The 144,179-nt window shown below is 31.5% G+C and overlaps 12 protein-coding genes and 3 pseudogenes across 25 annotated transcripts; 7 read left to right on the top strand and 8 right to left on the bottom strand.

Moving 5' to 3' along the window:
- The first annotated feature begins 5,409 nt into the window (after window positions 1–5,409).
- Window positions 5,410–5,865, top strand: LOC124829904 (protein NETWORKED 3A-like). The gene is made up of 2 exons (XM_047303494.1): window positions 5,410–5,483; window positions 5,568–5,865. Exons 1-2 carry the CDS (start codon window positions 5,410–5,412, stop codon window positions 5,863–5,865), a joined length of 372 nt encoding a protein of 123 aa, XP_047159450.1.
- A 7,365-nt stretch (window positions 5,866–13,230) lies between these two features.
- Window positions 13,231–14,966, top strand: LOC124829905 (E3 ubiquitin-protein ligase PUB23 pseudogene; annotated as a pseudogene).
- Window positions 14,967–19,867: 4,901 nt separating this feature from the next.
- Window positions 19,868–21,645, bottom strand: LOC124829903 (E3 ubiquitin-protein ligase PUB23 pseudogene; annotated as a pseudogene).
- A 12,851-nt stretch (window positions 21,646–34,496) lies between these two features.
- On the bottom strand, window positions 34,497–38,771 carry MEF20 (mitochondrial editing factor 20). 4 transcript variants are annotated; one of them, XR_015780456.1, is made up of 4 exons: window positions 38,209–38,386; window positions 35,530–37,293; window positions 35,338–35,438; window positions 34,497–35,257 (listed from the first exon to the last, which is right to left on the bottom strand). XR_015780456.1 is itself a non-coding variant. In XM_088093419.1 (4 exons), the coding sequence occupies exons 3-4, from the start codon at window positions 36,939–36,941 to the stop codon at window positions 35,432–35,434; spliced, it is 1,419 nt and encodes a 472-aa protein (XP_087949545.1). In that variant the 5' UTR covers window positions 36,942–37,293; window positions 38,209–38,316; window positions 38,398–38,771; the 3' UTR covers window positions 34,497–35,431. The 4 variants fall into 4 exon arrangements, 3 of the variants coding, with proteins under 3 accessions (XP_087949545.1, XP_087949544.1, XP_047182076.2); XM_088093419.1 differs by adding an exon at window positions 38,398–38,771 and having other exon boundaries at window positions 34,497–35,438; window positions 38,209–38,316; XM_088093418.1 differs by having other exon boundaries at window positions 34,497–35,438; window positions 38,209–38,385.
- Window positions 38,772–54,837: 16,066 nt separating this feature from the next.
- On the top strand, window positions 54,838–56,652 carry LOC124846338 (FAF-like protein (DUF3049)). 2 transcript variants are annotated; one of them, XM_047323579.2, is made up of 2 exons: window positions 54,838–54,920; window positions 55,105–56,652. In XM_047323579.2, exon 2 carries the CDS (start codon window positions 55,137–55,139, stop codon window positions 56,409–56,411), a length of 1,275 nt encoding a protein of 424 aa, XP_047179535.1. In that variant the 5' UTR covers window positions 54,838–54,920; window positions 55,105–55,136; the 3' UTR covers window positions 56,412–56,652. The 2 variants fall into 2 exon arrangements, with proteins under 2 accessions (XP_047179535.1, XP_087948674.1); XM_088092548.1 differs by having other exon boundaries at window positions 54,859–54,920; window positions 55,064–56,652.
- Window positions 56,653–59,878: 3,226 nt separating this feature from the next.
- LOC124846357 (Chaperone DnaJ-domain superfamily protein) lies at window positions 59,879–64,587 on the top strand. The gene is made up of 9 exons (XM_047323600.2): window positions 59,879–60,115; window positions 60,998–61,088; window positions 61,170–61,230; window positions 62,315–62,392; window positions 62,701–62,774; window positions 63,037–63,150; window positions 63,263–63,370; window positions 64,007–64,045; window positions 64,136–64,587. The coding sequence occupies exons 1-9, from the start codon at window positions 60,015–60,017 to the stop codon at window positions 64,220–64,222; spliced, it is 753 nt and encodes a 250-aa protein (XP_047179556.1). The 5' UTR covers window positions 59,879–60,014; the 3' UTR covers window positions 64,223–64,587.
- A 104-nt stretch (window positions 64,588–64,691) lies between these two features.
- On the bottom strand, window positions 64,692–77,387 carry LOC124846347 (serine/threonine-protein phosphatase BSL3). Its single transcript, XM_047323590.2, has 21 exons — window positions 76,473–77,387; window positions 73,144–73,204; window positions 72,959–73,037; window positions 72,785–72,864; window positions 72,603–72,697; window positions 72,405–72,504; window positions 71,586–71,655; window positions 70,821–70,922; window positions 70,655–70,736; window positions 70,302–70,481; window positions 69,055–69,328; window positions 68,735–68,972; window positions 68,467–68,637; window positions 67,940–68,178; window positions 66,706–66,790; window positions 66,522–66,620; window positions 66,249–66,448; window positions 66,096–66,171; window positions 65,674–65,809; window positions 65,451–65,590; window positions 64,692–65,325 (listed from the first exon to the last, which is right to left on the bottom strand). The coding sequence occupies exons 1-21, from the start codon at window positions 76,870–76,872 to the stop codon at window positions 65,242–65,244; spliced, it is 2,991 nt and encodes a 996-aa protein (XP_047179546.2). The 5' UTR covers window positions 76,873–77,387; the 3' UTR covers window positions 64,692–65,241.
- A 7,010-nt stretch (window positions 77,388–84,397) lies between these two features.
- On the bottom strand, window positions 84,398–92,349 carry EMB2820 (Cytidine/deoxycytidylate deaminase family protein). 2 transcript variants are annotated; one of them, XM_047323610.2, is made up of 10 exons: window positions 91,748–92,347; window positions 89,701–89,793; window positions 89,562–89,613; window positions 89,407–89,480; window positions 88,902–89,023; window positions 87,887–87,969; window positions 86,459–86,555; window positions 85,787–86,236; window positions 85,035–85,147; window positions 84,398–84,723 (listed from the first exon to the last, which is right to left on the bottom strand). In XM_047323610.2, exons 1-10 carry the CDS (start codon window positions 92,145–92,147, stop codon window positions 84,558–84,560), a joined length of 1,650 nt encoding a protein of 549 aa, XP_047179566.1. In that variant the 5' UTR covers window positions 92,148–92,347; the 3' UTR covers window positions 84,398–84,557. The 2 variants fall into 2 exon arrangements, with proteins under 2 accessions (XP_047179566.1, XP_087948876.1); XM_088092750.1 differs by lacking the exons at window positions 89,407–89,480; window positions 89,562–89,613; window positions 89,701–89,793 and having other exon boundaries at window positions 91,748–92,349.
- A 4,388-nt stretch (window positions 92,350–96,737) lies between these two features.
- Window positions 96,738–101,031, top strand: LOC124846381 (Outer membrane OMP85 family protein). The gene is made up of 11 exons (XM_088092316.1): window positions 96,738–96,963; window positions 97,082–97,148; window positions 97,254–97,289; window positions 97,452–97,596; window positions 98,007–98,165; window positions 98,300–98,370; window positions 98,449–98,527; window positions 98,666–98,781; window positions 98,959–99,106; window positions 99,801–99,870; window positions 100,530–101,031. Exons 1-11 carry the CDS (start codon window positions 96,930–96,932, stop codon window positions 100,685–100,687), a joined length of 1,083 nt encoding a protein of 360 aa, XP_087948442.1. The 5' UTR covers window positions 96,738–96,929; the 3' UTR covers window positions 100,688–101,031.
- A 4,899-nt stretch (window positions 101,032–105,930) lies between these two features.
- LOC124846308 (uncharacterized) lies at window positions 105,931–108,572 on the bottom strand (annotated as a pseudogene).
- Window positions 108,573–109,742: 1,170 nt separating this feature from the next.
- Window positions 109,743–112,854, bottom strand: LOC124846317 (Core-2/I-branching beta-1,6-N-acetylglucosaminyltransferase family protein). Of its 2 annotated transcripts, none has more exons than XM_088093168.1 (2): window positions 111,172–112,854; window positions 109,743–110,206 (listed from the first exon to the last, which is right to left on the bottom strand). In XM_088093168.1, the coding sequence occupies exon 1, from the start codon at window positions 112,289–112,291 to the stop codon at window positions 111,185–111,187; it is 1,107 nt and encodes a 368-aa protein (XP_087949294.1). In that variant the 5' UTR covers window positions 112,292–112,854; the 3' UTR covers window positions 109,743–110,206; window positions 111,172–111,184. The 2 variants fall into 2 exon arrangements, with proteins under 2 accessions (XP_087949294.1, XP_087949293.1); XM_088093167.1 differs by having other exon boundaries at window positions 109,743–110,203; window positions 111,172–112,845.
- A 4,385-nt stretch (window positions 112,855–117,239) lies between these two features.
- IQD5 (IQ-domain 5) lies at window positions 117,240–123,622 on the bottom strand. 7 transcript variants are annotated; one of them, XM_088093176.1, is made up of 8 exons: window positions 123,333–123,622; window positions 122,706–122,769; window positions 122,080–122,196; window positions 120,996–121,232; window positions 120,346–120,573; window positions 119,519–119,632; window positions 118,459–118,948; window positions 117,240–117,741 (listed from the first exon to the last, which is right to left on the bottom strand). In XM_088093176.1, exons 3-8 carry the CDS (start codon window positions 122,161–122,163, stop codon window positions 117,599–117,601), a joined length of 1,296 nt encoding a protein of 431 aa, XP_087949302.1. In that variant the 5' UTR covers window positions 122,164–122,196; window positions 122,706–122,769; window positions 123,333–123,622; the 3' UTR covers window positions 117,240–117,598. The 7 variants fall into 7 exon arrangements, with proteins under 7 accessions (XP_087949302.1, XP_047179610.1, XP_047179626.1 ...); XM_047323654.2 differs by lacking the exon at window positions 122,706–122,769 and having other exon boundaries at window positions 120,996–121,229; XM_047323670.2 differs by lacking the exon at window positions 122,706–122,769 and having other exon boundaries at window positions 120,996–121,229; window positions 123,376–123,622.
- Window positions 123,623–126,393: 2,771 nt separating this feature from the next.
- On the top strand, window positions 126,394–128,769 carry LOC124846428 (dnaJ protein homolog). Its single transcript, XM_047323690.2, has 6 exons — window positions 126,394–126,733; window positions 127,029–127,197; window positions 127,299–127,437; window positions 127,522–127,798; window positions 127,889–128,087; window positions 128,172–128,769. The coding sequence occupies exons 1-6, from the start codon at window positions 126,584–126,586 to the stop codon at window positions 128,492–128,494; spliced, it is 1,257 nt and encodes a 418-aa protein (XP_047179646.2). The 5' UTR covers window positions 126,394–126,583; the 3' UTR covers window positions 128,495–128,769.
- A 1,054-nt stretch (window positions 128,770–129,823) lies between these two features.
- Window positions 129,824–132,815, bottom strand: LOC124846437 (Protein kinase superfamily protein). Its single transcript, XM_047323699.2, has 7 exons — window positions 132,542–132,815; window positions 132,149–132,413; window positions 131,761–131,813; window positions 131,606–131,673; window positions 130,577–130,666; window positions 130,399–130,459; window positions 129,824–130,294 (listed from the first exon to the last, which is right to left on the bottom strand). The coding sequence occupies exons 1-7, from the start codon at window positions 132,603–132,605 to the stop codon at window positions 129,990–129,992; spliced, it is 906 nt and encodes a 301-aa protein (XP_047179655.1). The 5' UTR covers window positions 132,606–132,815; the 3' UTR covers window positions 129,824–129,989.
- A 3,812-nt stretch (window positions 132,816–136,627) lies between these two features.
- LOC124846447 (uncharacterized) lies at window positions 136,628–139,635 on the top strand. 2 transcript variants are annotated; one of them, XM_088092460.1, is made up of 5 exons: window positions 136,628–136,815; window positions 137,101–137,199; window positions 137,590–137,750; window positions 138,174–138,231; window positions 139,331–139,635. In XM_088092460.1, exons 1-4 carry the CDS (start codon window positions 136,716–136,718, stop codon window positions 138,189–138,191), a joined length of 378 nt encoding a protein of 125 aa, XP_087948586.1. In that variant the 5' UTR covers window positions 136,628–136,715; the 3' UTR covers window positions 138,192–138,231; window positions 139,331–139,635. The 2 variants fall into 2 exon arrangements, with proteins under 2 accessions (XP_087948586.1, XP_047179664.1); XM_047323708.2 differs by lacking the exon at window positions 138,174–138,231 and having other exon boundaries at window positions 136,630–136,815.
- Window positions 139,636–144,179: the final 4,544 nt, after the last annotated feature.

Raw genomic sequence — 144,179 nt, 5'->3', positions numbered from 1 at the left:
TCGGTGCCTTCTTTAATGGGTATTACCCTCCTGACAGGCGGGAGCCCCTGAGGTTCTTGAAACACTCCTACAAAGTCCTTCAAAATTTGTTCCAACCCTGCCTCCTGACTGGGTGTTAACCTCAATTCCTCCGGATCTTCCTCCGTCACCCCTGCTTGGCTTAGACTCTAGACCAACGTCATAGTCTCGATCTTTGTTTGTTTTAGAAGTGCTCCACAGAAACCACCTTACTCGTTAGTGTTGGGTCTCCCTTGATCACTACCTCCTTCTCCTCTTGCCCGAATCTCATAGTAAGTCATGCCACCCCTAAAATATTATCCAACCCTCCTAACTCGAAGAGATAGAATTTCTCGCTTATCTCAGCTCCTTCCAGCTTTAGAGAAAGCCATACAACACTCCTAGGTCACCTTTTTCTGCCTATCCCCTAAGCACACCTTGTAAGGTGGAGTCTCTCTTTCTCCAAACCCAGTTCCTCCACTAACCTTGGCGAGATAAAATTATGGCTCGCCCTACTATCGATCAAGACAAGTATCCTTATGACCTACACCTAGCCTTGCAGCTTCATGGTATTAGACTGAGCCAATCCTCCTGTAGGGAACACAAAAAGATTCATGCACCTCTGTTCCACCTCCTTATTTTCCTCTACCTCCTCCTCTTCATCTCCTTTTGCCATGATCATCACTCTTATACTCCTCTGCACACATGTGCCCAGGACTATAAGGCCCTCCACAATGAAAACAACGTCGTCCCTCCCTCATTTCTATGTATCACCTTGGGACTCATGGTGCTGGAAACTCCTTGCTTCTTTGAGCCATTTCCTCCACTAGTATTTGTTGATCCCTCGTATCTTCCCCACGTTTGTCCCTTACTTGTCGTTCCACCATTCACCGAAAGAATTCCCGCCTGCTCCATATTGCACCCTCTCCATTGTAGTTATCTCGCGGGTCATGAGGCCTAATTAGATTTTGAAGCTCTTCTTGCAATCTAGTGACCCTAAAAGTTTATCCTTCATCACTCACGTCACGTGCGCCACCAATACTTCGAATTCTTGAATGTATTCTTCAACGTTCCCCTTTGTCGCACCGTCACTAGCTTCTCAAATATGGTTTCCGATTCTTACGGCCAATAGCTCGCCCCCTTTCCATGCATATGTAAGCAAACTTCATCTTCTCCTTTTGTGAGATCAAAGAACTTCTCTATCTTTGCAATCCAACCCATGGGTCTGTGCCTTCGAAAGTGAGTAATTCCACACGTTTCATCCAACTTCGCTGAACTTCCCCTCGAACTTCCCCTCGCTCGTCTTCCATTTCGTCTTCCGAACTTTCTTTTCGGCTTTCGTGACCTTCCTTAACGGAGTTGTGGCTACCATCCGAACTTCTCTCCTGATTCCTCGCTCTCCTCCCAAGAACACGCCCAAGTTCTTGAAGTTCTTAGATTATCCCCTCATCTTTGCCTTGAACTTCTCCATCGTTGTTTCTATCGCATCAAATCTTCTCTCTACTCTTTCCTCCCGCGCGTTCAATTTGCTCTCCATCACTCATCTCTCCCTTGGATGATCCGACACGTCGGATGATAGACTTCTTTAATTAAGAAGCCGATCAACCCTCACTTTCTTTCAAGAACACAAAACAAAACTCAATAGTATGTATATTATTGATGTATGAATGAATTCAATGTACAAAGAATCACCCTCTAGGAAGCCTTTCTCCCTCCACTGGAACAAATGTCCAGTCTATACCAAATCTACCAAATGACTAACTAACTTCCTTTACAATATATCTCCTATTTGTTGTATTCCCCTTCACTAACTGACAACAGCCTTTCCCGCTCTCTACTCTCTTTACTCTACATCCATTTCTTCTTCTTTCTCTCATATATCTTTAATACTCTAACCGACTCTCTCAGTTTTGATAGCAATTTGTTAGAAAAGGACGCTAACTTGATGTTTCTGAATAATATCTTTCTGGTGGTTATCACAAGTATGTCAACCAGACACTTACAAATTTATAGACACTTAATTTTATAGACGACATATTGATTTTTCACCTACATAGCCATAATCTACCATTAAGACATCATTTATTCCTTATTATTGTCTAATAACCACTACATTAAACTACTAACTCTTATCCTCTAAAACTTATAAAACTCTTAAACAAATAAACAATTCAATTAAATTTCGTTTTGCTATTCAATATCTGTGTGCCAGGTACCTGGTTTATAACACTATGGAAGACTTGGTTTGAAGCCATCTGTAATGTAGATTAATTATCACAATATAGAAGTGAAGGTTGAGAAATTTGTATTTGAAGGTCATGCATGAGAGTAACGAGCCACTGCAGTTCACATGTAGTTGATGCAAGAATACTTGGAGAGCTCTTAAAAAGTTGCATTTTGGATTTCTATGAAATGGGTGATTGACACAACTACTGGTAACAGAATAACTTGCCCAATTGCTAAAGGCTTTGAATTGAAGTCACTAGTGGCTTGGAGAAAAATGCCTTGAAAATGCCTTGAGCAGAATGAGCATGGTTTGATGGTGCTGAGAAGTAGGGTAGCTGCAAACTGACTACGACAATGTACAACATATGTGTGATATCCAATAAGCCTCTTATAGGGAATAGGATTCCAAAGAATATCGGTGTTTTAACAGGTTTATGATTAGATATGCATGGGACATGAGCAGAATAAAACGTCTGTTTGAGAAGGTCAAGAGGAGAGATGTATGCCCTTAACAGATTTAGCTACCAAAACCATCACCTAAATTTTTTTTTATTTTAAAAGTGTCATGCAGTAAAGAAGTGATACTAGTAATTTCTTCCAAATCATTTTCTGCCAAGACGACATTATCAACATACACAAACAGAACCGTGATTTTGGAATGAGAAAACTTTAAAAACAAAGAGTGGTCAGCGATTTTGGAATATAAAAACAAAGAGTAGTCAGTAGGAACATGAGAAATAAGAAAATATGATAATTTGGCATACCATCGCCTACTAGATTGCTTCAAACCATAAATAGACTTATGAAGATGACAAAGATGGCCCTTTTTATGTTCTAGACAACCTGTATTTCATGCAAATCAGAAAAACATTATTTACATCTAATTTCTTGATGTGTCAAATTATTCATAGCAGTTAAAGAAAGTTTCAAAATAATCCAATCCCTCTAATTGGTGATAGCCCTTAGCCATTATACACATAACCATCATCATTATATTTATTTTGATCATCATTATATTTATTTTGATAAACCCACTTACAACCTCTGGTAGTCTTGTTGGGAGGAAGAGGCATGCTGCTCTTGCATGGCTATCTTCCAATTTACTTGTGCAGTAATATTGTAATTTTTTGGTTATTAGCATAAATAGAAAGAGCTACCTGCCTAAAATGTGGTGAGAGCCAAGCAATATAAACAAAAGAGCTAATTGGATAACTGGTTTGATAATCGTTCAAATAAGTTGATGTTCTAACAGATTTCATTGATAAAATTGTGATCATGAGAATTATCATGGCAGAGACATCATGACTTATAGAGTTTGATCATCACCTGCATCATTTGGTTCAATTATATTTTGAGAAGTGATAAGAATCATTGCTTTCAAGAATTCTCCTACTAGGAAATTGATTTTCATAAAAAAAATAACATTCTGAAAAACACAAATTGTGAGTTTTCAAAGTGGAGACAATGTAGAGCCTTTTCTAAGGCTCATTTTCTTTGATCCATATTTGAGGGACTCTTCTAAAGTCCTTAGCCCAAAACCCCAATGAATGGGATCTGATTGAATTACGACAGGGTTAGCCCCGTAGCTCCACAACATCACCTGAACTATTCTCATCGTCTGAAAGAAACATTTGCTTAAGCGCTGAACAGCCACATAGAGTCGACGGCCGACAACACATAGTTGATGACAGACGGCTGCACAAAGTGGACGACAGCATACAGTGGACGACAGCAGATTCAATGGCTTGACGACAGCGGTACAGGAAGCGAAGAAGAATCGCTTCTTTCAAATATTTTTCGTGTTTTTTCTAAGGATTGTTCTGACTCAGTTTTAAGTTTTCCTATGAAAGAATTGTTGTGCTTGTGTCGTTTATGTACTGTTTGATAATGATAAAAGCTGAAATGTTTGTGAAATGTAAAGATGCTGCTTATTCACTTTAAGATGCTGCGCTGACTCAACTTTGAGTTATAAATGTTATAAATTTCAGGATTGAAGTTGATGTTGATGGATTTGAAGATTAAGTGTTAGAAACTTGAGATGTTATTTGTTTGCTTATTTTTCTCACTCCTATTCATGAAAACAGACCTTTCTCTTCAATTTTCCACTTTGGCCTTCTTCCTCTTAATCTTGAACCCTTTTTAATGCCAACATCAATCTTTCAGCTTATTCTATCTGTTTTCTTTGTATAACATGTTACATTGGAAGAAACCCGACTTTGGAAAGACCTATAGGAGAAATAGGATAGCAGCATATCATACAAAAATTGGCATATTCAAAAATGTTAATTATGTGTTTAGGACTGCTTGTGTGGAATAGTTGTTATTAAATAGAATGATTTTATATACCTATTACTTGTTATATGGTGATGTTTACTTTTTATTTGTTGTTCTTACTATTTTGGTATAGTTTTAAACAATGATTTCAGTGATTAGTCATAAGGCAATACAGTTACTTTTATATAAACCTTATAAGTTTCCATGGGATATGAAACAGTGAAGTTTTCATTTCCTTTGTCTATGCAGAAATTGAATTTCTTTTCTTATTGAATATTAAAAACAAAGAAAAGGTTCTAGAAAAATGCAGCAGATAATTATCAATGCTAATAGTTATGTTAAAAACCAAGTACAAAATCTTTATACATTAAACAAATAATTTCACTCCAATTCTAACCTTTCAAGCTATTAAACTCATTTGGGATTTTATTCTACATGGAAAGTAATTTGACTAGATTTATTCATATAGCATTGTTTCCCTGTTACGAATATAGCATTGAAAGTTGAAAGTCTTGCATATGCAAAAGATTAGTGAAACTCTTTTTTTAGAAATATATTTTGTAATCTACATGCACAAACACATGCATTTAGCAAAGTGATTTATAGAAATATATTTAAAAAGAATTACTTAAAAAAAACATCCCTTTTCAAGTGAGGGGTTTAGAAAAATGAAAAATCTTTGTTTTCTTATATTTCATGAGTTTCACTTTTTAAAACCTTTTTTCTCACTCTTTTTACTTTGTCATTTATTAGCTCTAGTTGGATTATATTTCTTTTTCTGGGAGTGGAAGATTAGTTGGATTATTAGGCCATGCGTATGATGTCCTGGCCTTTTTTTCATATGTAGTTTAATAATGGAACGTGATTTTACCGTTATTTTTTATGGTAGAGCTAAATGAGAAGAAAAAGACAATGTCAAAACTAATCGAAGAAGATGTATATTTCTTTGCCCAACGTGCTCAGATGTATTATAAGAAGAGATCACAGTTTGTGAGCATGATTGAAGACTTTTATAGAACACATTGATCATTACCTAAGCGGTATGATCAAATTGTTGAAGACTTCTATAGAACACAGGAATTCGTCAGTGGAAGATTGGAGGATCCCCTTTCTCCACTCAAGCATCATCCACTAGAGAAGTTGATGAGTTCTGTTAATGACAATTATGATAGTTATTATGAGAGTTGTGATGTGGGGGAGTCTGGGGAATTTGAAATTGATGATCCTGAGCAAAAAGAGGACGAGGGTTCTAAATTTGATAATTGTGTAGAACCGGAGGAAATTCAATTTGTGGTTGCAAACGATGTGATGGAAATTGAGAGACTTGGTGAAGAAAACAAGGATAATAAGGGGTCAGAACAAGCATAAACAAAGTTAACAAAGATGTGGGGTTGAGATTATAAATATTTTATTTCTAGATTTGTGATTTATTATTATAGTTTTCTAATCCTAAAAAGAAAGGTCTATAGTTTGTCTTAGCTCATAGGACTTTGTAGATATTTGGTTCTATGGACTTTTTTAATAAATAATTTTTTTTGATTCTGTGGACTTTTTGGCTCTAGTCCACATATGTTAGGGCAAGACCTATCAAATGAGACTAATTTAACAGCTTCACTTTTAGGAGAATAAAAGCATAGTCAGTCAAAAACTCGAAAAAGGTTTATATCGAACAACTTGTTATATAGTTTTTCATAAAGGAAATATTTTTTAAGAAAAGAGGTTATATAGTTTTTCATAAAGAGAAATACTTTAAATAGGAACACCTCTTCCTATTTAAAGAAACAGCGTGACCCCAACTCGAACATTAAAAAAGTCAAGATAATGTTATTTCTTTTCTCATCCAAATCAATCCTAAGCCCATACAACCCACCCAAACCAAGTCAGTTGTACCATTCTTGTTATCAGATCTTATAATTAGTTGCTTTAAGCCACCAAGAATATTAACAAAAATAGATGAATTTTAGTGTAAGAGACATAATTTGGATGATATGTAATTTGTGGTTCCGAATCTAAAATTCATTTTGAGCATTTATCTTTATTCAAAGAATGTGCATTAAGAACAAGAATACCTGGATCAAAACTGCATAAAGTGATACATCCAACCTGGTTTATGCATGCTGACACCTTATTGTCATAGTTGGGTTGGATTGTTGTAGAAGACCCAGACCATTGTACTTTGACTTGAATCTCCTTTTGGTTGACAGAACCCGTCTTTCTATTATGAAATTTATAATATGGAGGAAACACATGTCTCGTGTACACGGGAAACTCATGTCTCTTGTAACACACGTCAATTGCATGTCCATTTCATAGTCAATTGCATGTTCATTTCATCCACAATGCGTGCAGATTTTTCTTTCGACATTGTTTCTTTCCCTTTATCAATAAGTGCATGGAGTAGTGGCAGCAACATTAATCTTGACTTGAGTGTTGGAAAAGAAAGTGAAATGATGTTCTTGATGTGCAACCTAATGAAAAGGTTTAATAACAAGAGGAATGGGTTCAAGAAAAAACCATGTCACCCTATAGTGATATATTGGTCATTCATGACTAGCAAGAATTGCATGACTTGATGTTAAATGTTCCTCTGTTTAATCACTCACACAAACATTTAACATCACACAAACATCTAATAGTATGTCGTCTAAAATTTTCATCATCCTAAATAGTCCTTAACTTTGTAAAAAACTGTCACACTAAGATCAATTGTTTCAGTAAAGAGATTTCATCTACAATTCAGAAACCCTCAAAAATCTTGATGGCAAATCCTTCTAAATTTCCTCTGCGTTATCCCTACATAGTATATTTATATGAGGGGAAACAGAATGAATATCCAACCCATAATTTGGATTAGTTGCGGCTTAAGAACAGGAGCCACAAGGGAATCGGCTGGATATTTAGATGCAGATATGTTGGTGCAGAGGAAATGTTAAAGATGGTTCATGTCTTCCCATCTCTTAAAAAATTGAACATCTACTCTGTCAACTCCTTGTCTATATAGGCACATATCATGCTCTATACTACATAGGCTCTATACTACATATAGTTTCTTGATGCGTAGTGGTATGTGATTAATTAGCATGATTAGAGCGTGTTAGCGAAGAGAAAAGAAGTGGGAGTGGGAAGGTGATGGATAAATAGATACACTGTTAACACTACTACTATTCCATTTTCCTTGGCAATGGCAGAAATACGGATACGAGGTTTTGATGTATTGGGTTTGCGTCGTGATACTCGTAATAGGAGAAGGCAGATCCGTGGACGAATACTATGTCTTTTGACTATCCAATGACCAAACCCTCACCACTACCACCACACCACACCACACTTTCTATGCTACCCCTCCTATGCTATAAATTAACATCACGAAATTTTTATACACTAGTGCCGCATATAGAAACTCTCAAACTCTTTCTTCCACTCAGTCCCTGACTAGTCTTAGTACCACTCTTCCCCCTTTCTCTTTTTTCTTTCTCTCCCAACACACCCAGTCACTGGGTCCCTCCTTTTGCATGTCTTTATACTTTTCATTCATGCTCCCACTATGTTATATTGCACATATATTATATTCCGTGCACCTGCTGACACGTATTTCCATTTTATTAGCTTATAAAGCTACCTGAAAACCCCCACTCCTCATTTCTCCCATAACATTCTAACTCTTTCTTCCCACTTATTACAGTTCGCATCCATATTATGATGTTAACACTTGTTTCCATTCTAATAATGGCTATATGGGTAGACTTTTTAATGAAAAAAAATAAAGATATAAAAAACAGTAATTTATACATTTGAATGTGACTATATTTCTTTTTTTTTCTTTTTATAATCAGAACAAAATAAAAAATTATACTCTTCTTCTTTTTTGTTGTATAAAAAGTAAGTAGTAGTTTCTCTTAACAAAAATATGGACTTGAGAAGAAAAAATTAAGCTAAAATTTGTATACACATTAGTTTATATGAAAAATAGATTCAAGCGAGACAAATTATAATTAACATAAACCATGGTAAAAAAAATATATTGTTAAATTTTTACATCAAACATAACTTTTAATTTTTCATTAGAAACATCAATAAGTGAATAAAGTAAAGCTAAATTTTATAAACACCAACCATGAGTATTTTTCATCTAAAAATTAACACCAAATTAAAGAATTAATGAACATAATATTGTTTACCATCAACTATTGAGTTCAATATTTTGATATGCACAATCTTTAAACACTCAAGAAAGAATTTTAAAGTATGCCCATAAAAAAGTATTAGAATAATTAATACTTATTATTAAAATAGTTAAAATTATTCATAAATATACTAAATTTTAACTATTAACCTGTTTAAGAAAGACTCATACAGATTCATTATAAGAGATACTCAAAAAGCTTGAAACAAAGAAGAGGATTTATAAATTTATAATGTCGATATATTATTATAGAGTGATTTTGCATGAATTTTAGGACAGGTAAAATCATGAAAAAAAATAGATTCTTAATGAATAATTCATGCGATGATATCTTAAAATTGTTTGATCTTCTAGATTACAATAAGATGAAAATAGTATGTGTTAAAGGACTTAAGAAAACAAAAAGAAAAGAAAAAGCTAAATTAGGACTTGTTTATTTTAATTGTTGTAATTAAAATTTAAATTTGTGAAAGAGTATGTATTTCAAATTGAAGTTGTATTTTTGAAACAAATTACTCTAATTTAAGTTTTTAATAGTTTATTTGATGTATTTTTTTGATCAAATATAAATTTTAATTTTATGTTATATTGAATTACATTTATTTTTATATTAAGTGAATGTTGTAAATTGATATTAATTATTACTTTAAACCAATATGTTACATTTATGATGAATTAAATTAGTATAAGAAAAATAAAACATATACAAGAGAACTAAAATTAACAACCCAAAAAATAATGTTAATCAAATTCTGAATAGATACTCCTATACAAATTATTCTTAAAGGGAGAATAGGTACTCGATTTTATCGTCCACTACTTAATTTGGATTTCATGAACATTCCATTCAAAACCCTCCAATATCTAAACATTTTAAGATGGACCTACATTTTGTTCCTGGCAGAGTTCATCAGAAGCAAACTCAGCTAGTTCACATTCCCTCTTGTTTCCAAATAGCAGACGTTCTCACAAAATCCTTGTCTTCATCATATTTTCATATGGATAGGGATAAACTTATGTGGGGTTTTAGAACCACCGTAAGTTTAAGGTGTGCTTATAAAATCCCAAATGTTTAAGGTGGGATATTAGGTGAGCTTATATATTTATGCATCTAACTATTGGGTCTATTAATGAGGTTCACTATCACAAACACAATGACATATGAGAGTCCAACTAAATAAAGGATTAACACAACTTTTTATCCAAAACTTTAAAGTAATAGATTGATGGGTCTTTCACTTTTATATACTGTTTTACTTTTTTATTTCTATTCAATGTAAGACTTGGACTCACACTTAGATTCACAACACTAACAAATTTATTTGCTTTAAAATTAGAAGAGCCAAGAATTGGAGGGACGAAGTCCCCTCATGATCCTTTAAAGCTTGTCATTGTTTTTAGCCAACTTGTTGACAAAAAATAACTTTCACATACTTCATGGTTATTTTCTGATGTGGACATTCTGCGTTAGATTTTTTGGTAATGAAATGAAAATTTATGATCCATTTCTTTATATTTTTCTTGTTAACATTCAAATTATAACGTACTTCTTGATTCTATTGGACATTAAGTCTAAAAAATGGTAAAAGCAAAACAGGAAAAACAAAGAAAGGACAGACAAATAAAACATTTGAAATATTTTGTTTGCTTGGTTTTAATTAGAATAGTTAAGGAACCATACAAAAGTTTAGGGGTTTGGACCTGAAGTTTGAGCTAACAGTATCAATAGCGAAGGAACGATAAAAAAAGTGAAAAAGAAGAAAAGACAATATTAGACATTTTGGTATAAAATTTCAGTCATTTGCTTCCGGTTTGATTTTTTGTTTTTCGATCAAATTTCCATTACACTCTTTAACGAATGCATTATGCATACAATGAATTCACATGGATGTAGTTAAATAAATTATCATTGTACTGATAATTTAATGGATGACTTTGGTTGCAGAAACGAATATGAACTAGTTAACAAATTCATAGATAAGGCTTTGGGTTTAAAGCTCCTAATTCTTATAGTAGCACCAAAGATATACAGGTAAGACCCTTTCTCAATGGCACCCCTGTTTTCTTAGTATATTATTTAGATTGTACACACAAATAGGTCAGAACGTTCAACGTACCTCGTCACAAACGGGATGACGAACTGGCCTACCGTTTTTTTTATAATCTTTTCATTTTATATTTTTAAATTTTGTTTATATATACTTATAATAAATATTAAAAATATATTTAATTATATAAAAGCTTTCTAAACTTTTAATTCATTAATTAATATTTTTAATTAAATAAATTAAAATAATTATTACATTAGATGTTAAATTACTATATTATAATTAATAATTGAACTTAATTTATAAATGTTAATGGTTTGAATTACAATAGTATTCCATATTTACATCTTTACAAAAGTATAAATATAAAAAATATAATCTTTCAAATTATTTTAATTTTAATTTTTAAGCTAAAAATAAAAATAAAAGGATTAACTATTTTTTAGTCCTAAACTAATAAATAATTTTAGTTTTAGTCTTTTTTTTCAAATTTTGATCTAAATAGATTTTTATTATTTCAAAATTTATGAAATCAGTTTTTAATAATTAACGACAATATATAGTGTTTTCTTTCACATAACAAACAGTTATCAATATCAACATTTTATTTAGAATTGCCCGTAACAAAGTATTTAATTTAAAAGAAAAAAATATTTTTCCACTTCATGTTCATCTTTCTCAAGCTAGAGCTTCCCCCAAAATCTCCACCACCATAAGAGGCTTCTTCTCCCTCTATGAATTCATGATATTTGTCCTCCATTTTTATCAACAACCTTCATCCTCTCCTTGCCTCCATACCCTCCATTTCTCTTCTCAGACTAAATCAGATTTATTTTAACATTTATATTTGTAAATAAAATTTATAATTAATTTATCTTTAAAAAATAATTTATGTTTTTTAATTACATGTATTTCTCTTTAAACTAAAAGAGATCAACGGAAGCAACTCTTTTTTGAATATGTAACATACTTAGATATTCAAATTTGAAAGTACTTAATAAATTAGAATAATCATGTCATTCTTTTATTTGAGACTGCTAAATATATATGAAATTTGATATTTTTTTTTTCTCTTTCTCTCCCTATCCTCATTCTAATTATGAATGAGATAAACTACATTATTTTATGTTAACTTAATGTAAAGTAATAAAAAAAAAAAGTAGATTCATGCACTAACCCCAGCACAAATATCATAATAATAAATAATAATATATAAGATGTTATATTGAATAGTAAATAAATAAAAATTAAGTGATTGAATATTTAAGAAAAATAATCGTACTGATAAATTATAATACAACTTGATATTAAACTTAAATAAAGAAAACATAAATGAATGAATAGTTAAGAAGAACAATCAGCACACTGATAAATTATAGTAAACTTTTATATTAAATAAAAAAACATTGAATCTTTAAGACAAAGAATCGTGCTACCATGAGTTTGAATTCAAACTCAATCTTTCGCATCTTTGAAAGTTCCATGCACTAATTTTAGTTGCAAGCCGGCGTTTTCTAGCTCACTCTGCAAGTTGGGTCCAAAATAAAAATAAATAAATAAATATTATCATTCATGCATATTATTTTATTAAATGCTATTCATTTACGTGGGCAGCACCAACTTTGAAACTTTTTTCTGTAGATCTCTTCCTCCTTTGAAAATACATCACTATCAAAATCAACACATCAAACTGAACCATACAAGCCGCCAACGTTAACAAGTGGCCTCCAACTTCATTCGTAGCACCATTTGACATCACTCGACAAAATATATTAATTGATATTTGTAAATAAAGTAATGATAAGATTATGTACTTTAAATTCTTTCGATATATATAATATAAAAGTAAAATAGTTATAAAAGAGTAAGTTTTATATTTTTTTAAGAATATAAAAAAAATATTAAATAAATATAAAAAAAATTTATGTGTACGAAAGTATATTTTTCTTATAACTAAGTATCTTAAAATGTTCATCCTAAAGAGTAATGTTTAACCAATGGAATAAAAAACTGTAAAACCTAATAATAAATTACACACACAATATATATATATATATATATATATATATATATATATATATATATATATATATATGTGTGTGTGTGTGTGTGTATTTGTCTTTTTATGATTTATTCATATTATTTCAAGAAATCTGTTAAGGAATAATTTTTATTAAACTTTTAAATAGTATTTAGTTTCATTTAATAATGATTTAAAACTATATAAAATATAGTTTCTAGGGAGAAAGGCAAAATGTCCATGCGTCTAAAATTCGACCGTCATAGTGTAGTTTTTCAAACCATTACTGCCAGGTTTGACCACTCAACGCACCATTGAAAATGTTCTGGCATCTAGACTAGTAAAAGCAAGGAAAATTAAACACATACCAACCTATATAAATATATGTATACAACTATATATAGAGAGAGACAGATAGATATACGATATAACATAACACAGTCATCAAGTTTCACCCACACAAAAAGCACAGTCATCAAAAAGTGTCTAATGCTGTGCTGGCCAATACATACCGACAACTAACTAGAGATAATCATTCATTCTGAACTTTATATTCAACAGAGCCGATTTGTCTTACCCAAGAAAACAAACCCTTTTCTTCTTCTACTTCCTTTTATTTCTTCAAGTATCAATATATCAGAGAGAAAGAAACATCACATTTTTTAGGCTGTGTGTCTGATATACCATGACAGAAATTGAAATTCCTCAGTTTTTTGCTTGTCCCATTTCGCTTCAGATCATGAAGGACCCTGTGACAACCGTTACGGGCATAACCTACGACAGAGAAAGCATAGAATACTGGTTGTTGAAAGCCAAAGATTGCACGTGTCCAATCACAAAGCAACCATTGCCGCGAAACGCAGAGTTCTTAACCCCAAACCACACGCTTCGGAGGCTAATCCAAGCATGGTGTTTAGCGAATGAAGCAAACGGTGTTGATCAGATTCCGACACCGAAATCCCCTCCTAGCAATGCCGACGTTGAGAAGCTCGTGAAGGATCTCGAAGTTCCTCCACGCTTTCAAAACGCAATGGAGAAGTTGCATAACCTTGCAGTAGAGAACGAGAGAAACAGGAGGTGTATGGCTTCAGTGGGTGTTGCAGAAGCTATGGTGCACGTGATCACAAAGAGTTTCAAGCAGGGAAAAACGACGTCGTGCGTTGAGGAGGCTCTGAGGATTCTTCGTTTGCTTTGGAGCAGTGCCAATGTGGTGGACAGTAACCACATGAAGCGCTTGGTACGTCATAACTTTGACTTTCTGAACTCCTTGACGTGGGTTTTGCAGCTTCAAACTAAGAACAACATCAAGGTAATGAACGAAGCATTACCTTTATTGAAATTGACAATTGAAGCTAAAGATTCAACCCCTTTAGGGAACTTAGGGCTTGAATTCTTCAGAGTGGTTGTGAATGTGATGAAAAATAGAGAACTCTCTCAGCAAGCTATTAAATCTGCACTGCATGTGCTCATAGAAACCTGTCCTTTGGGGAGAAATAGAACGAAGATAGTTGAAGCAGGTGCGGTGCAGGATCTGGTTGAACTTGCCCTTGAAAAACCAGAAAAGAATCTAACAGAACTGGTATTCATCCTTTTGGCGCATCTGTGTTCTTGTGCTGATGGGAGAGACCAGTTTCTGCAGCATGCTGCAGGCATTGCTGTGGTTTCAAAAAGGATCCTTAGGGTTTCTCCAACCACCGATGATCGAGCTCTTCATATATTTTCCTTGATTTCAAAGTTTTCAGCGTCTAATGAAGTCGTGCAAGAGATGCTGAGGGTTGGTGCTGTGTCAAAGCTTTGCATGGTGCTGCAAGCAGCTTGTGCTTCCCATTTGAAAGAAAAGGCAAGAGGTGTACTTAGGCTACACTCCAAAACATGGAACAATTCTCCCTGTATTCAAGTATATTTGTTAACCAGATTCCAAAGGTGATTGATAATTGAAGCTCCAAATCCTTTTTTGTTCTCAAAAGTATTTCTGGGCTGTTTTCATACCCTTTATTCCGCCCTTATAATCTATATACATAGCTTGTATCAAGTCAATTGTGTATATATTTTGAATGGATCATTTGTGGTAACCCAGTTTAATTGTAGAATGATACATCATTTTTGGAACAAATTTTGAACGGTTATCAAATTCTGGTGACCTTAATGAATGCAACATAAGAATGTTTAACAGTTGTTGGAGATTAGTATGGAAGTGTTGTTATCTGATTAGTATATACTGGGAATCCATGTTATTATTAGAATTGAAACCTCTTTGTGTAATTTCTTTTGGATTGATCTCATACGGAATGTTGTATAAGTAAGTATGGTTTAGTTGGTCCTTTGATGCATGTAAAGTTCAGAGTAAGCTATCTGAATCTGATGTCTTAGGATCCGGGATGCTCTTGTAGCAAACATTAGTTCATTTCTGAACTATAAGATATACTAACAATGATACATGACATAATTTAGTCGGAATCATAATTGTTCGCATATCCAATAATTTATGTTATGTGGTCATAGGTAGTAATTGGATACAGTTGCGGTTCTGACTTTTCTGTTTAAAGGGGACTATTCATTGATTATGTTAAGGGCGGTTTATGGGAAGCCGACAACTATGACAGAAATGGTGGCTAAAGTTAACTTGGTTGGATTGTTTGGAAGATAGAACCAAAATGTCACTCTAATATTCATCAATAATGCGGTGGCATTTTTACATGTGTTTTAATTATTTGATCTCTTATCTTGCAGTGGTTCTGGCGCGTTTCTAATGCAGGGATTCTAATTGTGAATTTAAATTTTACATTAATAAAAATGAAAAAATAAAATATTATATAAGATTGAAGATTTATTAATTTATTGTTTTTAAAATTTTGAATAGAAAATAGTATTAATTTATACCTCTTCCTCAATGTAATATTATATTTATACCTCTTCCTCAATGACCCAACACCTACTCTTGTACTTTCTTAAAATCACAACATAAGGAAAATGGTATGATGCATTTGTAAATTTTCGATTCTAAAAACTAACTTTGATCTTATTTAACCTAATTAACTAACATAAATCAAAAATTGAATTATACTAGATATTTTGGACTCTTTTAAGATTTTTTGTATTCACAACCAATCTAAATATATCCTTGATTGTAATATTGTAATTCATCTAGCATGTGTCATTCATTATACAAATTACATTTACTGATAAAAAAAGTATTCAGATATTCCTTAATTATTATTATTAGAGCATAAATATATTAAGATAAATAAAGAAAAATGTGGTCTACGTTATTAGGCTATTTTTTTATCTAACTATCTAATAATTTAAATAGGCTTATATATGGATGGTTCCATTTTATAAAATGAAAAAATTACATATATTCTCGTAAGTGTAAAAATATTGCATGAAGTTAAAACATATTATACTATGTGTAAATAGATTAATTGTATGAGCAGAATATTTGAAAGAAGATTGAGTAAAACATCAAATAGCTTGAATCAATTTTAATGGCTCTTATTCGATTGCAATTCTGAGGCTGGTGTTTCGTAGACAAACTCAAACGTTTGTTGACTTTATATAGTCTTATCTCTCGTCTATGCTGCATACTTCATCTGCAGGTAGCAGTTGCTTCAAATATTAAGAACCACTATTTAATTTATTAATTAATTATTTATATAACAAATATATATCCATTTTCTATATATAACATAGTTATTTGTGTGTGTGTTCCCTTACCACATATATACATGATCAAGGAAAGGCTGGAAATAAAATTTTAAAAAGGTTCTTCATTTAATTAAATGGGTGTGAGATGATATATATTTTCAGTATGTGCAATAAATTTAGAATAAATGATTTTTTATTTTAAAGGTCTACAAATATTGTTAAATAAAAATTCTAGTTAGCACTTAGTATTTAATTTCCGAATGAAAAAATTTGCCCCATTTAGAAATATACAGCTACGTACGTACTGCCTTGATCTTATAAAGTCCCATTATATTTTTTGCAAGTGTTGTTTTATTCATTATACCTAATGAGAATTAGATTAAAAAACACGTTTATTATTTTCTCAAACGAATCCAACTTTAACTAAGATTACATAATATACAATGCAAAAAGTTTATTTGATATTTTATCTTAAAAAAAATTATTTTATCACATAATTATGTACTGCGTAATATTTCCGTTACTTTCTAATTATTACATCATATTATAAATATTTGTTTTGTGATAAAAAATTTAATAAATCATTTTTTTTAAATTAATCAACCCTTTATATTGAGTTTGATTGCTAAATAAACAAAAATAATAAACTTCATTCAATCCAACTCAATTTATGATATAATTAAGTAATTTTTCAAAAACAACTTCTCAAAGAAAATTTATTATAAAACTAATAAAATTATTTTTTTATATAAGATAAAATTGGTTTATGTACAAATTAAAAGTCAACAAAATTAAAAGTACAAACTAACTAATACATAATTTATCGTAAAGTTATTTTTATTTTTTCTTTTAAAAGCTCCTCTTAGAATAAACTCTAACTTTATTTAAATTAAATCAAAGATTCGATTAGACTAAACCTGAGCCAGATAATTTAAACCTCTAATTTTCACTAGAAATTGTGAGTTATAAAGTCAAATTTGCAATAAATGATGATGTCGCCTCCATACGAGATAAGTTAGGTTTGATCCAAATTTTTTATCTTTAAAAATGAAAAGTTAGATTAAAAAAAGCTTATTTTTTAAAACATTTTCATAAAAAAGTTAAGCATTTTTTATTTCCTCAAATTTGTCAAAATCAACAATAACTATTAACTATGTTATCACATAAATAGCAAATAATTACTTCATTAACTATTGAAATGATCTCGAATCTCAAAATTTCATTAAATGAATGTCTTATTTGGTTTATTTTAAGAATTGTGATTTTTTTCTATACGCGAAATAATTCTATTGATTAAGTTTTTATCATATAAAAATAATTTATATTTTATCAAATAATAAGTATGTATGGTAATACTTTTTGCTTTATAACTATTAAAAAATATTTGTTTAAGGTAGTTTTGTCCAATAAATGAATTTTTTAAATTACTCAACCTTATTTAATTTGATTGTTATTAAAAAATGATAAACTTTCGACTCATAATCAACTCAAGGGAAATATTGTTGGGATAAGAACATAACAAGATTGATTTCTGTATAAGTTAAAATTGTTGACGTATAAATTAGTTATAATTTATAGTTTTATTTTTTCTTTATCTAAATATTATTTTAGAATAAACTCAAAAATTAATTAAATTAAAAATTAGATTAAACTAAACCTAAACAAGATCATTTAGACCTCTAATTTTCTCTGGAAAGTACTACTTAAAGTCAAGTTTGGAATAAATGATTATTTCACTTTTCTTTTCTTTTGTCCCATAATATAAAATGGAAGAAATTCTACCTCTACACTTCTTAGTCAATGTTTGGTTGCACCATTCAAACCATGGACGATATCTTCATCTTATTTTTCTTTAATGAATGGGTGTTCTTACAAAATCATGTTAAGAAATTGTTAAATTCGAGTTTCTTTTTGTTATAGTCATTCATTATATTTTCCCCTTTCTTTTACCACCCTTGAATTTTTCTATAGATATATAATAAGTAGTGTTTGATTCAAATTTTTATCTTTAAAAATGATAAGTTTGATAATAATAAAAAAGTTGTAATTTGGAAAACCCTTTCTAAAAAGGTAAGCATTTTTTCCCCTCAAATTTGTCAAAATAAAAAATAACTACCTACTAGATTATCACATAAATCACAAGTAATTACTTCACTAATTATTAAAGTTATCCCGACTCTTAAAAAATCCATTAAATGAATGTCATATTCGGTTTATTTTAACGTGCTTTTGTTTCTTTTCTTCTTTTTTTTCAACTGCCCGTGTATGCAAACTTGAAATTATCTGCGTAAAGTTGGCCCATTCATCTCACTTTATATTTAATAATAACAAAATTCGTTAATTAATAATATTACAAAAACTTTTAATCAATGTTCATTTAAACTTATATTTTCTATTAATTTTAAAATGAATTTAACTAAATAAATTTTGTTTTTTATTTATTTTAACTATAGAGACAAAAGAATAATATTATATTTTAATCTATTAATTCATTTTTTAATCTATGACATCATCAAATTACTCACAAACATTTATAAACTTTTCTTCAATTTTTTTCATTTTTTCTTAAAACAAATAATTAGAGAACCCTTTCTTCATTTTTACAAATTCATCTTCTCACTTTCTTTCAAATCATCTCTCAATCCAAAATTTTACTTAATATATAACTATTTTTTTTCATAAAAATCCTTTACTATTATTATTTAAATATATCTACACATCAATCCATTAACAACATTAACAACAGCAAAAAAGTTACTTCACATCATGACTTTTTATTTTATTTTAATCTAATCTTAAAGATAAATCACTTGCTATGACTATTAATTTTTAAAAAAATGAAATACAAGAATAAAGTTATTCCAATAAAATTTGAAATAATTATTCTTCATTATGATTATTTTAATCCAAAATTTCCAATAAGTAGAAAAATGATTAATTTGTGATAGCTAGATTAACAAAAAAAAATGAAAATAAAGAGTATTTATATCAGAATTACTTTTAGATCTAACTATTTGAAGATATTTATATTTCCATGATATATTTTTCCTTAATTTAATGATTCTAACGAATAAAATATATCATTCACTGTTAGATCAGAAGAAATAAAGAATGAAAATGAAGAACAAGAATTCGAAAGTCATCCTTGTAATAATTTTATCTAATGGTTCTCTTTTATATCACGGGGCGGCGGTTAGCTTGAATGGGTCAACGTCTGGGCCCAATAATCTATCAATCAAGTTTTGGGCTTTAATAGAATCTTCCTCTGTCCTACATCATGGGCTTTAATAGAATTTTTTATATATTTATTTGATATTATTTTTTATTCTTTTTTTTTAAATACAAAATTGTATTTCTTTATAATTATTTTACTCTTATACTAATAAATGTAAAAATGTGTTACCGTGTTATTATATATTAGATCAAGTCAACTTCTTTCGTGCAAAGGACATTAATCTCTAACTTTCAATCAAGCAATACCCATGTTAAAAGAAAAGTTAAAGTCAACTAATACTTCTGTTTATATCAGTACAATGTTTAACAAAAAATCATCTAAGGATTTTTTTTTCTCCTTCATATAACTAAGTGATTAATTTTATAACTCCAAAACCTCTGGCATCAGACACTTTCATCAGATGCATGTAAAAAAAAATAGAAAGTATGATGAAATTAGATCAAGGAAAAGAAGATAACAAAGGAACAGGAATACATGGAGAATTCTTCCAAACTGAGGAATGCAATCTGAGTATCTCCTTGGCTCTCTCTTTGGTCTTGAAATTGCAATTCACTTGAAGCACCAAACACAACTTTGACACAGCCCCAACCTGCAACATTTCATGGAGCACCCTAGCATTGGCGGAATACCTACAAATGGAGGCCAAAATTCTAACCCCTCTATCGCTTGCCACGAGAGAGACCCTTAGAATTTTCTTGGACACAATGGCCACTCCTGCACCATGGTTCAACAACTCTGCACGCCCTTCTGCACACCCACAAAGTTGATCCAAAGCTATTAAAATCAGTTCACAGGTTCTTCTTTCCGAGGTACAAAGAAGTAGCTCAATCAGGACCGAAACTGCACCACCCTCAACCCCTTTGATCCTGTTTCTGCCCCACGGAAAGAGCTCCACGATCAGCTTCAATGCAGCCTTTGAAGCCTGTTGCGAAATCTGATCACGCAGCACGCGCAAGATTTCCACAAACAGCACTGTTTTGACACTGATCAGTTGGATGGGATCAGCCACCTCCAATGCCGATCTAAGCAGCATGGTTGCATAAGCTCTCGATTGGTAGTTTCCAAGCCTCAACGCGTGGAACAATGATTCAATAAACTGAAACCCCTCGTTATATAAGAGAGCTTTAAGCTGAGCCTCAGAAGGGCTAAGGTGGAATAAGACTTCGATAGCTGCTTCACAGAGAACAGTTGAGTTTTCTTCTGTCTTGTGCTTCATGGTTGAGGCCAAGAATTCAACAACTCCTGCAGACTCTAAACAGGCCTTGTTCCTTTGACCCTCAAAGGCAATGGATCGAAGTCTTGTGAGGCATTTGAGTTGCTTCTCGGGGAACTTCTTTGCTTCTACGAGGAGTTTCACAATCTGAGTTCTGTCGATTGGTGACTTTGGAGTTGGAATGCGTTCAACTCCAAATGAGGCATTGAGGGTGCACCAAGATTGGATCAACCTGCGTAGAGTGTGGTTTGGGGTGAGATCATGATCCAATGGGCACTGCTTGGTAACGGGGCATGTGTTGTTCTTGCATGAAAACAACCACTTCTCTATGTTCTCTCTGTCATAAGTGATTCCTGTGCAAACAGTTACAGGGTCCCTCATGAGTTGGAGGGAAATGGGGCAAAGAAAATGAGCAGGAATTTCAATTTCATCCATGCTAAAAGGATGGAAACGGAATCTGCTAAACTAAGAACAAAAGAAAAGTTGGGTTTTTGATGTTTTGGTTGTCAGAAGAAGGATGAGACAGTATTAGCTAGAAATTTGTGAAATGGTGAGGGATAGATGAATGGGGATAAGAAGTCAAATTTGTGAAATGGTGAGAAGAGTAGTAGCTGCTTCTGGTTGTGGCACATTTAGTTGTGTCATGAAAATTGTGGTAGAGGAAGATGCGAATTTTAATAGATGTTGTTGTAAACGATAAAGTCAACACACGGAAATTGAGAGTGAATTAATAAAGGGTGTTTTCCAATGTTTGGGAAGGAGAAAAGGTGTTATAATATTGGTAGAGACTTCTATTAGCTTCGATATGTGGGTGATATATAAATGATGAATTGTAGTATTGGATAGTAATTGTAAGGTGTTGAGGGAGTTAACGTCGGTGTTGCAAATTGCGATGCTAAGGAAATAAAGCCTGATATGGAGGCTTTTGACTTCCACTTATGCAATAAAATAGCATTATTATTTAGGTAGATTAGTTCACATCTCTGAGGATACCTTAATCTTTGCATGGTTGTTGCCGACAACTTCTGATGAGGCTCATGCATTTTGCCATGATTGGATGCTTTCTCACGCTTTTCTCGGTTCCCTCCATTAATGCTTTTCTTCATTGTTTCCTAATAAACTTGTTGGGAGCTGGGATTCTGGGAATTGCTTTACCTAAGGGCTATTATTGTTTCTTTTCTTACTTCATCCATCCCCTATAAATTTCTTAAATTCATTGTACAATTAGTTTGATGTATAGTAATAAGTGTGAGAATCAAAACAATATTATTAGAAATGTAAAGAGATTGTGGGATATCTTTTTTTTTCATTTTTTTTAACCATTGCCTGAAGCTAAAGGATGTTAGTTATTAGTTCACATCTTGCTTTCAACTATCACTATTTGGAGGATCTTGTAGCTAGAGAAATCCTCATAATTGGGTAAGATATTATAACACTACGGGGTTTAAAATATAATTGATTACAAATTCGCATTATCAAATATGAATATTGTCTAAAAAATTGCTGTTTGCAAATGGCAAGACAGTTATTGTTCATACTCTATTAATTAAGGTAGTATCTGAGAGAGGCTATAGGAATTTGTTCAAACTTATGAGATTGTTTGACTCTGATAGGTTTTTTTGTTTAATTTTTTTTAATAATTTTCTTTGTGCAACATATTAGTTTAAATTATTTTAACTTATTCAATAATTTCTTATTGAGAATATTTACTTGATATATATTTATTTAAATCAATTTTTAGTAAATCTTTCAGTTTTGGAAAATATCTTTTATAGAAAGAAAAAATATATTTAATTATTTTGTTTAAATTTAGAAAATAAAAATTGAGATATATAATAAATATTTGATATTTTGTTTTATTCTACTCTATATACATAAATAACTAAATAAATTCTTCCATACAACGTATATACTTCTCTCTTATATTTCTACAATTCTTAAAAAACATTATTAGTAGTAGGATGTCTTTATGACTGGCTTGTGATAAAAATAACAACACAACAACAATAACAGAAACCGTATAAATAAAGGTTTATATGCTTTCACGAGAGAATATACCAAAGTAATAAACTTACTCTTAAGATGATAGAAATGAGAAATAAAAAAAAATATTAATAAATTCATTATCTTCAGATTATATATATATCTAATTTTTCTCTAAATTTAATATATATATACATTCATCATTTTCGTAAGCAATTTATCAAAATATAAAAATCTTATGTAGTAAAAGTTTATTAAATAATCAGTTAACTGATCTGTTGAATCACACGCATGTATAAAGAAAAATAATATTTTGTTGTACTAGTTTTCAAACATGGTGTTCCTATTGCTATTTGCAGTCCCCAACTGCTGTCATCAGGTCTTATTAAATCGATGGCAATGAATGGCTCAAAATACAGTCAAAGACCAGCATAGAAGACAGAAAATAGTTACACGAAAAATGTGTTTTTTTTTAAGATACAACATGTACAACTAAGATTTGAATTTGGACAATTATTTTCGTAACTCAAGGAGATAACGATAATGCACCGAACATATACACAGACAACGGCTATTTCGGGCAAACATGAATACGTAAACACTGTAATAAAAGCATGAGAAACCACACATTATCATTTTCTAGATACCAAAACTCCTTAATAGGGTTCAACATTTAAAGTTGTTGTTTGCATCGATAGAACTGCATGAACTTTTTCTTACATTAATTTCGACCAGAAAAACTTTTTCCATCATCTTTTCGAAAAAGGTGAGGATTAAAGAAACATAAGCATTGCTCGTTGTTATTTATTTATTTTTCGTAATTATGTTTATGACATTATACAAGTCAAAATTGAAGATCTGATCTAGAAATCCATGTGCTGCTAAATTATGATTATCCTCTTTCACATGGCATTGGAAACTTCGCGCCAGCGTTGAACTAAACCATTTCAAAGATGGTTACCAGTTTCACACAGCTACGAATATACATTTACGATCAAAATAAGAAACAATCAATGAACAAACTGTTAAATATTGTGTTGTCATTTATTTAAACGAACTGAACTATGATAACATTTATCATAATCATTTTAAAGATATAACATAAATGATTCAGCAAATAATAAAAATGAGTTAATGAAATTAATCCGAAATATTAAATGTGTGTAATTGGGTGAAGCAAGGTGAAGACAATGAATAGAGACAGTTTCTTTGTGTTTTATTTGATAGGTACGATGAACTGTGTGGAAATTGAAACAAATTGAAGCAAATTGAAAGAGGGAATGGTCAAAGAGAGCAGCTATTGTAATGCTAAGTGTATGAGGTAACAAGAATTATATATTCCAGTGCTGCTGAATTTGCTGTGAGCTGTGTGCCTCGTGATCGTAATCACCACAATTTCATTCTTTTATTATTTTATTTCAAGCTAATAAATTAATACACGCATTAACACTATCAGAACTCGGAACCTGAACCTGCCTGTAACACCCGTTGAATTTCTTTAATTTTATTACTTTAACTCTAACTAAACTTATAAACAATCATTTTTCTTTAAATAAATTTTGGATGACTTTTGGTATCCTTTCAAAAAAAAATTTAAAACTTAATTCAACGTTTGATTCTAATCAATTTTTATTTTATTTATTTTTGTACCATCGTAAAAGAGACCAACACCTAAAGGGTGGCCAAAATCTCCTTTTTGAAAGTTTTTCAGCTAGTTGAATGCCAATGCAGCCTAAATCTAAAAACGCTATATTTTGTGACAACTTAATTTTTAACAAGTATAATTTCTATTTAATATAATCTCTAAACGATATTTGATTCCTTCATAACCTCTTTATATATATATATATATATATATATATATATATATATATATATATATATATATATATATATATATATAGTTTGCTAACATAAGTAAGCTCGTTTTTAGTTGGCATATTTTAACAAAGTGTACCGAATTTTAGTAGACAAAAATATCCTCATATATTATGGATTATAAGTTTTAAGGTAAAGAGTATTTAAATAATTTTCATTCTTAAAACTAAAAAAAAAAACAAGAAACCTCCAAATATTTGGTCTCGTCTCTCATTCCTCTCAACCTTTTCTCTTTCATCTCTCACTCTAACATTCACTATGTCATCCCTAGAATAGCTCCAACTAGAAAAATAAAAAACACTCACTTAACCTTAATCCACATTCCTCACTTATCCAATTTGTTTACCTCTCATCTCCATCATCTCTCACCCACAGATAGTAACTCGTTTGTTCGTTCATTTGTTTTCCACTTTAATAACAAAATAATTGATGATGTTGATGTTGATTTTTGATTGGAGGGTTGCGTTATATCTTTTTCCTTCTGATTGTTATTAAATTTCGTTTTAAATTTTAGAATTAGTAGTTTATCTCTAGGAAGATTTAATATTTTGACTATTAAGTTGTCTAGAAATATTTTCTAGAAGAGAAAAATCGTCATGTGAAAAGGGGATTCCCAGAAAGAGTAAGTCATTGTCCAAAAAATGGATTTCTGAAGTTAGCTCTTAAAAATAATCCTAAAAACATATTTTCCACTTAAAACAATATTTTGTACTTTTCACCTTCCTACATATAACCAACGCCAAAACACAACAAAAAATGAAGCTCTTGCACATCGTACTAAATGATTTACCAAGAACAAATTATTGAAGAAAGTTATGAACAGAGAAAATTATTGTTGTTGACTTTGTCCCCTTATTCAGAAAAGAGACATTGCTCATATTAATAAGCATATTTTCATTTCATTTTTGTAAAAAGAATAAAAATATTCTAACAAATTACACATCTTCTAATAGATTCGAGCATATTGCAGAATATTGAATAGTTTTCAAGAAGAACTGCATTGATATACCAATTAATTAAAAATCAACCAGAAATTAGTAAACTAATCATAATGAACCTGTTAGCTCTCACATCATGTAAGTTTATTTTAAAAAATTTACATCTCCAACTTGTTTGGTGAATATAAACATGATGTTGTCATTCTGATTTATCATTTACCGCAAAAGTGAAATTAAGAAACAAAAAAATGCACTAAATTTCAATTGGAATTTAAACTTAATAAATTTGTTATCATCACACTCATAGTTTAACTTCTATTCCTTTCATTTCTATGATTATATCAAAATTATAAAAATGATGTTGTCATTCTTATTTATCACTTGCCGTATAAGTAAAATTAAGAAAAACAAAACATATTGAATTTTAAATTTGAATTTAAACTAATAAATTTGTTATCATTATGCTCATAGTTTAACTTCTACTCCTTTCATTTCTATTATTTTATCAAAATTTGTATTAAGAAACTAAATGCTTTGCAACTATTATTAGTTTTGAAATTATTGAAATTATTATAGACTTTACTTTTTTACAAATTTAATAACAATCAGAAGTGAAAAGATATAACACAGCCCTCTAATAAAAAATCAACATCAACATCATCAATTTTTTTGTTATTAAAGTAGAAAACAAATGAACAAACAAAGCAAGAGTAACAAATTGCGGTGTCACAGGTTGTTGTGTGTGGATGTGAAAGAGGATGGAGATGAGAGATAAACAAATTGGATAAATGAGGAATGTGGATTAGAGTTAGGTGAGTGTTTTTGATTTTTTAAATTATAGAGATGATAGAGAGAATGTTGGAGTGAGAGAGATGAAAGAGAAAGGATTGAGAGAGAAATGAGAGATGAGAAAGAGGTGAGTAAAGGTTTTAGGGTTTCTTCATTTTTTTTTAGTTTTGAGAATGAAATTATTCAAATATCTTTGACCTTAGAATCATAATATATCAAAATATTTTTGTTTATTATATATTAACTCTCGTTCCTTTTATTTTTTAATTTGCCCTATACTCTAGTCAACCAACCTAACTTTATTAAATTGTTAAAAGCGGATTATGATGTGAACTTTACTCCCATCTTTTTGGATGGACTTATTATGGTGTTATAATAGAATAAAGAGTGTTGCTCCCTCGACCACCACCAAATGCTCCTTGCACCATCTTATACCTAATTTGTCCTTGCTATAAAATGGATGTCAACATCTGTTTCACCTTCAACGGATGTTAACATCTGTTTACATATTTTATATTATAGTTTATTGTTTTTATTTAAAAAAAAAAGAAAACCTTAACAGATGTGGCACATCTTTTAACGGATGTGGCACATCCGTTTAAGTAATTTTATAAAAAGTATTTAAATAATTTATTAAATAATAATACATAAATTAAATTAATAATTATTATTTTATTAAATAAAATAAAATTAATTTATATATAATTACGCAATAAATTTTAAAAAAATTAAATAATATTTATATATTAATTTAAAATACAATAAATTAATAAACTAAAAACTTAAAACAAAAACCTCAACTGATGTCGCCACATCCCTTTAAGTAGATTTATAAAAAATATTTAAACAATTATTTATATAATAATACATAAACTAAATTAATAATTATTATTTATTAAATAAAATAAAATAAATTAATACATAATTACATAATAAATTTAAAAATAAATAAATAATATTTAAATATTAATTTAAAATACAATAAATTAATAAACTAAAAAAAAAACTCAACGGATGTCGCCACATCCGTTTAAGTAGATTTATAAAAATTATTTAAATAATAATACATAAACTAAATTAATAATAATTATTTTATTAAATAAAATAAAATAAATTAATATATAATTACGTAATAAATATTAAAAAATTAAATAATATTTATATATTAATTTAAAATACAATAAATTAATAAACTAGAAATTAAAAAAAAAAACTCAACGGATGTCGCCACATCTATTAACGGATGTCGCCACATCTGTTAACGGATGTCACTACATCTGTTAACGGATGTGACACATCCGCTTAAGTAAATTTATAAAAAATATGTAAATAATAATACATAAATTAAATTAATAATAATTATTTTATTAAATAAAATTAATTAATATATAATTACGTAATAAATTTGAAAAAATTAAATAATATTTATATATTAATTTAAAATACAATAAATTAATAAATTAAAAACTAAAAAAAAAACTCAACGGATGTCGTCGTATCCGTTAATGGATGTGACACATCCGTTTAAGTAGATTTATAAAAAATATTTAAATAATAATACATAAACTAAATTAATAATAATTATTTTATTAAATATAATAAAATTAATTAATATATAATTACGTAATAAATTTTAAAAATATTAAATAATATTTATATATTAATTTAAAATACAATAAATTAATAAAGTAATAACTAAAGAAAAACCTCAACGGATATGACCACATCTGTTGAAGAATTTTTTTCTTCAACGGATGTTGACATTTGTTGAAGAAAAGAAGTGAGGTGTAGGATATTTTAAAATATAAAAATAGTTTTAAAATTTTAAAAATATAGTGGTGCATAGACCAATGTGGATGGTGTAGGAAGTAATCGGGAATAAAACCCTAAAAAAACATGCATTCAAAATTAATATAATGTTTACAAAATCTTACAAAATCCAACATAAATGTTAAGAATAAAATAAGAGTATGACAAAAAGTCTTTTACGAATGCTGTTTTTTTTTTTCTGTAGATTTAAATGAAAGGCTAAAATTATGATTTGGATACATTAATTGTTTTGGATTTAGACTGTGATGAGGGAAGGGGTAGCATGGTAGAATGTTGCCTCAGTGTGTGTCAGTGAGCTGAAAAACACTTTTACTATACTTTTTAATAATTGGTTTAATAAAGTACGACTAAGAGTTTGATTGCGAAACTTAAAACAGAATTAACACTGAGGTCTTTTATTTAAAATTCAATTTTTGGGTTTTTTTTATGCAATTAATCTAAGCAAAAGTTTCAATTTCTTAAATTTTTGTTAATGTAAATTTTATGTTGATATATAACTAAGACATTAGTATTTTCACATTAATATTTAACAACTTATAAGGCTTGTGAGTTTATGATGTGAACGTTGAGTTATGTTAAAAATATATTATTTAAAGTTTTACATTGAATTTAGTTCATGAAATTTAACTCCATTAAATATTTGTTTGTCATAACCGCTTAATATAACTTTAATTAAATAATTTATACACTTTCAAACCAATTTCATCTTACAAAAATTTGAATAAATTCATATTTGTATTTTATAACCTCCAGAAACAGTAAATATACACAATTAACCAAAAAAAAATCCAAATAAATGCAAATATTTGATAAAGGATACTTCCACCTTCCATTTTATTACTTCTTGACAGCCAAATATATAACATTGATTCTTTCAAATAAATAAAGTTCATGCTTTCTTCAAGGCTGGAGCTTCGTAGACAGATTCATAAAACACTCAAACTTTGTTTTTTTCTTTTTCAACTTTACAAAGTCTTATCTCTCGTCTATGAGGTAGCAGTTGCATCAAATATTACGAACCACTATTTAGTTTATTAATTAATTCCTTATATTCCAAATTTAAATATCCATTTTATATATATATATATATATATATATATATATATATATATATATATATATATATATATATATATATATATATATTCCCTTACCACAAACATTATGGCTGAAAATAAAATTTTAAAAAGGGTCTTCAGTTAATTATTTATTTTTGTCTATATTTTCTTATTCATTTCCTATGTAACTATGGTCATCGATCGGAATTTAAATAGCCAATTCACGCCAAACAATTGTTTTGTTTTATTTAATACCATAGATTGACCTCAAATATGTTCCAAAGAGGATGTGCATGACATAATATATTTCATATATGCAATAAATTTTAGGATAAAAGATTTTTTATTTTAAAAGTCTACAAATATTGTGTAAATAAAATTTCTAATTAGCACTGTACTTTTTTTTTCGGATGAAAAAAGTTGTCTCATTTAGAAATGCAAACAGCTACGTACCGCCTGATTTTAAAGCTCAATCCAACTTTTTTTTTTGTAAGTTTTGCTTTACTCATTATATTAGAATTAGATTAAATAACATGTTCATTGAGTACAATTAATCCAACTTTAACTCAGAATAATATATGAATAATACAAATATTTATTTGATATTTTTTATTTGAAAAACAATTTTATAGCTCACATCATTATGTACTGTGTAATATTTCCCTTACTTTATAATTACTAAAGCATATTATAAATATTTGTTTTCATTTAGTCTTTTTTTTTAAAAAATGATTTTTGTAAACTTAATCAACCCGTTACATATTGTGTTTGATTGCTAAATAAAAAAAATAGTAAACTTGATTAAATCCAAGTTAATTTTGATATCCAACTCAATTATGATATAATTAAGTAATTTTTCAAAAATAAATTCATAGGGAAAATATTAAAAAATAATAAAATTAAATTTCAAAAGATAAAATTGGTTTATGTGCAAATTAAGAGTCAAAAATTAAAAGGATTGTATATACAAACTAACTAATACATAAATTAATTTTAATTTACAGTAAAAATTATTTTTTTTCTTCTAAAAGGTCCTTTTAGAATAAACTCTAAATTTAATTTAATTAAATTAAAGATTCGATTACACTAAACCTGAGCCAGATAATTTAAACCTCTTATTTTGCCTAGAAATATACGAGTTAAGGTCAAGTTTGCAATAAATGAATGACCACGTCCATTTCCTTACCACACTCAAATTTTTTCTATAGATAGATATAAAATAAGTAGTTTGATTCAAATTTTTTATCTTTAAAAATGACAAGTTGACAAAAAATAATTCTACTTTTGAAATAACGAGTGTTTGGTTACATTTAAAGTTTCCTTTTATATATATATATATATATATATATATATATATATATATATATATATATATATATATATATTCAGAAATACAATTAATTAAATATTGTTCATTATATATATTCAGAAGTACAATTAATTAAATATTGTTCATTACTACACTCAACATTAGGGGTGGGCAAATCAAACTAAACTGCACTGCACTACTAAAAACTGTATTGAACTAAAAACTAGTTCAGAAAAACTAAACTGCACTAAAAAATAGTTCAGAAAAACTGAACTGAACTGTTTTTGTTTTATTAAACTGTACTGAACTGAACTATACTTAACTGTACTAAACTACACTATAAACTGAACTGAACTACTAACTATACTAATTTTGAACTGAATACTAATTTTAACCAAGAATTGCACTAACTATACAACACTAATAACTACAGCACTAACTAGTAAATTTGAACCAGAAATATGATTCAGTAAATGTGGTGGCTGTACCCATAATTCAAGTAGAACTTTAACTTATATGGTGAGAACAATAGCAGTAGCTCTCCTAGGCATGGAGCCATAGACACACAGATGACAGTAGCAACTTATCACGATGCAGATATCAGCGGCAATGTAAACAGTGCAGGTTATCAGCAGAAGCGATAGGACAGTAATTATTACCATTAGAAAATGTAGAATCTGAGTCAAAACATGAAATACTGGAATCATCCAAACGACAAAGGGGAAAGCTTACTTCATTTCATGTTTACAAATGTTACCTTTCTCAGGCACACATAGTATAACTTTCCCACACACATCTCTACTGCAATTCCAATATTTATATTAGACTTTTCTCTAGAAAAAAGGTAATCATTGAAGACTTGAAGCAAGCACATAATTTCTTGTTGAATCATCCTGTAGCAAAGCATTGAAAAACAATATTAAGCATTTGTGTCCTGTTTCCAAGACAAAACAACATGAAAAACAAAGCATTAAGATTATAGTCTTACACACATGTACTTTAGATAACTAACAAATTGTGGCAAAACTTCAATCATCCAAATTAATAGCAACACTTGAAGGTCCCACTTCATCTTGAGAGGTTATCTCTACAAAAATAAAATAAAATATTTCATAATTTTTTAACACTTAAAATATAAATTAAAAAGTATATAAATTTGTCATATAATCTCACCTTGCTCAAATTTATCAAGTTCTTTAGGATCCTCATCAAAAAGTATAGAGAAAGGTGTTCCTTTTAACCAATCTTGTGTGCAAACAAGCACTTCCACTATTTTAGGCGTTAGACAACTACGATAAGGACTAACCACTCTTCCTCCTGTACTGAATGCACACTCTGATGCTACGGTAGAGATAGGAATGGCTAACACCTCTCGAGCCATGTTTGCAAGAATAGCATACATAATGCATTCCAAATAAGTGGCAATATAGAAAGCTTACATAGGCAGAGATTCATTATTGAATTCTAGAGATAAAAAGCATAAAGATTAGCATCAGTAACTAACATCTCACCTTGTGCTTTCCTTTGATAGGATCATAAGATTCGATAACACCTTCATAAAACCTGTAGTGAAGAATTAAACAAACTAAAATTACAGAAAAATATAAAGTAAGCAACAACAGCACGCACACATATGCGTGGGTTAAAATCTCAATAAGCTATGGACCTTTGCAACATTTAAAGACAAAAAAATGCAAGAGGACTGACAATTATCTCCTGCTCTCTTATAATCAATAAAAGAAGAGATTTAAATAACTACATTAAAGTTAAAAACTTCAATTTGTGCCAAGAAGACATGAACAAAGCGTGTAGATGACAACCAGAGGAGAAGAAATATTTGTTTAGATACCAAGCAAAACTTACCACTGAAGTTATGACATATAGATTATTAAAAAATTATTTAGATCCTTATTCCAGGGTAAATCAATAAACCTCACTGGCCCACAAATTATTGCTATCAAATTATGAGATAAACACAGAAAAAGAGCACGACTGAAACTATAACACACACAAACCACTTGCTATAGTTAAGGATATTGTTCATGTAAAGGAGAAAGTGAACAAAAATAGAATGCACAAAATATTTTTAGACAAATTTATAGTTGGCTTATAAACGTCAAATATAAATTTTGACAACTTAATTACAAAAGTATTATCACACATTTTTTACATTTGATTTTTATACATTAGACATAAATTCAAGGATGTGATAAATTGTTATACATTAGACATAAATTCAAGGATGTGATAAATTGTTATGCATTAGACATAAATTCAAGGATGTGATAAATTGTTATATATTAGACATAAATTAAAGAATGTGATAAATTGTTCTTATGTTAGTGAATAAAAAACTATATAATAATGAAAAAGAGTTGATTTAAGTGTTATCATCAAAACTTAATAAATCTGTTAGTGTACGAAGTTGTGTATAATTGAAGAATTGGTAATTTTTATCGTAATAATTGTACAAAAAGTAAAAAAAAAATATGAGATTATATTTTTGTATGATTCATAACCTATTGTATATTTCTGACAAAGCTCACAATCATATTCTCCTATTCTGATTAACATTACTCACATCCCAATCTCCATACTTTGATTTGAGGTCTCATTTCCATTTACTCAATAAAGCATTATTAAACAAATGCAATAGCCATCCCATTTCCATTTGCGGATTTTCTCACACTTTTCCCAAGAGAATTTTCTCCTCTTCTGGCAACCTCCTCATCCAAGTCCCTTGCTTTTTCTTCACTTTGTACAATATAGGTTATGTTTATTCTATTTAGTAAAAAAAGAAACATTGAATTTATTATTTTGAACTTTATATCTCACCAGAAAAGAAAAGAAAAACAGCATTTTTTGTCCTTACATTTGATAGGAGAACAAGAGTTGGTCTCGTGACCACATTTCGAAACCACTATAGCAGCCAGGAGCTTCATTTTGCAAAAATATTTCACCAATAAAAAAATATGTAAGAGTTCTTAAAAAACCAAATTGCAGAAGCAATGAACAAGATACTTATAACGACATTTCTAGGCTCAAGTTAATCACATTATTCAACAAAATTATATATATATATATATATATATATATATATATATATATATATATATATATATATATATATATATATATATATATTCATGTACTGTACGATCCTCCGACCGAGCGGTTAACTCAGATCGAACGGTTCTTCCAAGACCGGCTCTCCTTTGGCTGACTCTCCTAAGGTCATCTCCAAGACCGCCCATCTGGGTCAACCACCAGGCCGGCCACCCATACTGACAGGCCGTCCCGGCCGACTAACCACTAGGTCGGCCACTAGGTTAAATTACGAATAGTAATCACTCATTAAGACCCTTAATGGAGATTAAGGTATGATTGAGCCGTCATCAGGCCCACGAAAGGTAAAAGTCCATTACAATCCGTATAAATAAAGGTCTCAGGTATGACTTCAGACCAGATTGCATAATACATGTTATACTTGCTATAATAATCACTCGGTCACTTTACCTGCTCGGTCTTCAACCTAGAGCATGAAGTAGCGTCCGCCCCAAGCCCCGTCCGTCTACCGCGTTCGATCACACCAAACCCGACCGGAACAATTCATTTTTTTTATCTTTGATTGTGGCCTTGGTAGTATATTGACGAAAATATAATGTACTACCCAACCCGGCCTTTACCGAACGAAATATGAAATCTATAATTGACAGCAACTTATGGTTAATTATTATATTATCATCACATTGAGGTAACAAATAATATTTTGTTAAAATTGAAATAAAAATTTCTCTTTGAAGTCTGTTTGCATAAAAAAATAACTACTAGATCAAGTCAATTTCTTTGGTGCAAAAGACATTTATCTCCGAATTTCAATCAAAGAGTAGCCACTTATGGTTAAAAAATACTACTGTTTAGATCAGTACGATGTTCAACAAAAATTTATCCAAGGATTTGTTTCCCCCTCCATAACTACGTGATTCATTTGTATAACCCCAAAACCTCTGGCACCAGACACTTTCATCAGATGCATGCACACAAAAAAAAAATGAAAAGCTTACAAACTATGATCAAATTAGATCTCGGAAAGGAAGATAACAAAGGTACAGAATACATGAAGAATTCTTCCAAACTGAGGAGTGCAATTTGACTAATCTCCTTGGCCCTCTCTTTAGTCTTGAAGCCGCAATTCACTTGAAGCACCAAACAGAACTTGGACACAGCCCCAACCTGTAACATTTCATGGAGCGCTCTAGCATTGGCGGAATACCTACAAATGGAGGCCAAAATTCTAACCCCTCTATCGCTTGCTTGCCACGAGAGAGACCCTTATAATTTTTTTGGACATAATGACCACTCCTACACCATGATTCAACAAGTCTGCACGCCCTTCCGCACACCCACAAAGTTGATCCAAAGCTATTAAAATGAGTTCACAAGTTCTTCTTTCCGAGGCACAAACAAGTAGTTCAATGAGGACCGAAACTGCACCGCCCTCAACCCCTCTGATCCTGTTTCTTCCCCAAGGAAAGAGCTCCACGATCGGCTTCAATGCAGCCTTTGAAGCCTGTTGTGAAATCTGATCACGCAGCACGCTCAAGATTTCACAAACAGCACTGTTTTTGACACTGATTAATCGGACAGGATCAGCCACTTCCATTTTGCAAGGGCATCTTCGAAAATACTTGGACAAAAAGATTAGACTTACGGGAAGGAAATGTACTATTGTCCCGCTCAACAGTTAATCTCTGTTGGTTTACTCAAATGCTCAGCCTCAAAATTCTCTTTCTGTGGTCTTCGTTCTACAGACTGTCATGTGAATTTTGAAGCAAAATCAGTAACTAATAAAGCAATAAAACTGAGAAATAAGTCAATAATCGCACTTATACTAGTATCATACCTGACAATTTGAACAGCGCTACAACCAGCGTTATTCGAGATTCTCTTAGCTCTCATTTGTTTCCTTACAGATTCAACTTCGACCCACCTTTCTGCTAAAGCATAAACATTTGACAGAGATACATAGTCTTCACTCTTTGAAGTCAACTCTGGATGACTACATTCTTCCAACTGGAGGAGAAATTTTCCCACCTTCTCTCCCATCACAACATCTTCATGAATCTTGCATGCACCTAGCAGAGTCCTCCATATTACATCATCAGGATCAATTGGCATCCGCATGATAAATTCATATGCTTCTTTTAACTTTCCAGCACGACCAAGAAGGTCAACAATGCAACCATAATGTTTTATCTGAGGTGTCACATTAAATGTTCTCTTCATTTCATGGAACAATTGAAGGCCTTCTTCGACAAGCCCACCATGACAACAAGCAGATAGAAAGCTAGTAAAAGTTGCTTCATTAGGCTTCACGCCGTAATCCCCCATCTTGTATAAAACCTCCAAGGCTTGTTTTCCTTTCCCATGGATAGCTAGGCCAGTAGTCATTGCCGTCCAAGTCAAGATATTCTTCTGGTTCATGCGCCAGAAGACAGACAAGGCACTATCAAGGCATCCACATTTTGAGTACATATCAACAAGACCAGTCCCAATAAACACATCATCTTCAGTACACAATGTCTTTTCAGCAAATGCATGTACGCAAGCACCAGTTTCCAGCAAACCCATCTGAGAAACTGCTGAAAGGACAGCAACTACAGTTGTATCTGTTGGTTTGATTCCACATACATCAACCAACATGTCCTTAAACAATGACAATGCATTGAAAGCATATTGTCTTTTCCCTTCTTTAAGGGAAGAATAACCTGTTATCATAGCATTCCACGTAATACTGCTTCTCATTGACATTTCATCAAACATTTGTCGGGCTGAGATAATATCTTTGTTGCTAGAATAAAAGTATATTTTCGTAGTCGAAACCAAAATATTTGACCCAACCCCATGTTTTACTATCAGGGAATGTAGTTGTCTACCAACCCACAACGTTGAAGCTGACGGAAAGCGAGCACAGGCTCCAAGAACAAAATTGTAAGTGTAATCATCAAAAAACATGAGTCCCCGAGAAAACTCATATCGGAAAATTATAATAGAATCATTGGGTTTAACACATCTTATCAAAGTGTTAAAGAGAAACAGGTCTGGCTTGTCAAAGTACTGGAACACTAAATGTGCATTATTAGCAATGTGTGAGTCTGGTGAGCCACAATAATGCTCAATTAACTTGGCCAAGACGGCGGGCGATTTCAGGCCATTAGTAATTAACTGGGCATGAATTTGCTTTATATTTTTGGACACTTTGGGAAAAGAATATAAGAAAGAAATACATCTAAGTCTTGGAAGGCAGTTCAGCATGAGGTAAATTATGGCCCATAGAAGAATATTAAAAATCTCAGCTCAAGTGATGAATTTTGATGTCAGAGAGTTCTGCCTTATCATATATCACCTTTCACCTTCATTTGACGCCAAACATTATACTTCAGAAGTTTAATGTGAAATTCACAATAAGGAAGATGATGATGACGATTTAGAACCCTAAAAATCTGCTATGGTAGCACCATCCCCGTACTCAATCACTCTGGCCGTCTATCCAATTCTGTTAAAAAGCTTCTACATGGAAGTCATCCTCATTCGTTCAAGAATATCCTTAACTCAATTTAGTTGAATGCTGAGAGGCTTCTCAGTCATTTCTTCATTTGTAAACAAACTAGTCACAAGTAATAACATAAAAACCCCCAGAATCAGATCATAGTAGTTAGTACCATATAAAACTCAATAAAGCACAAATTGAAATTCCTTTTTACCATTAAGACGAATAAATGTGGAAAATCCCCAACTGTGAAGTTTTTCGAGAGAGGATACTAGGAAGGTTTGACACCAATGGGTCATGAACAAACCCATATAAGAGTTTATTACACCACCTTCAATCCAAACCTTTAGACAATAAGTTTATGATTCTTTCTACTTATATATTGTTAATCTTACTCTCTAATCAACGTAGGACTTCCAATTCTCTTGAATTCCTAACACCAACCCTATACAAGTTAATTATGAATCAAAAGGACAAGCCAGAGTTAAAAAGATATTCCAATAAGCAATTTCCATCACTCAAGCAGTGAACATTGCTCGTGCTTTTTCCCAGTCTTTTTGGGCCTTGCACTTCTGTCCATATACATTAAATTTGTGTATACTCTTGTCTAGGTAATTTTGACTTATTTATGATGCTTTAACACGAACTTTTAACTACCCTCAATAACTCCCTATTCTATTAGTTCTTCCATCCAAGAAACACACGTGGCTAAATACATGATAACTCGTTCCTCACATGAGAACAAATGACAGTATTTAGACATATCTCTACATTCCACCTCACTCAAAATGCTCATTCCGATTTTGCTATGTTATCATCTATGACTCATTACCATCACGGAACTAAAGAAAACCTAAGGAAACCGATGCTTTCAAATCCTAATCGTGACACATCCAATTAAGCATATTAACTAACTATGAAACGCAGACGAATTAAATCAACAGGACCACACATATCAATGAACTATTAATGTAGGCAGTAAATAATAACAGCGGATTGCAAAGAAGCATTAGAGAAAAAGAGAAAAAGCACCTCTGTCAGGTACAAAGTATCCAGTGAGAAATTGCCAGTTGCCGCAAGGAATTGCAATGGATGAAGAAGACGACAGCGGAAGCAATGTTCTCGCAGAGGAACTACAACCTGTTCGAGAATTGAGATGCAGGGGAGGGTCATAACAAGGGTTTTGGGTTGCAGAAATGAGGAGGTAATTGAAGAACCTACTGAACTTTGGAGCTTGATCATTGCGAATACGTTTTTGCTTCCTACACCTCCATAATTGCTAACTGAACCTCGTAACTTCTAAAATGTTCCCGAATGGTCCTTCATAATAATCAATCCGGAAAGTACATTCTAGAACTTAAAAGAAATACGAACTCGCCTGTTTTTGGGCAAGAACAATGCAGGGAAGTGGCGATTCAGTGGTCAGCGGTGGGCGGCGGCAGCGTTTCGCGGTCCAGCGGTGGCAATGCAGTGGCGATTTGCGGTCCAGCGGTGGAGATGCAGCGGCGATTTGCGATCCAACGGCGGCAATGCAGCGGCAGCAGTAGTGGACAGCAGCTCCTTCATGCAAAACCACACGGCAACAAGGAGGAGGTAGAGTAAAATTTGACCTTTTTCGCCTTCACCGTGAGGTGCAGTAGCAATTATGGTGTGCAGGAAGCAAATCACTAGATTGAGGAATAGTCTCATCTATGTGGGTGCCCCATCTATGTGGGTGCCCCATCTATGTAGGTTGTCCTCTAGATTAATTGTTAACTATTATTTTTTTAAAAAGATTATTCTACAAACGCATGAGATTTTTACAAAAATAGAATACATTTATTATATAAATTTAAGTTTATAAATATATAATTAAAATTTAATAGAAGTATTCTATTTTATATAATAGTATAAATAATTAAAATTATTTATTATTATTCGTTTTAATTTAAAATATTTATTTCATATTGATGGTTTTTATTTCTCATTTAATAATTTGTAAATAAATATGAAATTTGACATATTTTTAGGAGAGTCAAAACATTTCTTAATTTCTTTTGTGACGCAATTCAGATAAGATTGCATCATTAAATCTTACACCAAAACAAGTTTAGACTGTTTACTTTTTTGTCAGTAACTAATTAATTTCATTGTTTTGGACAACAATGATTTGTTGTCATTTGTTTTTCTTGTTCTTTCATTGGTTTATAAAGATTCTTCACAGAACCACTTTTAGCAAAAATAAAACTATTTTTTCTATAAATTAAAATTAATTTGTAAAAAAATCTTATAATTTCTTTAGATTTGTATTTTCCTCTTTTGAAAATCTTTATGAAAAAGTATTTTACCACCATAGTAATAAGAAAAATGGTTCTTGAGTGCATGGTCTAGAGGTTTAGCTTTGGCAAAATTCTTGCAACATCCTCATCATGTCTTGGGCTATAACCAAGAAAATGATCTTGTAACAATAAGGTGTGTATCCAACATGCAACAGACATACATTATGAGAGACAGAAACTGCACCAGACAAAGAAAAGTGATGTCTAATCTCAGCAACCCAGTATTATATTGGAAGAGAATACGAATGAATATGAATCCTTTCGTGCTAAATTTTCATATGACAACACGTAAAAGTTATGTTTTTTTTTTATAAATATTATAAAGTTGAACTATATCCAATCTATGAATAGTAAACATATTGAAGTAAAAAAACATAACCACGTTACAAAAAAACTATACCACCAAGAACATGTGTAATTAGTAAATGGACTGAATTACTAATCTTGATTCGTAATGAATATGTAATTATATTGCAGATGATAAAACGATTCGTGTAAAAGATTGCTATGTTTTTCTAAATAATAAAAATTCAAAATTTACAGAAAAAAATTATATTATTAATATTACAGTCTAGAAATGAAAAAGAAATATTGCCACAACTTTCACATGGTGTAATATTAGGAAAAAATGATTATTTATTCCATAACGAATACTTTCATGTATAAACACGCAATGTGGAGTTTAGTTTTGTCATCATGAAATGCGATAATATTTTTGTGACAAGTTTTTTATTAATATCATCTAAAACTTGAACATGTTGTTACGTTTTAATGATAAATAAACTGTTTAATAAATATTATAAAAATATATATTTATTACTCTCATTATTCTCATTTTACCTTAAAAGTTAGTGTGACTTATAATTCTTGCAGGACTCATTTTTAAAGTAATAAGTACACTCCATGAGTATGAATTAAATTTGGAAACAACAACGGATTTTACTGCGACACTAAAAAAAATTGACATTGAAATAACTATATTAAGTCAACCCTAACTAAGAGGACAAGTATCGAAGGAAATCTGCTCACATCCTCATGTTGCTCTTCTCGTACCATACATAACTTTAGCCATTTTCATTTGTCCAATCCATAGTCAGCTACCAAATATATTGTTCCTTGTCAATTGCTCATTTCATGCACATTATTTCTTCGAATAATGTTTTAGAGACACATATAATAGAATCAAGATTTTTGTTAGATTTTGCCGTGGACAATTGGTCATATCCACCACCATCTCAGCGAGTGTAAGAAGGTGAAACCATAGTATATTGGAATATATGGTACGTCTTATAGTTGTTATTCGGTGGAAAACCGACGTTGCATTTATGGATAATACTCTGTTTGAGCCACAAATTTGTTGATTTTTTATTTTTGGTTTTCTTTTTCTCTTTTTTTTTTCAATGTACAAGACAAGGCCATATATTGCATACTGGAACATAGGTTTGGTAGAAGCACTCATTCTTAATGTCGGCCACCATTTCTGAATAAAAACATCTAACAAAATAACCAAACGTGAGTGAACTTAGTGAATCTAGATATCCACAAAGTGGATGCAGACTCACGTAAGAGCGTACACAGAAGTATAGCATCCTTGCATCTCTTCTCTCTCTCTCTCATAATATTTACATACAGTAATCCTTATAACTTTATTTTCAAACAAATTCAAAGAGACCATTTTCTTTTTTGCCAACCAACATTCTTACTAGATCACGCTTACAACACTTTTACATGGTCAATAGCTTAACAACTCATCCAAAAATGATATATATCATCGGTTGTTTATGATATATATTACATCAATTTTAAAATCGATGTAGATCTAGCTTGTCTAATAAATTCAACATATTTTACATCAATTTTAAAATCAATGTAGATCTAGCTTGTGTAATAAATTCAATATATTTTACATCGGTTTAACTAATAACCAATTTAATATTTTAAAAAAAAATTGTTATCGCTAAAATCATTAACACTAATTATAGCATGATACACTTTTACATTTTTTGATAAAGTATAAGAATAAAATAGTTTTAAAAATGTAAAGTTTTGTATTTCTTTTAAAAAAGAATAGAGTAAAAAGTAAATAAGGATATAAAAGATTTAGAATCATTTTCCCATCATTAAAGAAAACGTCGTTTAGTGTCTGAATTCTATTAAATGCTAGTCAAGTGCAATAAAACATCGTAGCTATTGGAGGTACGGAGGTTATAGATGCAAAGTTGTTGGAGATGGAGAGGGCTCACCAAGTGTAGCATGAATGCTAGACACAAGAGGTTGGAGATTAGAGTGGATCTACAACGGTGCACCACTGGATCTGCAACGGACAAAATTAGAGGAAGAGAGGTTCTCCAAACAAAGAATGAGGAGAAAGTTAGAGACCAAAAACCCTAGTTTGAATTAGAAGATATACATGAGTTCCCATTATAACTGATTTAACATCTATATATTTAAAAAAAATAAGCCTAAAAATTATATTACATCGGTTCATCTAACAACTGATGTTATATCTCTTTCAATATTTACAAATATACTATTGCACAAAAAAAATTACATTGTTTTTCCAAGAACCAAATTTATATCCTATTGCATTAGCTAGTTATAAACAAAATTTTCATTTCACACTTACTTATATATATATATATATATATATATATATATATATATATATATTGTGTAAAATTAAATATTTGTAAATAATCCAAATAAGTCACATAATAGATACACAAAAATATTAGAAAAGGAATTTAAGTCAAACTCATCCTTAATAAATAATATAAAAAATATTTACATTTTTATACATTGGTCTTATTTTTAATTTAAGTTACATCTTTAATATGTTAGATTCACTGATAATCCTATAAATTTTATAATATATATATATATATATATATATATATATATATATATATATATATATTTATAAATATTTATATATTTAAGTACGAATTTAAGTCTATATTAAGTAAAGATGAAAAAATTAAGTATTATATAAGGATAAAGACTCAAACTCATTGTTTTAAGATTTGAGTTGGAGATAATATCAACTATTTTTTATGTATACATTGTGTTCATGTGTCATTAGTGCTGTATCTTCTTAATAATATTTTCTTAAAAAATTTATTAGTAAATTTATTAGTAATATCAAAATTAGTAATTAATTTTGATGATTGGTTCAAACAAATTCTTATATATTAAAAATGTTTTCCACGAAAGATAGACAAACGTATTCTATTAAGATAAATAACAAATAAAAATGTGTTTTAATTTTTTTGTCTTAAATTTTTTTATCAGAAATTATGTTAATTCAATGAATTTAATTCATATTTAATTAATATTATGTCTTTCCACTGATCTTTTCTCAAAAAAAAAAACATTGGTCAATATGAAGAGCTACTAAAATGTTGACAAGTGGCCATTGCGTCGAAGCTTTTTCTTGTTATGACCAATCCTATCCATTAGGCTCTGATCCCTTTCACTACCTATTTTAGTGTTTATATGAACAGAAAAGATCATTGTTTTGTGCAAAGGTACTTATCCTACTGTAAAAGTGTGCACATATACATACTAATAATACACAATAAAAATGTCTTATCATGCATCATATTGGGGAATGCAAAAACAGTAATAAAGAGGAAAAGGAAAATTAAGAAAAGAAATTCTAAAGACACCGAAAGTAGGTACTAATGTTACAACAGATGGATTAAATATTGAATACTGTCCACTGTCTGTTTTTGTGTGTGTAGAGTGAGAGCAAGTGGGAATCAGTGACAGAACCCGATGCTCTCCAATTACCAATTTTTCAAAACGATTGGTCTCTCTTTTTATGGCAATTGTTTATTATAAGGTAATGCATGCTCTGTGGCTAAAGTTCTCATGCTCTTATATTATGTGGCTCTTTCTTCTTGGTTCGTTGCCTCAATACTCTTGCAACTCCTGAGTGCATCTTACGCAATACGTCCTAGTATTATAATAAAATACACTAAAGACAATTGCATAAGAAAGGACTTACGCATATTCTTAGTAAAAATGAGAATGAGAATATGGGAGGTTGACTTTTTCATTATGTCTGTAATAATTAATTAATTATTGAAAGTTCTTGATTAAATTATAGTCTGGGAAATTTAATTCTACAAACTTATTTTAGTGAACTCACTAAATTTTAGGTGTATTTTCTCAAGTGTGTTTTTCATGTTAATTTCAATTAAAAATTATATATTTTATTTCAAATATATAATATAAAATCATTTAAAATCACATATTTATTATTATTTTTAATTATTGACTTACGTAAAATATATATAAATTGTTGAATGAAAAAAATATATATTTTAATTAAGGGTTATATAATAATTAGATTTTAAAATAAAAACATTGGGTGTGGAGTCGAGGTCAAGAGATTACTATCGTATAGAGTTGTTAGTGATCCAATTAATTGTCTTCACGTTATCATTTGTACTTGATGTTTGGCGGTTACATGTAGAAAATACTCAAATGTCAAAATAAGTAAAGATTTATCACCATTCCTACATAATATTTGGCTCTTACTTGCTCAATAATACCAAAATAAGTAAAGATTCTTCAATCTGCTTATTAAATGTCATCACTTATCTTTTTACTTCAAATTTATAAACTTTTGAATGAGCTTTGGAGACTTAATTATCACCTAATTGGTAATAATCATATTTATCTTTAATTTATTAGTTATTAGTATTATAATAATCATAGTAAAATGTTACTTTAAACAATTTAAATTTTTTTAAATTTTTTTTATCATAAACAAACATGAATAATCGTTAATATAACTTTTCTATACAACATAGAAAACTACTAAAATTATTTTTTTTCAAAATTAATTGAAACTCGTAATCAATTCTTTAACTTAAAATAAAATACACAAGCATTTACCTAAAAAAAATTAACTAACATTTCTATATAATGTTTAATAATGCAACCGGAAACATATAACTAAAGTTTGTGGCTAAGATCCTTAAGGTATATAAGGTCATTGTTATGGATTCCCAATCACATCCTTAAATATTTAATCAAACAAATACTCTTTAGATAATCTTTCATTGTCTCTATTCCTTTAACTTTTCCTTTCATTTAGGGAAACATCAATTCAATTTTCCTTTAATTATTTTAATTAGTATTTATTATATATATATATATATAATTTTTTTTAGTGTCAAAATATTTTTATAGACAAGCTTTTTTACTTTAATTAGAGACGTCTCCAAATTATCATCCAAAAATAAGTAAAGACTATTAACGGAAGAAAGAAAAACATTACAATCTTGTAAGGACACTTGATTCTTAAAAAAACATTTTTTTATAAATTATAATACGAAAACAACCACAAATTTGCATTGAGTGTTTTATTGACTTCTAGTACAACCAAAAGTATTAAAACAAAAAGAAATCTAAGAAACAAAATACAACAAATCATAAGAGCAAAATGCTACTTTAGCTTTATACTTCCAATAGCCATTTCGAAACAAGTCTAGGTCAAACAATATGCTATTTCCAACTTTTATAGGTTAAAAAATAATTGCTGAAAAATTCCAAGGGTGAACTAAGCTGTATTTCAAGCATAAGTCCACACACAACGATTCATTTTAATCCAATACCTTTGAGGTTTAAGTAAGATAGCACTTTGGTTGACGGAATCGTAATGTAAAATAATCCAAGTATCGCGAATGGTGCTAATTAATTAACTAATTAATTTCCAACCTCTAATTGGTTACTGATTAATTAATCAGGACGTTTGATTAGCGCCACCAGCCTTATAGAGGTAATACATTATGCTTTTTGCAAAAATATGAAAGCTAAGTTGCTAAATAATTGCTATCCGAATCAATCGATCATTTTCATAACTATATACAAGGAATATCTTCAAAACCAAAAATTCGAATTCCCAGAATGTTAAAATGAACAAACTGACAAGTCAGGTCCAAATCCATCCATTTCAAGTTACACGGATAAATGGTTTTCTTTGGTATCGATTTGAAATTATTAGTCCTTATTTAGGTATTGGAAATTAATAATAATATTTTTTAAAATAATTTATTTTCATATTTGAACTATTTATATTTTAGAAAATTCATTTAAGAGTAATTTGGAGATTTTAGAATAATCATAACTTACCAAATTTTGCTAATTTAATCAAATATCACACGTATATAAATAAAATTTTGACTCCAATCTACCTCTCTCCAATAAATCAAACTACTTCATTTTTTATCCACTCTCTTCAAATTAATCCTTCACTTTTCACATTCCTAATCAAACAAAATATATAACTCTATAAATATGGTAGTTTAGAATTTCAATTCACATTTAGTTAAAAAAAATATTATAAATAATATCATATAAAATTATTGATAATTGTACAACTGTTTTTTTTTAATTAAGATAAAATTTACGATGATAGTTTGAATATTTATCTTATACATGAAAATATAGTTGTAAAACAGTGTGTTTTATTTTCTTTTTTTTTCTATATCGATAAGTCAGATCATTATTAATTATTATGGGTTGTCATTGAACTAATGTTGTTGTGCACTTTTATCATGGATTATGTTGTCATCATAGTACTTCCCTTTGATTTATATTATTCCTACTTATGTTATGCTTTGATTTGTGTCGCTACCATCACGTCTTCCTTTGTTTATCTTTGTACAAAGTAAGTTCTCTTGTATTCTCTTTAATTTTTAATTTCATATTTTTGAAACTTTTCGTTTGCGTGTGCCTTAATATTGTTTGTTCTATAGTTTCTAAATATAGATTATATTGATATTTTTTTGTAATGGTTAGTTTCTTCAATATATTGATTTTGAGTTAGAGAAAATCCAAATTGCTAGCAAATTGTATTGTTTTAATTTTGGGAAGTTCGTATGTTAGTGTTATGTCACTCAAATTTCTAAAAAAACTATATAAATTTAAAATTATCAAACTCCAAAATTTATGCTACTCAAAATACTTTTATAAGATCGTAAAATATAAATATTTATTATATGCTAAAAGTAATGCTATTTAAGATAGAGTAGTCCCATTTATTAAATCTCGTATATTTAAAACGTAAAGAATCAATAATTTTTTTATTAAATATTAATTTATTTTTAAAACAAATAATAATTAGTCATATAACTAATTTAAATATCAATTTATAAACTATTAATTATTTTTATCTAAAATCATCTTTATTATAAATAAAAAATTATAATTAATTTATGAATTAGAATCTAAATTGGTTTTTAATATTATTTATCTATATTTTAATTAGCTATAGATAAGTAATGTTATTATTTACACAATACATTTTACCAAAGTGCAGCAACGACATTAAACTCGTAGAAGTAAGTTTTTCATCGATTTCACTTCATCTTGTCATTGTGGTTTATGTTTAGGCTAAAACTTTCATTCTTCCTAATTACATTTTGCATTAAGGTTGGTGTTTTTATTCTCTAATCATTGTTATGTGCTCTAAAGATTGTGTTTTTAGTTTAACCTTTTGAAAATTTCAAATTGTTATAAATTTTGGTACAATCCTCCAATGAAGACGTTCTAAAAATAAAATTGGATAGAAATGAGATGTACTGACCATCATTTAAAGTAGTTTTTTTTTTCTGAAATGTTATGAAATTTTCAAAAATTCTTGAGGTATTTTTTTTATTTTCTTAGTATTTTTCACCTATTTTACTATATTTTACATTTTGATTTAGATAATCATACTACTTCTAAAATCTAAGAAATTTTCTTATTATATTCTTGTAGTGTATATTAATTTTTCATGATTTCTACAAAAATATTAAAAAAAATCCACAATTTGAAGTATGTTGTTTTTGTAACATAAGTTAATTAAAGTATATTATATATGTAACATACGTTAATTAATGTTTCTTAAAAAATAACCAACACCAATTTGACCTACCTGCTATGATATCCAATGTTAAAATTATAAAATAATAGACATTAAAAAGCTTTTTTTTGGGGGGTTAATGTATCATGAGACATGCACGTATCCTAACATGCAATCATAATATATATATATAAAAAAAACTTATTTTTGTGGATGGATTATTTTATCCTCTATAATAATATCCCAAATACATGACAAACTCAAATCTTGAAAATGATGGAAAATCACTCATAAACTTACAAAGAAGACAAATAAAATATATTTTTAAAGATATGGTAATTTTTATGAAACAAAATTTAAATACTTAAGTTTTTCTTATTGTAAGTTATTTTAACTTAACTAATAAAAGAATTAAAATTTATATCATTTAAACAACTTCTACTTTTAGGAAATTTTAACTGGATGTTAGAATTATGTGAGTGCAAAAGAATGAGTCTTTTCTATCTTCCAATATATCATATTTACTGCACAACAACTCATGTGAGACACATTAGTAAAGTTAACAAAGTTTATATATTTTAAATTTTAATTTTAGTAAGTTCAAAATGACGAGTTATTTTTAATGTTAGATTTTTTCATACACATTGAAGTCAAAGTATATCAAAATACCTTTAAACTTTTCCATTATAGTTTTAATCCTGTTTGTATTAGTAGAATCTTTCATGATCACGTAATTTTAATCCATTCTAAATGTAACTGTGTTATATTTGACATCAACAGTTAATATAATGTTTCCATTAAATTCATTCATTGCTAATATTTTCAAGTAAAATGATTGTTTAAAAAAAATGGAAAAAATATTTTAATAAAACTGTAAAAACAAATCAATCTAAACTATAAAAGTTTAATTTGATTTAATTCAAATTACATAATTAATTTCAGCCGAACCAAACAACATTCACATATATTTTTTCTTGCTTTGGGGCAGTTTTTTTTTTTTTCAAAACCCCCCAAACCGGACTAAAAACCGTTAACACGCTAAAATAAATAGTAAATTAAGATCACAATAACATAAACTTAATTATAAAAGTTATAAAAGTTAAAAAATTGAATTCATACAATTAAAAAAAATAAACTAAATTCATATAATAAATACATTTACGATATCAATAATTAGGTGGGTGAGGAAGTGGAATGGTCAAAAAGTCATCATCATCCTACTTTTCGTAATTTATTTACTATATCTATAAAATATAATATGATTTTCCTAGTATTTTAACTCTATTTTTTTATTTAATACTATAATTATAATATTTAATTTTAAAGATAACATTTTATTTTTTTATGATATTTAATATAATTGTATATTTTGTCGTTCTTGAAAAGTCATTATTGTTTTATTAATATCATTGATTTTATTTCAGCCATATTCTTTTAGGCTGGTCCTTAAAAAAAATTCTCTTGCAAATAATAGAAGTAATTCTTCATTTTTCTTACGTTATTTGTGATTTTATAGTGTATTATTTTATTCTCTGGTCTGAAGCCCTGATCAACGTCAGCACTTTTTATGTCTACTATTAATTTGTGGACGTATTGGCATCCATTATCTGAATATTATATCATTAGAAAAAGGAAAATGACTTTTCCACGATCAGGGATTTTAGTGCAAAATAATAAAAGATAGAATTTTTTTTAATATTAATGTATTAACAAAAGCTTTTAATACCTTTTAATATATCAAAATCAGAATATTTAAAAATTAAATAATAAAATATTTAAAATAAAATCGGTACTGAAAAATTAGAAAAAAAAAATCCATGCTCGAAACAGAACGATAGAGAAATGAAGGAAGTATTGTAAGGAAAAGGAGGTGGAAAAAGAAAGACACGACGCTGGTTCATTGGTTTCCACATACATTATTCGTTGTGATTAAAGAATGTGAGTTTAAAATTAATATAGATATAAGTGTGAGATTCTCTATGAGACAGTGGGATTGTGGGTTTCTTGGCACCCAATCACATTGCTCTGTTGCAAAGTTGATTCCTTTGCTTCCTGCTTAAGCCATTTTCACCCAATAAATGTCACTCCCTCTCTTACCTAATTTTCTGTATGAGATGTGGATTTCCTACAGTCACAAAAAAAAGAAGCTAAATAATGAGGAGAAAAAAAGTTTATAATTCTTATGCAGAGTGAACTTACAAGACTAGTTCATCTTCTACACAGAAACCTCAATTCATTTTAATCGTTTTTTTGGGTGTTGCTCCCTCCACCTCCACAGCCTTCTCCCTCTACCTCCCCAATTATCTTTAATTCCAATTATATCCTTAAAGTTAAAATTTTTTATTTTTATTATTTTAATATTTTAATATTTAAATATAAACTAATATAAATATACATTATTAAAATACATTAAAAAGATATTCAAAAATAATAAATCAAAATATTAAAATATCTAATAAAATAATAACAGAACATAAAATTAAAACAAAGCTTAAACGGAGGACATCCTTCAACGGATGTCAACATCCGTTTAAGGCGAAACGGATGTCGACATCCGTTTTGCCTTAAACGGATGTTGACATCCGTTGAAGGATGTCCTCCGTTTAAGCTTTGTTTTAATTTTACGTTTTAGGGTTAAAGGATTATTGAAAGGATTATTGGAAAGATTATTGGAAGGATTATTGGAAGGATTATTGGAAGGGTTTAAGGTTTAGGGTTTAGGATTATTGGAAGGATTATGACTACGTACCTGGAGAGGAACCACGACAAGCACATTACACCACAAACGCATTGCACCACGTAGTGCACCGAAAGCAAGAGGAAGATTGCTTGATAATTCTTTTCACGATCACTGAGCTTTGCAGAAAAATATTTTACTCATACAAGGAACTACGTAGGTTATCAGTGAAATATGTTATAAATGAGTAAAATTAAAAAACAATAATTCTAAAAATAAAATTTTACTGAGGGGCAAAATAGTAAAGAGGAGGTGGAGGGAGAAGGCTGTGGTGGTGGAGGGAGCAACACCCCGTTTTTTTTCTCCTTGTTATGAATTCATGGCCCACTATTCCCGTCAAAAGCCTTAATTCCTTTTTAAGGGAGTTAAGACCAAAGTTAAATGGTTTTCTCTTATTATAAAATTTTAATTAATTTTTTAAATAATATTATTTATGTTTTATTATATTTAAATTAATATTGTTATATATAATACTTATTATTATATTATTAAATAAAATATGGGGTTAAATATGTTTTTAATCTCTAAACTATCAAGAGATTTTGGTTTTCGTCTCTGTTTGAAAGGTTTGTTTATTTTAGTCCTCCTAATTTTGAAACTCTTATGTTTAGTCCTTAAAATTGGACAGTGTTAAATTTTCTTTAATGTGACAAACGACAAGCCCACGTGGGCTGCCAGCTTCCTGTGCACATTGTTTTTCTTTTTCTCTTAAAACTTCTGCCCAACTCTTTCACACTCACCACTGTTCCCTCTCCTAAGTCTCCATTTTCATCCATCTTTTGAGCACAGGCCACCATAATAATCAGAGGTACAAACTGAAATCTCCAGTAAAAGCAACCGTAGGTAAACACAACATTGAAATTGCAAGATTATGATCAAACAAGCTACACACACATAGTCATCCGAAGCACAACATAATTCCATCAAAAAAGTCAATACAACTACCTAATCACTCGATAGGAAGAAATGGAGAATCTCCCAGGAGAGAGGGATTCTCTCACCTTTGGCAGCGCAAATATCGAAATGATCGGGAATTAGAACCGGTCCAGGCGGTGGTGAATTGGCAGAAGTCAAGCTTGAACCAGCGAGCATGTGGGAGATCTGGGAGAAGTAGGAGTGGAGGGCGACGCTAACGATGGCAGGTTGAAGGCTTGTGCGCGGCGGAAAGATGATTGTTGGTGGCGTTAGAGCTCGCGGTGTTGGTAGTGATTTGGGAAGAAGATGATGTTGTTGGATGTTGTTGGTGATTTTCCCCTTTGGTTGTGGAAGGAGGTTGAACGTGACGCGAAGAAGGAGCTCTGGGTGGTCTCTGCGACGACATTGACGGTGAAGGACGATGAAGGATGGCTCGCGCAGGAGGATGCTCGCGCTCTGAACTCGCGACGACTTGGGAGTTGTTTGTGCAATCTGATGATGGAGGGTTGTAGAGGCTCGCGACGGTGGCGAATGGTTGCTCATGGTGGTGATCTGATGTGAGCTTGAAGGATCCGTGGCGTTGATGGCAGCTTTTTGGCAATGACGGTCTTGCGGCGGCGCGACATGGCTGACGGCAGAGGAGGACTAGGGTTTCTGTTTGGAAAAGGTAAGTGTTTCTGGGTTGGTGACATTTAAAAAAAAAAACAACATGGCACACATACAAGGGAAACTGGCAGTCCACGTGGGCTTGTCATTTGTCACATCAAAGAAAACTTAACGCCGTCAAATTTTAAGGACTAAACATGAGAATTTCAAAACTAAGAAGACTAAAATGAACAAACCTTTTGAAGAGGGACGAAAATCAAAATCGTTTGATAATTTAGAAAAAACATATTTAACCCTAAAATATATAATATATAGTTTAATACTATAATCTGTTTATTAATTTTATTAATTCTTTAGAAAATAAAATTCATAGTATTTAATAAAAGAGTATGTAATATATTGTAATAAAATCTTAAATATATTAGAAAAAACAATATAAATTCTAATATATTAAATGTACCAAGTTTAATCAAAATATGAAAATATTATATGAATTCTAATAAATTCACGCAATTTTTTTAATAACTATTAAATATATATTTATTATATATATATGTTATTAAATAAATAAACAGATAATAAATAAATCTATAAACTTATTATTCATAAATTTATATTTTAAATTTTTTAAATTGAGATATTTTAGTTTTGATTTATGTGAATTTTTCATACAACAAAATTAAATATTTTTATTGGATAATTTTCTCATATAAACAAATAATAAAGTTTATTGAAATCTCTTATAAAATTTATATTAATTTGATTAAAATGTTTGTATATAATGTTTTAACAAATTAAAAATACTTAAATTTATGATAAATTAGAAATTAATTGTAGTTTTTTAATATTACCAAAATGATTTTTTTATATAAAAAGAAAAGATTTACATATTTTTGTTTGATATTTTGGTATTGTAAATTTTGGATTTTTTAATCCTACTTTTTTTTTCTGATCTCAGTCAAGATCAAAGAACAGATAATGTAAAGGGGATGTGAAAGTTTAATTATGAATATTTTTTGGTGGGTGCCAATGTAATCGTCATTTTCCAATCATGGAGTGTTCTTGTTTTTGCATGATGGAATAGCTTTTTACCCTCCTAATAAAGTAAGTTTATGATACTAAACCAGTAGGTCACTTTGTTGAATAACATAATAAAAGCGACATTGCATTATACATATAAATATAAATTCATGTAATAGATATTTATTAGACTCCTCTCTCTTTTTTTTCGTTCGATCACATCATACCTCTATAAATGTGTAAGGAAAATATATATTTTTTTTAATGTAGGTGGGTACTTTACTTTTCATGAACTCTTATTTGTTCTTACAATGTGAAAGAATATATCTAAACTTTCGTGATCTTTTCTGATTAATTTTATTGTGTCCGAAGGTTTTCGGTTCACATTGACATATCTTGATTTCATAAGATGGTATGCCTAGATGCTTAATTAGTATTTCAAAATTATAATTCATATAGAAATAAATGAACAACAATATAATATATTGATTTTGAAATTTTAAAATATTAACCTTTTTTAATATATCAAAACAGTGACACCAATAAAAACAACCTATGAAATACTCATATCCATGTGTGGACTCTGACTGATACTGCAGTGAACGGTTAATACACAGTTGTTTTCGTGCTAATACTTTTCACGTCTGACGTCAAGTTGATTAAGCAACTTGCATCTATAGAGGTTATATTCAACTTTTTTAGGTTACACGTTGATAGGATGAAAATTATAAGTTGATTACTATGATTGAATTAAATTTAAAATTTAATTATTAATATAATATTAAAATGATAAGTTTTTATTTATTTTAATAAAAAAATTTATATTAATAAATAATAAGATTAATTTTTAATATAAATAAATGAATAAAAATCTCAATTTACAATTAAAAAGTTAATTTAAATTTAAAATTTATTTTTTAACATAACTAGAGTTTAACACATATGACTTTATTATCTTATTGTAAAATCTGATACAAGTTGTTTACGTGGCCATACACTCCCTTAATTAATATCTATAAACCCAGTTACAGAAGAAGCAAAAAATGCGCTGTTGGCTAAGCAAATTCCATATAATCCAATAGGATTAATGTATTCACTGCTCTACAGGTTTTGTTCAGCTGTACCCCGCTTATATTATTCCCAATGGTTAAAGATTTCACACTGATTAGACTTCGTATGACTAAGTTAATGGTACCACTATATATCCAGTAGTTATTGTCAATTAGCCTTTTTTTTAACTAGTTGTTATTGAACAATTTGTAGAAGTTGAATTCTTGATATGTCCATTTCTTTTATGTGAGAAAGTATGATATAAATCTTATATATTGTGTAGTGATACAAGGTTAGATAATATGTGATGATTGGTTTCAGTTCAGTGGATCACACTTCGTACATGTTATTATAAATAATGTCTTACAAAACTTTTTTTTACTGTTTTCTAACACCAAACTTAAATTATTTATATAAAGTTTGACGACACTTATATCTGTATATACTTCTAAATTAAAATTTGCACTCATTTATTATTATAAATTATTAATGGATGATTTGATAAGAATTTTAAATTTAATTCAACTCTAAAACATTTAATGTTAATGTTTATAAAATAAAGTTTATACTCAATTATATATTATAAATTGATTTTATTTTTAATTGATACGTGACTTTTAACCGTATTTAATGAGAATAAATAATTTATAAGTTGTAATTTAAGTTTGAGTAAGTATTGATATAAATAAGAGATAATATTTTAAGATTTAACGAGACTCACCTCAAAAAAATATTCAAATTTTAATTACGTTTTAAATTAGGAAAATATTTTTTTAACAATTTTTTTATAACAGTATATAAGTAATATGTGATTTGTCCGTTTGAAATCAATAAAATAATAATATATAATATATTGTAAAAAAATTGTTAAAAAAAAGTTAGTATTCTCTAAATTAAGTATTAATACCTTCTCTTTCTAGTTCACGTCTTAGTGGTGTAACAGTCAATACATCTTTAATGGCTAAACAGCAAAATTATGAACTAAGGGGAGTTGGATTGCATGACACCTTTTTTATAAAATGAAAAATAACGAAAATATAGAAAAGAATAAAAAAGGAAAGCAATAAAGGGAACTTTTCACGGTGGCGTAAGGGATACGGTTGAAGAAGTTTTTTGGCAGCCTATAAATACCCCCCATTTCCTCTATTTTCAGTACCATCAACCCCAACCATTCCTCTAACATCATCTCAATCGTCACAACCCTCACCCTTTCTACTCTCTTCGCAACTCACACTCTCAGGTAACTGTTCATCTTATAAAAAATTATTTTTTTAGTTTTTTAAGCTTCCCATTTGATTATTTTTCTTGAAATTCGCATGCATGCACCAAATATGTAACTTCAAATTCTACTGTCATCACTGGTTTAGTTTACCTGATTCTCAGGTTTGGCGATTTCTTATCAGTTTTTCTTGCCTTCCATGCAGATAAGTGCTTCTGCGTGTCTTTTGTGCAAAAGATGTCAACTTGTACGAGCAAGAAAATCCAATTACATAAGTCTCGGAGAATAGACGAAGAGACTCTTCTGGTGCAGAAGCAGGGCATTGTCACCATTTTGGGATCTAACAACGATTCTGTCACTTCTTTTCGACGCACTCTATCCGCAGACATGTCTTCCAAGAAATGGCTTTCTCAAAATGGGTTTTCTCCCATGAAAAAGATCAATTCCGCAGAAGAAATCTCTCGCTCATTCACAGAACCCACTGTTGCTGCTGACTCGTCATCTTCTTCAGAAGATGACAACAGCGAAGAAATGAAACAAAGCCGGTGCCAAATTTGGGAGGCGATTCAAAAGAAGGAGAATGTGGAGAAATCGGGAGAGTTAGACTTATGGAGTTCGATTTTGTCGAAGAAAGCCAACGAAGAAAGCTCCAAATTAACAATCCCTCCTTACGTTCATCCACTTGTGAAAAGGTCAAAGAGCTGTCTGAGTGAAAAGAGTCTCCAGATATGCACGGAGAGTCTGGGATCCGAAACTGGCTCAGATGGGTTTTCTTCTTATTCACCATCTGAGACAGAGGATTCGGAGGAAGAGAAGGAAGAAAAAGGAGAGGAAGAAAAAGAGAAAGTGGAACTTTCACACGGGGAAGAGTTTCACGTGCCAAAACAAAACCATGCTGTGAAAATAACTTCTCGTTCTTTTCCTCCGCCACTCCCTTCACTTCGCATGCGATCCCACCGTGACAACGGAAGGTTGTTCATACAAGCTGTGTCTGTTCCTTCTCAGAACAATTTTTCTGCCGAACGACAAAATGGTCGTCTTGTCCTCACTTTTGCTGAAATGTCTGAAGAAGAAGCAGAAGAAGAGTTTGAGGAAGGTCGTGTGGAGGCAGAGGAGTTTGAGAGTCGTGTGAAGGAGCAAGAAAATGCACCCATGTTGTTGTCTAGTGGGATTGGGTTAGCAGTAATGATGAACAAACCAAGTGGAGTAGATGATTCTTATAGAAGTCCAAAATGGTCGGAGAAGTTCAACGATGTGGTCAATTTTAAGGATGTTGATGTGGCACAACATGGTCCTCTGCCACCAAGGCCAAGGGCTCGGATTGTTCCCTCGTCTTCGGGTGCTTTCAGTGCTTATGAATACTATTGCAAAACCAAGCCCACCCCAAAACCTTCTCCTAAAACATTTACCTTTCACCGCAACAGTTACTCTTCCTTAGAGAACAACTTCAACAGTTGCAAGGATTCTAAGAGGTCTTTTCTCTTCTGGGAACCTTATTGCATTGCTACTTGACCTCAGATCCTGTTTTCGTCTAATTTCTAATTCAAAACTTGTTATTCAACCCAAATACTGTTTGCTGCTGTAGCATTTTCTCTCCACCTAGCTCCACTCGTTGGATGGTGAGAGAGTTTTAATACTTTTGTTTGTAATTGTAAGATCAGAGAAAAAAAAAATTCTTGGGACAGTTTCATGAATTATATTTATGTTGTCTGTGCTATCAAACAATTACGTAATCAAAGTTTTTCTTTGACCATCTCCACTGTCTCGTCTTCTTTAAATTTTTATCATGTTTTTTTTAGTCTCTTTCCTTTTGCAAAATATAGGCCAACGGGATTTCGAAATTGGTCTTATGTTTTGGGAACAACGTGATCTGTCATCTGATATGTTTGCCTCTCCACTCCTGAGGTTAATCAAGATTAAATACATCAAAGATTTGCAAGTGATATTGAACATGATCTAGTTTTTTATATTTAATTTTATTAAAACACATATTCATTTTGAGTTTGATACTATACATGATATTGATGGATGATTTTGTATAAAACTAATAAATAATAATTTTTTTAATAACGAGGGGTGTAATAAATTTAACTAACAATTTTTTCTGTTAACAAAATCAAAATTAGGATTTTAAAATTATATTCACAATTCATTTTTGCAAACTTTTTTACAACGTCACATGTCAACATTTGATTGATTCATTTGAAATAATTTCCTTTTATAAAAAGTTGACATGGAAAAAGATTCAGGGTTCAAATTATATTGATCCAAAAATATTCTTCTTTTCTTTCTATTCTTCATACTTTTTATTTTTTTCGTTCTCTCTCCATTTATCTTGTTCTCCATTCTCTCTCCAACCTTTCTTCTACCTCTTCATTTTCTTGGGTCGAACCAAAATCTATTGTTTGTCTTAAAGTTTTGACCTTTTTGGTTTCATTCCCTTGACGGTATTGTGTAATGTGTGACATTGTTGGTTTGAGCAAGGTATACGGTTATTCCCTTTCATTATATGCGTTTTCGGTTTGCCCTTTCATTTTTGCAGTTGTCGTTTGAGTTTGTGGCTTTTTGTTGTTAAATTTTTTTAGGTATTCTTTTAATAAGGTGAAATATTTGTTTGCTTTGATGCAATTGTGGGGTCGCCATTCTTTCAAAATGGTCCTCTAGTCTCTGATAACCCATCACAAGACCCTGTATACCAGGGCAAAAAATTACCAGCAATACTCATGGACCTCGTCTAACTTACATGAAAGCACCTAAATGACCATTAAACTCACTCACCCATCTAAAATAAGAAAAATGAATCAATAACTTAAAAGTAAACTCATTTAGGAAGCTTAGAAAAACATTGTTTTTATACCCAGTCACTCACTCATCTAAAATAAGAAACATGAAAACTTAGAAAAACATTATTTTTGAGAAATTAACTGCATCTAGTACAGTGGTCTAAAAATTATGAGTTAGTAGTTCTTTGAAAGCTCTTTGAGCCTACATTCCAACAAAACAAGAATCAATTCATTTGGAGTTCGGTGCAGAAAGTTATGAGCAAAACAACCAACAAAGGTCATAGGTGGCAAAAATATATAAAAGGTTAACTTTAAGAATTAATTGCACCTATTTAGATGTCCAAAAATCACAAATTAGTAGTCATTGAAAATATTGGAGTCTATTTTCTAATAAAAAAAATCACATTTGGAGGTATGTGGAAATAGTTATGATTAAAATAATCTGTAAATGTCAAAGTTGACTCATTCAAATTGACTTTGGGGAGTGACGTTCTCATAGCTAAGCACAGTCCCTTGGAATCGATTACAATAGCCGTGTAAAGATTACGCATACAAAAATTTGATTTTGTACAAAAATTTGTACTGTAGTACCCAACTGTGAGAACGTCACTCCCAAAGGCAATTTGAGTACTTTTTTCATATTTCTTTAATGGATGAAACTTTTTTTTAGTGTTTAAGTGTAAGTAAACTTGAAAACTGAGGTTTGGGTAGTAGGAAAGACCCAATGTTGGTGTAATGACCAAGTTAGGTGAAGCCCTCAAACAAGTGTAGGTCACACAGTCCCTTGTAATCGATTACAATGACCCTGTAAACGATTACACGTACAAAAAATTAATTTTGCAGTGAGAATGTCACTCCCAAAGGCAATTTGAGTGAATAAGATGTTGTCAATTTTGACCTTTGTTGACTATTTTAATCATAACTTTTTCCACAGACCTTCAAATGATGTGATTCTTTTTTTATTATAAAATAGACTCAAAACTCTTTCCAATGACTACTAATTTGTGATTTTTGGACATCTTTTAATTCCTTAAAGTTAACTTCCTGCCACCTCTGACCTTTGCTGGTGGTTTTGCTCATAACTTTCTTCACCGAACCCTAAATAAGTTGATTTTTGTTTTGTTGGAATATAGACTCAAATTTTTCAAATGAATATTAACTCATAATTTTTAGACCACATTAGTAGATGCAGTTAATTTCCCATCCTAAATGAGTTTACTTTAAAATTATTGTTTCATGTTTCTTATTTTAGATGAGAAAGTTACAAATTAGTAGTCATTAGAAAGCTTTTTGAGTCTATTTTTTAATAAAAATAAAAAAATCATTTGGAGAAAGGAGACATCTTTCTCATTGATGAAGAACACGAGAGTTAGAGAGGCAAAATGCTACAAGAGCAACGTTAGGAGAGGTCCTAATAGATGAGAAAACAAGAGCAAATTGTGAGAAGGAGACAACGCAAAAATGCGAAAACAAAATGAGATAAGAGAGAGATGAAGAAGACAAACAGAGAAGAGAGATTTCGATGGACGTCACCATGGTTAATGAGAACAACGAACAACTAAGAAACAATGGTGAGAGAGACTTAAGATAGAGAGATTTCAGAACCCACAAAACATCTCTCCATAAGATTTCATTTCTAAAAATATTATTTGGAATCAAATGCCGTCACTTGACATAGTAAAAAAGTTGACAAAAATGAATGGTTAAAACAACATTTTCCTTAATAAACTTAAGAAAGAAAACACTCTTCAAGATAAGAACCACTCATAGCCGAAATTCAATGGGCCTAGATTCCATTCCTTTAGAGCTTTCTTTTTTTACTCTCAGTATAACAAACTACACTTCCATGGTAAATGGGTAATGTTTTGGAGATCAATTATATTCAAAGATATGAATGGGTAATATTGATACAATTACACCAGCCATTAATGTGTTTTCTTTTTCGGAAATAGAATAAAAAAATGACATTTATAAGAAATATTCAAAGTAAGTATTTTTATAGGAGAAAAAAATTTATCACTTTTTTATAATCACTTCATACTAAATTTAACCAGTCCTAAAACGACATCTCGATTTAGTGAGATACGACATAGCAAGCGTAGTTTGATTATTGAAGTAAGATAAGATAATAAAATCTTTTTTTTTCCAGGAATAAAGCGAAATTAAAACCAACACTTACTCTAGAATATTATGTAATGGTAAGCCATACACACGGCGTCAAAAACTGTGGTTCGTGAGTAGAGAGGTTTGAGAGGATTCTGAAAGTTACGATCGGCGAATCTCGTTTTCGAAGCTGAAATTGAATTGAATAGTGAATTTGGCAGAAGCAAAAATGGGAGACATAAACCACGCGGCTACCGTCAACGACGATTTGCTTCTCAAAAACTTCTTCGCCGAAGTTAGCGAAGTTGAGAGGGACAACGAAGTCCTCAGGTACTTATCTCTCTCTTTTGTGAGGATGTTCCGCTGTGTGATTGTATGCTTCTGAATTTAATTTTCTGCAAATGTCTATTTATTTCGTGTAATTTGTTGCATGTATGCGTGTGCTGTTATATGTTTAGGTTAGGTTATGATTAGGGTTTCTGGATAGTGGTTTCTGTTTAATTATTGTATCTGTTGGAGAATTTATGTTGTGGTTTTTGGAGTGGTTTCTTTTCAAATTCTTTTGGTTTGGATCGCCGAAGCTTCTCCAGCTGAGATTTTTGCGTGATCCAAAAACTTTGTCGGTTGGTTTGTTGGAACGTGTGATATGCGTCTTCGTGAGGATGGAGATACGTGATTGACATTTTATTTTGCTTTCATTTTTTAATTTCAGTTTTTCGATGCGATATTGTTGTCATATTTTTCCGTAAAACTGGCGAATTTTAGTATCAGCAGGAACTGAGCAACGTTTGCCTGCAGTAATGTATTTTTGCCGGGAAGAAACAAATTCATTCGCGCGAGTGTATGATTGGCCCTTGATTGCAACTTGAGAGAATTATTTGAAGTGTAATGCTAGCATTCTATGTGTTGTGCTCGTTACTGACTGGAATAAATTGAGTATTATCTTTGAGGGAAGATGTAACATACATGCAGTCAGGCCTTGGGATGGAGCTGAAATCAGTAATTGAAAGTTCATTAATGATGAACAATGGCTGAAAAAGGGGGCAGGCTTGTGTAGTTGTGAATTTTAATCAAAAATATTTTTCAATTTGCAATGTTAAAGATAGTCTTGGTTCTTAATCGTTATTACCACATATTTATGCTGAAAACAAGAAATTTTGTTATTGTTTCAACTTTATAATCAACATTCTCTTGGTTTTATTTTCTACACAGGATTCTCTCTTGTTTTAAGCTGAATCCATTTGAATATCTAAACCTATCATTTGATTCATCAATTGATGAAGTGAAAAAACAGTACCGCAAGGTAATGTCTTCCTCGTACCAAGGACTGTTTCAACCCTTCTGCTGGCTTCTCTCGTAACATACTTTTTCCAATCTTATGTAGTTATCATTGATGGTTCACCCTGACAAATGTAAGCATCCACAAGCAAAGGAAGCTTTTGGAGGTACATGAATACATGCTTTGTGATAGCCTCGGTAGAATTAAATATTTTACTTGTTTATCTTTCTTTGAACGTGCTAATTGTCCCATATTTTCTATGAGCATGACCATCGTAGTCCTTATAAGACAGACTTTCCTCATCCCCGTGACTAGCCTAGTTTATGTCTAGTATGGTAACGGAGCATATCAATCTTGATATTGAGCCACATGTAGATGTCCAGTGGTGTCGGAGTTGTGTTAAGATCTCCCACATAAACTAGGAATATCGAAAAAGTAGCCTTTGCATTAGACCTAAGCATTTTTTCTCTCTTGAACTAGCTTTTGGGGTTGAGTTGTGCCCCATTCATTTCAAATAGAACTATGTTTTGTTACTTATTGTTTAGAACATTTTTTATCTATCCAGAGTTCTGAAAGCTATTGCTGTGATCATACATCATAAATTGGTAAAGCTGTAGGAGAGTTCTACATACCTCTTCAATCAAAGACATAACTTATTTAGGGACAATAGCTTGAGTCCCAACCCAAGACTTGTAATGTTACTTTTTGAATAATTATTGACCAAAAGCTTTGACATATTGGGAGAGGTTACTTCTTTCCTTGGCATATATGTGGATAATAGGCTTCAAAATTTCAAGTAACAGTTTGTGCCGTATGAATGCATCATTTTTCTCAGTTACTTTGGTATAGCTTCAGGGGACATACATACTACTGTGAATTTATAAACAGTTCTTTCAGCATACTCTTGTACTTGAACTTTTTTTCCTAGTAGATACTGTTATTATTTACTTTGAATTATCTTCTGTATCTACTTCAGCTTAACCTACTACCATTGGTATTTTATGTATCATTCAACTGCTATTTGGTTCGATATCTACCGTTTTACTGGTTACAACTACAATATTGGAGAGTTGAAAGCTGGATCCTTTTTGTTAATTCCTTGTCTGATCAAATTGATTCTGTATTTTGTATTTGATTTCAATCGTAATGATCTAAAAGAAGTAGTTTTTCAGCTATAGGGTTCAGAAAAACGGCAGATTGCATTTTTTTTTGTTAAATGTTTGCTGTGGTATTTACTTGAATGAATGCAGCGTTAGCAAAAGCTCAACAGTTATTACTGGATCAAAATGAAAGGGATTACCTTCTTAGCCAAGTTAATTCAGCCAAAGGTTAGTTTTACTTGTCTTTTTGTGATTGGCATCTAGTTCTTAATATGTGTCTCAAAGGTGCTTCTTATTTCCACTCAACTTTGTAGCATGTTCTGAATTATTGTGATATCTGGTGTACTATCTTTACTCTAACAAATAGGGTTTTCCCCTCATTGCAAACCCCAAACTTGTGACTTGGGATTGAGCTTTCTTTTTGTTGTGTTTTCTTTTTATGCGGTCACTCTGTAGAAGAAATGCTTATTCATGGAAAGCTAGTTACATATGAAAGAAAAGAATTATCTTTTTTTTTTCATTTATATGAACTGCAGAAGAACTTAGAGCAAAGAGGAAGAAACAGCTCAAGAAAGATACAGCTTCAAAAATTAAGTCTCTGGTAGAAGAGGTATGTATAATTTTACTAGGGTTCTTTTGCAATTTTAAGATCTTTCACACCAGAGTTTGCAACGTAGAGTTTTAGAATAGTCTCACATTGTGAAAGTGTGTCGCGTATTGGTGGTGTGTGTATGTTTGTGCCTCCCTAGTGATCTGATTACACACTCAATGCTATGATTACCAGACTATGATATTGGAAACTTAGTCTATTACTATTTGTTAAAAGACATTATACCCTTGCTTTTTAAAAAACTCATTTTATTTTTTTGCAGGGAAAATATGATAAACAATATGAACAGTCAGAGGAATTCCAGCAGGAGCTGAAAGTCAAAGTTCGTGAACTATTAACAGAACAAGAATGGAGAAGAAGAAAAATGCAAATGAGGGTATGCTCTAATCATCCCTTTCCAAATTTTCATGTCTTTGAAAATGCAGTAACAAGTCAGCGGATTCAATTGGAGATAATTTATTCCTTTTAAGTTATTTAATGTTATTTAGATATCTGAGGAGGAAGGCAGATTGAAAAAGGATGAAGAGGAACAAAAGGAAATGTGGAAAAGAAAGCGTGAACACGAGGAGGAATGGGAAGGAACACGAGAGAAGAGGGTTAGTTTTCTATGACTTCATCTTTATACTTCATTTTATGCATCAAACCTTTGGCTAAAGCATTTTTCTGATGTGTTCCTTTGAAATCTACACTGAAGCTATAAAGTATTCCAGAATTTGGCAATATTCTGTTCATGTTCTACATATACTTCTGGTTTTCTGTAATTTACTTATCTGTAATGTGCCAGTATGTCAGCATATTAGGAAATGGTAAAGTAATGTGATATTTATGAAGAATTTTTTAACAGAAGAAACACCATCGTTGGGGACACAGTAGAAAATAGTTAAATGACGTAGCAGTGATTACTAGTTTTAGTCACAAGCAGTCTCTCCACCGCTGGGGGAAGTGATGCATAGATACAAGGTTTCCTTTTTTAATTCTTGCATTTTAAGCCTACACCTATCTTTTACTGGCTCTTAAGCTTTGCATAGTCTGTTTAAGAGATAATCTGAATTTTATTCGGATGCCTTGTTTGGATTCTTGCATTTTAAGCCTCGACCTGCCGACTTGCCCGGAAACTGTTTAAATATTATCTTGCTTTTTCGTCATCTGTTTAAAAAATAACCTGAATTTTCTTGGCATGCCGTACTTTTTTTCTTATAAAAAATATATGAATTAATGCAATTCATCATCAGGTATCCAGTTGGAGAGATTTTATGAAGGGTGGAAAGAAGGTGAGATATATCATAACTATTCTGTCTGACATGTACCTTGGAGCTAAGATTAACTACTCTAACTATGTGTACCATTTTGTATGTTTGCAGAATAAGAAAGGGGAAATTCGCCCTCCGAAGCTTAAGACCGAGGACCCCAACAAATCCTACGTTCAAAGGCCTGTAAAAAGAGGTTAGGGTTATGGATTCTTCCATTTGTTAGAAGATGATGACAGCTATCAATTAAACCAAGGAGTTCGAGAGAACTCATTCAAGCAGGGTATCTTATGTATCGGTTTGATTGATACCTGTATAAAGATTTATGTTAAATGGAATGTAGACCTCCAGCGACCTTTTTGGTGGGATGCTAGGTCGTTACTTACCGATACTGACACATAGGAGTTATTAAATTTGAAAAAGAAACTTGTGAGTACTGGTCATCCGCACTGAAGCATTGAAATGTTTATGGAGAATTTGATTTGACAAATCCACGTTGCAGCATGCAGTTTGATGAAAGACTTAAGTGACAATACAATTGTTGAAGATTTTTCTATTTTTCTGTATCATGTCTGGATAACAACTGTCAGTTGTAAGTTGAAAACTCGTTCATTTGGCAACTAGGCGCCGCAATAGTTAAGTATCAAAAGCACAACTGTAAAGAAAGAGGTTAACAGTGCAAAATCTATTATCAAAATTCACATTCTTCGTAGGGCAATATGGTTCCACGCAAAAATTAATCGTACAAAGATGAAAAATACAGAGCAACACCTATGATACATGAACCTCCAAAGAAGATTTCTGATATATATATATATATATTATATATATATCTCACCATCACATTAAAAAAATAAAACCCTCCTGTCCTCTTGATAAACAAAACCTCAACAATAGCCTAAGGGCAGTAAAAAAATATGTAAGAATTGAAGACAAAAATAGCCTCCATGACAGAACCATAAACTTGATCTCGTAACCTATTGCTCAATTTACAAACGGGTGGGGGAACTGAGGATTTCGAACCTTGCATACCGAACGTGTATCTTATCAAGGCCTGCTGACGGAGTAGTGAGAACCAAAACTTCTCTGCGGGGATTAAGTTCACAGGTTCAGAGACTCCCGTAAATGGCATCATGCTATTTACAAAACACTAAAAACAAGGCTGATTCGCACGAGCCAGTAGGGCATGAATATTATGGACATTCTTTACTGATCGATCATTATATCCAAGCCAGCGAACCTCGGTCATTCGTTACTGGGGGGCGGCCTCTAGTTGGTGTTGGTGGCCTATTAGCATTCAACTCCTGTATGCATCAATGAACATGGGTTTATTTTACAATAAAAGCACCAGAATACTGTAAAATCACATCAGCTCAAAATTATTTGCAACACAGCACAACTATTTACTAAGAAACATTTGAGAGAGTACCTGCATCCATGTATCTTCAATGTGACGTTCTGGTGACGTTTCTGGTGAGGAAATTGCAGGTGGCAATGGATGAATCAGTTTAGGAACCACGACAAGGTCTCTACCCAAAACTAATATTGCCCCGGCATTATTTGCGGTACCTTTTGGAGCAAGCAGTGCCAACATTTAGAAGAGAACATGATCGATGGAGTACTAAAGTGTAATACAGAAGTCAGTAACATACCACAATAATTTGTGGCTGAAAAAAGCGTGATCAAATGTCCCTGGGCAAAACGCTCAAACCCATCCATCACACATTCATGTGCACGAACAATCAGTTGAAGATCATTGTTGTTGCAAAATTCCATCACCCGATCAGGCTGAAGTAACAAATCAATTAAATAATCACAACCGCATATATTCAAGAAGAATATCAGCTAAGTCAAAAAGTACGATAGCCGTTCAACAAGACCATGTGGAAAATACCAAGTGTCGGCATTTGTTAGAAATGTCTTGCCAAGGGTTTCTAGAATTATTAAATTCTATTACATAAAAAGTTATTATGATATTACTTTTTTATATCATCTACAAACACAGAAACAACCAAATTACAGAAGAAAATTGAAATATTATTTCTAGAATGACAAACAGGTAAGGAGCACTCACCCCAAAAGTAACTAATCCAGGACCTCTAGCATTTGGCCGCAGTCCTTCCACACTGTCATTTTCTGTCGGATCAGACCTGGAAACAATTCATGATGTTATCAACAAGAAAAGCGAAGCACAGTCACAAACATGCAATAGCACACATGCACTAACCACAATAGATCCATAAGCACAATTGATCCCGCTTCCATGGGAATTGGACGCTGAATGTTTTCAATCTGCTCTACATGATTTATTGAACGACCAATACCACCATGCATGCAAATAATTTTTTTCTCAATTAAGGCTGCTAGAGGAAGCCAATTAAACAGCTTATTTATCCGATGCCAGGTCCAGATTCCGTCTCTCTCACCCTGATCAATAAACATGATTGTTGATGAACTCAATATAAACAAGACATAATTTCCGGTACATTAAATTCCTTACCATCCTCTCTATGCACTCAATTCGGAAACCAAAGAGTGCATTAATATCTGCAGCTTCATGATTTCCACGTATTAGATGAACATTGTTGGGATACTCAACCTATATTCACAAAACTATGCATAAATATGAGGTCATCAAACTTCACAAAAAGACAGAGAAAGACAACCTAAACAATCAAGACTACCTTTAAAGCAAGAAGAAGGGTTATAGTTTCCAAGCTGTGCTGTCCACGATCAACATAATCTCCCAGGAATAGATAATCGATATATCTGATAGTCATTTATACAATATTAGCAATAGAGAAAATCAAACGCCGAGTATTATAATAGCCCTGCTAATGTTAGATATAAAAGAAAAAAATTAGAGGATGTATTGTACTAATGAGATTAAATATTGTTCTATAATAATCTAACTCCTGTATTTTTACTAAACTTGTGTCCATGAAAAGACAATTACAAGCTCTGGGTGAACTACAATTAATGCTCGTGTACATAGCCAAGAAAATTTTCCTAGATCCAAATCACACTAGTTGTGCAATTGATTTGATTCTAGTGCAGCCCCATTTAAAATTAATCAATCAATCACTGCAAGAAATCTTTCAGCATTAAAAATAGTTTTATATTCTTTCCTCTCCTTATCTGTTCCATTTGTCACAGTAAACTCACATAGACACCCAATTTTCTTGTTAATTTCCATTAAAACAAACAATCTAGTAAGCTGGAGTAATTTATATACAAAAATAAAATGAAATAAAATCTAGAAAAATGCATTATATAATTGTAGTAAGGTTGGGCTTTGGTGACAGGTTGGTCATAGTTTCCAATCCAGGAACAACCTTCTTCCATATTTTAATGTACAATACAATGACTTCCCCCATATGATTGCAGCAGGGGAATATGTGAATCATGCATTTTTCTGCTAACTAGGTATGCAAGACAAATTATTGTGCCCAACCAAGAACCACACTCTGGTAGATTAGACTGAGGTAATTGGAGGAAGAAAAAAAAAAGAATAGAAAATCAAATGAGACATCTATATAATGTAAAAGTTGCTCAAAGATCTAAACAAAGCACCGAGTGAAAACAAACTACAAAAACAATGGTGATAAATATAGAATGCTGGTTGTGGTTTTGATTGAACATCTTTTACATCAACAAACATGCCCAAATACAATCACTGTCCTGTTGACCTAGATTAGCCTGCCAAATGAATCTTGTCACTATCAGTGGCGAACCCAAGACCAGTAGGAGCAAGTTGCAAAACATGAAAATTTAACTTATTTAATTGTAATTTAAAAAAGAAAGGGTGCAACTGCCCACCCTCATCTATGTACACGGATCTGCAACTAGCACCGAGATGCACACTATAACCGTGCCCATTATTCACATATAACCATTAATGGAAGCTATGAAACTTACGCAATGTCACCAGCAGTTGATGGTGCACCATATTCGTCAAAAAGGCGCATGAGATCACCAAATTGTCCATGTAGATCACCAAATATTTTAATAGGTGCCCTAAGTTGTAAAACACTTGGTTCACCAGAGAATATCCGCTCAGCACTGTCACAGAGATCAGCAATTTCATTACAATCCAAAAAAAACTGCCGCCGTACTGGTGGCTTCCATCCCCGAGGCTTTAAGAGGTGTGCAATGACCTGTAAAAGTGAGGAAAATCCATTAGAAACAATTATGAATCTGAAAACAAGCTAAAGCAAGCATGCTTTGCAGTCCAACAAAAGAGAAATATAAATGTAAACGTAAACAGAAAACCCCTAAAAACAATAATCCAAAAACTGCAACGCTGACTAAGCAATGGAAATGAATGAAAGATTAATAAACATGACCAACCAAGTGACAAATTGCAAAGTACTTTTCTAATATTGTTAATATGACAAAATTATTTTGTGTTCATTTGATAGCTTGTTGTAGAGATGAATCTGTACCTTTTTCGGTACACTATTGATAGACATTTGCCGATCTAATAACTTCCTGGCAGCAGTTGCACTTTCTGGAGTCCCATAACTAACCCTCCTGCCTTCATTTTCAAATTGATCAATTGAAAGCTGTCTAACCATACCACCTAATGCACCACCAGTCTCTGCAGCAACAACCACCTGGAGAAAATTCAACAGAAAAAAAAATTTGCCTAAATATTTGAAGTAAACTTGTACGAAGAATACTTTTCCTTGTTAATGAAAATATATCACGCACAGCTCTGTGATGCAACCGAACTCCACCAGGGGTAACGTTATTTGAACCTGCAGATTCAGGCTTGATCAAGGAAGATGCTTGTTTCCCACTTGGGGTAGCCTCTGCCCCACGGTCTCTGTCAGGCACTTCAGCCTCTCCATTCTCCTGCCGTGCCTTGGCAGCAGCCAGTGCTGCACTGATAGCTTCAGCTTCTGCAGCTGATGCTTCGACCAGATACTCCACACCTTTGGCAGTTCGCCTGTTCAAAGTCCTTCAGATGAATGAAGCCAAACAAGTAACATTAAATACTTTGCCCAATAAAATGAAAACAGCTATTGTACCGAGGTCCCTGAAGCATGGCATTTTCAGTGCTGATATCTGTATAAATGTCACCATTCATTGGGGGTGCAACTGGATTTCCCAAAACAACAGAACCATCAGCAGCTGCCTCAGGAGCAGCTTGCCTCGTTCTATCATCAACAAATCCATACCGTCCAGGTAAGCGTGCAGCTTGTACATTAGATGCAGCTGCAGCTGCAGCAGCATGTGAAGCAGCAGTTGTTGTTTCAGCAGCTGCAAGATCTTCAGCAACAAGTAGGTCATCTAGCAAGACTCCTGAAGTATAAACATAACACATTACAGTCAGTCCAGCCTTGAAGTTATAAATTAATAAGATGATTAAATTATCATACAGTAAAACTTAAAGAAATATTTACTAAAAACAATTACAACAAACATAAAGCTAGTGAATACTTCAGAGTACATTTCAGATTGCAAGATGAACATGGATTGAAGGACTATTTTCATGAACAGTAGAAATTGGGGCAAAACTTTTATCCAATTGATCAAAAGGAAAATCACTTTCGTTGTTAGAGAAAGTTGATGAAAGAAATCTTAGGCTATGTTTGGCCCCACTTTTTTTCATGGCTCCAAAGCAGCTTAAAGTTAATGCTCAATAACTTCACAAGAGCTTTATGAAATAATAGTCATTTTTTAAATCTTTAACCTGAAAGGTTGTAACACTACAAGTTTTATTTTGTCCTTCCTTGGCTAATTCTTGATGAGAGGAGGAGTAAGAATAAGGTGTAAGAACTATTTTTACTCTTTCAGTTAGTTTTAATTTTTTTTTCAAAAGTTACTCCCTCCTTTTTTTTTCGTAAAAAACTAAGATCTCTAATTCTGAGTTTTTCTTCAAATGACTTTTGCCCAATTTCTCTTTATAAAAAGGAAAGCTAAAAAAACTAGGTAAAACATTATCATGGTCATCTTATGTCATAAATCTGTAATCATAGATCACAAACGGTTAGTTTTTCATCTGAGAAGAAATATCCAGCAATTCAGATTATGGGAATTTTCTCTTACCTACTTTTATTAGATAAAAGAACATGTAAACCAAAGATAACAGAAAAAGAATCTCATGCAGTATTGTATGTAGGATCACAAAGTAATTATTTGTATAGTCATAGCTAGATTGATAAAAATGTGAAATTTCTTTTGGGTGAACTGATAAAAATATCATATGATACAAATCAAATAGGAAATAAAATCCAGTAGGGTAAACCCACACAAAGTTATATTTGTATCTTACCACCACGTAAACCGCCATAAATAAAAATTAAGTCACCAACTGCTGCAGCTGCATGTCTACAACGCCGAGTCAACTCAACTGCAGCATCTCCTCCTGCTGCATCAGCACTGTACCTACCAGTTCTTGGACTGGTAACAACAGATTTCGTATCACACCAAACACCAGCAGCAGTGTCCAATACTACAAACAGGAAAAGGAATTAAAAAATACAGCTTCCATTAGAATAATGCCAAAAGTTGCCTCCTAGTACAAGAAAAATAAAATAATAGTTCACTAACAAAATCCATGTAATATCGAAAAAAGCAGAGCAGCAGTGAACAATCAAAAAATTTAAGTAACACCACGATCAGCACCTGCAACACTTGATGAGTCTTCGACCATCCTTCCTCCACCAAGGGCCCCACCAGACACATGGAGCCTTGCATTGACAAATACCTATAATCATTAAATTAAGCATGATCCCTGAATGTGTATTCAATGAACAAAAATGAGAATAAAACAATATAGACTGAATCAAACCGCTGCATGCTGATATCTTGATGATGGTGAGACACCTGGGGCAATTGCCCATTCCCAACGACCATCTCTATGCTTAGCAAGTCCATATGCACTTGCCAATGGCTGCAAACACAAGTGATAATGAAATATTCTCAGAAAAGTATAGGAAGAAATAATTCAGCCGCAACAAATAACTGTCATTGAATAGGAATTCAGTCAGAGTCGGTCTGAATAAGGATAGGCCCAAAACAGAAAGCAACAATGATAGGAGCAATTGGCTGCCAACATTTGAACTCAAAATAAAATGATCGCAACTATGAATGCCATCTTAAATAATTGAATTTTACAATCAGGTAAGCAAGCTGGAACTTGAACACTTAATAACTCAGCTCCAGTAGTTTATGAATGCTTCCCATCATTTAAATTCAAACATCAATATGAAAAACATTCAATTAACTATTAACAGATTTTGTTCTATTACGGACCGGTTTCATTAAACTTAAAATAAGTGTTTCTGAAATCAACAATTTAAAAAGAAACCACTTATTTAATACGCAGATAGGATTTACTACTTTAAAAGCAGAAAACTGTTTTATTTTTAAAATAAACAAATTAGATAAACACATAAAAAAAGTTAAAAAAAAAACAAAAAAAAATCTGCTTATTTTAATAAATAAATTAAACACTTGTTTTAAAAAAACAAACTCAACCCTATAAAGGAAAGTGGAATACTAGAAACTAAAATGGTGAAGTCTCATTAATCAACAGAATGAATAGATAACTCACCACACTATTGGCATCTCTCCCTCCACAGAGCAGAAGAAGTCCATCTGAGCGTGCACTTGCAGTTGCATACCTAGTCATGATTAAATGGGAATACGAAAATCACATCATGACAAGTTGCACTAAACAATAGTCAACTTCATAAATGCATGATAAGTCTACATTTGTTTACATGTTTTACGGTAAGAAATTAAAGTATTCTCTTGTACTGAAGAAAAGAAAGCAATAATGAGATAACTTTGTTCCAGAAAACAGTAATACTAAAGCTATTCAAAACTACCAAATTAAGATAAAGGTTCAATTCAAACCCTACTTGAGTTGCAGTTTAACTATAGCTTTTGTACATAAAACCAACTAGAAGAGGAATGTCAGCCTACTTCATAATCACATTTTTCACACAAGGAGTAAAGATTAAAGCAAACACAAAATAACATCACAGTCCAACTTTACAAAGTAATAATAAACAACTGGACCTTATTACTACATGGAAAGACTACTGAATATTTCTGACAATTCAACTTTCATTAACTTTTGTATAAATATAGAAAAATTTCATTTAAAGAAAAAAGCAAGGTGAAAACTATCAAATCCAAGACTTGACATGAAAATATATAGAAAAAAAAAAAGCAAACTGGAATAGAGTGTTTGATTTAGCCACTAAACAGTTTGACTAGAGCAGACAGTCTTCAGAACTTCATGATGTAAATTACTAAAAGGTACACAAACCCTATCTGGTATTCGTAAAAATTTAAAATCATTATGCAGATAGGAACAACAAAACATCAGTCAAGACAAGTAGAATTCATGGAGGCAGAAGCACACATGCATGGAGGTGGACCCTCTCCTTCTGGCTCTAACTTGCGCCATTCATAAGGCTTGGCAGCTGTGTCCAAGGCCCATACATCCGCCAAAGGTCTCTTTCCTGGAAAGTAAAGACCAAGAAGTGCGACACCCTTTAAATTTTCACTCACAAAAACAGCAAAGGCACACATTAAAAAGGAGTGGCATTTGAATAGTTACCATCATTGCCCCCAATTGCCATTAAATACCTCTGCCCCACCAAAGCCATTACATGTCCATAACGTGGCCCAGGTCCAGGGCCCTGAACAGACACTCTACATGAAATTCAGAAGCCTAGATTAGATAAATAACATTGGTAACATTAAGTCGTTAAGGGAAACAACACCGTTTACAATCCAAACCTATGCCAGCGTGGCCATTGCTGAGTTAGATCAAGAACATGAAGGTCCTCAGCGGACAAACCAGCAGGACCAATGCCACCCTGTGTAACATGACAATATTCCCTAATGAAGTAAGGTAATCACTTAAAGAAAAGGAATAAGTTCAGAAATAATAAGGTATCATTTCCATGTTACCTGAATAACCACCATAGTTCCCACAGCAGTGGCCACATGTGCAGCCCTTGGAGTCGGCGGTTCTCCAAAGGGAGTTAACCTGCATGTTATTTCCCTTATCAAGCACTGATGTAATGCAGGTAAGTCTATAGAAACACTAATTAAGTCTTAAAGGAGGCGAGAAAGAATGACTTGGTTAAGCTCACCTAGACCACTTATTAGTCAAGACATCATAACAGTGGACATCAGCTGTGGCACCAGCTAAACCTGAAAAGCAAATCATATACCATGATAGATTTTAAGAAAACACGTTATAGCACTCAATTGTTAAAGGTATAATAAATGCTATTTTATTCACATAAGAAGCTCCCCTAATCCAATCAAAATGAACTTTTCTTAAAAGGGAAAGATTCATAAATCTATATAAATTATTGCTTGTACCACTCCTCTCAGGAAGAAGATATGCAGATTTAGGCAATTCCTAAATAATCGAGAATGTTGGGGTGAAATAAAGATTTTTTTTAGCAACATTGATATGCACCATAAATAATACATATTGTTCTGAACAGTTTCCTACTAGGATGACTAATTTTCAGATTTGAGGAACAAAAGCCATTTGACACTTCAAATGAATAAAAGCACAATATGGAGTGTGGAAAGAATAATCGATTACTATTTTCATGAACTGCTGCTTATTTAGAACATTATTAAAAATGTATACTATTCACAACATATAATGAGACAATCATTCTTTCTAAAAAAAAACAGGCTTCATTGAGCTCCTTATTCCACTAAACCAAAGATGTCACTTCATATGGTTTATCATACATGATAACCAAAAATCTATATGAAAAATGAAAGGTACCAATCCAAACTCATTCACACATTCTCGGACCTCCAACTAAATGCTTAGCTTTTAGCATTGTTAGCATAAAGTTAATAGTTAGTGGTCAACTATGGTCAATGGTCAACCATAGTCAGTCATTATTAGTTTTAATTTGTACAGCTGTACATATTATCTTGTAGAGAAACATTCAAGTATGAAATTCATTTAATAAAATTCAATTCTATTCAATGTGTTTCTCTCCTTTTTATCTCATTCTAGTTATTCAACATGGTATATAGAGCTTCTTCTCCATCGATCCACACTCCTCAAATCTGCTTCTGCTTCACCTAGTTCACGATGTTGGAAGTCCCCATCAACTAAATATAAGACCAATTTAGAGTATATATATGGGTGCAAACCTCACCTTACAATCAAAGTCATGGGTTAGAACCTATCCTAGCGAGACTTGTGTTTGTTGGACATATTTTTCCACTCGCTATCGAACCACCTATTAATGTCTAGTCTTATGCACGAGATGTATACGTCTTGGCATGAGGGGGATGTGTTGGAAATCCCACATTGACAAGAGATAAGACCAATTTAGAGTATAAATGTTGGTGCACACCTCACCTTACAAGCCGATTTTGTTGAGTTCAGTTAGGCTTAAAGCCCACTTGACACACGATTTAATCAGTGAAATGCATCTTTCCCTTCAAGCTAAGCTCGTAATGTTTGTTTATTGCAACGATGCTTTGTTAACCACTGCTTCACTTGTTCGTTCTTAGTGATTTTGTCATTTTGAGGATTTTAATCAGTGCAATTGTCTCGCGATCTTGTCACGATTAATTTCATGGTTAATTCAAGTTGTGATTGAAGTTTGGTTCCACTCTGGTTTGCGCCTCTTGTTAGTGGTTTATTTCGCGGGTTAACTCCAATTCACACCTCTTTTCTCTCTGTTTCTAGCTCGTGACTTTCATTTCTCACACTTGTCACGGATCTTTAGTTTTGTTCAATGAATTGTTCGTTCAGGTTTCGTCATCTAATTTCTCACTTCATGCTTCTTCTGGTGAAGTTATGGCTTCTACTTTTGCTTCACTAAATTTTCTTATTTCCATTGCTGAGAAATTGGATGATACAAATTATCTTCACTGGAGGCCGTCCGTTGAACCAATGATTAAGTCTCACAAACTGCTTCGTTTCATTGTAAATCCAGTTATTCCTTCTAAGTTTATCCCTGAACATGATACAACACTTGATATTGCTAATCCTGAATATGAAGCTTGGGAAGTTCAGGATCAGACTTTACTTGTGTGGCTTCAATCTACACTCTCAAAGTCTATTCTGTCGCAAGTGCTTGGTGCAACTCATTCTTATGAAGTTTGGGACAGAATTCATGAATATTTTGGTTTGCAAACTAAATTTTGTGCATGGCATTTGTGTACTGCAATGTGTGCTATAAAACTAGAGTCTAAATCCATGGAAGTGTATCTTCTTAAAATTAAAGGCTATGTTTATGAAATTGCTGGTGTAGGTATGCCCTTGATCAGTGAGCAGATGTTTTGACCAAACCACTGTCTTGAACTCGATTTGTTTAGTACATGGCAAACTCAATGTGAAGAATTTCTCTTCTCACAAATCTTCTCCTTGAGTTTGAGGGGGGCTCTTAGTGTAAAGTTAATAGTTAGTGGTCAACTATGGTCAATGGTCAACCATAGTCAATCATTATTAGTTTTAACTTCTTTGTAAAGTTGTACATATTGTGTCATGTATAAGTACAAGTTGTAAAGAAACATTCAAGTGTGAAATTCATTCAATAAAATTCAGTTCAATTCAATGTGTTTCTCTTCTTTTTCTCTCGTTCTAGTTATTCGACAAGTATTATAGAAGAGTTGGTTCTTGACAAAGTACCAAAGCTTCTACAGTTCTACCAAGTGGCCAGGAATTAAACCTTGCCACTTGCAATCACCACTCCCCAAAATTAAAGTAATTTATAAGTAAATTGAATTTATGCATTGTCTACAACTCAAAAGTGAGATTATCTTGCTTGTAGGGTGCATTAGATATAAAACCATCCATGACCTTCCACCTAAGAGAGCTTATCTGCTAGGAGCAGTAATTCTTGACAATCTTGTTTGGGCGAATGCAAATGCTAAGAAATGGAACAGAACAGACACTAAGTGTTCCCTACGACATATTTCTCCTTTACTTATTGTTCTCCTCAAAAATAGGAAAACAAGTAAGATTTATGGAAAGGATTCTAAATAATTTTTTATGACATTTCAAATGACAAGCAACCATAAAACAGAAAAAAGTTGTGATATAAATAATTCAATTCATTCCATTTAATTGCATCGCACAAACTCATTTATTTTCCCTAAGATAGGGAATGAAATATTTGCAAAGAAGTAGGAGTTTCACTTAATATATAGAAAACAATATAAACTAAACTGAGGTGGTTTGATCATGAGAGAAAAAGAACAACAAATGCCAACGACAAAAGCCAATCCAGTTGAAGATAACTTAATTAAAAGGGGTAAAGAAAATCCAAAGAAGACTCTACAACGGTTTTACTTCGAAACACATCGAGCATGCAAAGCCTTAACAATACCAAAACTCAATTCTTAACCACAAAATTCGGAGGAATGTTATATTAACTTCATAACATATGTTGGGGAAAATGAAACCACGGTATAATTACTAAATACATACGTATGCCAGCATTTCCAGCAGATGAAGGAGTCCCTGAAGCCGCAGAATTTCCTTCAAGAGCAGTGGCACCGCCGAACAAAATCAGCCTAGGACCAATGTACCCCGGCGTCCCCTCCTCTCCGACCGCCGCCACCGCCGTCAACGTATGGCCGCACCTCGGCCCCGGACCGTCCTCTTTCTTCTCCAAAATTGCATTCACAACAGTATAAGTTGGCGCCAGCCTCGGTCCACCGGACGGACTCTGCGGCACCGCAGCAGGCGCCGGAGATCCGCCTCCAGACGACGGAGGCTCCTCTAGCTGCTCCCCCTCCGTCTCAGCCGACGGCGGAGCATCGGCGGTGTGGTTCTGCACAGCCGGATCGTGATCGGTCTCCGGCACCATCGAGGAATCGACATCCATTGCTTCAACCCTAAGATTCGAGCAATTTCAAAAGATCGGAGCTAAAATTCCGGCGAAATCAAATTTCGAACCAACATTTGAATTCGCTACGCAGAATCCGAACGCCTCAAACGAACTCGCTAACTTCAATAGCACGCACAACGAACAAATAAGCCAACAAAATCAATGTTCGCAATAGACAAGCCTCGGCTCGGACGATTCTCCAATTCGAAGACGAAAATCCGAAACAAGAAAATTTCAGAAACAGTAACCAGCAAAAGGAAAACAGTCTCTAGGTTTTCTCTCTCTCTCTTCTTTCTCTCTCTTCTGTGTTGAAAGTTGAAACTCAGAAAATAAACGAAAAGAAGCGGTCGACTCACACTATCGAAACCACAGCTACAACAACAACGAAAAACACACCCTCGCAGCCCCAAAGCCGAAAAAGGAAAAGAAATTAAAATAAATAAATAAATTCAAACACTTTCTTTGGGGTTGAGTCGAAGGTGTTGTGTCTTTCTCTCTCTAGAATTTATTTTATTGCCTTTTTGGTTTTTCTAATTATTTATATAAAATATATTTTTATTACGTATATTCTGCTTTTTTAGAAAAGTTTATAGGGTGACCCAATGAACCGGTTAGGACGTGTACAGGTGGCTAGCGGTGGCGGCGCCCGCGTTACGGCGGAGAACGGGGAAATCGGTAACCGGGGACTGCTTAAACCGTTTATTTAACGGCTCAGTTAGAAAAGCGCAATGTGAAAGCACGCGCTAGACAAAGCGCTATGCCGCTCTATATTGCTTTTGATTCTCTCTGTCATGTGTGTTGTTGGGTTGTGAGTAAGTATTAAAATTTTCTTTTCGTTGTTATTATTAACCCTTCACCTGAATTGATACCCTTTTTGACTGTTTTTCTATACACATGTTTGGATAGCTGGTAGCATTGAGTAAAATATTACTCTTCAACGAAAATGAAGTTGCATATTAAATTAAAATTTGAATATGTGGTTGATATAAAGTAATAGTTAAAGAAATGTATTAAAAACTAAGAAATATATGTGAAGAGGATCTTTCTCCAAAATTTAGCAACAATCACACAAATCTTGGAAGCATCCAACATCTATCCAGGGTAGGATTAAGACAGGTTCACAACCATCTTATAACCATTCTCCTTCATTTTGTATTAAATATTTTATTGTTAAATATAGTTGTTAATTGATTGTTTGAGAAAAAAAAGGTGTGAAATGATTTTTTCCTTCCGGAATTACTAAGACCCACGAAATAAATAACCTCGTCTTTGATTTACAACTTTTACAACAATTAAAACAACGGTAAATTTATTTTATTAAATACGACCTTTCAATAGAAAAAATCTAAGAATTGAAATTTCTTGAAAAAGTTCTGATTCAAATTATAATATCTCTACTTTAGAGTTTTATTATACTATTTATATCAAAGCATGCATTCATAAGCTAATGATTTATAAAATATGATACATTTTATTTTAATTAAACTATGTTACATATGTTTATTATCAACAATAATAATTTAAATTAAGTATTTATATATAATATTTCATCTAATTTATTCCCGTGTTATTAATTATGAACATTATATTAGATTTTATTTTTTAAAAACTCGTGTATTAAATTAAATTAAAAGATTTTGTTTCATATGATTTTCAGTCATGCATAGTCACAATTTAAGAGTTATGTTTTCATTATATATGATAGGATAATTTTCTTTTACCTACGACACAAAATTACTTTTTACATTATCTCTCTAAATTATAGGAATATTTATCAACTCTCGCATCATAATATTTTTTTCTACGTGAATCCGTTAGAAACTTCTTTCTCGTTATAATAAAACATATATAAAGTTAATATTTCATAATAGATTATAGTTAGTACTTAGATTTTACTGGTCTCACAAACATTAATAGTAGATTTTAACTAACACTTAAGCTCTATTATACCTCACACATCTCATATAGTAAATTTTGGCTAACATCTTGACTTTATTAGTCACATATCCACACTTTTTATTTTAAAACCTTATGACCATTTATTTTTATTTTTAAAATTTTTCCCTTTTGCTTAACAAACACATAAACTCTCCCATGAGACAAAGTTAAGAGTTTTTCAGACTTATGATTCACCTAATAAACATCCACACTCATTCAACAATATATATTTATAGGTATATTTGTCTAGTAATCACTTTACTACCTCACGGTTAATCTCCTCTAAGCTATATGGATTTCAATATCTTAAATTTTGCTTAACAAGGGTATTGACTCACCAAGCGAGCATGTACTGAAAGCTCTTAACAAAATAATTTGTCCAAAAAGACCAAACTCGTTCAACACCACAACCACTTTGATTTGAATTTCATTTAAATGAATTTTTCTCAACAAGTGATTTACTCACCTAATGATCCAAACCTTAAAAGCCTTATTTACATGACTTGCTTAATTAGTTAAAGTACGTGGGCTTTCTGAATTTTATATTTGATTTTTCACTCAATGAATGGTTGACTCGCCTTAACGAGTGTACAAAATTAAAGAAACTTCACATATATCAGATCATCAAATTGGTCTATCTAAGAAATCTTACTTTTTTCTCATTTTAAAAAAACACTTTCATTTAGTTCAAAAATGTCTTCAAATTGAACAAATTGACTAAATGATATATCAAAAATTTTCAATAACTTTTGTTCGTCACAAAACCATATAATCAATCATTTTTCATTCATCATTCAAAATCCTTATCCATATCTCATAATGAAATATTTCTATCACAAGTAGTACTACTTAAACAACAAAATACATTTTAACATATAATCATTCTAGTTTTAATAAGTATACATTGAATAATTCAAAGAAAAAAATTATAAGTCAACTAATTCTCAATAATCTCATCAAAACTAACTGCATAAAACAAACACAGTATATTTATCAAATTTGTCAACTTTAGTGACCATGTCACCTCTTACTAACAAATTATCTAACTTGAAATAAAAATCACTAACTTCCCTTACTTGGGTAAAACTCTAACTTAACTAAGCTCCTGTAACTTTTGTTGTCAAATGAATTCTTTTGAGTTAGATGCAATCATCTACATATGCAAATTTTCTAAAAATAACTCAAGAAAAGGATAAAAACAAATTCACTTTTACAAAATTATAATTGTACAAAATTCTTATGTTTTATACCGAGACTCTTATGGTATACTACGATCTTCAAAAAGATGTGTAAGCATATCAAAATCCTAAAGACAATATAGTAAAGGAAAATGATAGCTTTTAATTCAATTGGATGAGTTTTTTATTTATAAATTTTATATTTAAATAATAAAATACTCAAACTCAATCTACAAATATCACTTATAATCTTAAATATTTTTTAGGTCCTTATAAATTACAATATTTTTTAGATCATTATCAATGAATTTCTAATTTATTGTTGTTATTGTGTATGATTGTTCTATGAAAAAATATTTTTCTTTTTATCAAACTTTTATATATGTTATATTATTACGTGTTTTTGTATATTTTCATCTATGTAATTATTATTATCAAATTTTATTAATATAATTTACATAATCCATATTCGTTTATAATAGTTGAAAGTTTCACATTAACTATAAATAGGACCAATTTATAATATATAAGTTGATAAATTTTATTTTATAAATCGAATTTTTGGGTTGAATAAAGTTTAGAATATACCTCTTAACGTGATATTAGAATTATGAATCAAAGTGTATCTTGACGAATTTTCCTATTTGTTGGATTTATTGTTATTGTGTATAAATCTTATTTTATAAGTCAGTTTTATGAATTAAGTTAAACTTAAAATTTATTTTTTAAAATATTAACTAGTTGGAAATTACTGAAAAATTTATAAAAAATTATAAAAACAAATAAAATTTTAATAAAAAATAAAAAGGGAGTATTAAAACATAATGAAAACAATAATATATATAATAATAAATTCAATTTATAAGCAGGAACAATACCTAAGATTTGTACGTACAGTGTTATGATAAAATAGACCATTGGATCACAAAGTTACCTTTATTCGTTTGATCTTTCTTTATCAAAAGGAGAAATAGAATAAGAAATGATATACAATAATCCATTCTTAAGAAATGATTTACAATAAATCCTCTTATTGGTTTATGTCATATGTTTACTAATTCTTTTATTGTTCTGTTTATATATGTTAGTCTCTTATTTGTAAAAGTCAGTTCTTAATTAATAAATAATGATCTGGTACTTTAGTATTAAATATTATTTATATATTAGATGCCATCCTTAGTACAAGTTTGATCCACGTAATTTATATAAAATAAGATAATTTTTAAATACGCATTTCCTTATAAAAAGATACAAACATATACTAGGTAGAATTTATTTCTCTTAAATGTACCAAATCATTTAAACCCCTGTAAGTCCATAAAATACTTTCAAATTGTATGTTTTACATTTTGTAATCCTATTATAATTCAAAACTACAAAATCCCATTCATAAAAGCATTTTCTTAAACTCATTACATTTTACTAAAATCTTTTAGATACTGACATTTTTAACCATTTTTGTTCTTATCTTTATCATTAATTATGGTTAGTTTAATCAAAGAAACATGAAAATAACAGTACATATAATTAAGGCAACAAAGTAATATTTTAAATTAAGATAATTGTATTATTTAACTGCGAGTTTTAGATAAATAACGCATTTCCTATTTATACAAATAATACCAATAATTTTTTAACACTGTATTTTTAATAAAAATTATTCTAATTTACTCAATTACTTATAATTTATCTTCTATCGGTTAATATTAATATTATAATTATGAATTATCAAAAGATTATTTATTTTCTAATATATTGCAAACAAGGATTTCACCTCTCAAGGCAAAAAATAAAACATGTTTCATATTTTTAAGAATTATCAGTTAAATATGCAATATTTAATATAATTGTTAATCTTTTATTTTTCTACTTTACACAAATTAAAACTACTATAAATTTTTTTATTAATATTATGTTAATATATATTAAGCTTTGATTTTTCTATTAATAAAAATTAAAAAAAAAAACTCATTATATTTTTAAAAATAACATAAAAATTAGTGTTTAAAATATACTAAAAATAAAACATTTGTAATACTCGTACATAGAAAAAATGATAAATATATTGATTAATTGAATTATATTTTGACTATTTTAATTAACATTTTTATTTTTTGTTAAAAACTTTATATATATATATATATATATATATATATATATATATATATATATATATATATATATATATATATGAGTTTGCTAACATACTTTATTTTTTTTAAGTTGGTATATTTTAGTAAAGTGTATAAAGTTTTAGTAGACAAAAATACCCTCATATACTATGGATTCTAAGTTTTAAGGTCAAGAGTATTTGAATAATTTCAATTCTCGAAACTAAAAAAAACAAGAAACCTAGACCTTTCTGTCATCCCTCCTTCCTCGCAACCTTTTCTCTTTCATCTCTCTCACTCTAACCTTCTCTCTGTCATCCCTATAATAGTCCTAACTGAAAAAAAATAAAAAACATCCACTTAACTCTAATTCACCTTCCTCTATAAAATAATTGATGATGTCGATGTTGATTTTTGATTGGAGGGTTGCGTTATATCTTTTCCCTTCTAAGTGTTATTAAATTTGTAAAATATGTTTACAATAATTTCAAAACTAAAAAAAAAATAAGAAACTCCCACAAAAAGATTTTAGCATCAACCCATAAGAGTTGCAAAATATTTAGTTTCTTAATATCAATTTTGATAAAATCATAAGGAGTAAAAGTTAAACTATGAGTGTGATGGTAACAAATTTATTAACTTGTAAATTTCAATTTGAAATCCAGTGCATTTTGTTTTTCTTAATTTCACTTAAGCAGAAAATGATAGATCAGAATGACAACATCATGTTTATATTGACCAAACAAGTTGGAGATGTGAACTGTTTAAAATAAACTTACATGATGTGATTTACTTTGGAAAGTAATTTTCTGATCAAACTGATAGCTAACAGGTTCATACTAGCTAGTTTACTAATTTCTGGTTGATTTTTATTTAGTCGATATATCAACGCAATTCTTCTTGAAAACTACTCAATATTCTACAATCTGCTCAAATCTAGAAGATGTTTATATTGTTAGAATATTTTTATTTCTTTTACAAAAATAAAATGAAAATATACTTATCAATATGAAACATTCGGAAAGTGGTCTCTTTTCTAAATAGGGGACATAGTCAACCATACCAATTTTCTTTGTTCATAACTCTTCAATGATTTGTTCCTGTTAAATCATTTACTACCATGTGCAGGAACTTCATTTTTTTTTTCACATTTGTTATATGCAGGAAAGTGAAAAATATATTCTGATATATTGTTTTGAGCGAAAAATATATTTTTAGAATTATTTTTAAGAGCTAACTTCATAAATCCATTTTCTAGACAATGAGTTACCCTTACTAGAATCCCTTCCCACATAATAGTTTTTCTCTTCCGGAAAATATTTTCGGACAACTTAATAGTCAAAATATCAAATCTCCCTAAAGATAAACTACTAATTCTAAAATTGAAAAACAAAATTTAATAAGAATTAGAAAGAAAAAGATATGACACAACCCCTCAATCAAAAATCAACATCAATTATTTTATTATTAAAGTGAAAAACAAATGAATGAACAAAAAATTAAGTGAGTGTTTCTGATTTGTTTTCAATTAAAGCTACTATATGAATGACAAAGAGAAGGTTAGAGTGGGAGAGATGAAAAAGAAAGGATAGAGATGAATGAAAGATGAGAGAAAGGTGAATGAGAGTTTGAAGGTTTCTTGTTTATTTTTTTTAGTTTTGAAATCTTGACCTAAAACTTATAATTCATAATATATATATATATATATATATATATATATATGTCAATTATTTAAAAGATATACAAGACAATGATTTCGCATTAGTATAGCAAAAGAATTTAGTAATGACTATTCTTTTATGTTGCATATAATTTTAATGTATTACAATTATTATCCCTAAAAATGTAAACTTTAGAAATAAAATTCCTAAATGTAATATTTCAAAAAAATAGTTTATAATAATTTAATATTATAATATCAAAATTCGTATTTTGAAATAAGTTATAAACTTTAAGTAAAGTATATTATTTAAATAAAAAATATATATTACAATAAATTATAAAATGAAAAAGTAAAAATCCTTGTATGTACTGGATAATAAATAATAAACATATTATTTAAACAAATGGTGTTTTATCTTAATAAATTCCAATATTTTTTATTGCTAGTATTAAACTAAGAATAATTAGAAAAATTGATAGAAAATATCACAAATTTAAAACTAAGATATGTAAGCAAGACTAAGAATAGACATGGTCATATTTGCAAAAATAAACATTTTTTTAGTTAAACTTTATTGAAAATTACAAAATTACAAGTTACCCGTTCATTCCACAATTTTCATTTTCAACAAATTTCAACTAAGTTTTTTTTAGATAAACTGTTCGAAAATTAGAAAAAAGTCTCGTTCGCATTTCTTACTTGTCACTAATATCAGAAAGCTGCCCAAAGAATTAGAAAAAAGTGCCATTCAAAAATCAGAAATAAATAGTCTCTGCAACTTAAACCTAACACTCATGCAAGGCCTTCTTCAGGTAACAAAACCCTGAAAACAGCATAATGATGGTTTAAGCTTTTCTCTCCTTGTAATCTGTGAACACTGCCCAAGGCACCCGCATTAGGATTTGGAAAAGCATAAAATATTCGTCTAATTCTCTGATGGACAAGGGCCATTGCACACCTGACATACAGAGAACAGCAAATTACGGTCAGTATATCAACTACTTTGGAAAAAGTTAGCTATTTGATAAGTAAACTTAATGTAAACAAGGGCGAATCAGAATTAAAGAATTTCTTCTATTCTACGAATCAATAAGGAGAACTCCCTCATGCCATTCACAAAGAAAGGAGAATCAGAATGCTATTGACAGCCTCTTTTCCAGATATTTCACTTCATTGACGGGAAAGCTAGGCCAATTTACACCTCAAAGGAATTCAGCAAATACATACAAATGATTCAAAGTTATAGAACTATCTCGTCTATAAGCTTACATTGCGCATGGTTCCCAAACAAGATATATGTCATAGCCAGTGCATAAGTACGGTCGCGCTGACGGCTGCCCAGAGGGCTGACTGCAAGCATTCAATTTATCATCATCCTCACCCTGAAACACCATAATTGAACACAAATAAAGCTTTTCACAAAATATACTCAACGGCATAATCAACAGATATAATCCAGGGAGATGTCATTGCATATCTATTCTATATTTCCAAATTGCCAATGTTGAATTAATGAATTTGGTGTGAGATGCTTCATTAGGTATGAGCAACTAATCATCACAGGTTTTACCCGGAGCATTATTAGGAAAGTTGTTGCCATGATAATAAACGCACCAAGCAAAGATATGAACAATTAATTATCATGGTTCTACCTTCTTTGCCTTCTGCATAATATATACTCCTAGAAATCGGGCTCAAAAAGACCTAACTATAAAGAACCTAATACGGATCGATTTTCTGCTTAAAAATGCCAAATTAAACATACACCTATCCAAACAGTATTTCAGACTTGATAAAAACCAGGAACACCATGATCTATTAAGGTCACAAGAAAACTCCATAAAGCTTACTAACAGAATAAATTACATAAACTGAAATTAAGAAAATCACACCAGGAGTTTTTAATATCTTTATTGGAATGACGTGGTTAACAAAACAGATGGGTAGCTGCAATTGATTATTAAATTATACACCATCCAGATTCCTTAAATAGACCTAACATCAGGTGTAGGCAAACTTACATTTCCATACACAGTTTTCTGTCTCTTTGCAGGAGAGCTAGTCCAAGAAGCATTCTCACTATCCAATTCCTGATAACTTGCTTCATTGCTCCCCTCGCTGGGAAAAAGGTTTCTGTCCCTGACAGCAGATGATTCTATAGCTACAATGGCAGCATGTCGCAAAGGGTGCCAATAATATGAACCGTGTGAATGAGGCGGTTGCTCAGCCCATTGCCGAGTATATAAACAAGTAGCACCTGCACATGGCTGTTTGAGCCTATTGGAGGAACTGTTTGAATGCAATGGTTCATGGGGATCACATCTACTAGAAATATTGAGATGGGAACAAAATGATTCCGGCTTTCCATTAAAGCTGTCATCTATGCAAGAGTTCCAAGAATAAATCTGATCACATGCACTTGAAATGATTTCCTTAGTTGAAGGATCCACTATCACTGCAGCATTGACTAACTAAAACATATCAAATTTAGTATGCAACAGTTGAATTTGAAATTTACTAGTAGTAGGACCTTTAACCAAAGCTAGCCTTTACTAAGTCAGCAAAGAATAGAGGGACCAAAGACCAAATTCAAAATAACTCTAGCTATTACACATCAAGTGAAAACTAATCAGGACAAAAGCATCATTTCTTGTTGACAAATTGTTTGAAAAAGAAAAATTTTGCACACTTACCAAGCCGTTAGATTTTGCTAACTCAACAGCCGATTGCATAAACTTCAAAACTGATTGTGAGTCCTCCTCGCTAAATCCAGTAATGCCATCAATGTTGCTGTAGTTGATTACAGATGTCAAAGCCAACATGCAAAGACAACTACTACCATAAAAGAGAAGGTTTTTTTTCTCATCCAGTGAGATTATTGACTAAATAGGAACCCGATAGAATGTTGAGACTCGAGATATGCAACCCATTTTATCAACAAGATTTCACTCCCCCCTCCCCAAAACAAACAGCATGTGTTGATGTGTTTGGTAGGAGTTTGATGATTATCATAATTTTTCCCGTATCCAACAAATATAACACTAGAATATCTCAATGCACCAAAGGGTTCTAAAAATCCAGCATACTTCCTCCAAAATCTAAACAGTCCAAAATTTCAAAAACCCTGTTTTGGCCTTTCACAGTCAATACATAAACACCCCAGTTTTTACCCATAATATATACATCAGATACTATAACTACAAGAAATATGAATAAAATGCAAAAATGTCTAGGTTATGTACGAAAACTAAAAGTAAAAATTACAGAGTGGATGTTATAAACACAAGGATGCTTGTGTCACTTTATAGTTTTCACCTAGGAAGAGCCGTTAATTATAACTAATGTATACTGAACCAATTATATATAATTGGTAACGTGTGGAGTTCAGAGATGTTGAAAGTCTCACATCGACTAGAGATAAGGCCAAATTATAATATATAAGTGAGGTGCAAACCTCACCCTACAAGTCGGTTTTGTGGGAATGAGTTAGGCTTAAAAACTCACCTTCTAATATGGTATCAGAGCCATAGTTGGAGTCTATCCTAGCGAGTTCTAAGTGGGCATTCTATTCTTCTATTCCACCTGCTATCGGGTCGTTATTGGACCACCCAATTTCGACTATCACGCACGAGATGTCTATACCTCGGCGTGAAGGGGGTGTGTTGGAAGTCTCACATCGACTAGAGATAAGGCCAAATTATAATATATAAGTGAGGTACAAACCTCACCCTACAAGTCGGTTTTGTGGGAATGAGTTAGGCTTAAAAACTCACTTTCTAATAAGAGATATAAATATTAATTGATTGGGTGTTTCCGTCAAGGTTAAATTCCTTTTAAAAACCACTTGTGCACGTGCATTTACTGCCTAACAACATAGAACCAAACATACGAGTATCTGAGCCTCTTGCAAATCAGCTCATCAAGTTGAAGAATGTTTTCCATGGAATTTTCATTTAACAAGGATCACCAAGTTCTCCGGATAAAAGATTCCACATATATACTACTTGACTTGCATACTCTCAAACTAAACCTAAAAGTTTGTGAATTTCTACAAGAAAGCAATGCCATTGCAAACAGTATAAATAAGCAAATAAATAAAGGGATAGTGAAACAAAACTTACTAGGTCCTTGGGTGATATGATGTTGGCCAAAATTTGCATTGTTCTTGCCACTCTTCTTTTGATGTTGCAACATATTTGCAGACCTATGTTAATCACATTCAAATTTAATGCACACAAGAACTTATGCAAACACAATAAGACCAAAATTTCTAGAATTCTAACCAGAATAAACCCTATTTTCAATAATCTTAGTCTTCATTAATAGTGGACCCTCAAATGATGGCCATTTAACTGATACAGTCCTAGATATCTGTATACGTCACTTGATCAACATAGAAAACTAAACTCCACTCGCAAATAGACCAATGATTTCCAGCACTAAGGTTCTGTTATGTCTTTTAAGCGTAATCATTTACCCTATGTTTTTGTTTTGCCCTATGGTAAAAGTCATTTTGAAAAAATTGATTTGTTATTGGCTATGAATTATAATATTCCATTAGTGAGTTCAGAATTGGTTGTTTGGTTGGAAACGTAAAATTAATTTTAGGGTGCAGATAATAATTTTTGGGTAACACCACATCCAGCACCAAAATTTGATACTGACTGATGGAAAAGTTAAAAATTTTCAGTTCACCCAAAACCAATTCTGCTCCCCCCGGAAATAAATTTGAAAGCTAACAAAAAACTAAATAGAATTTGGAAGCTAACAAAAATCTATTCTAATCACAGCAACCCAATTCTTATAAACATTGCGGATAAAACAAACAGGTACTTAGTGAGCTTTAGAAGACAAAAAAATGTTGGTGTTGTAAGATTATAATTCAATAATAAATGCAGAACCGTGAGTGAACATATGGAATTATTTCACATAAAAGCTACTGTACAATTACAACAATCAAACCAAAACAAGACAAAACTTTTCATGATTGTTTATATTATCTATCAATATAAAGATATAAATAGATATGATAAGTTCATCCTATGTATTTCATCTTATATTTTCCTGAGGCCAAACCATAATATATGAATGCATTAACTAGAGAACAAAGAAACACCAAAACAAACAAAGACCCACTTTTGTGATAAAAGGACTCAACTGATAGGAACTAATCAACTCCTGAAGATGGGGTGGCATACTATCCAGCTGATCGTTGCTTTCAGAGGCCAAGCACAAGATCACCAATAGCTGTATTTCTCCTGTCAAACATTCCCCATGTCAAACTATCCAACTGAGCAACTAAGTTCTACCTCCTAAGGGCACATGTATGTATCTTCTTGTTGCTAAAGCAGTTTGTATGAGTTTTTCTTTTTAAGAATATTTTTTAATAACTATAAAATTTATAAAATATAAGTGTTTTAAAAACAATCCAAAAAAAATACTTTAATATTTTTTCTATAAAGCAGAATTCATAACTTCAGAAGGAAACTATAAATCAAAAAATTATATTTTAAGCTGAAGCAAAAGCAACATTCTAAGTTTACACTTTCTTAAAAAAGAAAAAAAGGAAAAGACAACTTTTCCTTGCACATAATGTTGTTGGAAAGGGGGAATCAGAGTTTCTACAATGATATCCATTCACCTCCTTCAAGAACTTTCTTTTGAATTCGTTTCACATGACGGAGATCATCGAGCGGTGCTATCTGATTCAAACGCCTAACAAGAAATTCAAGTAACTTCCATTTATCAGCACACTAGACTGAAGTAAAGACATCAAGATTTCGGTGGGGAGCTAACCTCACAATTTGGTTGGCATGCTTAGGGTTGATGGCAGAAGCAAAAACACTCTCTGTACAGAAACAAACAAAATGACTGTTTCAATTCAGTGAATTCCAAAAAAAAAAAAAATCCAACTGATGGGTTTTGATAAAGTGACCAGTGGGTTGGTGGTGAAGGTCATACGGCAGCTTGTCCGGGATGTGAACAATCAAGCAGTTATTCATCATTCTCTGCCCTTGTTCTGCTTCCCCTGGAACGTAAAGCTGAATGGAGTTAACAGGTAGGTTGGATCACCATAGGTTGTCAAAATTCAGTCCACATAGGGTTGGCTCACCATTGTAGCAAGCCCATATATATTCAACATGGTTAAGTCACCACATATGATTGGTTTAACAAGTTGACTCCCATAATCAAAGAAAAGAATACAAAAAGTTAACTAATAAAAGTACAAATAATAGAACACATTAGTGCACAAAATATAAAACCAATCAATCTTTAACCATCAATATTATGCTAGAAATTTGACAAATTGAATATTTAAATTATGGTAAGGTCTGAAGGAAATGAAATCAGCACAAAAAGTAGTTTGGTGTCATAAGTATGAAGAAAGAAATGAAAGACAGAATAATGGAAATTTCCCGTAGACTAGCAGACTAGACGATTATACTGTGCAACTTTGACAAAGTTTACTAAAATGAACAAAGTTGATGTAGTAAAAATGCTCATTGAACTGCATAGACATAGTGTCATTTTCAATAATCTTTCTTTATGATTATAATATAATTATCAAACTCGCATGTTAACTCGTAAGCTAGAGCTTACGTTCCCAAACCCATTGCCCGAGTTGACTCGGAAGAAACATCGTTTTTGAAGCAGGGTCGGAGGCTCTGTGCGAACTCGGTGAGCTCGGCCAAAACTCGCGAGCATGCAATCGAGTTGGCGAGTCCGGAGGGGTTTTCTTTTTAACTCAAAATGACGGCATTGATCGTCGTTTCTTGTGCGAAAAAAAGAAACTCACTGCGATTAGGTTCGTTCTTCTCCTCCACCTCGCGGATTAGAGTTCGCTGTTCTAGTCTCTATTGGCTGCGCCGAGTCATTCTCCTCTCCGATAATGCCAAACTCAATGAGGCCCTTAAACAGTTGAAGTTCCATTTGAACCGGGCCCAGGACTTAATGACGCAACAGGCGAATAAAAGGAGGAGGGAGGTGGATATTAAGGTGGACGACTGTGTATCTGAAGATTAGGCCACATAGACAATCTTCATGCCAGTTCGATTGCACCCAAAACTCTCAGCCCGTTACTTTGGACCGTTCCAAGTGTTGCAGCAAGTGGGGAACGTGGCTTATAGACTCAAGCTGCCAGAATCAACAAGCATTATAGAAGAGTTGGTTCTTGACAAAGTACCAAAGCTTCTACAGTTCTACCAAGTGGCCAGGAATTAAACCTTGCCACTTGCAATCACCACTCCCCAAAATTAAAGTAATTTGAGTAAATTGAATTTATGCATTGTCTACAACTCAAAAGTGGTATTATCTTGCTTGTAGGGTGCGTTAGATATAAAACCATCCATGACCTTCCACCTAAGAGAGCTTATCTGCTAGGAGCAGTGATTCTTGACAATCTTGTTTGGGTGAATGCAAATGCTATGAAGTGGAACAGAACAGACACTAAGTGCTCCCTACGACGTATTTCTCCTTTACTTATTGTTCTCCTCAAAAATAGGAAAACAAGTAAGATTTATGGAAAGTATTCTAAATAATTTTTTATGACATTTCAAATGACAAGCATCCATAAAACAGAAAAAAAGTTGTAATATAAATAATTCAATCCATTCCATTTAATTGCATCGCACAACCTCATTTTTTTCCCTAAGATAGGGAATGAAATATTTGCAAAGAAGTAGGAGATTCACTTAATAAATAGAAAACAATATAAACTAAACTGAGGTGGTTTGATCATAAGAGTAAAAGAACAACAAATTCCAACGAGAAAAGTAAATCCAATTGAAGATAACTTAATTAAAAGGGGTAAAGAAAATCCAAAGAAGACTCTACAACGGTTTTACTTCGAAACACATCGAGCATGCAAAGCCTTAACAATACCAAAACTCAATTCTTAACCACGAAATTCGGAGGAATGTTATATTAACTTCATAACATATGTTGGGGAAAATGAAACCACGGTATAATTATTAAATACATACCTAAGCCAGCATTTCCAGCAGATGAAGGAGTCCCTGAAGCCGCAGAATTTCTTTCAAGAGCAGTGGCACCGCCGAACAAAATCAGCCTAGGACCAATGTTCCCCGGCGTCCCATCCTCTCCGACCGCCGCCGCCGCCGTCAACGTATGGCCGCACCTCGGCCCCGGACCGTCCTCTTTCTTCTCCAAAATTGCATTCACCACAGTATAAGTTGGCGCAAGCCTCGGCCCACCGGACGGACTCTGCAGCACCGCAGCAGGCGCCGGAGATCCGCCTCCAGACGACGGAGGCTCCTCTAGCTGCTCCCCCTCCGTCTCAGCCGACGGCGGAGCATCGGCGGCGTGGTTCTGCACAGCCGGATCGTGATCGGTCTCCGGCACCATCGAGGAATCGACATCCATTGCTTCAACCCTAAGATTCGAGCAATTTCAAAAGATCGGAGCTAAAATTCCGGCGAAATCAAATTTCGAACAAATATTTGAATTCGCTACGCAGAATCCGAACGCCTCAAACGAACTCTAGGTTTTCTCTCTCTTTTGTGCGTTGAAAGTTGAAACTCAGAAAATAAACGAAAAGAAGCGGTCGACTCACACTATCGAAACCATTCTCCTTGATTTTGTATATAATATTTTATTGTTAAATATAGTTTTTAATTGATTGTTTGAGGAAAAAAAAAAAAAGGTGTGAAATGATTTTTTCCTTGCGGAATTACTAAGACCCACGAAATAAATAACCTGATCTTTGATAAATTAGTACTATGAAGTGTTTACAACTTTTACAATAATTGAAAACAACAGTAAATTTGTTTTATTAAATACGACCTTTCCATACAAAGAACTAAGACTAGAAAGTTCTTAAAAAAGTTCTAATTCAAATTATAATATCTCTACTTTAGAGTTTTATTATACTATTTATATAAAAGCTCATAAGCTAATGATTTATAAAATATTTAAACTATCTTATGTAACATTCCATAATCTCATACTTCATAGTTGATATATATCTGTATATGTTTTAAACTCAGATTTCAACTACAAAATCACAAATATAATTTTAATTCTTCTACTTTATTCTTCTATTTCTCTTCATTGTCACTGAATCTCAGACAACATTCCTTCATTTGCTTCTGTATAACGAATTATACGATACACAAAATCAAACAAGTAGGGTGAGCTAACATACAACCAATCATTTATAAAACATGCATAATTACTTTGATACACTCAACAAACCTCATATAATTATGTCATACACCCTCATACCATTATACAACAATCGCATCATAGATACTCATCCCACAATACTACAATAGACAATCATCCTGATGATACGTTGATGAGCGATCACGGGAGGTTATGCACTTGTGATGACTTCTACTTCTCCTTACAAATACACTTCCAAACTACTACCTACCATTCACAAGGTTAATCCTCAACACTATGTCCAAAACCGGCACATAGACAGGACCTCCTGCTCCTCTCACCACATAATTCGTCCTTCTCTACTTGAGACTGGATGATTATTAGAGTATCAGGATAACCTTCAACTACAGGACCCTCAACATCAACATATACACAAATACCATATCATTATTGAATTTCTCTACGAGACTCATACCATACTCATATTCCTCAACTCACATTATACCATTACAAAATCTCCCCATAATACTCATATCATGTTCAAATGCATAAATTCAAATCCAATATAATAAAATACAATCATCACAGAAATCATACAAAATGAATGTATAAATAAATTAATAATACTAAAATATCACTATAAATGGTCATCGGAGAAGAATCAAATGTTTGACGAATCAAACTCACCATAAACGCCAGTACATATGACTAGTCACAACTTACTGGATTTGACCTGATCAGGGATGTACCAACTCCGGTTTTTAAGATTCCTCTATCCTACCATCACAATTATAATTCATAATTCCATATCTACCACAATAACATGAATTCATCAGACATTTTCATTCTAACGAGATATATTGCACAATAGTTTAACATTACATAATCTATTCAACAAGATTTAAGTTAAAAACTTGTCGAGTAGACTTCCAGGAAAGAGAGGTGTGTCACAATTGACAACTTAAGTACCAAGTCTTTCCTTAGCCAAAGTGTTCCTCAACTGGTTTTAACAAATTTTTTATTTACAGATTCAAAACAACAACATATAATATTAACACAGAAATTCAATATAGATAGATATACAGTAAGCATTAACAGTATTCACACACATAGCATTTCAAGGCATGAATAGTAATAAAACAATAATAAATCATAATATAAAAGCTTAGAAAGGTTAGCTCTCCTACCTCTATTTCAGACTTTTCTTGCTCCGAATTTGTTTCCCTGAAAACTCTCACGAACCTCTACTCTTCTTGCAACTAAAAATTTCTTCCTAACTCTTTCTTCTCTATTTCTCAAGCTCTCACTTGATTCTTCCTCTCTTTGTGCAGAATAACCTCTTCTCTCGTAGCTATTTATAGTCCAAAAATTTTACCATTTAACAATTTTTTAATATTATTTATTATTTTAATATTATTTATTATATTAATATTTTAATTACCACTTGGCCTATTTGATCCCTCAATAATGTCTTCAAATATGAGTCTTTTATCCATTATCAATATTTAAAAAAAAAAATTCGCTTTTTTTAAACAAAAAGTTAGAAAAGAGTTTAAACCCATTACCACAATTTTCTACCAATTAATCTACCAAAATTTCTTATTTAACTTTCCACATTTTATAAACTTATTATATTTTTCATTCATCATATCATAGGATAAATTTCTTTTACCTAAGAGACAAAATTTCGTTTTCACATTGTCTCTCTAAATTATAGGAATATTTATCAATTCTCACAGTATAAATATTTTTTTCCATATGAATCCAATATTAATAAAGTTAGGAAAACTTCTTTCTCGTAATTCTTATTTGTTATACATCTTAAAACTTAATAATATAGTATTTTTTCTTTTGAAATAATGATATTTACCATAAAACATATATAAATTGATATTTCATATAAAGTTATATGAAATTGAAGAGTATTAACATATGTAGGACAACTAATGAGATGAATCATGTTAAGGGGTTCATTATATAACAACTCATAAGAACATTTAAATTTCAACAATAAGTAATCAATTAATATTGTAAACAACTATTATACAACAAAAATGCAAAAATGGTTGAGGTAAATGTGCTTGATAAAATAAAGATTAGTTGTGTTTAAAATATGTTGATGTATGCTTTGTTAAGGAGTCTCAACCCAAGTTTTTTTATGAATGTAACACTCCTTTACGATGTTATTAAAAACCTAAAAAATAATTGCGCATATTCTAAACGCATTTATTTTACATCATAAAATAAAATTAAAATATTCATCAATAAATGTTCCAGTTAATAAAATTGATTTCAAATAATAAAAATATGTTTAAAAATAGTCAATAAATAAAATTTATCCAAAATATAATCGAAATAAAAGAAAATATTCCCTAAACAATTTCTAAACTTTTATCTATTATGTATCTGAATTATCATGTGCAACATTGTCTATTAATCACAAGTGGAGTGGAAATTGAATATCCCAAACTTCCTATGACTATTTTGGATTATTCAATTTTTCATTCTTCAATTTTTCATGTTTCATGTTGCATAACTTATAAGTTATTGTAAATACTCATTCTTTTTCACTTTATTTGAAGATAATGAGTCAAATTTTTTCAATTTTATAATTTTCTATATGATTTATTTATACCAACTCAAAATAAGTTGTCCTAACTCTATATATGGTTGCTTATTAAAGATTTTTATAGACTAGATATTAAATTTAAAGAAACATGCTCTCACCTATTATGGATATAAATCAAGTATTTTTGTTATATATTTAGTTAATATAATTGCATAAGAAAAAATCAATTTTACATTGTTGTAATTATATATATTATTTTTAAAAAAATAATATTTATATGAAACTTTATAGAAATATTTAATTTTAAAACTCAAGAAAAAACTATTCAATCTAATCAAATAATTTCTTTTATTAAAATAATCACAACATCTGTATCATAATCATCTCATTTAAGCGAGTATCTAATAAAAGAATATGTAAAAATAATTGTTCCTATATGTTTATGTTAAAATATGAAAATGAATTTGTCATAATTACCAGAGATGAATCACCCAAAAAAAAAACTTTTAAAAACAATTAACCACTTAAAAGGTCGTTATTACTAGATAGAAATAAACGTCAATTTAATATAAATAAGACAAATATAAACAAGAAAAGTAAGTTTTATTTTAAAATTAAAAAAATATAAATGTTATTTAGTATACATTTAAGAGTGGTATATATATATATATATACTTTATTAATTGAAAAAGTGTAAGAAGATTTTTTTGAGATGTTAGATGAATGTGTCCAATATTCCACCCAAGGACAGAAAATAGTTTGGGGGCAAATTTTTTAGCACCCTTATATTTTTCTTTTTCACTTGGATAAATGTGGAAAAATTCAAAATTGTTGTTGATAAAAATGAATTATTTAATCTATAAATTTATTTTGAATTGAATAATTAAAATTAAAAAATATATTATAAATTTCACCGTTCAAAAATATATGAAGTAAAATTTATAATACAGTCTTAAATAAAAAATATATTAAATTATATAAGCTTCAATTACATAATTTAGAGTGCATTTCTATACTATTTAATTCAAAAATTTGGAAATATATCAAAATTGATATAGTTTAAAATATATTTCTTGATCTATGTAATCCGAAACGTCAACTTATTTACAAGTTTTACAATCCGAAATTTTAAAGCATCATTAATTTAAACATTTTCAATAGGGAGGTTCATAGAGAAATCATGGTGGGTGGAGGAAGAAATATCTAATTTGGGCATATGTAGGGCCCAATAGCAAAGCGAGTGTCTTATCACGTGCTAGTGCGATGGTCGTGGAGTGTAGAAAAACGAAAGGGATAACAGAAGTAGAAAGCTAGGAACAGAATAAACACGACACCGTCGTTGGTTGTTGTTTTGCCAACGTTACGGAACAACCGCAGCATTGTCTCTACTATATAACCGTTGTGACATTTGGGGTCTATTGTGTGCCCAATTATTGTGTCCTCAATTTAATGGTTGATGCGTGTTTGATGGGATGGGAGCTCAGAAGAGCATCCATGCTGGGAAAGGTTAAGACTTAAGATGCAAATTGCAAAAGCTTTCATTTCTTGTTTTTCGCTTCATCTTTTTTGCGTGACGGTGTTTTTGATACAAGTGTTGTTCCTCTTCGTTTGAGTGGTTTTACAGCAAAGATTGACGTTAATGTTGATTTTACTCACAAGCTATGCGCTTCTTTGATGCTCCCTACTCTCAGGTTTCCTTTCCTTCTGCACTGTCTTTGAAAATAATAATTTAATTTGTTTGAATTTTGAACTCACAAATATCTCTGGTTTTTTATTTTGCATTTCCCCCCTAATAGGAGTTCTGGCAGTCCATTTTCACTTGTAATTGGGAGGTGAGAGTCCCAGTTTTGTCTTTTTTTGTGAGATGAATCTTGGTTGAATTTGAATGGCGAAAGTTTCAAACTTGATGGCTTTGTGTTACGCTTTGGGTGGAGAGCGTTGGTGGGTTTTCTTTTAATTGTGTAATTAATAGTTTAACTTCTTTTGCTGAACAGTCTTTGCATCAAACACCCAAATTTGTTTGGTGGAAGTGAGAAGCTTGATGTTTCGTGGGACAAAGGTTTATATGATTCAAATGTCTTAGTTGCGTATAGAAGGCCACGACCGGAGTGGCTTGCACAACAGTCTTTTGTATTACAGGTTGGTTGCTGTAGTTATCATTATATTTATGATGATGATGCAAGACCGTGTCGGGCAATGAGCCTCTTTTTAAATGAGATTCTTATTGTCAGCTGATTAAACCTACGTTATTTAGTTCATGTTTAGATCATCTTCTCTGTATTGTAGGAGAAGAAATCAAGAAGGTAAATGAATTCAATTTCTTTCTTAAGTTAAAATCAATTTTTGCCCCTAAAAGGTTCAGATGAGAGAAGTTATATAATAGTTGAAATGCATACATTGATTTTAACATATTAGAGAAGCTCAATTTGTACTTTATTTTTTTTCCCTCTATGTAACTCTTTGTAAGTGTTCGGGAAGAAGTTTTTTAGACCGTACCTTAATCTATAACACATTCTTAAATACTACTTGCTGTCTTTTTCCTCTTCCAGCATTCTCTTTCACCCGAGATTGGAATCCATGGTATCCCTGTAAACAATTTCTCCCGCTCAGGTAGTGGAGGAATAAATTTATCTCGATTGTCAGTGGGAATGGATCTAAAGGAACCAGCTAGTTCAAAATGGAGCAGCACAACCAGTATAAAGTTTGAGGTTCAGCTGGACATTTCATGAACTTGTGATAATATTAAAGCCTTACTTGCTCTAGTTTCTTTGCTTTATGTATTCTTTGATTCGGTTATAGGAAAATGGGAAACTAATACTGTGATGTAAACACCATTGTGCAGCATGTTCGTCCACTGAATGATGATGGTCGCGCTATAAGTAGAGATTATGATGGATTTCCTTTAACATCCAGGTAATTAAGGATTCTAGTATTCCAGTTCTCTAGACGTTGAACTGATTTTGATCATATGATGTACATTGCTTGATGCAGTGGCAATCCACACGACAGCATGGTAGTGTTAAAGCAAGAGTCTCAATTTGCAAAGGCGAATGATAATAGCTTTTTTCATGTAATAAGATATATTCTTATTTTCAGTTTGCTTCCTCGTTCCTTTTCATTTGTGATTATGAATTAATTAGTGTTGCATGTGTTATCACAGGAAATTCTTGTGTATGTATTCCACTGACTTTATGCCTGTCTTTTTCAGTTTAATCTTCAAATAGAACAAGGTGTTCCAGTTCTTTCCAAGTGGATAATCTTCAATCGATTTAAATTTGTTGCTTCAAAGGGAATCAAACTTGGACCAGCATTTCTCTTGACAAGGTTGGTATTTGACATGGTTGACACATGAAAGGGAAAACATTATATGCATTCTGTGACACAACCATGTGGAGCTGGGAAATACATTATAATGCATTAGTGCTTTGAAAATTCCCTTTTTATTTCCTCTTCAGGTTGTTTGACAAACACTTGGTACCATCCTACCCTTTCTTGTGACAGACTAACAGGTGGCTCAATTGTTGGGGACATGGCTCCTTACCAAGCATTTTCTATTGGTGGGCTAGGCAGTGTGCGGGGGTACGGAGAAGGAGCGGTTGGATCTGGGCGATCTTGTCTGGTGGCTAATAGTGAACTGACACTCCCTTTGGTATGTGGTAGCATAATTAACAGCAGTCCTATAATGTGAAACCAAACAGATTTATAACCTCCTTTGCCTAAAACATTCTTGTTCTGTTTAACTTCACTTCCTTTGGTCTTTCTTCAAAGTTTTGTTTTGTCTAGTTCTACTGTATCTGGTAAGCATGACCCCATATTCATCATCTTTGACAAGAACTGCTTTTACTACTTTAGTTGGCGCAAGGTTAGACTTCCCTGGTTTAGTGAATGTTTAGGCACATGTGGGAATATGTTTCCCATCTGGTAAGAAGTTGACAGGATCATAATCATAGTCTTCTCTGATGTTTTGTTTGTGGCTCTGCTAAGCTCATGACATATTGGCTTTAAAGTGTTATGTTAAGTGCCATCTCCTAATAAATTAACAATTTTTGTATTGTCATTTCTATTGAAATTTTCACTTTTTCCACGTGACTGATTTAAAAGAGAGGAAAAAAATCATGTAACCTTTTTGGAACCGAAATCCTGTCCTGGGTCGCTCTGCCTTCTCACTATGATTGTAATATTTAATATTCCTGAGATATATCCTTTTAAAATAATTTCTGCTATACACACACAAGCAGACAAACAGAATTGGATGCATGCACTTTTCCTTTTTTATTTGATCACATTTATTGTTGAACTTAAATGCTACATACTAAATTGCTTGATGTATTTTTGTAATGTAGAATAAGATGTTGGAGGGTGCCATTTTCTTGGATTGTGGAACAGACTTGCGGTCTGGTCACCTTGTACCAGGTGGGGTGACTAATATCATTCTGCTCAAATTACTTGCAAATCTTCATTTCTGTGGTAGGAGGAGTAGGACACATTGATTCCTGTTCTTCCTCATATTATTATACCGCATGTTTGGTGTCTAGAAACATAACGGAGCTAGGATTGGACAAAACAAAACTGCGCAAATGATTCTTATCCTTTCTCTTCAGTGGTAGGAGAAAATCGCTAGGAACAATTTTTTTGGTAAAATAAAGGCTACTGTCATTAAACACAAAAAGCTAGACGATAATCTGGAGTAGCAAATATCCTCATTATTTAGAGTTCCATACTGAGTTTTATGATGAGTTTGGGTACATCCAAGCCTTAGAAGTTAGAACAAACTGTTTTTTACTGGTGCATAAGCTATTACTAATAGCTTATGAACAAACTTAATTGTTTATTTTTATAAAAAAGTACTTGTGAAAAAGTTTAATTAAAGAGACCCTTTATTACACGATTGGGTTTTCATTTACAGTTTTTTTTCTTTGGAGCAGGGTTGTTTGATTGCTATAGCTTCTGTTTTACTTTCTTCATGTTCATGTCTTATCTTAAATTAATCTACTTGATCGAGTTTTCATTTTAGTCTTTATCCAGACCCGTGTCAAATGGTCTCTCATTGTGTTGATGTCATAAAAATTCAGGAAACCCAGCTCTGAGACAGGGTAAACCAGGATCTGGAGTTGGAATGGGATATGGACTTCGATTTAAATCACAGTTTGGTCATTTTCAAGTTGATTATGCTGTTAATGCATTTCAGCAGAGAACTCTATATTTTGGCCTCAGCAACCTTCCTTCATGAGGAGGTTGTTGATCCTTAGTGCATTCCTCTAGCACACAGGTCCTATGGAAGATGGAATGGTGAGGCTTCTGAAGCTATAGAATATTTTTTGCCTTCAATTCTAGGCTTCGTAAAGTTAATGAGCAGCATGCATGGAGAGGGTCACTATCATGTTCTTTTTCTTTCAGTAGTTGGAGATTTGGTGGCAATTTTGTAAGGCTTTTGGTTTTTGGCAAAATAGATACAGACATATTGGTTATTTATTGTAAATGTCTTTCATTCGAAAGGAAATAGGATTGTATTCTTCGACATTAATAAAAGTACACAGAACTTTATACAAAATTGAATTAAAGAAATTGGTTTTTTCTTGGGTGCAAATGATGCATATAAGTTCAATGGGGGTAGCAACGTTGTGCTTCATTTTGAAGTTGAAGCTGAGAAGCTAGAACGGAAATGACACGACACAATGAAACAAAACATTAAGACCTAACATTATTGTTCCGGCCCAAAACCCGTGCTGAGGGACTATGATGGGCTTGAACAATATGGTGATGAAGTTAAGTTTAATTTTAAGATTGAAGTGATGAGGATTTCATGTTTTATATTAATAAAAGATACAATATATGTCAGGACCATTAAAATGGAAGAGAATGGAAGCCAGATGGAGGTGTAAGGAATTAGAAATTCAGAAAGTGAAAGACAGATGTACGTAGTTGAGTGGTCGATCAAGTTTTGACGGTGGTATATAAGTGAAAGTTTTAAAATCTGGTGTCGCTTTCTGCATGCACTCTCTCTTTCTTCAACCTTCATAAATCTTCTTTTCTCCTTCATCTCTCTAAAATTCTCCTCCTTCTCTCTATAAATTCTCAACTTTTTCTTCTTCCGATCATCATTCAGGCAGCGTTTAAGTATTTCTGGTGTCAAGTTCTTTCGTCTAAACCGAACAAGTTGTTGTTTTCGAGTGGGTAAGTTTAACTCCTTCGATTCTTGAAATTTCTGCAATTTCCTTGACATGCAAGCTTTGTTCAACTTGCATGTGATCATCAACTCCTTCTCTAAATCTGTTTTTCTTTCTTTGATCCTCTAGTTGGTATCTTTTCACCAATCAGATATTGGTAGGTTGTCGTAGAAGCTACTTGCGAGTTAATCAAGACTTTGAAAGCATAGAACTTAGCTGGTTTATTCGAGGTAAGGGAAGCTAGTAATTTAATTACGTTTTCTGTGTGTGAAATTCCTGTTTGTATGTTTGCATGTATGAATAATTGTATGTTTGACTGAGTTATATGAAAATTTTGTGTATGACCGAGACTTGTGAACGGATTAGGTTTCTGGCTAGAAAGTGTTTGGTCTCGTCTGATCTAAGGATGTGAATAGGTGAAATCTGTCATGGGATTCTTTTGATTTATGTTATACAATTTTAATTATATTTGGATAGGTTGAACTGAATTATAATTCGAGAATTTAGGATTAAAAGTTGGTTAAGATATTCTGATTTGGTTAAGTTAGGTGTGGTTCATAATTCTGTAGAAGTTCTGCAGAATTATGTAGAACGACGAGTGGTTATTGTTGACCGCTCGATTTTGTTTTGTACTGGGTTCTTAACTGGATTCGGTCTCCTTAGAGTCCTACCAGTTCATGACCGTTCGGTCTTAGAAGGGTGGGTCTTCTAGTATAGCGCTCGGTCTTGTACTAGCATTTATGCCAGTATTAGCGCTCGGTCTTAGTTGTACTCGGTCACGTACTAGAACTCCTCCTCAGTAGTATCCGGTTGTAATAGTGCTCGGTCTTAATAGAGTTCGGTCATGAACTGACACTCGGTCTTAATAGTGTTCGGTCATGCACTAATACTCGGTCTTAATAGTGTTCGGTCATGAACTGACACTCGGTCTTAATAGTGTTCGGTCATGAACTCACACTCGGTCTTAATAGTGTTCAGTCATGCACTAACACTCGGTCTTAATAGTGTCCGATCATGTACTAAGTTCGATATAGTAATATCGCTCGGTCATCCATAAGTATTCGGTCTAAGCTATTAGTGGTCGGTCTAACCTATAAGTATTCGGTCTTCTATAGTGTTCAGTTTTATCTATTACAGACCGTTCAGTCCTGTTTTATGAATAGTTAGAAACTATTCGGTCTTCAACGTTCACAGGGCTCTCGGTCTTTTATGTGAGGATATGATTATTGTATGAAATTACATGTTGAATGATGATGATTATGTTGTAAGTAATGTGGAAGAGAATTCCAAGGCGGAATGTCTCATGAATGGTTATTGAATTGTAAAGTATGAATGTAGATATCGTGTTAAGCTGGCGTTCATCCCGATATTCTGTGATTACGCATTCTCAAGTAGAGAGGAGTAAGTCATGTGCGAGAATGGCGGGAGGTCTTGGTTTATAAAAGTAACCTTTGGTGAGGTAAAACGAACTAACCTCGGATGATAGTTGTTGAAGGCATCCCAGCTACTACATCACCCGGGTGCAAAAACGTCATAGCTACACATTCATACAATCCGGATGGTCAAGTCAGGTATTCGGTTTATGCGTGAATTATTGTGTGCGATATATGCATGAATTTTTGTGTTCGGTTTATGCTTATTTGTACTCGGCTTGGTATGTTAAAATTTTCAAGTTCTGTTTTGTTTGAACTTAAAAAAAAAATGTCTGTATGAGTATGTAATTAAATTACATTAGTTTACCTTTATTTCCTGTTTTGTTCATGTTTTTTGTTCGGTTCTTCTTTTGCAATGATCACCTTTGGGTGTGAGTAGAAATAGAGGAGTGCTCGGTGAAGCAGGCTTTGGAAGAGGCGGGTCCATCTATTTAGAATTCCCCTTAGATGATGTTCGTAGTTTTGTATTAACCGTTCGGTTAGAATGTTCTCTTTATAAAACCGTTCGGTTATGCATTTAGTTTGCAGTAGAATAGGAGTATTGTAAAGTTTAAATTTTATGGTTATTTTGTTATGACGGTAAGATCAACTTTATTCTCTAGTAACTGTTTTATCATATTATTATATATTGACTCCTGAATGTAGTTTCATACTATATTTTTGGGATGTTACAATACACATTGTCATAGTTAGGATTAATTGAAATTGTAGTTTTATTATTTTTAGTTTAAGTTTCTAAAAGGTAAATTTGTTTTAGAAGCATAATTTTTATATTTGAATTATGTATATATACAAATAGTGATTCTGTGATAAATCGCAATTTCATTTTAAAATCTTCTTGGTTGAGATAGATGACATTGATAGTAACATTCATGGAGGGTACTAGAAGTACAACAATTTTCTTAGTAATTGTCACCATAACAATGACAAAGACATAATGACAAACTAATAAGTAATGGTAGTGAAGATTATTTATATGTTTGGATTAATTTGATTAATTTTAAAATATAAACTTAATTAATTATTTTGGTTTTGAGTCTAATTGATTATAAAACGTGTAAATACGTAGTAAATTACTCAAGAGCAGAAGCGATATAAAATTGAATATTTTATTATTTAAGTATAAAGTTTGTATATTAAAAAAACTAATTATTTAAATCTTATTTTAGAAAAATCATAATTTCTCTGAAAAAAAAAATCTTTGCTTTGTCTCTCATTTTTAAATTTTTGAAGAATTTGATCATCCTATAGTAGATCAAAACCTATCTTAAGAATATTAGTGAAAACATAACAAGTTTATGCCTCAAAATTTATTTTAAGAGTAAAAAAATTTTGTCCCTTTTTTTGGGTTGGTTTTGGATGGTTTTTCATGAATGGGGAACTAAAGGTCTTGCTCGTGTTTCTTTTAGGAAAAAAATGAATATTTGTTAGTCCAAAATTATAAGGATATTCTGAAATCAATGATTAAATCTTTTCGGTAGGATAAGAGTAGTTAGAAATTTAAACAAGCTTTAGTAAGTAAGGAAAGCTAATTAAGTTTTTTTATATTATTTTAGGACAAACAATCTAGATATGAAACTGAAGTGGTCACAATAATTTTTTTTTAGAATTTGTGTGTTATTTGAATATAAATGTTTGAATTTGAAATGAAATTGTTTGATTCAAATTAGTAAATTCAAAATCAGAGATTTATTGTATGTTAAGTAGTGAAAAACATTTAAATTGAATTAAATCGATTTAAATTGTTGTTATTTAGACAAAACACTCATGTTATTAATGGGTTGGGTCGATTACGGATAGTGTCTACGTGCAATCTAATTCGTTGAATAAAATTGTATCCGCTACCCGATCCGCTACCCGCACGGATATTCGTTTAGAAAATATCCACGGATATTTTAAAGTCCGCGGATACCCGGAGATATCTACAAAAAAAATATTTTATACATTTTAAAATAAAATTACAAAAAAAATATATAATATAATATAATATAAATTAAATATAAATTAAAATTTAATTTTAATTAAATTTAACTTAATAAAATATAGTTTATTTTATTTTTCATTAAATTTAATTAAAAAATATATAAATTATTAATTTTTTATTATTTTTTGTGGGTAACGGATACCCGCGGATCGGGTAGTATACTACCCGTATCCGACCCGTTTAGAAGTGGGTATTAAAATACCCGCTACCTGTTACTCGCGGATAGTAAATATCCATAGATAGTAACTACCCGCCGCAGATTTTATCCGCCGATACCCGTGTCCGCGGATTTTTTTGCTATCCCTACATATTATGCAAAAGAAATGAAGAAAAATATCAATTTAAACCATTGAACCATAATTATATTATGAAAAATTTATAAACTATGCAAAGTTCTTGGGTGGGCCAAATTCATTTAATGAACCAAATATTGGTGAACGAAATTCAATTAATTGAAAATGTAGGAATTTCGGTCACTAAGTAAATGTTCTAGTTGATTAGTTGTTAGGCAAATACTATAGTAGTTAGATGAGCAAAGTTTTCACTAGGCAGTAAAAATTCGTTATATGTAGGGGTGGGCAAACTGCCCTATAGTGTACTGCACTATTAAAATCTATAGATAACTATAAACTATTTCAACAAAACTGCACTGAACTAAAAAATAGTTCAGAGTAACTGAACTGAACTATTTTTTTAGTTCACTCATACTGCACTACAGTTCAGTTTGCATCAAAAACACTCTTCTTCATATGTTTTCCTTTCACGTTCAGTAATGGAAACAAACAAATGTAGTGGCCAATTTATGCGACTTCGAACTAGCGGTGCAGAAACAACTCACAAAACTCTTCAATCTAATAACTTTCGTGTCCCACATCTCAAAGGAATTTTCTCAGACCATTTCCTCAGACCAACCCCACATCTCAAAGGCATCAACTTTCGTATCCCACCACGATTTCGACAGATCCCATTTGACGTGCAAGGCAATGACGAAAGTTATCTTGGAAGGGTCGAACCCCATTTCCTTAACTTCATCAATAGTCTCCCTCAAGTTAGTAGACAAGAATATAGAGGGCCTCCCTTTGAACAAATAGCTGATGCCGGAGTCCTTGACTCCAACATCAAGCAACATGTCCACATTCTGCGCTTCAACGTTATATCGAAGGAAAGGTCTACTACAGAAAACACAATCAATGGTTTTCTGGTCAGATTGAAGGAACCTTCTCACCAATTCAAAGGAGGGGATCACGTTGTTCTTGAAGCTGGATACGAGGATTATGGGGCACCTATTAACGAGGCGAACGATATTAGAAGCAGAAGCACCTTTTGAGCGTAAAAATTGGAACTTTGGCGAAAGCCTCTCGTTAGTGTTGCATGAGTATGTTGGGTATGCTTTTGATGATGTTGTTGATGTGAGCGTGGGTGAATCCATTTCTGTTGAAGAAAGCGATGACTAAGTTGGGCTTTTGAGGGGTATCGAAGCTAACGTGCTTGGAAACCTTGAGAGCGTTTTGTGGTAAGAAGCCAAAGGTGTCTATTTAATGTAAATTGACGCTGGAGCAAAAAGAGAGCCGATGAGGAAACCCTAGAAGGGCTAATCGAGGGAGATGGGCGATGGCGGGATGGGCGACGGTGGGATGGGCAACGGCGGAATGGGCAGCGGTGGAAGGAAGAGGGCAACAGACCTTGGCAAAATATGTGTGAGGCGCAGTGGTGATAAAGAGAGAGATTCTGATGGAGAAAGGGTGAAGAGACGCATGTGTTAACTAGTTAACTAGTTAACCATACTAAAATTATTAAGTTTCAGTTTTTTTAATCTGAACTGTAAAATAATTTAATTAGTTTTTAGTAAAAACAATTTAGTTTTTTTAAGTATAAAATAATACAGTTAACTGCAGTTCAAGTTCAGTTTGATGAACTATGTCTACCCCTAGTTATATGTGTTGACACCTTTTACAATGCGAGTTGAGAGTTTTTTTAAGTTTAAAAAAATAATTTTTAAAATATTTTTTAACTCATTTTAGACAACATTATGGATATTAACATCTTAGTTAAACTCTCGTCCCAAAGTTCAACAGAAAAAAAATCTTATGAAAAAAGAAAAACAAAAACAAAATTTTGAGGGACCAAAACAAAACCACTGCTGTAGAAAAAAATATAAAAACAAACTCCCTCCCAACAAGTCAAACAAAATAAAAATTAGAAAGTGAAGACCTTTTGAAAAATAATTTAAACTAATGACATGTAAGAATGAAAAAAATATTCGTAAGTATATGTGAATAAAATTTGCTACGAATAATAAATTAATACTTTATACAAGTATTTGTAAGTAGCGGGATACATATAATTTAATACCACTTATTAACGGACGAAGAAAGAAATGCTATGTTAAGATGTTTAGATTGTATATTGAAATTAAGATTACAAAAGAAATTATTCATATTCTATTGATATTACACTCACCTGATAAAATGTTAGGTTGTAATTTTGATGTAGTAACACCATAGTGCATATAATATGACAATTGTAATTTAACGCAAATATCTTCTAAAAATAGAGTCAAATATTTGTGATATTGATGTTTGTGATTTATGAGAGGAGATGTGGTCAATTGGAGTAAGAGTTAGACATTTAATTCTAGAAAATTTATGAAACTTGGATCCATGAAAATGTATGGATGAGATTATAATGATTTGAACACAAAAATTAATTTATATATATATATATATATATATATATATATATATATATATATATATATATATATATATATATATATAAGATTTTAAAATATTAACTTGTATTTGCATTATTTATCAACTACAATAATTGCGTAGCACAGGAAAACAGACTATGCCCGGGAGAAAACCCTGTGTAAGTTGAAAAGGATAAAAAAGAATAAATATTTTATGTTTTTGTTTATTTTCCTGATGTTATGCAAATATAAAATAATGTATTATATACCAAATAAAAAGAAAGGTCATCTTAAATATCCAAATAATGATTAGATCCAATCGTACAAACACTATGGGACACATGTTTTCCGAGTTGGAATTTAGAAAGCATATCTACTGGCCAAAACTATTGAAGTTATGTTTCTCCAAGACATTTTTCTATCAATAATTTACGCATCAATTTTTTTTTCTTTACCTGTAGTCTAAAACGAAGAGTTAGTTCAGATACTATACACTTAACTCATCTTAAATTAATCGTGATGTGAATGGAAAATATTCAAAAAATTTCTAAATGCCAATCGGTTATTTACACTATTTATTGAACAGTAGTAATATATATTTTAACACATGCTTTTAAGTAAAAAAAAAAAAAAAACATACCAAGTGTACTAAATAATGTGAATATTTTATATTAATGTGTTGTTGTTAAGAATCCTTTTTCAATAATTGAAAATTGTCAAAACTAGAAAAGCAGAATTGTCAACTGTCAAAAGGACTAATGATTAAATGCACAATTGTAGATTGTTTGCTTCTCTGTTACCAGGATGATGAAGATCACATGTGCATCTGACAGAGTCATACATTTCTTTGAGCACAAGGGAAGTAGCCAAACACGACAAAAAGGTGAGAGATCATTCTTTAACCCTCTTTTAATATATGACTATAATGTAATGTTGAAAGAAATCCTAAGCAACCAGGCCAACTAATTTGAGTTCCTTTTCCTCGAGCTAGCACAGTCCCTACCAACTCTTTAATTTAGATATAAACAACATTGAATAATGCTTAATTTTTCAACCATAATTTGGTGGTAAGCTAACAACTTACTAACTTCCTCTTTGATGCTATTAAGGTTCCTCCCCTATCAACAAATAACTTAGAAGAGCATCAGCTTATTAAAGTAATCAATTATTATAAAATGAATAATTGTTTCTTACTTTTTCTATGAAAGTTACAGTTCAAATGTTGCTGTACAGAGGGGGGTTCAATCATATTATATACTGTATTGAGTAAATGAAAACACCTTAAAATAGTTCACAGGATTAATCAACACCGACATCCTAAAATAACAAAATAACTTACTATATTTTTGTCAGGTTTCAGAATGAGGTTAAAAATAAAAAGGAAATCCCAGTGAATTCACAGAGATACAAACTAGAAGTTGATCTCTTGTCTGTGTACAACGTGTCTAGATAACTAAATGGAAGCCAACTGTCTCTACGTGAGGCGTGGTCCCACCCACATCAGAAGTTTGCGACTTTCCTGTCCTCTGGGGTCCATTTTTATTGAGAAAGCGAATAGAACCAGCAGCACCGACAAGTTTCAATTTTGTCGCGGGTTATAGAAGCCATTTATGCATATCTATGAGAACATGATCATCAACAATATAATAATATATGAATTTGAACAGTTCATAACTATTAACAATTATTATACTGCCACCGACTCCTCCGATGAAAAAAATGTTTAAATGAAAGTCCAATCTTGGTAAAGCATAGACAAGTATAACAACAGAGCAAGAAACTGATCCCGTGACTGCTTCACACAAATTCTAAAAGAATATTTATTTCTTTTGCTTTCAAGAAGCATTTATGTAGCAGAATGAGAGTAAAGCAACTATATGACACTTTCCACAGAAGGGCACAAAAAGCAAATGAAAGAGGTCAAACGGAATGAACAAACAGAGCGGTGGAAATAGCAAGGTTCCAAAGGGATCGAATCGAGAATGGGGAAGCAAGAAATTGGCCAAATATGGACAGAATTTTTTTTCCTGTTATAATTGCAGTCACTGTTGCCTCACGTTTAGACAACAGCTCTTTCTTTTTCTTTTTTTCTTTTGAAAAGTAGTAACACTGTAGAGCTTTGAAACAATGTTTTACACAACTCTATGTACAAAACCGACCCACAAAAGGAAAAACTACCTACATGATTTTCTATGACAAATTCGCAATTACTTGAGCACTTGCACCATGCTAAATACACTTGACTAGGGCACCCGCCTTTCTTTTTCAACTCTCGCAGGTGTTTACCTGTTTCTTGGCTCTTTCTATTTTGATCTGATTCCCTCATTTTTGCAGTCCCAAGACTCGTAATTTGAAAGCTTAGGGTATATAGGATGTGGGCTATACGTGCCTCTTCAAACCATACACCACCATCAAGCCATAGCCAAAGCAATATGATCTTTTCATAAATCTCTTCATTGACCTTTTCCACCTGCTAGAATAAAATTTGGTTGAACAAGATTATCACGACAGAAAAAACAAATGAGGAAATTCATAAAAAAAAAATCCACCCACAATAGCCTCGACAAGCATCCGTATTTTGTGCATGACAAACCAAATTAATAACAAAAAAATGCAACAGGCCGATTAGAATCTAGGAAATGCCTACATAACACTTCAGATTAGACTCATCCACGTATTCATATATTAACTGTGTGAATGTGAATTAGGTAGAAATACTTATACATTACCTATGAATTAAGTGTATGCATTCACAACCAGATCCAAATTCACAACAATGCAAAAGATAAGGAGTCCCTATCCTTACTAAACGCGGCAACTAACTACTCTAGCACCACCATGATTTTGACATTCAGAACACAAGAAGTAGATGTCATAAACCTTTTTCCCATCACAAAGCAGCAAGGGCATGAACACCGCAAATGCAAAAAGCAACATACTCTCCATAAAGAGCGAGAGAATCCCATTCCATGCAAGCACTAATGAACCTACTGAAAAGCAACTTGAGGAGGTCCCATCAAAATGTACATCAGTGCCTCCTCCTTATTTCACCAAAGGACTAAACATGTTCAGATTTCAGTTGAGAGATAACAAAATTACTTTTACTATCATAGCAACAAATTATTCCTCCTTCATTTTGTGCATTGAAAATTCACAAAAAGTAATTCTCAACTTTAAACCCCTAGAAATATCATCATGCAGCACTTTGATGCTGTAAACGTAAGAAAAGCACATAACACAAGCATCAAACCCAGATTCAATATATAAAGCTGAAGATGGAAACACCCACCCTCCAGCAACAAAGATCCAATCATTTTGACTGTAATAACACAGACAAACCCCAACTCATTGTATCTATGGCTAAGTGCAGACAACTCTGATAAATCACAAGAACTAAAATAAAATAAAATAACACGAGGAAAGAAAAAAAAAACGTACCGTGCTTGAAATTTCAATTCTTGAAGATGACAGATTTGGCAATGCGCATCAACGGTTCCAAGCAATCCGGGGTGAATTTCCTGGCGAATAGGTAAGACTCAGAATTATTGGACTGGCGGAGCCGGAGAATTAGTTCCGACGAGACTTCCGAAGGCCGGTAAGTATAGGGGTGACCGTTGACGGTGCCGGTCCAATTAACTCTGGTGAGCGTGTATTTGGTGCAGCCATCAGGATCTGCCATGGACAAGAGCGTGGGAAAGTAATGCTCCTCGGGGTAGCATTCGTCGTCGCGGTAACAGGGGATCTTGAATTTCCTCCAGAGGGTTCGGTCCTTGACGACGAGGAGAGCGTGGCGGCGCGTGAGGGCGAAGAATTGGGAGCCGACACGGAACTTTTCGAAGGGGACTTCGGGCATCAAGGCGTAGCGGCCGCGGGAGGAGTAGCGTTTCCAGAGCCTGGGAGCGTGGGAGAGGATTTCGATGAAAGATTTGTACTTGAGGCGGATGCCGAGGCGGGAGGATTCGGGATCGGAGGAGTCGAAGGTGGGGGAGACGAGGAGGGAGTGGTAGGTGTAGGTGAAGGAGTGGAGAGGAACGCAGTGCTGGGAGAGGAGGGCGAAGTAGGCGTTGGCGGGGTCGTCGAGGAGGGCAGTGGCGAGGAGGCGGCGCGTGGCGGAGATGAGGGTGGGGGAGGCGCGGAAGGTGCGTTTGGAGGGGATGAATTTGTTGGCGAAGAGCGGCGAGAGAGGGCGCGTGATGTTGACGGAGGGGTCGGCGTGGATGTAGATGTTGAAGAGGTTAGACGGGGTGTCGTGGAAGAAGAGGTCCCAGAGGGGGGAGAAGTGGAGATCGGTGTTTGTGAGGAAAAGGAAGGCTATTTTGAGAGAGGGGTTTTTGGATGAGAGGTGGAAGAATTTGGAGGGGTTGGTGGCGGAGGCGGTGGAGGCGCGGGAATTGGCGAGGGTGATGGCGCGGTTGAAGAGGTTGATGTCATCGAGTTCGTCGGAGGGGGAGATTGGTAGAGAGTGGGGTTTGGGAGGAAGGATCCGAGGAGCGAGGAAGAAGAGGATTGGGAGGGAGAGGAGGAGGGAGAAGGTTAACACAAATGGGGTTGAGAACATTGAATTTGGGGCAATCCTCAATTGAGGTAAAATGCTCCACTGCAACACTCCTCCTGCCACTACCGGCCAATGCCTCTGGTCTGGAATTGTGAACGATCGATTTCTATTCCCCTCCACTACTCATCAATCGATCACTCTCTCTCTCTTTCTCTGTCTCTGTGTTTCTGGGACAGAAACAAAAACAGAAACACAAAAACACACGGGTTTTTGTTTTCTAGGGTTGGGGGAAGAAAAGAGGGGTTAATGTTTTTGTCGGGAGAAAAAAGGGTTTGGGTTTGGTGAGAGGAGAAAGATTGGGTGTGGAAGAAGAAGGTGGGTAGTGGCTACAGGAGGGGTTGAGGTTGGGATTTTTCCTTTTTCCTTTTTCTGTTATCTTCTATCACGCTCTACTGTGTAACTGCGAGGTGTTACCGTACCATACCACATGTAACTTCACACAATTCAAATTCCGCTGGAAAACAAGATCGCAGGTTTTTTTTTTGTTTTTTTTTTAATTTTTTTTTAACCCTGCCAAGTTTGCTTTTGTTGGTAACAATAGCAAACTAACTTGAATCAGGCGTTAGCCAAAACCATATACGCTACCTCGCCACCTTGAGATTCTATTCTTAGATAAAACTGTGTTACCAGAAAATTAAACTTTCTTGTTGATAAAAATAATATCAACAACCGAAAAATACCTTAATAATCTATTCACTCTTTTTCCATCTGTATACATTAATATATTGCTTTTTTTTGTCCATCGATATTTATTAAAAATACTGTATTATTGTTTACGTTTATAAACCGATTTTTTTTACAAAATTATATTGTTAATATATTATAGTATTTTATATTGAGTATAAAAATATAAACCTTTTAATATAAAAGTATAGTAAACTATTTAGTTAAAGTAAACATATTTAAATATTAAATAAAATAAAATAAATTAATTTGAATTTTGAATTTTGAATTTTTTTAAAGCAGTCCTTTCCAATATATTATTGCTTTAAACTATAACTCTTTATCTATTACATTTTGATAATAATTTATACATCAATTTACACTTTGTTTTAAAATAATTTATATTTTAAAAACTAATTTTATATCAAATCTATTATAATATAAGAAAAGAAAATACTGAAAACTTATTTTAATATCCATATTGTCAGACCCCATTTAAACATCAAAAACCTCAAGTAGTGAGATCCATGTGTTGTGTCAAAAGGAGAGTGAACGTCTCAGTTAGTGGAAAACAGGTGGATGCAGGAGAGTGGCCGTTCGTTTTGGGTGACGGCAGTATCTACATGTCTTTCTTCTTCTCCTTCTCCAAACTGCTGAAACTCTTTTCTCCTCCTTCTCTCTAAAATCTCCTTCTTCTCTCTAAGAAAACATCACCATTTCTTCTTCTGATCACCTCTCAGGCACCGCTGGAACACTCCCGACATCAAGAACTTCCATTTAAATCGATCTGTTTGTGATTCTGAGCTGGTGAGTTTCCTTCTCTTTAAGCACGTTCGTTCATTCTCACATGCAACTCTCTATTTCTGGTTGCCTGATGGGATGGTATAGTTCTGAGTGTCCTGGTTTCTCTGTTTGGTCCAGTAATCCTAAAACGGGATTGTCGAACGTTAGGTCTTTGGTAGTGGGAAGTCTGCCTCGTTGAGCTTTCGGTTACGTATAGAGGTAAGAAAAGCTTTTATGATACGTTTGATTATTTGATGAGTATGAAATATGATTGTATTGCTGGTTTGGATGTGTGGATGGACGTATGATATACGCCGTGAACTGAGTTAGAATAGAGTTTAATCTTTGAACCATTTACATGGAATTATTTTATTAATAAATAAATATTAAACTAATATTTGAATAGTTATGAAATCATTAAAATATTTGTTAAAAAGATTTTGTGATACTTTTTAAAGAAAATTTTATTGATCATAAATTTAATTTTAGATTTTTTTTTCTATATTTGGATTTGAATTTGAAAAATTCTATTATTGTTTTAATTAAAAAAACTTGAGTTAATAATAAATGATAATTACTTCAAATTTTTTTTGACTCAAGTCAACCCGTGGTCAGTTAAACTGATGACCCGTTTTTATTACTCAGTCTCTTATAAAATTAAATTTAAAAATATATTTTAATTTTATTTTATAAAATACTATCATTTAAAAATAATAATAATTTTAACAATAACTATCAACAATAAAACATTTATATTAAGTATGTAAAATTGATGATCTAACTGTCGAAATGAAAAATAATATTTTAAAAACTATCAATCCGATCAAAAAATTAACAAAATTGAAAATCATTTCTTTCATTTTTTATTTTTTTAATTAAAAAAATAAAAAAACAGTTTAGAAAGGATCTAAGTCATATTTAATAGGGTTAAATATGTTTTTAGTCCCTAAACTATTGACCGTTTCTGGTTTTCGTCCCTCTTCCAAAGTAAGGTACAATTTAGTCCTCAATCTTTAAAAAACGTTCGTTTTAGTCGAAAAAACGAACGTTTTGAGGACTAAAAACAAAATTTTGAGGACTAAAACGAACGTTTTTCTAAAGAATGAGGACCAAATTGTAGACGAAAATCAGAAACGGCCAATAGTTTAGGGACTAAAAACATATTTAACCCTATTTAATATTATAAAATAAACATAACTACTTTTGTAACGGCATATCATTATATGTACAACGTTACTATTACATCAACTTAAACGAATATAAATTTATTAGAGCATTATATGCCCATATATGATATTTTAATTATACGTATTAGTGCCTCAGTGTATCTTATTTTATATTACAACTTTATAAATATTATATTTACAACTTTATTCAATCATTAGATTTCAAATATAACTTTTTTCAATTTTCTACATTAGCTATAATCTATTTATAGAATTAGCATTTAATAAACTCTAACAGATAATTAATCTATATTAGCATTTAGTACACTCTAACAAAATATTAATGTAGTATTTTTGCTTTGAAAATCTCAAAAATATTTCCATCATACTATCAAACATTACACATTAGATATTAATTCATTTATCATTTATTTTTCATTGAGATAATATTCAATTATAATATTTCCAACATAAATTATATATTTGTAAATTTCAAATATAAAATCTCTTTCATCTCTTATAACTTGACATATTCTTTATGAGTATGATTCCAGCATAGTTGATAATCTTTTTCTATACTCATCATTCAATACATTCTAATATTTCATCAATGTAGTATATTCTTTTTGGAAATCTCTACAATATCTCTATCCATACAATCAAACATCACACATTACATATTAATTAATTTACCATTTATTTTTCTTTGCATTAGTCTAATATTCAATTATAACATTTCAATTAATTATCAAAACAATAAGATATATTTTTTCTAACCACAAATTTCTAATTATTAATCTTAATTGTCAAACTGAAAATCCATATTTCAAAAATTATCTATTCATGATTTTAACAATAGAGCCTAAAAACAAAATCAAAGTGGCTTCAACGCCAAAATCCTGGAGCTTAGTGACGCCAATGCCTACACCGCTGGAACTACTAACTTTTGAGTGTCTAGTGATCACAGGGTAGCACCTGACAACTTTAACCATTGGAGCTCATTGTCATGGTTTCTACATAGAAGACATTCAGTTGTTTTGTGGTACCGCTGATGTTATATCACATTTTTAACTTCGAAATTTGACGATGGTTGTCCAATTTGATCATCTATGAAATATTAGTTCCTTTTAGTTTAAAATGTCTTATTTTAATTCAAAATAACTATAAAATAGATTAATCAATTCAAACTAGCTCCATAGATAACAATATCAATTATTCAAACAATAAATCTCAATTCAACGCTTTAATCATACTCAACTTATCAATTTAAAAAATAACCATGCAATTATTATAGATAGATTAGTTTTTATTATTTAAAGTAAAAACCTCTAAGTCAAATGTTACTCCTACAACTCTAATTCTCCCAGAATGTTTTAACTACAAAAAGAAAACGTCATTGATCATAAACAAACAAATATTCACTTTTGTCTATTTTGAGTCACGTAACTCAAAATACTATACTAACTAAAAAAATAAGCAACAATTGAACTTACTCTCTTTTGACTTTTTAATCAATTAAATGTATTGAATTCTCTACAAAAATCTCTCCTAAGATCTCTTATCATCAAACAAATGAAAAATAATATCAAAGATCTAAAAAGAAAACAAAAAAATATAAATAATTTTTAAAAAAATAATAATCTTTATAAAATAAAACTTGATTAATAAAAATTCTATTTATTATATAACATTTTAAATATAAAATAATTAAGTATTATTTATTAAAAATCACTATTACCTTTCACTTATTTTCTTTGTCTTTTTTTTTTATTTTAGATAACAACAACAAAAGTTATCTATTTTTTTTACATTCACATTGATTGCAACTATCATTTATATATTAACCAGGATCTCAGAGCTCTTTAATAATAAGATAAGATAAGTAAGATAATGAGTAACATCAGTTAATTACAAAAATTTAACAGTAAAAGTTCAAATGAAAAATATAAATTTTTAACGATTTAATAGTTTAAAAAATTGAATAAAAACTCAATTAAAAACATCTAAATTTATCATATACTTAAAATTTATTCAAGTCTATTTAAAAGTATGACTTTTTTTTTTAATAAACAAATTAGTTATAAAATTTGTAAATAATGTGAAACTTGATAGATATAATCATCAAGATAAATTAATATTACAAATGTATGAATTGATTTATATACATACATATATTCACATAAATAAACGGGAACGTCATGTACCTTCTTCACTCGATCTACTATTCAACATGATTGTCTGGAATTTAATCAATTCTAACCCAAATTTCATAACGAATTAACAAGAAATAAAATCTACGAAATATTGAGTAGGTAAAATAGGCTCATCAAAGAACAACAGGCAACAACAATACAATGCCTAAAAGAGTTATCGCACACTGAAAAGTGTACGTTTTTTATATAAATACATCATGTTATCACATACATTCTGACCACAACAAATCCTCCATAAATAAAAAGCAAACTTTTATCAACCAGGCAAATCTTATTCCTATCACAACCCAAGCCAATCTCAAAACTGCAAAACCACATCACTGTCTTCAAGGATGAACTAAGAACAAAGCCTCACCGCTTCCGATTATATGCACCCACTATATATGCACGGTATATATCAATGGAGAAAAGAGTGATTTCCCTTTTTCGAGATTCTCGAAACTACATTCACATCTGCTTAAGATCACATCCTCTTTTCCATTTAGCTATGGATCTGATTTTGTATTCACATCCCTTCTTCCATTGAGCTTAGGCTTATCCCTACTAGACTTTTGTGTGCTTAGCGACCCTTTCACGTTAGTACCACTAATCGGGTGTTTGACTATTTGAGATCCTGCACCACCCCCTGCTTAGCATAGATAAGAAATAATATTTAGCAAAGACTGGTTCTATACTAACATAATCCAGACAGCTGGATTCTCAGATTCCTTACTGGGCTTTCGACAACACACTAATCTTAGAAATAAAGATTATTGCATAAAACTCCTAATCAAAATTGCAAATTAATTTCATAGGGGGTTTACGAAACATCAGAGGTGTTATTCCAGAGACTAACATTTTAGAATGGATAATTCAAACCATGCTGAATACAGCGGAAGGGGTTTCTACCAGTCCTGGCCAAAATTTATTTGCAAATTAAGAATGCTGAAGTTTAGGAAAACTTCTCCACAACATTGCCATAAGGATCAAATTGGCACGAAGTTATTTAGACTTATTTTAAGCCTCAAAATAACTCTTCAAGTGATTGATCATCTTTACTTCCGTAAAACCCTTCACGAAAAAAACTCGTAAAAATAGCATTGCTCTTGCAACTGGGATGCATGTTATCAGTTTAATTTTAAGGCTTAAGGTCCTCTACAATAATGGCCAACCTCTGTAATGAGTGAATGCAGTTGGGTAACTTGAAATTTAGTTGTCAATCTCAAACTAGCTGAAAGTGGAATGCATCGATTGGGTTAGTATATCTATATTATAGTTCACTTAACAATTGTCCCAACCTCGTGAAACAGGTGTCAGACCCCCAGTCTACAAAAAGCAATAAAATGATCATAAATAGAATACTCACCGTTGTTAGGCAGAGATAATCGTTTTTTTGCCTGCTTATCTACCTGTGTTGTTCTCTCCTTTGGATTACTGTGAGATCTTGATCCAATTCTAAGTTTTGAGTTCACTTCTTCAGCAGTATTTTCAACATTACCCTTAGAGGTTGGCTTAACGGATTGTGTTTTTGATGATTCTAGCAAACCAGCAGACTTACTAGGTGATGAATCACACTCATCAGAAATAGTGGGACCAGTTCCATGATTTGCCGGGTTTGGATGAGTGTTTGATGAGAATGGTTTCTTGTTAGCAGAGGTCAACTGAGGTGTGGTTCCACTTTTACCATCCTTAGCTTCATTTTCATGCACAGTTACCCCATCCTTCACATTAATGTCAACAAAGCGGTTCTCCCAAGGCCGGACAGCCATCCATCTTTCTAACCAATTCCAACCCCAGCTACTTTTGTCTGGTTCAAATCCAGAGGAAACTGGCTGTTGTCTTGATCCTGCCTGCCACTGCCAAGGGGAAAATTTGAAAAATCTTACACCAAGCCTGTGGACCAAAACGATGTATCAAAGGAAAATGGAAACTATAACCAACGAAAAACCACGGATCATGTGATTAAGGAAATCGTTGGACAAAAATTCTGACTTCGTTCTACTTCTAGAAGTTCCCTACCATACATATTACTATGTTAGTATGTACACTATCAATGTAAATCATTACTAGCGACAAAACTAAGTGGCTTGATTGAATAATGTTTGAATTGGTCTAGTATTTTTTTTATTTCTTTTTGGGAAAAACAATTCCAAAGCTGTTACTACTCTTTTCTATGATTCTATATACAAACGTGTGTTTAAGGTGGACAGTTCAAAACAACTGATTGAGATGGAGTTCACAATAATAGAATAGGAAGTAGAAATTAACTTCTGATCTCTCCTGATGGAGAATAGCTAGAAGGGAAAACGACACCTTCCTGTAAATTAAATTTCGTATATTTCTTATCATGCAGACTGCAGAAAAAATGAACTAATGTATAATATTGACTACAGTCATAATTAAAAAATATGCTACTGTAAATTCACCTGATGAGATAGAGCATATGCCATGGCTCTCTCACGTTTTGCTGCTGCCTCCTGTCTCTTCAATATCTTAGCCTGAATATCTTCAACAGATCCTACACTATCACACCATCCTTCCTATATGTAAATTTTTAAAAAGTTGAGTTATTAATCACCATTAGTACATCACAATGTCCCTCAAACAGAAAATTTTGATAAGAAACTGCAATTTAATCACATTACATATGATACAACATTATCAGAGGTGCTGCAGAAAAACAAGGAAATAATATTGAAAGAATGGAAAATGGATGAGAGCAATGCCATCTTGTTTACAGTTTCGAAAATACACTCTCCAGTCTCCAATTCACATCTTCTGTGGATTATTAATTTTTTACCCTTTTCCAAGTCCTATGTTTCTTATCCTGATATACCCATCAGAAACGTCTCAAAGAAATTAAACCAGCTCACTACATTTAACTATAGGCACATAGTTTGTACCAATCCTGCTTAAGTATGAGCCTTATGATAATTATTGTGAATAAATTGGTAAATAAGAAACAGGAAATCATGTAGTCACAGTAAAGTGAAACTAAATATAGAATGAAAGGTTGCTCAGAAAATACCAATTGATGGATCCAAAAAACTACATTAAGCATAAATTTATTGCAATTAGATCCAAGTGACAGGTAGCAAGGAGGAAAATCAAACAGCCATCTCAAATTCACGCTTAATTTCTTAATACCCATCCCCCAGGAAAATGGATAACAATAAAATAATAGTGAAAAAGGTGAACTGCACAACTAAAAAAGGGTAATGACAGTTTCAGAACAGTACTCCTTAGTCCTTACTTCTATTTCTCGAACTCGAGCTTCATTTGCAATGTTTTGCTGAAGTTTCTGTTGTGATGCTTGAGTTTCCAATGCCATGCAAACACGCCTTGCCCGAACACGAGCTTGAACCCTCACCAAAGCTTGCATACAACGGAGTGTTATTGCTGCTTGTTTTCTCACTGCATGGCCTCTTACTAGGGCCTGAAGCCTTACCACACCTTTCAAGGCTCGTAATGCTCTTCTGGCCTGATACATAAAACATAATTTTCCAGGTAGGTCAAAGCTGTTGATGTTGACAATAAAACTGCTGAATTTTGATTTTTAACAACTCTCAAACAAATACAAAAGTAAATAAAAGAAAAAGACAATAAAAAAAAATCCAAAGTGCATCTCAAAGAAAGATCAATTAAATTCCAGAAACAACTGACACCTAAAGTTAGACAAGTATTGTCAATCGTGACAATATCTGATTCTTCTATGCCAAAATAATTTTTGAGAAAAAGATAGATTCCTGAATTGGGGGATGGGACGATTAAACAGCATCACATAAACACTGCCCTAAGGTCACATTGAAAAATATAATAACAAATTCAGTTTATATAATTTATTGTAATAAAAGATTTTCATCCAGCTAATGTAAATTAAGACAAATTTAATATGAAATTTACCAAAAATCCTCGAAACGCTGTTTGAATGTGTATTGCAGCCCATTCCTCCCTCATCTGTTGATCATGTACAGCATCAGGTGCTTGTTGGGAAGCAGAAGACGAATAATTGGCATCAAGGTTTGCATGGACATTATCATCTCCAATAGGTGGAGTAGCTTCACAATCCAATTCGTTTGGAAGTTTACCATTATCAAATTCAACCACTTGCCTTCGTTGATGATGTAACTTGCCAACCTTCTAACAGTTGAAAAGTTAAAAAATACAGTTATTTAACAATATATAATGAGTGATATTTTATAAAGGAATGGAACCAGAAGAACTTATTTTGGATATCTCATATGGTAAAGATGCCACCCCTTGGGTGGCTCTTAAAGATTTCATCTTAAATCTTATTGACATTATGTTGTCCTATAGGTATTTAAATCGCACCCCAGTAATTGAGACAAGTCATGTGAGACTTTCCAACAAATCTCTCACATGCTAAGGTATTAACATTGGTTTGCCATCAGGTTTGGAGGATGGCATATCTCCTCTAAAAACCAACTGGTATAAAGTGAAATTATGCTATAGGTATTTAAACTGAGCCCTAGTTATTGACACAGGCAATGCAAGACGTTCCAATAACTCTCCTATGTGCCAGCAATAATATTCGCTTGCCATCGGATTTGGGAGATGCGGTATTCCCTCTCATCTCTAGTGGACCTTATTTTAAATTTTACAAAACTCAGTTTGTATAGTTTCCAGGAGGAAAATTCCTTGAGTACATACTAACATTGAAAATACCAATAACAAAACTAGTTAATCAAGGTGAACCATGCTGATGAAGAATAAAAACAACTCTACTAAACGCCCTCTGAGAATAACACGCACAAACACAAAAACAAGATTTTCCCACTTAAGATGGAACCCAAGCAACAAAACTCTTGCTTTTCTTTTGTGGTAGTGTGGATTCAAATAAGTACATGGTGATACAGAACCTCAGTTAAAAACACCACATCTGACGGTTATTTTCGCCACCAGATTATGGAAAGAAATACTAAAACCCCCGATTACGAGAATGAAATGTTATGAGAAAGAAACTTACATTTCCGTCCTTCTGAGAAGACTCTGGCTTTTCTGATTTCTTTAGACCAATCAATGCTCTAATCCACTTCCCTGATACACCCATTTCCAGTGCAATTTATCTCAATCTAGCACAAACCTGGAACAGAAATATATGGCAAAGTCAATGCAAAAGTAGTTTAGTATTCACAATCTTCACTGGCCTAAGAGCTATGGAAACAAAAAAGTCAAGACCAGCACAAAGCATCGATGTGAGCAAGCTTAACATACAAGGTTTATTTAAAAATGACAACTAATTCAAATATGTCACAGTAATATGCCTTCTTATGACTTTTATAGTCTATATTGGTTATTATGATTGGTCCAATTTCTAAGCTCATTTTCAAAATACTAGTACTTTACTGAATTGGTTACATCTATGGGAAAAGAGTTTCACTTCTAAGCAAACATGAGCAGTGAGGCCTGAAAAAAGTACCACGAAATCTGCCACAACAGAGTTACTACATATTACTTGATGAAAATGCACCTTTTGAAATTACCAGTGTTTACTCTTTTATTTCTAGTTTGGCTTCATGACTAACACCACTTGATCAAGACATTGACCTCGTATAAATCCAAGACCATTTATAGAATGAAAAAGGGAATTACATGGAATAGCTCCATTGAAAAAGCAACATTTGATGCCATGGAGGATCAGCCATAAACTGCAAATCTGAACAAATGTTTTTTTCGTTGTCATGTGAAGGCCTGGATAGCCAAGTGATATTAAGAAATGCAGCTTGTACCAGACTACAACGTTAGGTTTATGTGTGCATGTTAAATTTCAATAAAAAGTGTGCTTCAATAAGGTTAATCCGAGTGGCGAAGTCTGTTAGAGTGTTTTAAACACATACACACACAAAACTAAATAGAATTGCTTAACAACTTGACGAAAATGTCTTTTCAACTCATGGAAAAGATGAAAGCACGAAGCTTGAACTAGTGCACTAAAACTGAAGTAACAACGACCACGAAAATTGAAAACTACAGATACTACAAAGATCGAGATCCTATGACAAACAAAGAAAATTAGATGAGCAATGATAACCAGGGAGGTTGATAATTGCACTAAATTAAAGTAAACTTGGTTGCTTGAAGAATGAATTTCGTGAGACATAAATAAATGCGCGATAGATTTGGTAACTTCGCAACAGTTCAATTTAATGGCATTAAAACCTAGAATTCCAACCAAGAAAAACTCAGATCCAGAGATAGAAGCTTTGCAACACAATTCACCTTAAAGTCAAGCAAGAGAGATTATCACAGAGATAAAATTCACCATCAAACACGAGAATGTGGCGAACCGTCACTGAGTCAAATGCCGAGTTCTCGCTCACGCAAACTCAGTGCCTATTCAGAAGAGTTCCATGTGAAGTTGGTTCTATATCACTCCGCAGTGATGTTCAATAGAAATTAATAATAATAAAAGCAAAGAAAGTAGACAAAGAAGATAAAACAAAAGAAGAGAAAAAAATAATTGTGTTGGAAAGAGATGAACGGTGAATGAATGTAGAATGTAATAATTATGATAAAAAATTGTAATTATAATGATATTAAGTGAATGAAACTTTGGATAGTATCTGCTAATATTTTAATGATATTAAATGATAACTAATATTGGTTTTAAAAAAGACGAGAGGGAGCACGAGAACAGAATCAGGATTTAGGATAGGTGTGGTCTAACGTGCACCGGGACGATAGCAGCACGCAAAACGACTACGTCTAGCTGTCAATGGAGTGATTCACGGAAAAGTGTTAATGCACTATTCCCACCATATGTAGATCATATTAATCTTGTTTAGTTAATCAACTTATTGAGATAATGCAAATGGCTATATTTTATAAAGTTAAACAGTGTGTTTGAAGATTCATTATTCTCTTTGTTTATTTATATTTTAGTTATTTAAATTATGCATTATTTCTAATTACACACAAATTAGTTTTCCAAATTTAATTTGTCTTAATCTTCATCTTTGTCACCCTTTTTCTTATTTGGTTTAATTGGAAAATTATCTGCTGTAGACTCTTACGACAAAGTCATTAAAGATTTAACTATTTCACTGATTAATATATAATAAATGTCATCACTTTTTTATCTTAATATTTATAAATTTTAGGATAAATTTTGAATTATTAACTATCTATTCATGATTTAATTTATACTAATTGTGTTTTGTTGTAAACTAATTTTCTTTAATTTAAAGATAATCGTTCAATCTGTATAACCTAATTAATTGATTTTTGAGTGATTGTTTTGATATTTATGTATGGACTATCCCATTTTAGGTTAAACAAAGAGTCATACAATAATCAAACATTTACACAATACAATATTCATTTATTATATTATTTAATTTAACTTAAGTTACCTATTTTATTCTTTATATGTTATTTAATTTAATTTATGTATTAACTTATATTTTTGCTATTTTATTTATCAACAGTATTTTGACTCACAAATATTTATTTATTTAAATCTTTGCTTTAGTTCTTATTTTATTTTGTATTATTTTAAACATTTTTTTAATTCAACAAAATACATATAAAATAATTTTCAAAACAATTAAAAAAAATATTTTATTCAATAATTTTGGAAAAAAAATGAAAGTTACATATTTGTATTTTTATACTTTTTTATATGTTTCGCTTATGTATAGATTATTAGTCAAATATGTATTTTTATAATTTTGTAATTCTACAAAATACATATAAAAGGAAAGTTACATATATGTATGATCTTTAAAAATGTTTAGTGATATATCAATTGTGAAAAAAATTGATTATAATCAGAGTAAACCAATCTAACTTATGATGTTTGCGTTCTAAAAATCGTACACTAGTGTAAGGATGGTGGGATTTAAGGAAATAAGGAAATATCTACTAATAAAATCTTAGATAATTCATAATAATGCGAATATGACTATTTGATACCAGTTTAGTATTATTAAGACAACTTTAAAAGTTTTTTTTTTAATTTAATTTATAATTTTTTTAAAAAAGTACAGTTTTTATTAAGTAAATCATTTCATTTTTCTGTGTTCGTCCATGTGCAAATATTTTATTGTGTGATTCTAACACATATCACATGTTACTTACAAAAACTCAACAATTATTTAAATACATTATAATATTATATACGAAAAGAAATTCATCACGAGCTTGATTGAGTCACATTCAACCATACAACATGTATATATGCATTATTTTAAAAGATGTCTAAAAAATACAAAAAATACTTAAATGAAAATTCAGATTACCTGTAATAATATTATTCTTTAAAACTTTTATGAGTATATGAATTACAATCTTATAAAAAAATCACAAAAAAAAGGTAACATTTTTCTTATAAAAAAATAGTAACTTTTACAAAATAAAACTCAATTAATTAAATATTTTATTTATAATTTAATACTTTAAAAGTCAACTTTCATTTTTAAATAATTTTTAGGTCCTCATGATTATTATTTTCTATTAAAAAGTAAATTAAACAAATGTAAACTAACTATAGAAAATTATTTTCCTAACTTCAAAATATTATGAAATAAAAAATTTTCTAATACCAATTGCCCCTAAGACTCCTTTTGATAGACAGAAAAAATTTCTATACCCAAAAATCATAATTTTTGTAATCATAAACACAGATAATTATGATTATTTTGAATGATTAAATTTTGATTTGATGAAAATCTATTTTCAAGAATATTCACCAAAGATCACAAATTCGTCTCATTATTAAAATGATTTAATAAAAGTAATACGATATTTTTTTTTCATAATCCTTTTACTCAACAAAGTCAATTTCCAATCTCCCTAAGGCTGTTTTTGGTAGAAAATTTGGCCAAAAACCATCACCAAAAACTCTACTTGTTGAAAAGTTAAATTCTAACAAGCAAATCAAACTTGAGAAACATATTTTTCCAACATTAACATTCCAAAAATTCTAAAATTTCTCTTTTACCAAAGGTGAAAATTTTATTCATGTGATAAACATCTTAGAACAAACAAATCAAAATTAAGGACAGCATTTCTTCAATGACAATGACATAGGTCTTATCAAGGAATGGAACCTAACGAAGTCAAGTCTGGCGCCAGGAGGTGGCAAAGGAAATGATTTAAATAATAAAGTAATTAAAAAATAAAATAAAAGATAAAAAAAACCTTCCATTTTCGCTAAAGAAGGATCTAGAAGAAAAACCTAGATCCGTCAAAGCTTCAGATGGATCCAACGGTCCACAATTACTCACAAAAACTTGCGAATAAAAATTCTGGATCCTTCTGCGCAACCTAAGAATATTTGAAATTGGATCGTGGCCATTTAACAATCAAGTATGGATACTATATAAACATGCGAGACGAAGAATTAGTGAATAACATTTGCTCGTTGGGCTTATTTCTTCTTGCCTTGCATTCTTTGGAGATCTAGTGCAGCCACAACACGCGGAACTCGGTGAAAACTAGGGTTAGGGATTCGAAGGTAGAAGAACAAGATGTTTGGGAGAGCGCCCAAGAAAAGCGACAGCACTAGGTACTATGAAATCCTTGGCGTGGCCAAGAACGCGTCGCAGGAGGATTTGAAAAAGGCTTACAAGAAAGCCGCCATAAAAAATCACCCCGACAAAGGTGGTGATCCCGAGAAGGTAACAGTCGTTGATGTTTATGATATGTAGACATAATTTCGTATTTGTTTTGATTATTACGAATGACGATTTGAATGGTTATTGATTGATTAATTGATCATGGAATTAATCAATTGTGATGTGATATGTGGTGATGAGTTTTTCTGATCAGTAATTTAGGGTTAGGGGAATTAGAGGAATGGATGAGAGTTGGAGGATGTGATTGGATTGTGAATGGATGGTGTTGTTTTTCTATTTTGTGATGTTGAGAATTGGATGTTGTGGTGATTAATTCGTGTACTTCTTTTTTGTCTAGTTCAAAGAGCTTGCTCAAGCCTATGAGGTTCTGAGTGACCCTGAGAAACGTGAGGTTTACGATACTTACGGTGAAGATGCTCTTAAAGAGGGAATGGGTGGCGGCGGCGGTGGCCACGACCCCTTTGATATCTTCAGTTCGTTCTTTGGTGGAAATCCATTTGGTGGGGGTATGGTTTGTTTCCCTGTTTATTGTTGGGAGGAATTTCCTTCAATTGATAATTGTGTGAAGAGTCTTAAAGTGGAGTTTTTGACTGTGGAGTGTGAACAGGTGGTAGCAGTAGAGGAAGGAGACAGAGACGGGGAGAAGATGTGGTTCACCCTCTGAAGGTCTCTCTGGAGGATCTTTATCTTGGAACGTCTAAGAAACTCTCTCTCTCACGAAATGTGTTGTGCTCAAAATGCAATGGGTATGTGTCGGGTTTAATATCTTTAAGGGCAAGTTATCAGTTTTTTTGTCTACCTTTAGGTAATCGGTTTCTAATTGGTTGCAGGAAGGGTTCAAAGTCTGGGGCTTCAATGACTTGTGCTGGTTGCCAGGGTAGTGGTATGAAGTTGTCGATCAGGCACCTTGGTCCTTCTATGATTCAGCAAGTGCAACATGTTTGCAATGAATGTAAGGGCACCGGAGAGACCATCAGTGACAGAGACCGATGCACTCAATGCAAGGGAGAGAAGGTTGTTCAGGAGAAGAAAGTACTTGAAGTTGTTGTGGAGAAAGGAATGCAGAATGGACAGAAGATTACATTCCCTGGTGAAGCTGATGAAGCAGTACGTATAGCTATTGAGTATAAAATTTTGTATACAGACAATGAACTGGATTATGGGACTTAAGCTGACATTGAGCTTTGTGTTTTGCAGCCTGATACAATCACTGGGGATATTGTATTTGTCTTGCAACAGAAGGAACATCCAAAGTTCAAAAGAAAGGCTGAAGACCTTTTTGTCGAGCATACTTTGTCTCTCACTGAGGCTCTATGTGGTTTCCAGTTTGTGCTGGCTCACTTGGATGGTCGACAACTCCTTATCAAATCAAACCCTGGGGAGGTTGTCAAGCCTGGTATGCAAATTGTGATTCTTAGTTGTACTTGATGATTGAAACTTGGATGTTTTTGACATGGAATATGTTATTTCTTGCATGTAGATTCATACAAGGCTATAAACGATGAGGGAATGCCAATGTACCAGAGGCCGTTCATGAAGGGGAGGCTTTACATTCATTTCACTGTGGAATTTCCTGATTCTCTGAGCCTTGATCAGGTGAAGTCCATAGAGACTGTTTTGCCAGCGAAGACTTCATCACAAAAGTTGACAGACATGGAGCTGGACGAGTGTGAAGAGACTACACTTCATGATGTGAACATGGAGGAAGAGTCAAGGAGGAGGCAACAAACTTCGCAGGAGGCGTACGAGGAGGATGAGGACATGCATGGCGGTGCTCAGAGAGTACAGTGCGCTCAGCAGTAATGAATGAGCCACAGGAGCATAGCGGAGTAGTGTGATGATCTTGATTATCATTTTTAAACATAATTTGTGTTTGATCCATCGATTTTGACAACCAGACACCTTACCATTTATTCTTCCGACAAATTATTTTACAGAAGGCATATCTAAATACGATTTTTTTTATCTACTCTGCCTGCACTGCTGTCTCTTCCATTCTTTTCATTTATCGCCATGTAAGAAACTCTTGTGTTACTTTTAAATTTTCATATGCCTAGTGCATTAGATTTAGATATCAACATGTGTTTATTCTATTTTTAAGACTACAAACAATATAAATTATCTGTTTCACATGCAAAACAACTAACATAAATTAGAAAATAAGAAAAACTCCTTTATAGAGTTTTTTAATCATTTCACATACATAAAGAATGAAATTATTCAATCCAGTAGAGATTTTATGTATATAAACACTTCATATTTAAGAGAATAAATGCCAATTTAAGTTACTAAACAGTAATCCTCTGTAAATAAGTTGGAAAATAGTAGCAATTAAATAATTTATTTATATTAACACGAAAATCAAAAATCAAAATATAGCATTATAAAACAATCAACAAATTTGGAGTCTTTTTGACTTTTAATGAATATAGTTTTTTAATTTAAATTTTTTGGGTGCTTGGTTAAAATTTAGGAATTATATATATATATATAATTATAATGAATTGGAGAATAGGTTAATCAGTCATAAAAAAATATTTTTATTTTCTTAAGAATACTTGTCATTAGTTTTACTTATATTATGTAATATGAAGGAACGTAATTTAAAATCAGAAAAATACGAATTTAAGGACATGATCTTAAAAAGAAAAAAGGTGCAACAACGTAACTACTTATGGTAACACGTATTATTAGTTATGGTGGATATTGTGCTCCATCATTGACGAAGAAACATAAAGAAAAATTTAGAAGGATTTTTTTTTCATCTGGTTATTAATAATGAAATAAAAATAGGAGGTAATGATCATATTAAAAAGCAATAAAAAATAATCACTTATTTCTAAATATTTTTTTAATTAACGTATTAAGTGGTTATAAAACTACTTAATTCGTTTTTATTGTCAGATTAATGGAATTTTCTTTTTATACGTGATGTTTTCATTTTAAATTAATTAACAATATTTCATTGTTCTTAATTTTGTTATATTTGCTATTATGATTATTTATTTAACAATTTAATTATTTGTAAAAAGAACGTGTTTTGAAGGAAAATGTATTTACCTAAACTTCCTTTCCTTTATTTTATAATTTAAAATTAGAGCTGACATTGAATTTCACACTACAAACAGAGTGTTAAGAAAAATAGACAACTAACATTTTTTCTCCTGATGTAATTTCAAATGAAAATCATCACACTTGTCAAAAGCAACCCGAAAAGTGAAAGTAAGTACTTACAAAAGGGAGTGCTAATTATTCTCCCAAGAAACTAAAAGGTTTTCAAAGAAAACAGGTAACAATTCTATTGATGAGTAATATGAATCTTCCTCTGGAGATGCCGGAATAACTGAGGAATTGTAAATGAGGGCTTATCCCATGATTTTATACATAGTTTTGCCACAGCGAGAAGACTTTTAAGCTCCGTACAGTCATAGTTGTTACCAAGATCTGGGTCTATCATCTTATCAATGGAATTGTAAAATCGTGATTCTTGGATCCATTCTATTAAATCGGAACCTTCCATCTCTGAAGACTGTCCGGTGACCAATTCTAGTATGAGTACTCCAAGTTGGAATATAATCCTACAACTTTTCTGCTTCAAGAAGTCTGAAATAAACGAGGATGGTAAGCAAATATGTGTGGTAACAAAATGTAAGCACTTTCAAATTTGATTTTCTTGAAACTTATAAGACTAGTTTACAAGAAGTGACCTTCTGAATATGGCATCGTATCAGAATTTCCACCCGATGGAAGAAGGCCAAAGTCAGATAACTGTAATTGCAGAAGTCAATCTAATTTAATACGATTAGCCCTCGGCATGTCAATCTGAAACGATATATAATTTGAAGAGGTAAGAGTTTACAGTGAGAAAGGGAACTATTTCCTTACCTTGGCTGTGAAGTTCTCATCTAACATAATATTGCTTGAGGTGATAGAGACATGACATACGGGTGGTTCACTGAAGAGAAACAAATATTCCTGCTTCCACATGGACAAAAATCAGATAACCATGCTTGAAAAGAGACTCTTAATCTTTCAGTTAAATATTAAAAAAGAAATCAACAAGCAATTATTGTTGAAACCACAATGTTCTTGCACAGTATTACCCTGTCTATACTTCCCCAAACTTTACCTTTATTTTATCCTCTCTCCTAGCTGTCCATCTCTACTTCCTATTTCTTCACTTTTCCTTCAAGGCTTTAGATTAAAGCACCAAAAGAGAGTATAACTATCACCTTACCCGACTTCAGTACGTATGACTCGTTAAGCATAACTTTCTTAGCCGTCACACTGTAAGTCCAGGTAGAAATGAGAACACCATTTGTGCAACTTGATACTTATGAAACAAAGAATTTCGTGATCGTAGCAAAGCTTATAATTCTTCAACCTCGGAAAGGTGCCAGAGTGTCAGAGTGTTACCAATCAGAAGAGTCCTATGTTTTTAATACAGATCTAACCTCTAATATGTGCTATTTCCTAACAAAAAGATTTAGAAAAATGTATTTCTTGTCCCGACGTTATGGGATCATGAATTTCTTCAACATGATTCTATTACGATCCCTCGTATGTTTTACCTGTTCACCTGTGTTGGTTTAACCTTGTTAACTATGTCAATAATCAGGAGTTCCAAGTCATAAATACTAAACGACACCGATCGCCAATTGAATCCACACAGAAGCTAACTTCTTCCCTCGTGTATGGAACCAAGTGAGCGAGTTTCCAATATTCACTTTGCTACATGACTATCTAAGTTATCAAGAGTTTTCCCGTATCCACAACCAATTTAGAAACTCAACAAGACATAAGAATTTCAGGCTCTTCAAATTAATTGCCACGGAAAATTAATAAGATCGCAGTTTCATGCTGAAAATATTAGGCTATTCTGGTTTCTGACATGCTTTAATTTGAAGAACATACCAGTGCAGCCACAACGCCATTGGCTATCTGCAACCTCGTCCTCCAATCTAAGGGAGTCTTCAAAGGGTCTGCCAACACCCAATCATTGAAACGAAATAAAAAACATGTAATTGAGAAGCTCCTCTAAGTCATTTTTTTCAGCTTTCTAAATTTACCGTTTAGATGATCCTTCAAGCTTCCATTTTCTATATTGTCAAATATGAGCAACCTGAAGAGATACAAGAAAAAAAGTAATCACAAAATTGCTTTACCTACCCACACTACCGTGAAGACTAACTGTAACAAACAGTGATCCACGTCCACTTCTCACACAATAGAATTCAACAATTACATATTGAAAAATTAAATCAAGAAGATAAATATATAACGTTTTTCAAGATTTATTAAAAAGCAGTCCATGTCTATAATTTCAGCTGCAACGTTAATTGTAAGTGATTCTAATTTTCCAAATATCAAGAAACATGACATGATCGCAATAAAAGACCTTCTAAATTTGTTTTCATAAATCCCTGTGAAATGCGAAACAGAGCATACTGGACGAACCTCTTGCGATTGCGCCCGACGGAAAAACCTCTGAGCGAGAGAAGGTGGCGATGTCGCAAGCGTCCCAAGAACTGCACGTGTCTGTAAAAATGATCGCTTCCTTCATCGAAGCCTTTCACTTCTCTCACCAAACAAACGCCGCCACTGTCTTCAAACCTGGCAGCATACGCAGAAACATCGGAATTGCTATATAGAACTCTGTGGAAGCCATCCGTTGCTCTTCGAACATCTTTATACGAAATTCTCCGCACGAAAAACACCGCACCTGAACAATTCGACACAGCGATGGAGAACTTCGAGCGTGGAGTTCAATTTGATAATTGGATTCAAATTCGATGAAATTGAGAGAGAAGTGATTGAGAGGAAGGAGTGTGGAGTGAGAATTGTGATTACCGGAGCGAGATCGGTGAAGCCATGCGCGAAGGTGGCGACGGAGCTTGTGGACGAAGGGATCCATGGAGATGTTGGTTTAGGATAACGGAGTTTAGAGGAGATGTAACACCGTCAAATTCCATTCGCTTTGTAGCTGTTTGCCAAACTGGAACAACGGACTCTTTATGAAAACGAATCTGCCGATTCCTGTTATCTTTGGTCTTGAGGAGAGAGAGAAAACGTCGAGACACATAGAACAGATAACAGAACTGTGGAACAGTTTCAACGTGCGTCAACGTCACCCTTCAAAGGTTAATTAAAAATAAGTAATAACATAACGGGACGCTATCCAAACGGTTTCTTATTTAATTCAGTTTTTAGTCAGAGGAGTAAGTGTAAGAGTAAAGCAAAAAAAACGAGTTTTTTTTTACCTGTGCACTCTCTTTAGAAACTAATTTACTTTAAAAACGTATTATCAACATGTTTATTGTTTAATAAAAAACAGTTCATTAATATTTATGATGATTTTATTTTTCACTAATAGTTCTAGCAAAATATATTTAAACTAAAAATATTTCATATGTTTTATTCTTAATATTTGAGAAGGTTGCTGAGAACTATTTCAAAGTCTAAATAGAGTTGACAGCTTCGTACTTTCTAGTGGGACTAACCACGTCAAATATTTATTAATATTAAGTGAGATAATTATATTTTGACAATATTTTTTTGATAATATTATAATTGATTTAAAATTATTTTACAATTAATAATAATTATAAATATTAACATGGACTAATCATATAATGATACGATAATATTAAAATATTGTAAAAAAATATCGTGAATTATTATGATATTTTTCTCTCCTTTATTAGCCAATTTTATATAAGATCCATTTGCGAGCTTAAATTCAATTTAAAAAACTCCTTCAATTTCACACTTGCATGCAGGCCAGGCTGGCGACACAATTGGCCAACCCTAAGTACATACCCGTGAAGGGGATGTACTACTAAACTATTCAATTTTTTGTTAAATGTTTGAGTTTTTTAATTAAATAAATAGTTCTAAAGTTAAGTTTAGACTTACTGTGAATAAATAATTTTAAGCACACGTGGTCAACTTTTCTCTCTAATTAAATTAAGTCTCCTAATCAATTTCAGGTTAATTTATTAATAAGAGATAAATATATTACTATAAAGCGTTACTGAGATAAGTATCTTCTTTAACTACTTCAGATAACCACGAATTGATAATTTTTTATGTAAATTTGACCTCACTCCTATATTAGTGAGCTTTAATAAAATAAGTTTGTCTAACCCGTTAATTTACAGACTTTGAAAACATTACACCCTTTTAGCATTTCTTTTAATCTACTTTTCTATAATATAAAAACTACAGTCAAATTTTAAACCATTAAAATAATGATGACAAAAAATATCATAATCATGATATATGTTAATATATATATATATATATATATATATATATATACATAAATTATATTTATAATAATAATACTAATAATAATATAAATAATAATTTTATGTATACCAAACATAAATATTAAATGATAATTTTTATGTGATAATAATATATTGATAAAATATGTTATGTGATTTACTTGGTTTTCATTTATTCATTTTTATGCTATTTCTGAACTTCTGGAAGATTTTAAATCTCCAAAAATTATCCTTCCTTTGATTTTTGTATCTCTCTCTCTCTCTCTCTCTCTCTCTCTCTCTCTCTCTCTCTCTCTATATATATATACATAAATTATATTTATAATAATAATACTAATAATAATATAAATAATAATTTTATGTATACCAAACATAAATATTAAATGATAATTTTTATGTGATAATAATATATTGATAAAATATGTTATGTGATTTACTTGGTTTTCATTTATTCATTTTTATGCTATTTCTGAACTTCTGGAAGATTTTAAATCTCCAAAAATTATCCTTCCTTTGATTTTTGTATCTCTCTCTCTCTCTCTCTCTCTCTCTCTCTCTCTCTCTCTCTCTCTATATATATATATATATATATATATATATATATATATATATATATATTTAAAGTATACATTGATTCACAACCATGTGGATGGTGAACTTATTTGCGAGATAAATATTCATTAATATACTTTTAAAATAAATCACATACAACCAAAAAAAACACTTAATTTAATCGAATTTGTCAATATTTAAAAAAAACATCATTAATATTTTTAAACAATTATTTATATAAAACACAAATACTGATAATCATATTTAACAGGAGTAAATATACAAAAACAAATCTGGTATAAAAATTATAATATGCGATAACCTTTTTATGTTGGTGTTTTTTTATATTAAGTAGATAATTTTTTTATTATTATTTTTGTTTCCTTATATTGAAAATACATGTTTGTTAAGGATTCATCTAGTCACACATGTAAAACTCAATAAACACTTTCTAAAAAAATGTATACAGATTAACTATGTGATGATGATATGGGTAAACAGAGTCTCTTCCGTATTTCGATCTCTTATCCAAATTAATTTTGGATCCAACTAAAGTTCTTATGCAAACTTCACCTAAATTGTGATAATGTATGAATTCATGAACCAATATTTTTATTAGAATTAAATACATGTTTATGGTAGATTGTAATTTATTTTTAATTGTAAAATAGTGTAAATAATCAATGTTGTACTTGGCGATATGAATAATAGAAGATAAGAAATAAAGAGCATTTTATTAGGTTACTTTTTAAAATTCATTGTATACATATATAGTCACATATAAATAAAGACATATATAAAAGAATGAAATATGTTTAATATATTTTAAATGTAAAAAGTAAGTTAGATCAAACACATACAATCGATATTAATTATTTACCGCACATGTGAAGAAGAAGCACATGAAGATAATTAAAATTTTCCTGTCTTTTGGTTCAACCCATACATGAAAATAAAAGTAATTTATTTAAATAAAATATAATAATATCATTAAAGTTTGTTTAAAATTAATATTAAAAATATTTAATAAAAAATAAACTTTAATATAAATATCAACATAATATTAACAAAAGTTATAAATTTATTTTTAATTTTAAAAAATACAACAATGCTTCATTAAAAATAAAATGAGATTGAATTGAATAAAATATATATTAAAATGAATACAATATAAATAACACTTAACATTATACTCTATTGTTAGGTGACATTAACATTATCGCGTATCATGCTACTTGTAAACAACAATAAAAGTTACAAAAATATATTTTTAAAAATTTAAAAAAATAAACAAAACTAAAAAAGTTTACAAATATTAAAATAAGTATACAAATTAACATTGATGTGTCTTTAATTTTTGTTTATACAGTACGAAATGACTTGATTGAATTAATTTTTTAAAAGTTTAACTTAATTGAAACAAACAAAAATAACTTTTTTTTTAAATTATTGTTTACCTACATAGTTTATCTATTATTTGTTATTTCGCATTGCATTTGAAAAAAAAAAAGCATTATAAATTTTCTAGAAAAAATAAATCTCTTTTCATATAATGTCTCATTGATTCAAATAGCAACTTTCTTTTTACTAATTTGATCTCTCTTTTTTTTAATTTCAAGCATATGATTTTTTTTATGTGATAAGCTTCCTTTCACTCCTTTACACAAACATTCACGTTTACTTAATGCATTTGAATTTCCTTTTCCATCCAATATAAGAAAGTCAAATTAACTTCAAAACAATTTAAAAGCCAACTTTTACGATAAATATAAGAAGATGAATTTCATTTGAACAAAATTACTAGCCGATTATTCAGAAAATTCATTTAAGCTTTAATTTAGATCAACGAGTAATTAAGATCCTAAATTTCTAATACTTAAACTATTAAAAACAAACCTAATCAAAGTAAACGAAGCACTGAATGAAACGATTGAGAGGCTAATTAAACAATAAAAAAACATGAAAAATAAAATATTTATTTATTGGAAAATGAAAAATTAGCTTTCTTAAAAAGTAAAATAAAAAATTACAATGCATTCCACCTTATTTCAACTTCTATCAATTAGCTAATATTATTTTCACCGTGTATCCATTCTCCCCTTCCAATTTCTATCCAACCAAACAGGTCGTATGAGAAAGACAGGCATCCTGGTACTTGTTCCATATCTTTCAAAAACATTTCCATGGAGTTTCAGCTTCACCCAAAGCTCAACTTTCTTTTATGCTTATTCATCCTTACCCTTTCATTTACCAACGCTCAAGCTACTACCTTTGGATATTGCGGTACTTCCTCTCTCTCCCTTTTATTCTCTTTCAAATTGTACCCCTCAATTCTGATTTTTTTCGCTCATCACATTGATCCCCCATATTAAAATTTTACACTTTATTTTTGGGGATTAAATTGTAGTCGGACCCAATTTGTTGATAACTTCTGTTCTGTCTTCGATTCCATGCACAGGTTATGCATAATGAATTCACAGCTAATTGCGCCCAGTTACTCATGATATGGTCTCGTTGAACTTGAGTGATTTTCTTTTGTGTTTAATTTTCCATTGAAAATTTATGCAGCTGATGTGAACTATGTCGTGAAGGTGTCTGGAGTTGAAATCACACCAGACCCTGTTGTTCGTGCTAGGCCTGTAACCTTCAAAATTTCTGCTGCTACTGGTAATCCCTATCTTCTGTTTCTTTATTTCATTATGTTTTCCTTCAAATTCGATTTTTCTCTCAAGCAGGGACCATGTCAGTAGCCTTATTTCTTTCTTCTGTAGCATTTTAATATGTTACTTAATTATTTGAGTAAACCATCAATGCAGTTTCTCAAGTATTTCTGCAAAAGACAAAAGGTTTCTCAAGGATTAGCTTATATAATCCTTAAAACAATGAAGTAATATGTATTTAATATCCATTAGTTCAATCCCTAAATTGATATACTTTACTAAACTAATTTGAAAAACATGTTGATACTTAGGAGACTATTTAGTATTATTGCTATGAAGTTGATGCTTTATTACTGTAACTATTTTTAGTCCATTATGAATAGATTCCTGAATGCAGGTGAAGCTATTTATGGAGGAAAGTGGGAAATTACAGTTTCATACTTCGGATTTGTTGTCCATAAGGAAATCCATGATTTTTGTGAGCAAGTATCTTGCCCTGTTGCTACTGGCAATTTTGTGGTTGCTCACACCCAAAAGTTGCCTGCATTTGCCCCACCGGTTAGTTTCAATTTTCCAAATACAAGCTTCTAGCTATGAAACCTATAAAAAACCTTACCCTATCATGAATGAAGTCTCCATTGACATCTTTGAAGAGGTCCTTAACATATAACTTAGTAATTACAGAGTAAGACAAGGATTAATGTTCTGTTGAGCAACAGAGATAATATTATGGATTGTTTAGCAGCAATGCATGTTCTTGGTCTCTCCTCTCTTCCACACACATTTTGCACTCTTTAGTGCTAAGTATTCGATGTGCCCTTACATGTAGCTTTACATACGCTGAAAAATTTAACATGTGATTATATTTCAATTAGATTAAAGATATCTGATGATCTATTATTGTGTAATTCTGTCCTATCTAATAAGCTTCTGAGTCTTTTATAATTTATGGAATTTCAACAGTCATTTAAACTCTGACAGGTAAAATCAATCCAGTAAAAAGGAGACTTCTTGGAGTTGGTGTCTTTGTGTGTGCAAGGTTTGTTTAAAGACTGTGAGGAACTCAAGTATAGAGTTAGGAGTCATGTGTTAGGTAGAAATGGTCGAGATAAATAATATATAAAGACAAAAATATACGGTTGAGAATTCAAGTGTCAAGTTTTATATTAGATAAAAATGAGAAAATAGTACAACATATATGAATGTGAAGATTTATTAATTTATTGTCTTAAAATTTTGGATAGAAAGTGATGTCAATTTCTTACACGATTGGTTCAGATCTCATATTAACCTTATATGGAATGAACTCATTCTTGAAGGAAGTGGTGAGATTTATCTACTCTTTCTTTGTGTCTATGGTATCTTAGTCAAGTTTGCATTATATACTATCGAGGACTTGGTTTTGGTAACGCATTGATTGGGTCCAAGTTGCTTGACAATATTTGTAGCTACCCTATTTATCAGTTGACTTGATATTGTCTTCTTGATGTTGGACTTGGCTTTTCATCAATTTTATTACCTAGTTTTGTTGAAGTGGAATTTTCACGCACTCCTGTTTTTGTTTCAAGCATGATTTTTCTAGGTTTAATTGCTTCCTTTGTCCCCAGTTTGGTTGAATTGTGTCAAATTCATCCTCATTTTTAAAAAAGTTTCATTGTCATCCTCACGTGGTGTAAAAGTTTCATTGTCGTCCTCACGTGGTGTAAAAGTGTCAATTGAATCCAAAGATAGAAAAAATTTGTGTCAAAGTAGTCATTTTTCCTATATATCTGTGTCTTCCTTTCATACAATCAAGTACAGATATTCATTTTACCTTATCCAATTTAAGGCTTTTCATAACTCCAGAGAAGTGACATATGAAAGGAAGACACAGAAATATAGGAAAAATGACTACTTTGACACAAATTTTTTCTATGTTTGGATTCAATTGACACTTTTATACCACGTGAGGACGACAATGAAACTTTTTTAAAAATGAGGATGAATTTGACACAATTCAACCAAACTGGGGACAAAGGAAGCAATTAAACCATTTTTCTATTATAACAGATTATGGGGATGTAAACCTTTTCTACTTTCTTGAATTTGGAACATTATAACGATACGCGAGATCAATTCCTTGTCTGTTATGTTTACAGGGCACCTACACCGTGGAGATGACACTAAAAAACGAAAAGAACAAGCCATTAACTTGCATCACCTTTAATTTAAAGATCGGTTTGGGATCTTTTCTGTCTAATATCTGAAGTGGCTGGCTACGGAGCTACTTTGACAACTATCTAAATGATCTGTGGATAATAAATTTATATGATATTTGAGTTATATTTGAAAATACCATGTTTGGTAGATATATTGTAAAAATACGGAAAAAACAATACTCAAGAAATGTAATTATTGTTATAGACAAAAAAGAAGAAGAAAAAGCACAAGTATTATTGTTTAACCATTCTTATGAGATATAAAATGTAATTCCACCACGAAATAAAATGGTGTGCTTAAGTGTAAAAGTGATATATGAGTAATATAAAAATGATTGTATAATGAAAAGGCTTCAACTCGGATTTAAGCTGACCTTTAGTAATTGTATCAAAGTCATATGAAACTTTTCCTTTAACACATATCATCACTCAGACAATGACTACTTTACTAATTAGAGTTCATATTAATCGATTCATATTGAAGTTTCCAACAACATCCTTCAAACAATTAACCCATTAATTATTTATTGTTAAAGCTTTATTTGAAGAAAAAATGTTTATATTTATTATCTAATTTTTTTTCTTCTCTAAATTCTTAACTATAAATTCTCATTATCAAAAGCTTCCATAGTGCGAAGAAAAACGGGCCGTTGAATTATAGGCACTTCACCAAAATTGGATTTCTATGCACACTAGACCAAGAAAAGGGTTTTTCATCTTCTACCTCGCCAAAATATTTAAATTGTAAAATCTAACTTATAGTAATCCAAAATTTTATATTGTTTTTAAGTCTATTTAAATAGATTTTTTTTTCAAATTCAAATCTAATATATTTTGGATTTTGAATACAATTTCTTAATTGGATTTGGACGAGACTCATATAGGATTAATTTTTGGATTTTAAAAATCTAAAATTAAGGTGTGTCTAAGTTGATCCAAGGCGATGGAGGACTACATCGAGCCAAATCGATTCAGGTCTAGTGTTGAGCCAAATCAACCTAAGTCTAAGGTTAAGTAGAGTCAGTTTGAGTTGTAGGTTGAGCCGTAGCAGTCCAAGACGAAGGTTGAACCAAATTGGCTTAGGTCGAGTTGAGTATGTCAGGTCAATGGTCAAGCTAAGCAAAACAAAATTGAAAGATCAAGCCAAGTTGGTATGGGTCAAAGGTCAGGCTAAGTCGGTTCGAACCAAGTGGCTAAAGGTCGAGCTCACTTGACCTAGGTTGAAGAATTAATATGAGTCATCCTAGTTTAAAGGTCAAGATGAGTTGATATAGGTCAGAGGTCGAGCCGAATAGGTCCAGGTCGAAAGTTGAATCAAGTCAAAATCAACAAAAAGTCTAACCAAGTTGTTTGGGTCAAAGGTCGAGTTGAATCAGTTTGGATTAAAGAATCAAGTCGAGTTGACCCGACATAAAGGTCAAGTTGATTTGACCTCGATCAAAGGTTTAGCCGAGTCAATATAATTTGAAGATCGAGTAGAGTCGATCCCAACCAAAGGTCGAGCCAAGTCATTTTAGATCGAAATTTGAGCCAAGTTGATCCATATTGAATAATCAAGACAAGTTAACCAAGTATAAAAGGTCAAGGTGACTCGATCTAACCTAAATAACTAAGATGAGTCAGTCTTGACCGAACGTAGAGCTAAGTCGGCCTTGGTCAAACCAAGTCGATTGGATCAAAGAATCGATATGAATAAATCCAATATAAAGGTAAAGAGGAGTCAACCTAAGTCAAAGAATGGATTCAAGTTAGCTTGGGTCGAACGTTGAGTTGAATCGACTTAAGCCAAAAGTGGAGTTGAGTTGTTAACATCAAAGGTCGAGCCATGTTTACCAAGACCAAAGTTCAAACGAGTCACTTCGGGCTGAAGGTCGATATAAGTTAACTTGTGCCAAATGTCGAGTCGAGTTGGCCTGTGTCAAAGGTCGAGTTGGCCTGTGTCAAGGGTTGAGTTGGCATGTGTCAAAGGTCGAGCTGAGTCGATTCGAATCAAAAGTCGAGTCGAACTGGTAAAAGCTGAAAGTCACGTCGAAGTTAAGTTAAGTAGGCTCATGTTGGAGGTCGAGACAAGTGAACTCATATAAAGGTCGAGACAAGTTTGTAAGGTTGAGATGAGTCAAAAATGGGTTCGAATTAAGGAAAAAGATGGTTGAGGTCCATCTTGACTCAAGTCAACTTTGACTGATCTAGAAGTGAGGCGGGCTATATCCAAACTGAATCAAGTGAACCAAATCCAAATCAACGTAAGTTAACTTCGATCCAAATCGAGTTGATTTGGCTTAGTCCATGTTTAATAAACTTAATAATAATATATTATAGTGACTTAATTGAAATGATTTTAATTAACAAAACGAATTCAATTAGATTTAATCTAAAATTTAAATTGGAATAAAAAATTTCAAGTTGATATAGTTAAAATAAATTTCAAATATAAATTATACATTTGATTGAATTTATAGTGGATTTTAAAAATTCAATTTATAACCACCTTTATATTTTATTCATGTGTTTCCATGAAAGGTTGGAATAGTCTAAAATATTCATATTTTAGATTTGTAAACATATTTTGTATAAAACATTATATAGTGCATTTTTAATCTTAAAATATATTTTGGTTTCAATCAAGTTTTGAATATATAATAAAAAACATGTCTTTTAATTTTATAATATATTATAAACTATATAATTTAAAACATATTTCCAATTTGTGCAATCCACAATATATTTTAAAATCTTTTATTACGCAATCAAAATAAATTTCTGAATTAATGAATTATAATGTTTGACTCATACTAATTATACGATTATTAAATGTGTAATTAAACCTTATAAATATTATGAAAAAAATTGCTATTTGAAAGCTTTATTAGATTGTTTATTTTTTTTAATATGATTGAGAGATACACTTTTTTTTTCTCTTCTTATAACTTCAGGTAACTTATAAATTTATCGTTTTTGTTTTCTTTTTAGTGTATATATTAGATGTTAATATGCCATTTTGATATTAATGAATCATTACTTTGTCATAACTTTTATAAATATAAAGAAAAATGAAATATATAATTTAATTTATAAATAAAATAATTTTTTTAAAAATATTTAGGTTGATAGTAACAGTTGATGAATGCATTGAACCGTTAACATCAAGGTTGAAAGACCAAGACGAAAACATTTATTTTCAAAGTGCTAGATAATTAAACATTGTTATAGGAACATGACACTAATAACATAAGAGGCACGTGATGAAAAGTTGATCAGCACATGAGATTGGTTCGTCACGTGAACAGGTGAGTGAAGCACCAACTTTACAGTAATAAAATAGTGCGAGCTGCTACCGTTAGGGTTTTCATCAGGCCCACAACATCATTTTATGTGTCATAGCCTCGTGCCAGAGGATTTTTCGGATCTGTTTTCTTTTCAAAACTTTACTTTCTATTTTAAATATTTATTAAATTTTATGCACGATAACATCTAATATTTTGTATAATATATTTATTAAATTTTATGCATGATAATACCTTAGCTGAACCTATTCAGATTCATGACATCCAAATTACTAATTTAGTTCTCATGTTAATTAGGGTCGTATTATAATAACTCTTATTTCCTGGACTCATAATTGAATACTTATCCAATTAAATAAATTTTATTATTATACATTAAGCTTTATTAATTAGTAAATAAAATATTGGAAGAAACTAATTAAAATTTTACCGTTATACCATGTATAATTTTATGTATTTGTAAAACGAAATTGTTGTTTCTATAGTAACTATTTTATTACAAAATTGCACTTAAAATGGTTCCTAATCAATAATGTGGACGTCTTTTTCACTAATCATAGAAAATAATTTTCATAATTAGAACGATTTTTTTAATGTGCTAACTGTTCTTTAATTTATTTTGTATTGAAAAATGTGTTAATTTTTTTTTTCATATATTTTAAGTATAAGATATAATTAAGAGTTATGAGATAGTTTACGGGTAAAGTTGAAAGAAAAGATTAGTGAAAATATGAGTTTAACTCTCTTCAGTAACATTTGAAAAATTATATGATTAATTTAACAAGTTTGGAGAAAAAAACAAAAAATTGTAGATTCAACTCCATCCAAAATATGAACAAAATTAAATAATAATGTATTATTTTCATTTATTAATGACAAACTATTTGTTTGACTTCATTTCAATTAAATTAGTTTTAAAATCATTTTATATTTTTCTTTATAGTTTGTTCTATTTTAAAATTCTTTTCCAAGGAATATTTACAGTGCAAAACTAGCCATTAATATCTTTTATAAATTCTTCAGTAAAAAATTCAATATAATTTTTATGCTAAAAGTATCATGTGTAAAATTTTATATCTGATATATAATAAAATTTGAGTAATTTTTATTTTAAAAATAATTTAATTTTCACATGTGATACATTTAAATATAAAAATAAAATTTTTTTAATATGTGAAAGATGATGATTCTAAACAAAATCAACTTAAATTATTATTCTGTCTTGGATATTATTCTACCAGATGATCAATCGATCAGATTTATAGGAGAGATCGAACTACTATGTATCACTAATGGATCAAATGATTTGAGTATCACACAATTACCACTAAAACTAATTAATTTAAAGTAAAGATTGATTATCAACATTTAAATCATAATTAGCTTAAACTGACATCAAAATATTTTCTTTAAATAATCTTTCAAACCAAATAGATATTCATGATAAACAAGGAAAACAAAAACCTGAACTTTTAAAACATACATTAAATAGTAAACTCCGACGG

Source organism: Vigna umbellata, chromosome 6 (assembly GCF_029865625.1).
Source record: "Vigna umbellata cultivar VRB3 chromosome 6, Vumbellata_1.0, whole genome shotgun sequence".
NCBI lineage: Eukaryota > Viridiplantae > Streptophyta > Magnoliopsida > Fabales > Fabaceae > Vigna > Vigna umbellata.
The sequence above is the reverse complement of the archived record's forward strand: the minus strand, read 5'-3'. Positions and strand labels throughout refer to the sequence as shown.

Coding starts and splice junctions, on each gene's coding strand:
- LOC124829904 (XM_047303494.1), top strand. CDS start 5,410: ATGTCAAAACTAATCGAAGAAGATGTATATTTCTTTGCCCAACGTGCT. Junction 5,484..5,567: donor TATTATAAGAAGAGATCACA/GTTTGTGAGCAT, acceptor AGACTTCTATAG/AACACAGGAATTCGTCAGTG.
- MEF20 (XM_088093419.1), bottom strand. CDS start 36,941: ATGCTGAACTGCCTTCCAAGACTTAGATGTATTTCTTTCTTATATTCT.
- LOC124846338 (XM_047323579.2), top strand. CDS start 55,137: ATGTCAACTTGTACGAGCAAGAAAATCCAATTACATAAGTCTCGGAGA.
- LOC124846357 (XM_047323600.2), top strand. CDS start 60,015: ATGGGAGACATAAACCACGCGGCTACCGTCAACGACGATTTGCTTCTC. Junction 60,116..60,997: donor AGGGACAACGAAGTCCTCAG/GTACTTATCTCT, acceptor TTTTCTACACAG/GATTCTCTCTTGTTTTAAGC. Junction 62,393..62,700: donor CCAAGTTAATTCAGCCAAAG/GTTAGTTTTACT, acceptor TATGAACTGCAG/AAGAACTTAGAGCAAAGAGG.
- LOC124846347 (XM_047323590.2), bottom strand. CDS start 76,872: ATGGATGTCGATTCCTCGATGGTGCCGGAGACCGATCACGATCCGGCT. Junction 72,698..72,784: donor CAATGGCCACGCTGGCATAG/GTTTGGATTGTA, acceptor AATTTCATGTAG/AGTGTCTGTTCAGGGCCCTG. Junction 68,638..68,734: donor TTCGGTTGCATCACAGAGCT/GTGCGTGATATA, acceptor AATTTTCTCCAG/GTGGTTGTTGCTGCAGAGAC.
- EMB2820 (XM_047323610.2), bottom strand. CDS start 92,147: ATGGATGTCGATTCCTCGATGGTGCCGGAGACCGATCACGATCCGGCT. Junction 89,794..91,747: donor TGCTGGAAATGCTGGCTTAG/GTATGTATTTAA, acceptor TTTACGTTCCAG/GGGAAGCAGAACAAGGGCAG. Junction 89,481..89,561: donor CATGCCAACCAAATTGTGAG/GTTAGCTCCCCA, acceptor ATTTCTTGTTAG/GCGTTTGAATCAGATAGCAC.
- LOC124846381 (XM_088092316.1), top strand. CDS start 96,930: ATGGGAGCTCAGAAGAGCATCCATGCTGGGAAAG. Junction 96,964..97,081: donor GAGCATCCATGCTGGGAAAG/GTTAAGACTTAA, acceptor GTGGTTTTACAG/CAAAGATTGACGTTAATGTT. Junction 97,290..97,451: donor TTTTCACTTGTAATTGGGAG/GTGAGAGTCCCA, acceptor TTTGCTGAACAG/TCTTTGCATCAAACACCCAA.
- LOC124846317 (XM_088093168.1), bottom strand. CDS start 112,291: ATGTTCTCAACCCCATTTGTGTTAACCTTCTCCCTCCTCCTCTCCCTC.
- IQD5 (XM_088093176.1), bottom strand. CDS start 122,163: ATGGGTGTATCAGGGAAGTGGATTAGAGCATTGATTGGTCTAAAGAAA. Junction 119,633..120,345: donor CTCGAGTTCGAGAAATAGAA/GTAAGGACTAAG, acceptor ATTTACATATAG/GAAGGATGGTGTGATAGTGT. Junction 118,949..119,518: donor CATATGCTCTATCTCATCAG/GTGAATTTACAG, acceptor TCCCCTTGGCAG/TGGCAGGCAGGATCAAGACA.
- LOC124846428 (XM_047323690.2), top strand. CDS start 126,584: ATGTTTGGGAGAGCGCCCAAGAAAAGCGACAGCACTAGGTACTATGAA. Junction 126,734..127,028: donor AAGGTGGTGATCCCGAGAAG/GTAACAGTCGTT, acceptor TTTTTTGTCTAG/TTCAAAGAGCTTGCTCAAGC. Junction 128,088..128,171: donor TGGGGAGGTTGTCAAGCCTG/GTATGCAAATTG, acceptor TCTTGCATGTAG/ATTCATACAAGGCTATAAAC.
- LOC124846437 (XM_047323699.2), bottom strand. CDS start 132,605: ATGGATCCCTTCGTCCACAAGCTCCGTCGCCACCTTCGCGCATGGCTT. Junction 131,674..131,760: donor CTTGAAGGATCATCTAAACG/GTAAATTTAGAA, acceptor GGGTGTTGGCAG/ACCCTTTGAAGACTCCCTTA. Junction 130,460..130,576: donor ATGAGAACTTCACAGCCAAG/GTAAGGAAATAG, acceptor CTGCAATTACAG/TTATCTGACTTTGGCCTTCT.
- LOC124846447 (XM_047323708.2), top strand. CDS start 136,716: ATGGAGTTTCAGCTTCACCCAAAGCTCAACTTTCTTTTATGCTTATTC. Junction 137,200..137,589: donor CAAAATTTCTGCTGCTACTG/GTAATCCCTATC, acceptor TCCTGAATGCAG/GTGAAGCTATTTATGGAGGA. Junction 137,751..139,330: donor TGCCTGCATTTGCCCCACCG/GTTAGTTTCAAT, acceptor TTATGTTTACAG/GGCACCTACACCGTGGAGAT.